We start from the raw sequence: 144,179 nt of genomic DNA, 5'->3' as shown, positions 1-144,179 counted from the left end.
ACCGCTGCCCTAAAACACGCCCACCGCTGCCCTAAAACACACCCACCGCTGCCCTAAAACACGCCCACCGCTGCCCTAAAACACGCCCACCGCTGCCCTAAAACACGCCCACCGCTGGCTTAAAACACGCCCACCGCTGCCCTAAAACACGCCCACCGCTGGCTTAAAACACGCCCACCGCTGGCTTAAAACACGCCCACCGCTGCCCTAAAACACGCCCGCCGCTGGCTTAAAACACACCCGCCGCTGCCCTAAAACACGCCCGCCGCTGCCCTAAAACACGCCCGCCGCTGCCCTAAAACACGCCCGCCGCTGCCCTAAAACACGCAAAACACGCCCGCCGCTGGCCTAAAACACGCCCGCCGCTGGCCTAAAACACGCCCACCGCTGGCCCTAAAACACGCCCACCGCTGCCCTAAAACACGCCCGCCGCTGGCTTAAAACACACCCACCGCTGCTTGTTCTGATGATGGTGATGGTGTTGTTGTTGTGTTGTTGTTGACGTCCTCCGCTCCTCGCAGGTAAAAGCACCCGTCTGGGACATTACCCCGTGCTGGAGGTGCTGGTGGTGACGGCGCTCACGGCTCTCGTGGCGTTTCCAAACGCCTACACGAGGATGAGCGGCGCCGAACTCATCTCCGAACTGTTCAACGACTGCTCACTGCTCGACTCATCACAGCTCTGTGCATACAAGCAGGTGAGGAGGAGAGAGAGGGAGGAGAGAGGAGGAGGAGAGAAGAGGAGGAGAGAAGAGGAGGAGAGAAGAGGAGGAGAGAAGAGGAGGAGAGAAGAGGAGGAGAGAAGAGGAGGAGAGAAGAGGAGGAGAGAAGAGGAGGAGAGAAGAGGAGGAGGAAAGAGAGGAGGAGGAAAGAGAGGAGGAGGAAAGAGAGGAGGAGGAAAGAGAGGAGGAGGAAAGAGAGGAGGAGGAGAGAGGAGGAGGAGAGAGGAGGAGGAGAGAGGAGGAGAGAGGAGGAGGAGGAGAGAGGAGAAGGAGAGAGGAGGAGAGAGGAGGAGAGAGGAGGAGGGAGGGAGGAGGGAGGAGGGAGGGAGGAGAGAGGAGGAGGGAGGAGATAGGAGGAGATAGGAGGAGATAGGAGGAGGAGGGAGGAGAGAGGAGGGAGGAGAGGAGGAGGAGAGAGGAGGGAGGAGAGAGGAGGGAGGAGGAGAGAGGAGGAGAGAGGAGGAGAGGAGAGGAGGAGAGAGGAGGAGGAGGAGGAGAGAGGAGGAGAGAGGAGGAGGAGAGAGAGGAGAGAGGAGGAGGAGAGAAGAGGAGGAGAGAAGAGGAGGAGAGAAGAGGAGGAGAGAAGAGGAGGAGAGAAGAGGAGGAGAGAAGAGGAGGAGGAGAGAGGAGGAGGGAGGAGGAGGAGGAGATAGGAGGAGGGAGGAGAGAGGAGGGAGGAGGAGGAGGAGGGAGGAGGAGGGAGGAGGAGGAGGAGGGAGGAGGAGGGAGGAGGAGGAGGGAGGAGGAGAGGAGGAGGGAGGAGAGAGGAGGGAGGAGAGAGGAGGAGAGAGGAGAGGAGAGGAGGGAGGAGAGAGGAGGAGGGAGGAGGGAGGAGAGAGGAGGAGGAGAGAGGAGGGAGGAGGAGGAGGAGGGAGGAGGAGGGAGGAGGAGGAGGGAGGAGGAGGGAGGAGGAGGAGGGAGGAGGAGGGAGGAGGAGGAGGGAGGAGGAGAGGAGGAGGGAGGAGAGAGGAGGGAGGAGAGAGGAGGAGAGAGGAGAGGAGGAGGAGAGAGGAGGAGGGAGGGAGAGGAGGAGGGAGGGAGAGGAGGAGGGAGGAGGAGAGAGGAGGAGGGAGGGAGAGGAGGAGGGAGGAGGAGAGAGGAGGAGGGAGGGAGGAGAGAGGAGGAGGAGAGGAGGAGGAGAGGAGGAGGAGAGAGGAGGAGGAGAGGAGGAGGAGAGGAGGAGGAGAGAGGAGGAGGAGAGAGGAGGAGAGAGGAGGAGGGAGGAGAGAGGAGAGAGGAGGAGAGAGGAGAGAGGAGGAGGGAAGAGAGAGGAGGAGAGAGGAGAAGGAGGGAGGAGGAGAGAGGAGAAGGAGGGAGGAGGAGAGAGGAGAAGGAGGGAGGAGGAGAGAGGAGAAGGAGGAGGAGGAGAGAGGAGATAGGAGGAGGAGGAGAAGAGAGGAGGAGAGAGGAGAGAGGAGGGAGGAGAGAGGAGGGAGGAGAGAGGAGGGAGGAGAGAGGAGGGAGGAGGAGGAGGGAGGAGAGAGGAGGGAGGAGAGAGGAGGAGGAGGGAGGAGAGAGGAGGAGAGAGGAGGAGGAGGAGGAGAGAGGAGGAGGAGGAGAGAGGAGGAGGGAGGAGATAGGAGGAGGGAGGAGATAGGAGGGAGGAGATAGGAGGAGGAGGAGAAGAGAGGAGAGAGGAGGAGGAGAGAGGAGGAGGAGGGAAGAGAGAGAGGAGGAGAGAGGAGGAGGAGGGAAGAGAGAGGAGGAGGGAGGAGAGAGGAGGAGGGAGGAGAGAGGAGGAGGGAGGAGAGAGGAGGAGGGAGGAGAGAGGAGGAGGGAGGAGATAGGAGGAGAGAGGAGGGAGGAGGGAGGAGGAGGGAGGAGGAGGGAGGAGGAGAGAGGAGGAGGGAGGAGGAGGGAGGAGGAGGGAGGAGGAGAGAGGAGGAGAGAGGAGGGAGGAGAGAGGAGGGAGGAGAGGAGGAGGAGAGGAGAGGAGGGAGGAGAGAGGAGGAGGGAGGAGAGAGGAGGAGGGAGGAGAGAGGAGGAGGAGGAAGAGAGGAGGAGAGAGGAGGAGGAGGGAAGAGAGGAGGAGAGAGGAGAAGGAGGGAAGAGAGGAGGAGAGAGGAGAAGGAGGGAGGAGGAGAGAGGAGAAGGAGGGAGGAGGAGAGAGGAGGAGAGAGGAGGAGGGAGGAGGAGAGAGGAGGAGGAGAGAGGAGGAGGAGGGAGGAGGAGAGAGGAGGAGGAGGGAAGAGAGAGGAGGAGAGAGGAGGGAAGAGAGAGGAGGAGAGAGGAGGAGGAGGGAGGAGGAGAGAGGAGAAGGAGGGAGGAGGAGAGAGGAGGAGAGAGGAGGAGAGAGGAGAAGGAGAGAGGAGGAGAGAGGAGGAGAGAGGAGAGAGGAGGAGAGAGGAGGAGAGAGGAGGAGGAGGAGAGAGGAGGAGAGGAGGTGAGAGGAGGGAGGAGAGAGGAGTGAGGAGGAGGGAGGAGAGAGGAGGAGAGAGGAGGGAGGAGATAGGAGGAGGAGGAGGAGAGAGGAGGAGGAGGGAGGAGAGAGGAGGAGAGAGGAGGAGGAGGAGAGAGGAGGAGAGAGAGGAGAGGAGGAGGAGGGAGGAGGAGAGAGGAGGAGGGAGGAGATAGGAGGAGGAGGAGGAGAGAGGAGGAGGAGGGAGGAGAGAGGAGGAGAGAGGAGGAGGAGGAGAGAGGAGGAGAGAGAGGAGAGGAGGAGGAGGGAGGAGGAGAGGAGGAGGAGGAGAGAGGAGGAGGGAGGAGAGAGGAGGAGAGAGGAGGAGGAGGAGAGAGGAGGAGAGAGAGGAGAGGAGGAGGAGGGAGGAGGAGAGAGGAGGAGGAGGAGGAGAGAGGAGGAGGAGGGAGGAGAGAGGAGGAGAGAGGAGGAGGAGGAGAGAGGAGGAGAGAGAGGAGAGGAGGAGGAGGGAGGAGGAGAGGAGGAGGGAGGAGAGAGGAGGAGGGAGGAGAGAGGAGGAGGAGAGAGGAGGAGGGAGGAGGAGGGAGGAGAGAGGAGGAGGAGAGAGAGAGGAGGAGGAGAGAGGAGGAGGGAGGAGAGAGGAGGAGGGAGGAGGAGGGAGGAGAGAGGAGGAGGAGGAGGGAGGAGGAGGGAGGAGAGAGGAGGAGGGAGGAGAGAGGAGGAGGGAGGAGGGAGGAGAGAGGAGGAGGAGGAGGAGAGAGGAGGAGGAGAGAGGAGGAGAGAGGAGAGAGGAGGGAGGAGGAGGAGGGAGGAGAGAGGAGGGAGGAGAGAGGAGGAGGAGGGAGGAGAGAGGAGGAGAGAGGAGGAGGGAGGAGGAGGGAGGAGGAGGGAGGAGGAGGAGGAGAGGAGGAGAGAGGAGGAGGAGGGAGGAGAGAAGAGGAGAGAGGAGGAGAGAAGAGGAGGAGGAGGAGAGAGGAGGAGGGAGGAGAGAAGAGGAGGAGGAGGAGAGAAGAGGAGGAGGGAGGAGGAGGGAGGAGGAGGGAGGAGGAGAGAGAGGAAGAGGCCATTTTTGTGACGTCTATAATGTCACTTCCTGGTTTGACGCGTCCATTAAATGTGACATAGACGGAGCTCATTCCACGACTGTTACTTAGCAACCAGACTGTAAAGGGCCAAAGCTCAACAAATAATGACTGAAAACACCTTTATGTCGTATTGCAACGCGTCTCTGCGTTTTTGATGGAACGTCGCTTTTTGATGACATCACACGACTTGTAAACCGTTTGTCTTCTTCCCTTTTGGAGCCGAGCGTGAACACGTCCGACGCCGGCGCGGGGAACAGCCTGGGGGACCGTCCCGCTGGAGACGGGCTCTACACAGCCCTGTGGCAGCTCGCCCTCGCCCTGGTCTTCAAGATGTCCATCACCGTCATCACCTTTGGCATGAAGGTACGTGTCCTCCCTGCGTCTCCTCAGGTTCCTTCAGCTCTGTCCTCTCAATGTCTCCTCAGGTTCCTTCAGCTCTGTCCTCTCAATGTCTCTTCAGGTTCCTTCAGCTCTGTCCTCTCAATGTCTCCTCAGGTTCCTTCAGCTCTGTCCTCTCAATGTCTCCTCAGGTTCCTTCAGCTCTATCCTTTCCGTGTCTCCTCAGGTTCCTTCAGCTCTGTCCTCCCTGCGTCTCCTCAGGTTCCTTCAGCTCTGTCCTCCGTGTCTCCTCAGGTTCCTTCAGCTCTGTCCTCTCAATGTCTCCTCAGGTTCCTTCAGCTCTGTCCTTTCCGTGTCTCCTCAGGTTCCTTCAGCTCTGTCCTCTCAATGTCTCCTCAGGTTCCTTCAGCTCTGTCCTCTCAATGTCTCCTCAGGTTCCTTCAGCTCTGTCCTCTCCGTGTCTCCTCAGGTTCCTTCAGCTCTGTCCTCTCCATGTCTCCTCAGGTTCCTTCAGCTCTGTCCTCTCAATGTCTCCTCAGGTTCCTTCAGCTCTGTCCTCTCCGTGTCTCCTCAGGTTCCTTCAGCTCTGTCCTCTCCGTGTCTCCTCAGGTTCCTTCAGCTCTGTCCTCCATGTCTCCTCAGGTTCCTTCAGCTCTGTCCTCTCCGTGTCTCCTTAGGTTCCTTCAGCTCTGTCCTCCATGTCTCCTCAGGTTCCTTCAGCTCTGTCCTCTCCATGTCTCCTCAGGTTCCTTCAGGTCTCTTCATCCCCAGCATGGCGGTCGGGGCCATCGCGGGTCGGTTGCTGGGCGTGGCCATGGAGCAGTTGGCGTACTATAACCACGACTGGTTGATCTTCCGGGGCTGGTGCTCGCCGGGCGCCGACTGCATCACTCCGGGGCTCTACGCCATGGTGGGCGCCGCCGCCTGTTTGGGTGAGGACGTCCTTCACGCTTGGACGCTTTACGGTAAAAGGTCAGTATTCTGACTGCAGTTCCGCTCTCCGTCCTGCAGGTGGCGTGACTCGTATGACGGTGTCTCTGGTGGTCATCATGTTCGAGCTGACCGGAGGACTGGAGTACATCGTGCCTCTGATGGCGGCGACCATGACCAGCAAATGGGTGGCGGACGCCTTCGGACGAGAGGGAATCTATGAGGTATTTATGAGAATGTACGAGGTCACGATGAGGTCACGATGAGGTCACGTGTTTCTCGTTGCGGTCAGGCTCACATCAGACTGAACGGTTACCCGTTCCTGGAGGCGAAGGAGGAGTTCGAGCACAGCAGTTTGGCCGTGGACGTGATGAGGCCGCGCAGGTCGGACCCTCCTCTGGCCGTGCTGACCCAGGACGCCATGACGCTGGGCGAGGTCGAGGTGAAACATACACAGCCTCATTTACACAGCCTCATTTACACAGCCTGACTCTGTGGCTCCCCCTGCAGGCGCTGGTGGAGAACACTCACTACAGTGGTTTCCCGGTGGTGGTTTCCCAGGAGTCTCAGCGGCTCGTGGGCTTCGTGTTCAGACGAGACCTGCTCATCTCCATAGGTCAGTTTCCAACGCTCTCTCAGAAAGACCACACGGGGCTGTAAAAGTCAGAGGAACATCCAGCGTCACAAGTGTCGCCGTGTGTAGCTCCGGGACTCGCTCCGGGACTCGCTCCCCGGGACTCGCTCCCCGGGACTCGCTCCCCGGGACTCGCTCCCCGGGACTCGCTCCGGGACTCGCTCCGGGACTCGCTCCGGGACTCGCTCCCCGGGACTCGCTCCCCGGGACTCGCTCCGGGACTCGCTCCCCGGGACTCGCTCCCCGGGACTCGCTCCCCGGGACTCGCTCCCCGGGACTCGCTCCCCGGGACTCGCTCCGGGACTCGCTCCCCGGGACTCGCTCCGGGACTCGCTCCCCGGGACTCGCTCCCCGGGACTCGCTCCCCGGGACTCGCTCCCCGGGACTCGCTCCCCGGGACTCGTTCCGGGACTCGCTCCGGGACTCGCTCCGGGACTCGCTCCCCGGGACTCGCTCCCCGGGACTCGCTCCGGGACTCGCTCCGGGACTCGCTCCCCGGGACTCGTTCCGGGACTCGCTCCGGGACTCGCTCCGGGACTCGCTCCGGGACTCGCTCCCCGGGACTCGCTCCCCGGGACTCGCTCCCCGGGACTCGCTCCGGGACTCGCTCCGGGACTCGCTCCCCGGGACTCGCTCCCCGGGACTCGCTCCGGGACTCGCTCCGGGACTCGCTCCGGGACTCGCTCCGGGACTCGCTCTGCCTCTGATCAGGACGTCTGGACACTTGTTTTCCCCTAGTGTAATTCCCTGCGTGTCCAGTAGATGGAGCCACAGCTCAGTCTGTGGCTGTGACAAACTGGTCTAAACCAAGTACTACAGGCTTAAAGACTTAAAAGGCTGAAAAACACAAATATAATCATCATAACGCAGACTATTTGTCTTTTAAATGAACTAAAGCTTCAACATTTGAAGTTTTAATTAAAATTGTATTTTTTTCTGTCGTGTGTGTTTTTTATGGACTCAAAGTCTGGAAATAAATGAATAATAAACACTAACTAACATTTCTGCTCGTCTCCATGGAGATTCTTTTCTTCTTCATTTATTCAAACGACACTGTTGTTGTTCTGATGTTTGACCTTTTGACCTTTGCTCTGCCCAGATAACGCCCGTAAGCGTCAGGAGGGTGTGGTCAGTGCGTCGCTGGTGGTCTTCACTGAGCACGCCCCGTCGCAGCCGGCCGAAGCCCCGCCCCCTCTGCGTCTCCGCGGCATCATGGACCTGAGCCCGTTCACCGTCACCGACCACACGGCCATGGACATCACCGTCGACATCTTCAGGAAGCTCGGGCTGCGCCAGTGTCTCGTCACGCACAACGGGTGAGGAGGGGCGGGGCGAGGGGCGGGCGGGGCAGGGGGCGATGAGAGGGGTTGGGGTGAGGGGCGGGGTGAGGGGCGGGGCCAGGAGTGCAATTCAAATGCACTAAAGGGGCTAAAGGTTTCTTTTGTGTTTCCAGGAGACTTTTGGGCATCATCACCAAGAAGGACATCCTGAAGCACATGGCACAGATCTCCAACAGAGACCCCGACTCCATCCTGTTCAACTGAAGCCTTTCACCCACAAACACAGCCAACGTCGCCCGGCTCACCAGCCCGGGTCACCAGCCCGGGTCACCAGCCCGGGTCACCAGCCCGGGTCACCAGCCCGGGTCACCAGCCCGGGTCGCGCCGCACTTTTGCCTTTGTCAAACCACCAAACACCAAAAAAAAAGCCACTCCTGAATTTGGGAAAAGCCTCGGCCAATGACACTCCAAACCCCGGAGAACTTGAGGACGGACTCACGCCTCCTGGTGGCGTGGTCCTGGGATGACACGTCGCCTCCTGGTGGCGTCGCGTTAAAGACTTAATTAAAACGGCGACGAGGTGGAAACGTGAACGGAGCAAAATCATGTTAATTTATGTCAATGTCAAATGTAAAAAGTAAATTATTTCGCTAAATCAAAAGTGTCGGCGCTTCATTAAACGTGTGGTTCATTTACAGCTGAAACGCAACGAAAATCAAGGCCGTGGCTGCAGAGCCGCGGCGCGGTCAAATGGCCCTGCAGTTTCAGGAACCGCATATAGCCTCTTGGCTAACCTTAACCCTGACCTTAACCCTGACCCTAACCTTAACCCTAACATTGACCCTAACTTTAACCCTGACCCTGACCTTAACCCGGCGCGGTCAAATAGCGCAGCAGTTTCAGGAGCCGCGGCTCTATAAACACTCCTGAAAATCAAAGCCAAATCCAAGTTTTGTTCAGTCTTGAAGTGGTTTTTTTTAGCATTTTTAGGTTTAATTATGGAAATGGAAAGCGGATCGTCCATCCGCCCTGAGTACCTAAAGTATCTGGATGTTGTAGGACTGTCTTGGTTGACACGTCTCTGCAACAGGGCGTGGCGGTCGGGGACCGTGCCTCTGGACTGGCAGACCGGGGTGGTGGTCCCTCTGTTCAAGAAGGGGGACCGGAGGGTGTGTTCCAACTACAGAGGGATCACACTCCTCAGCCTCCCGGGTAAGGTCTATTCCAAGGTACTGGAGAGGAGAATCCGACCGATAGTCGAACCTCGGATTCAGGAGGAGCAGAGTGGTTTTCATCCCGGTCGTGGAACACTGGACCAGCTCTATACTCTCCATGGGGTGCTCGAGGGTTCATGGGAGTTTGCCCAACCGGTCCACATGTGCTTTGTGGATCTGGAGAAGGCTTTTGACCGTGTCCCTCGGGGTGTCCTTTGGGGGGTGCTCTGGGAGTACGGGGTCCGGGGCCCTTTGCTCAGAGCTGTCCGGTCCCTGTATGACCGGAGCAGGAGCTGTGTTCGCATTGCCGGCAGTAAGTCAGACCTGTTCCCAGTGCATGTTGGACTCCGCCAGGGCTGCCCTTTGTCACCGGTTCTGTTCATAATTTTTATGGACAGAATTTCTAGGCGCAGTCAGGGGTCGGAGGGTGTGGTCGGGGGTCGGAGGGTGTCCGGTTTGGGGACCACAGGATCTCATCTCTGCTGTTTGCAGACGATGTTGTCCTGATGGCTCCATCAAAGCCGGACCTGCAACATGCACTGGGACGGTTTGCAGCCGAGTGTGAAGCGGCTGGGATGAGAATCAGCACCTCCAAATCCGAGGCCATGGTTCTCGACCGGAAAAAGGTGGCTTGCCCTCTCCAGGTGGGTGGGGAGTCCTTGCCCCAAGTGGAGGAGTTCAAGTATCTCGGGGTCTTGTTCACGAGTGAGGGAAGGATGGAGCGGGAGATCGACAGGCGGATCGGTGCAGCGGCTGCAGTGATGCAGTCGCTGCATCGGACCGTTGTGGTGAAGAGGGAGCTGAGCCGAAAGGCAAAGCTCTGGATTTACCGGTCGGTCTACGTTCTGACCTCACCTATGGTCATGAGCTTTGGGTAGTGACCGAAAGGACAAGATCGCGGATACAAGCGGTCGAAATGAGTTTCCTCCGCCGTGTGGCTGGGCCCTTAGAGATAAGGTGAGGAGCTCGGCCACACGGGGGGAGCTCGGAGTAGAGCCGCTGCTCCTCCACGTCGAGAGGAGCCAGCTGAGGTGGCTCGGGCATCTGTTCCGGATGCCTCCTGGGCGCCTCCCTCGGGAGGTGTTTCAGGCATGTCCCACCGGGAAGAGGCCCCGGGGAAGACCCAGGACACGCTGGAGAGACTATGTCTCTCGGCTGGCCTGGGAACGCCTCGGGATTCGGGAAATATTGTCTCGAGCGTGAAAAAGCCGTGAATCGTTCCCGCTGCGACAGAACTCGCCCGCGTTTCAGCTTTTAAGACCCTTTTATTTCTTTTCCCTTGAATCATTTGTACAAATATTGCCTTGTCCTGGTCAGAGGTCAGAGGTCGGCTGCTCAGCGTTCACGGCGTTTTTGGGGAAAAACACGAGACGGCGCCCGGAAATTTGACTTTTAGACTGAATTTGAGTCACGGCGTCAATAAACAAAAGATCGGCTTCAGTTTGAGCCGTTTCACCTCATGTTTTTACTCATCACATTCAAACAAATAATGTAAGAAGTGATTTACACTAAAGGAGAGTCAAAACTGTCATGTTCTTTCTGTGCAGCGGCTCCTGAAACTGCACCGCTATTTGACCGCGTTTTAGCCGGGTTAAGGTTAAGGTTAAGGTTAAGGTTAGGGTTAGGGTTAGGGTTAGGGTTAAGGTTAGGGTTAGGGTTAGGGTTAAGGTTAAGGTTAAGGTTAAGGTTAAGGTTAAGGTTAAGGTTAAGGTTAGGGTTAGGGTTAGGGTTAGGGTTAGGGTTAGGGTTAGGGTTAAGGTTAGGGTTAGGGTTAGGGTTAAGGTTAAGGTTAAGGTTAAGGTTAGGGTTAGGGTTAGGGTTAAGGTTAAGGTTAAGGTTAGGGTTAGGGTTAGGGTTAGGGTTAAGGTTAAGGTTAGGGTTAGGGTTAGGGTTAGGGTTAAGGTTAAGGTTAGGGTTAGGGTTAGGGTTAGGGTTAAGGTTAAGGTTAGGGTTAGGGTTAGGGTTAGGGTTAGGGTTAGGGTTAAGGTTAAGGTTAAGGTTAAGGTTAGGGTTAAGGTTAAGGTTAAGGTTAGCCATGAGGCTATAACGAGCTATAAGGGAAATGCCGCGGTCCCTGAAACTGCGCAGCCGTTTGACCGCCACGGCCTGAAAAATATGTCACTTTTCTACAAGTTTGAGTCACGTGTTTAAAGTCCTTTTGTTTTCATCTTTATGACTCATATTTATCCCTTAAGTGTCACTTTGTGAAGTAAAGTGTAGTATCAGTGTGACGTCATCAGTGTGACGTCATCAGTGTGACGTCATCAGTGTGACGTCATCAGTGTGACGTCATCAGTGTGACGTCATCAGTGTGGGTTAGCTACACTCGCTAATACAGAGCCACGGCATAAACTAGTTTGAACCAGACTTTCCTCATTGTCATTATTCAACTTCAATTTACATGTTTAACCCTCGTCTAAACCAGGACTAAACCAGGTCTAAACCAGGACTAAACCAGGACTAAACCAGGACTAAACCAGGTCTAAACCAGGACTAAACCAGGACTAAACCAGGACTAAACCAGGACTAAACCAGGTCTAAACCAGGACTAAACCAGGACTAAACCAGGACTAAACCAGGACTAAACCAGGTCTAAACCAGGTCTAAACCAGGTCTAAACCAGGACTAAACCAGGACTAAACCAGGTCTAAACCAGGTCTAAAAACCAGGACTAAACCAGGTATAAACCAAGTCTAAACCAGGACTAAACCAGGTCTAAACCAGGTCTAAACCAGGACTAAACCAGGACTAAACCAGGACTAAACCAGGTCTAAACCAGGTCTAAACCAGGTCTAAACCAGGTCTAAACCAGGTCTAATCCAGGACTAAACCAGGACTAAACCAGGACTAAACCAGGACTAAACCAGGTCTAAACCAGGTCTAAACCAGGACTAAACCAGGACTAAACCAGGACTAAACCAGGTCTAAACCAGGACTAAACCAGGTCTAAACCAGGTCTAAACCAGGTCTAAACCAGGTCTAAACCAGGACTAAACCAGGTCTAAACCAGGACTAAACCAGGACTAAACCAGGTCTAAACCAGGACTAAACCAGGACTAAACCAGGTCTAAACCAGGACTAAACCAGGACTAAACCAGGTCTAAACCAGGACTAAACCAGGTCTAAACCAGGACTAAACCAGGACTAAACCAGGACTAAACCAGGACTAAACCAGGACTAACTTGAGCCAAAGTACCGTCAAGAGGAAGTGTGTTGCCCAAGGACACGACAAACGGCCCCGTGACGATCAGGTTTCTCAGGCTTCTTCCTTTCTTCCTTCCTTCCTCCTCCTCTTCTTCCTCTTCCTCTTCTGACATGTTTGAAGACTAAAGTCTGAGGGAGGCATCAGGCGACCACTAGAGGGAGTCACGAGCGTCTCTCAAAAGTCAAACTGCCATAACCTTAAGTCAAAGTATCACAGGAAAACCCGACTGAAGTACATGAAGTACAAGTATTGAAAGTACATGAAGTACAAGTATTGAACATGTTGATAGTTTAAGTATTTCATCACAATCGGGCGAGACGTTAAAGGTGCTTCCACTCAGAGACAGCAGGGGGCGACGATGGACACGGACAGAAAAGATATGTTTAAACATCACCGGGACTTTAAAAGACGTTTAAAAGGTTAAAAATGTTACACCGTTCTGCTTTACATATACTGTTGCCTTAAAAACACGGAGCTCCACTTCCTCCTGCATTCAGTCTTATGGAGAATTAGCCGAGTCTCGTTGAAATAAAAGAATAATGAAGACAAAGAGAGAGTTACAGAGTGATAATCCCAGTCACATGATCAGACCTTGTTTATAAAAGTACGTGCTAATGCTAAAGCTAATGCTAACACACAGTAAATGTGTTTAATCCTGTTCAGATAACAGCACAAACTGAACTAACCTGTTCACAAAAACATTCTGTGAACTGTTATCAAGTTTTTTTTTTTTTTTTTAAATTCAAGCTAACGTACGTTAGCCTTTAGCCATGAGACACAACATGTCTCAGAAAAAGCAATAACATCGCCATAGAAACAAGCAGAAAAGTTAGACAGTGCATCATTATTCTTTGTGGCTTTGATTTACAGTTGATTTCTGATGCGTTTAGCGATTTCGTTTGCTTCTTTCTCCTTTTGCCTGCTCTGTTTTAAGATAAGATAAGATAAGATAAGATAAGATAAGATAATCCTTTAATGTCCCACAGGGACATGTGGTTGTTGCAGTAGAAACAGGAGGAAAGGACAGATTAAAGGAAGTTTCAAAAACACTCTTAATAAAACTCTTATTAACAAAACTCCTCCTGTCTTAATAGGGAATGGAGGGGGGGAAATAAAATAAAATACATAAAAATAAAAAGATAAAAATAAAAAGAAGATAATAATAATAAAATAATGATAATAGAATAAAATAAAATAAAGTAAAAATAGCTAGCACCAGACTAGGTAATACTATTAGCAGGTAAATAAACAGAATAAAAACAAAATAGAACACTCTTATTTACAGGTATTGCACATGAATATGATGGTATTGCACATGTTCAGGACTAACAGTGTTTGTTATAAAGTCTGACAGCAGCAGAAGGAAAGACCTGCGAAGCCTCTCACACAGCGATCAGTCTCTCACTGAAGCTGCTCTCCAGAGCGGACAGAGTGTCCTGCAGGGGACAGAGTGTCCTGCAGGTCCTCCACACTGCAGGTCTGAGTGTCAGACACACAGTCCCGGGCTCTTACAAACTGGGGTCGGTCTGTGAGGTCGTCCAGGATCCACTCTGCAGGTCGTACTCCACACCAGTTCTGGAGTTAGCATGTCGTTAGCTTCTGTCTCCTTTTGCCTGCTGTGTTTTGGAGTTAGCGATGTCGTTAGCTTCTGTCTCCTTTTGCCTGCTGTGTTTTGGAGTTAGCGATGTCGTTAGCTTCTGTCTCCTTTTGCCTGCTGTGTTTTGGAGTTAGCGATGTCGTTAGCTTCTTTCTCCTTTTGCCTGCTGTGTTTTGGAGTTAGCGATGTCGTTAGCTTCTGTCTCCTTTTGCCTGCTGTGTTTTGGAGTTAGCGATGTCGTTAGCTTCTGTCTCCTTTTGTCTGCTGCGATTTGGAGTTAGCGATGACGTTAGCTTCTTTCTCCTTTTGTCTGCTGTGTTTTGGAGTTAGCGATGTCGTTAGCTTCTTTCTCCTTTTGCCTGCTGTGTTTTGGAGTTAGCGATGTCGTTAGCTTCTGTCTCCTTTTGCCTGCTGTGTTTTGGAGTTAGCGATGTCGTTAGCTTCTGTCTCCTTTTGCCTGCTGTGTTTTGGAGTTAGCGATGTCGTTAGCTTCTGTCTCCTTTTGCCTGCTGTGTTTTGGAGTTAGCGATGTCGTTAGCTTCTGTCTCCTTTTGCCTGCTGTGTTTTGGAGTTAGCGATGTCGTTAGCTTCTGTCTCCTTTTGCCTGCTGTGTTTTGGAGTTAGCGATGTCGTTAGCTTCTGTCTCCTTTTGCCTGCTGTGTTTTGGAGTTAGCGATGTCGTTAGCTTCTGTCTCCTTTTGTCTGCTGTGTTTTGGAGTTAGCGATGTCGTTAGCTTCTTTCTCCTTTTGCCTGCTGTGTTTTGGAGTTAGCGATGTCGTTAGCTTCTGTCTCCTTTTGCCTGCTGTGTTTTGGAGTTAGCGATGTCGTTAGCTTCTGTCTCCTTTTGCCTGCTGTGTTTTGGAGTTAGCGATGTCGTTAGCTTTTTCTCCTTTTGCCTGCTGTGTTTTGGAGTTAGCGATGTCGTTAGCTTCTGTCTCCTTTTGCCTGCTGTGTTTTGGAGTTAGCGATGTCGTTAGCTTCTTTCTCCTTTTGCCTGCTGTGTTTTGGAGTTAGCGATGTCGTTAGCTTCTGTCTCCTTTTGTCTGCTGTGTTTTGGAGTTAGCGATGCCGTTAGCTTCTTTCTCCTTTTGCCTGCTGTGTTTTGGAGTTAGCGATGTCGTTAGCTTCTGTCTCCTTTTGCCTGCTGTGTTTTGGAGTTAGCGATGTCGTTAGCTTCTGTCTCCTTTTGCCTGCTGTGTTTTGGAGTTAGCGATGTCGTTAGCTTCTTTCTCCTTTTGTCTGCTGTGTTTTGGAGTTAGCGATGTCGTTAGCTTCTGTCTCCTTTTGCCTGCTGCGATTTGGAGTTAGCGATGACGTTAGCTTCTTTCTCCTTTTGTCTGCTGTGTTTTGGAGTTAGCGATGTCGTTAGCTTCTTTCTCCTTTTGCCTGCTGTGTTTTGGAGTTAGCGATGTCGTTAGCTTCTGTCTCCTTTTGCCTGCTGTGTTTTGGAGTTAGCGATGTCGTTAGCTTCTGTCTCCTTTTGCCTGCTGTGTTTTGGAGTTAGCGATGTCGTTAGCTTCTGTCTCCTTTTGTCTGCTGTGTTTTGGAGTTAGCGATGTCGTTAGCTTCTGTCTCCTTTTGCCTGCTGTGTTTTGGAGTTAGCGATGTCGTTAGCTTCTGTCTCCTTTTGCCTGCTGTGTTTTGGAGTTAGCGATGTCGTTAGCTTCTGTCTCCTTTTGTCTGCTGTGTTTTGGAGTTAGCGATGTCGTTAGCTTCTTTCTCCTTTTGCCTGCTGTGTTTTGGAGTTAGCGATGTCGTTAGCTTCTGTCTCCTTTTGCCTGCTGTGTTTTGGAGTTAGCGATGTCGTTAGCTTCTGTCTCCTTTTGCCTGCTGTGTTTTGGAGTTAGCGATGTCGTTAGCTTCTTTCTCCTTTTGCCTGCTGTGTTTTGGAGTTAGCGATGTCGTTAGCTTCTGTCTCCTTTTGCCTGCTGTGTTTTGGAGTTAGCGATGTCGTTAGCTTCTGTCTCCTTTTGTCTGCTGTGTTTTGGAGTTAGCGATGTCGTTAGCTTCTGTCTCCTTTTGTCTGCTGTGTTTTGGAGTTAGCGATGTCGTTAGCTTCTTTCTCCTTTTGCCTGCTGTGTTTTGGAGTTAGCGATGTCGTTAGCTTCTGTCTCCTTTTGCCTGCTGTGTTTTGGAGTTAGCGATGTCGTTAGCTTCTGTCTCCTTTTGCCTGCTGTGTTTTGGAGTTAGCGATGTCGTTAGCTTCTTTCTCCTTTTGCCTGCTGTGTTTTGGAGTTAGCGATGTCGTTAGCTTCTGTCTCCTTTTGCCTGCTGTGTTTTGGAGTTAGCGATGTCGTTAGCTTCTGTCTCCTTTTGCCTGCTGTGTTTTGGAGTTAGCGATGTCGTTAGCTTCTGTCTCCTTTTGCCTGCTGTGTTTTGGAGTTAGCGATGTCGTTAGCTTCTTTCTCCTTTTGTCTGCTGTGTTTTGGAGTTAGCGATGTCGTTAGCTTCTGTCTCCTTTTGCCTGCTGTGTTTTGGAGTTAGCGATGTCGTTAGCTTCTGTCTCCTTTTGCCTGCTGTGTTTTGGAGTTAGCGATGTCGTTAGCTTCTTTCTCCTTTTGCCTGCTGTGTTTTGGAGTTAGCGATGTCGTTAGCTTCTGTCTCCTTTTGCCTGCTGTGTTTTGGAGTTAGCGATGTCGTTAGCTTCTTTCTCCTTTTGCCTGCTGTGTTTTGGAGTTAGCGATGTCGTTAGCTTCTTTCTCCTTTTGCCTGCTGTGTTTTGGAGTTAGCGATGTCGTTAGCTTCTGTCTCCTTTTGCCTGCTGTGTTTTGGAGTTAGCGATGTCGTTAGCTTCTGTCTCCTTTTGTCTGCTGTGTTTTGGAGTTAGCGATGTCGTTAGCTTCTTTCTCCTTTTGCCTGCTGTGTTTTGGAGTTAGCGATGTCGTTAGCTTCTTTCTCCTTTTGCCTGCTGTGTTTTGGAGTTAGCGATGTCGTTAGCTTCTGTCTCCTTTTGTCTGCTGTGTTTTGGAGTTAGCGATGACGTTGCTGTTGCGCTTCATCTTGGGGCCTGTGAATGGAGCGCCATGCGTCGTCTGCTGAGTGAATCGGAGGAATGCAACCGGATCCGCGTCGCACTGTTAGCCTCTCGCGCTGCTAGCTTGGCCCGGGGTTCTGGAGGATGTTCCCACAGTCAGCTGTCCCTGCCGTCGCGGATCAGGTAACGCACAGGAAGCAACGCCACGCCGGACACAAACTTCACAGGAGTTAGTCTGGAAGATGATCAAAACTGAGGCAAAACTTTATCTTTTACTTTAGAAGTATTATTTTAGGTCAAACCTGGAAATACAGAAGAAACCGAAGACACAGAAATGTCAAATGTAAACCGAATGAAAGAGCAACATCTCAGCTGTGTTTGGTCTTTTTATTCCATCTGTCATGTTCACTCTTAAGAGTTTAACCTCAGAGTTATTTGAGTTCACAGTGGGTCAGTCACATCTTTATAAAACTGAAATTAATGTGATAATTTATAAAGATTGTATTTTGTAGTTTGACCTCTGTGCTGTCCTTCAGACCCGTCTAAAGTAGACCAGGTCCAAACCAGGACTAAACCAGGACTAAACCAGGACTAAACCAGGACTAAACCAGGTAGGCCATAGGCTGTAACTCAGAATGTGGCTAGAAAATGATTTTCGCTCCACCACATCAAGACTACTTTTCAAAAGTGGTTTTCCAATCTCAAAGATGTACTTGAGCTGGGGGAAAAAGTTCTCCGCATGATTTCTGCCAGTATTTGAGAAAATAGGTGTCGAAGTTGCCAGTTTACCCAAATATGAGACAAATTGGGCTGTACACCCATCTTCATACCTTCTTATTTTTTTCATTCTTTGATTGATTACTTCAGAAACTCAGATTCTCAGAGACATAACTACTTTCTTGAAGGATGTAAAGTGGTAAGACTCTGGGTGCTTTAGTTTATGTGCAAATGTAAGTTAAAAAAACAGTTTTAACAATTTTGCATGTTATCGTTACGCACTTGAAAACTCTTACTCCACATTTAGTATTCAACTGATGCTTCAACAATGACACATGCTCTAGTCTTGATTCATACTACACTATAAAAACATAATCTAAAAGTAGTATTTTAACCCTTTCAACACCAGTTGCCCATTTGAAGAAAGAAAACATAGGCTATTGGTAAAGGTTTTATTCTATAGAACGGATATAATTTTATGTAATGTATTTTCAATATGAACAATATGAATAATTACAATCATAAAAGCAGTATTTACATCGTGATAAACAGGCTAATTAACATGTGTATCTTTCGATCTAGTATAAGGCAAACTTTCTGCAGAATAGGATATACATACAAACAGAGCAATGATATAAGTATGATTGATGTCAAAATGTGTAAGTACAACACTGGTTTGATTTTTACCTTTTGAGGACAAATATATATCTTGGCAAATTGACAGTAAACAAAGATCAACCTCCTCGGATACATTTACCATGTTAGACAATGTCAATTCATCACTAGCACCTACACACCAAGCTAGTAAGTTATACAGTTCAATTGGCACAATCTTTCTGGCAGAGGAAACATTTAGATCCTCTGATGTAGGAGGCCAATTTACATCCATACTAGGGGCACTTTTGACCGCTTGTTTCATCCATACTAGGGGCACTTTTGACCGCTTGTTTCAGTGATACTAGGGGCACTCTTGACCGCTTGTTTCATCCATACTAGGGGCACTCTTGACCGCTTGTTTCATCCATACTAGGGGCACTTTTGACCGCTTGTTTCATCCATACTAGGGGCACTCTTGACCGCTTGTTTCATCCATACTAGGGGCACTCTTGACCGCTTGTTTCATCCATACTAGGGGCACTCTTGACCGCTTGTTTCATCCATACTAGGGGCACTCTTGACCGCTTGTTTCAGTGATACTAGGGGCACTCTTGACCGCTTGTTTCAGTGATACTAGGGGCACTCTTGACCGCTTGTTTCAGTGATACTAGGGGCACTCTTGACCGCTTGTTTCAGTGATACTAGGGGCACTCTTCTCGCTTGTTTCAGTGATACTAGGGGCACTCTTGACCGCTTGTTTCATCCATACTAGGGGCACTCTTGACCGCTTGTTTCATCCATACTAGGGGCACTCTTGACCGCTTGTTTCATCCATACTAGGGGCACTCTTGACCGCTTGTTTCATCCATACTAGGGGCACTCTTGACCGCTTGTTTCATCCATACTAGGGGCACTCTTGACCGCTTGTTTCAGTGATACTAGGGGCACTCTTGACCGCTTGTTTCAGTGATACTAGGGGCACTCTTGACCGCTTGTTTCATCCATACTAGGGGCACTCTTGACCGCTTGTTTCATCCATACTAGGGGCACTCTTGACCGCTTGTTTCAGTGATACTAGGGGCACTCTTGACCGCTTGTTTCAGTGATACTAGGGGCACTCTTCTCGCTTGTTTCAGTGATACTAGGGGCACTCTTGACCGCTTGTTTCATCCATACTAGGGGCACTCTTGACCGCTTGTTTCATCCATACTAGGGGCACTCTTGACCGCTTGTTTCATCCATACTAGGGGCACTCTTGACCGCTTGTTTCATCCATACTAGGGGCACTTTTGACCGCTTGTTTCATCCATACTAGGGGCACTCTTGACCGCTTGTTTCAGTGATACTAGGGGCACTCTTGACCGCTTGTTTCAGTGATACTAGGGGCACTCTTGACCGCTTGTTTCATCCATACTAGGGGCACTCTTGACCGCTTGTTTCATCCATACTAGGGGCACTCTTGACCGCTTGTTTCAGTGATACACCTGCACTGTAAACTGTGCTCTCGCAGTGCTGCATCTTTACCACTTTCTGGCACCATTTCTCCATCACTACATGACATCTCAGAAACTGACATATCAGTTTCAGTGGAAGAACCTGGTGGAGAAGTCCTGTCGTCTCCGTGGAAACCATTTCACTCAGGTTTCTTCTTGGTGGTTTGTGAAAATTCAGCTGTGGGAAGTCTGGCTGTAATCTCTTCTTCAGAAGATCGGATCTGTAAAAATTAGACAAGGAATAGAAATTCATAAGTATTGATAGATTACTATTTTATTTGTGTTTTAGTTTTAGAATTATTATTTTATTTGTGTTTTAGTATCCTATGTTTGTTGTTTATTTTGTGTTGTGTTTTAACAGGGTAACCACTTTTCTCACTGGGTTTTCCCTGTATAAATAAACAAAATGAATGGAAATATGTAGACTCCTGTAGCTAACTGGATTAGTTTGATCTTGAATGAAATGTCATGAATAAACATAGCTGTGATGTTTATCTGATCTTCTATTGTTTTCTTTCATAAACAATAAGAATAATTTAATTACCGGTAACTTCCATGACCAGGGTGTTTTTTGATGAATTTCTGGAACAGGGACAAGAGCTTCTTCTGAGTCGTGTCCGGATGACAGTGTCACAGAATGCTGTATGTCTGCCGTACTCCCAGACTTTAGGTCACCTGTATAAAGCAAGGAAATGCAGTGATTGGTCAGTGATTGAAATATACTAGCTCACTACAAACAGAAATTTGCTTTGATTCAAACGTCTTTAAAATGATCGTGTAGTCATTACAATAATTTTCAATTAAATTATGAATTTATCTAAATATATGGAAATATATATATTTTATTTGATTACCAAAATGTTACCTTTCATCACTTGTCTTCTTTGTCAGAAAGCTTGTGTATTCTTTGTAACACCTCTTGTGATAGAGGTGCCTCTGGTACACATCAGGATGGATTCATCTGCTCTTGATTCAGCTGCTTTGACCAAACTTCCCAGTAAAGGAGAAGTAAAAGAATTTCAATCAAGGGTGAGCACAATCAGTAAACAATCGCAAAAGTTGTATTGCCTTTTTATTCAACTCACATCATCATACAGTCTTACGTACATTACATCTACACCTACATGTCATAAACTAGGCACATATTCCTATAGAGATCTGTTCTTTTCTTCTGTATCTACCTCTGGATCTTCCTGCGTTGCATCAATGAAATGTCCCCATGTGGGACAATAAAGGAATATCTTATCTTATCTTATCTATGTATATTTTGGCCAACTTATTTCACTGTGATTAGTCCTATTTACCACGAGCAAGAGAAAACACACATGCAAGAATCAGTATATCATCTACTCACCAGCAGTTCAAGTTTCAGCTTGGACCAATTTATCTTTCTTTGTCTTGTGAGCCTCTTTGATCCAGCGATCAACCTTCTGCCAATGATGCAAACTGCAGGAAGTACATCGCTTGACTTTTTAGATGATTTTGTCTTAACATCTGTGGTAGATCTCAGTCGTTTGGGAGAAGGTGGCAGAGTTGATGTGGTAGATTCAGCGTCATCCTCACCCTCTCCATGCTGCCCACAGACCGACTGTTTTGCCGCAAGCTTTTCAGCACTAGTAATTCGTTTCTTGTCAATGAAACGTCTATAGCATGTAGGGTGAAACGTCTATAGCATGTAGGGTGAAACGTCTATAGCATGTAGGGTGAAACGTCTATAGCATGTAGGGTGAAACGTCTATAGCATGTAGGGTGAAACGTCTATAGCATGTAGGGTGAAACGTCTATAGCATGTAGGGTGAAACGTCTATAGCATGTAGGGTGAAACGTCTATAGCATGTAGGGTGAAACGTCTATAGCATGTAGGGTGAAACGTCTATAGCATGTAGGGTGAAACGTCTATAGCATGTAGGGTGAAACGTCTATAGCATGTAGGGTGAAACGTCTATAGCATGTAGGGTGAAAGCCTGGCTTGTTACTTTCCAGAAAATTAGAAAGATTTCCGTCCGAAGAAGCCACAGAAGACGTAGGATAGTTTTGTTTGGCGAAGTCATCATTGTGACACAAACAGCTGCCGCTAACGCGCGGTCTATTCCATCGATTTCTATCCACTTCTGAGCACAAGACAACAGCTTCCTCCAGCGGACAACAGCTTCCTCCAGAGGACAACAGCTTCCTCCAGCGGACAACAGCTTCCTCCAGAGGACAACAGCTTCCTCCAGAGGACAACAGCTTCCTCCAGCGGACAACAGCTTCCTCCAGAGGACAACAGCTTCCTCCAGAGGACAACAGCTTCCTCCAGAGGACAACAGCTTCCTCCAGAGGACAACAGCTTCCTCCAGCGGACAACAGCTTCCTCCAGAGGACAACAGCTTCCTCCAGAGGACAACAGCTTCCTCCAGAGGACAACAGCTTCCTCCAGAGGACAACAGCTTCCTCCAGAGGACAACAGCTTCCTCCAGAGGACAACAGCTTCCTCCAGCGGACAACAGCTTCCTCCAGAGGACAACAGCTTCCTCCAGAGGACAACAGCTTCCTCCAGCGGACAACAGCTTCCTCCAGAGGACAACAGCTTCCTCCAGAGGACAACAGCTTCCTCCAGAGGACAACAGCTTCCTCCAGAGGACAACAGCTTCCTCCAGCGGACAACAGCTTCCTCCAGAGGACAACAGCTTCCTCCAGAGGACAACAGCTTCCTCCAGAGGACAACAGCTTCCTCCAGAGGACAACAGCTTCCTCCAGAGGACAACAGCTTCCTCCAGCGGACAACAGCTTCCTCCAGCGGACAACAGCTTCCTCCAGAGGACAACAGCTTCCTCCAGAGGACAACAGCTTCCTCCAGCGGACAACAGCTTCCTCCAGAGGACAACAGCTTCCTCCAGAGGACAACAGCTTCCTCCAGCGGACAACAGCTTCCTCCAGAGGACAACAGCTTCCTCCAGAGGACAACAGCTTCCTCCAGAGGACAACAGCTTCCTCCAGCGGACAACAGCTTCCTCCAGAGGACAACAGCTTCCTCCAGAGGACAACAGCTTCCTCCAGAGGACAACAGCTTCCTCCAGAGGACAACAGCTTCCTCCAGAGGACAACAGCTTCCTCCAGAGGACAACAGTCTGTGGCTGTGTTTGTTCTTTTTCTACCGCTGAAATGTGTGTGATGCACGTGTTATCCATATTTTCATAGTGTTTTCTATCGGCTCGAGAGACAACATGCCGCTCCACGGGAGCAGCCATCTTTTATGTTGTTGTTGTAACTCTCACCTGATTGGCTGATTCAGAGGCGGAATGATTCAGGCGTAGGGATATTGCGCTATCAGGCTGAGAATATAGTTCCGCATTTAAGTTATCGCCGTAAAAAAACTGGCGCGATGCGAGTGGAGAACTTTTGGTCATGAGCTAATGGTACAATGATAATTTTATATTTGAAGTTTTTTTTTAGTCTTGTGACAGGTGTAGTGAACTTGAACGATACAGGCTACAGCCTATGGCCTAAGGTCTAAACCAGGTCTAAAACCAGTACCTGGGCCAGGACTAAACAGACCGTATCGATACGGAGTCACAGTATCAATATTTGTTTAAGTTTTGTGGCCCGTAGGCTTTAAAGGAGGTGGAATAGTTCTTTTATTCTGCTGTTTGTGCTGCTCCTCTGGGCCGAGGTGAGAAGGAGCTGTGGACCTGGATCAGTTGGTTGGATGTATAAAGTTATTAGAGCAGAATGGATTTATAAAGAATTGCTTTGTGGATAAACATGACATTTCACACATTTTCTTATTCAGAGTAAAAACATGACCCATTTAGTAAATTTTTAAGACCCTTTTTTCAAAAATTTATCGGGATACGTATCGTAATGAGGGAATTGTATCAGAATATACAAGTATCGGGATACGTATCGTATCGCGAGGGTCTTGGCAATACCCAGCCATAATCTGGTCCAGGTCTGCCTGCTGAGCATTTTAACGTCCCCATTCTCCCCGGGATCCTGCTGACAGAGGGCTCCGCATGATGCTCCACCTCCCGCACAAGCTCAGGCTCCTCCCCCCAGCGAGGCGACGTTTCATGTCCCCAGAGTTAATTTCTGCGTCTGGAGATCTGGTCGTTGAGGCCCCTGTTGTCGACTGCTGCCCATATTACTCTGCAGCCGCCCCTTATGGATCCTCCTGCGGGTGGTGGGCCCACGGGAGGACGGCCCAACATCACTCGTTCGGGCTGTGCTCACACTGGACTCGTGCCTCCTCAGAGATTTAAACTTTAAATAAATAAATAAATAAATGTTTCTCTTTTGTGTCGTGTCTTAAGGTTCAATAAAAACTGAAATCGTGTCAAACATCAGATTCTGGCCGAGCTCTGGGTTTAAACGAGACAAACCACAAACGATGAAGAGATAAAAATGTGTCAAAAACAGGAAACTTTCAAAGACCAGACTCAGACCGGTTTTAGACCTGGTTCAGTCCTGGTTTAGTCCTGGTTTAGTCCTGGTTTAGACCTGGTTTAGTCCTGGTTTAGTCCTGGTTTAGTCCTGGTTTAGACCTGGTTTAGTCCTGGTTTAGTCCTGGTTTAGACCTGGTTTAGACCTGGTTTAGTCCTGGTTCAGTCCTGCTTTAGTCCTGGTTTAGTCCTGCTTTAGTCCTGCTTTAGTCCTGGTTTAGTCCTGGTTTAGTCCTGGTTTAGTCCTGGTTTAGTCCTGGTTCAGTCCTGCTTTAGTCCTGGTTCAGTCCTGGTTTAGACCTGGTTTAGACCTGGTTTAGTCCTGGTTTAGTCCTGGTTTAGACCTTGTTTAGTCCTGCTTTAGTCCTGGTTTAGTCCTGCTTTAGTCCTGGTTTAGTCCTGCTTTAGTCCTGCTTTAGTCCTGGTTTAGTCCTGGTTTAGTCCTGCTTTAGTCCTGGTTTAGTGCTGCTTTAGTGCTGCTTTAGTCCTGGTTTAGTCCTGCTTTAGTCCTGGTTTAGTCCTGCTTTAGTCCTGCTTTAGTCCTGGTTTAGTCCTGGTTTAGTCCTGCTTTAGTCCTGGTTTAGACCTGGTTTAGTCCTGCTTCAGTCCTGGTTTAGTCCTGGTTTAGTCCTGGTTTAGTCCTGGTTTAGTCCTGCTTTAGTCCTGGTTTAGTCCTGCTTTAGTCCTGGTTTAGTCCTGCTTCAGTCCTGGTTTAGTCCTGCTTTAGTCCTGCTTTAGTCCTGGTTTAGTCCTGCTTTAGTCCTGCTTTAGTCCTGGTTTAGTCCTGGTTTAGTCCTGCTTTAGTCCTGGTTTAGTCCTGGTTTAGTCCTGGTTTAGACCTGGTTTAGTCCTGGTTTAGTCCTGCTTCAGTCCTGGTTTAGTCCTGGTTTAGTCCTGGTTTAGTCCTGGTTTAGTCCTGCTTTAGTCCTGGTTTAGTCCTGCTTTAGTCCTGGTTTAGTCCTGCTTCAGTCCTGGTTTAGTCCTGCTTTAGTCCTGCTTTAGTCCTGCTTTAGTCCTGCTTTAGTCCTGGTTTAGTCCTGGTTTAGTCCTGGTTTAGACCTGGTTTAGACCTGGTTTAGTCCTGGTTCAGTCCTGGTTTAGTCCTGCTTTAGTCCTGCTTTAGTCCTGGTTTAGTCCTGGTTTAGTCCTGGTTTAGACCTGGTTTAGTCCTGGTTTAGTCCTGCTTCAGTCCTGGTTTAGTCCTGCTTTAGTCCTGCTTTAGTCCTGGTTTAGTCCTGGTTTAGTCCTGCTTCAGTCCTGGTTTAGTCCTGCTTTAGTCCTGCTTTAGTCCTGCTTCAGTCCTGGTTTAGTCCTGGTTTAGTCCTGCTTCAGTCCTGGTTTAGTCCTGCTTTAGTCCTGCTTTAGTCCTGGTTTAGTCCTGGTTTAGTCCTGCTTCAGTCCTGGTTTAGTCCTGGTTCAGTCCTGGTTTAGTCCTGGTTTAGTCCTGCTTCAGTCCTGGTTTAGTCCTGGTTCAGTCCTGGTTTAGTCCTGGTTTAGACCTGGTTTAGTCCTGGTTTAGTCCTGGTTTAGTCCTGCTTTAGTCCTGCTTTAGTCCTGGTTTAGTCCTGGTTCCTGGACATGGCTTTGACACTGCTCCTGGTTTTGTGCTTCTTCTTTTCTGGAAAGTGACACTTCTTTTCTCTTGGTTTGTGGCTGTGAGAGTCGCTGTCTTTAACTTCCTGGAAACATTTTAAAAACATGTTATTTCTAATGTCGGGAGGATGAAATATATTCCTGGTGTTTGTTCATAAAAACACACAGATCCTCACACTCGTCGCTCTTAAAGCCTCATTATGTCACATTGACTTCCATAAACACATATTTTCACCTCAAAAGTGGAATCATGAAAAATACAGACATTTTCTTGTGTTGTCAGAGGGACATTGTGGGAGTCATAGTTCACATTGATCACAATCGTAAATAGTGAATATTCTGTTTGTCTCTGTTTGATTCAAACATGAGTCTAAAGCAGCCTCACTTTAGACCTGCACATTATTGTCTTTTCAGCTTCTTTCATCACAGCGTTTGGACTTGACTTGATGAAATGTGTCAAATGATGTGTTTGTTTGTTCCTAACATTAAAATAGTTGTTTTCTCTTGCATGTGTCGGGATGATGTGTTTGACATGTTTGAAGTCAGATTCCACAGGAGGTTTGGAGCTCATCAAATCCCATGTGTTCCTAAAATGAGCTGAAGAGGAAGAGTGGGACTTTCTGCACATTTGTCTAAATAACAGCAAAACTAAAAGAATGACATGTTGTTCTGTCCGGGGCCAGTAATACCACGTTTCATCCTTTATGTGGGACATGCAGCGTCTCAAACACTTGAACCTTTTTGTGCTCGGATCAAACTCTTGTTGCCGTTGACTTGACTCCATCTGCTTGAAGTCCTTTCTCATAAACAGGACTCACATTTCATGTTTCACACACAGCCCCAAAACTCTGTCCTTCTTTTGCACAACACTGAGCACATTCTGGGCCAGGCTGAAGCTGAAGGAGGAAAAACACCGAGGAATCTTAGTCCTTAAATGTTGTTCACGTGTTTTATGAAGGAAAATATGTCTTAAGAAGGTGAAAATGTGAATAAACGTGTGTCAAACTTCAGAGTGTGATCAGAGCGATAGTGAGCTTCCTGTTTCCATCAAACTGATCAAATATGTGTGTAGCTGACGGGAACAGCAGCCATTTTGTGTCATGCGACCGCCATCCTGTGTCATGACTTTTCTTTGTGCAGGGGTCCTGTCTGAAAACAACATCGCAGCAGGTAAAGACACTCACACTGAGGATAACCACTCTGCCACAGTCACACACAAACACCCACACAGCGCCACTCATGGGCCGAGAGAGGCATCACACATCTGCAACATCTATGTCACCACAACACACATCAGAGACACAGAACACCTCCTCCTCCCCCACCGATCTCAAGACTGATAAATATCAAATCAACAAAAAGACTAACTGCTAATATTTACAGAATCATTATAGAATCAGACTAAAATATGTTTATTACCTATAAAAAATGGGAAAATAGCTTCTGGACCAAAAGCAGCTACAACATCTACAATATGTCTGACAATGAAACCTTCATCTCATCAATACAAAATACTGCACAGGACACATCTCACTGGAAGTACAGACACTACTGACACCTACACGCTTGTCTACACCTACATGAGATGTCGTCACGGCTTCAGGGGTCTGTTCTTTTTCTGCTGTTATGGAGGTTTTTTTGGTTCAGTTTTTCTAGTGCGATGCACAGTTGTAAATAGTACAAAGGGTTAGGGTTTGATCTGTTTTTGTCAGGTCTAGACCCCCTTTTTGGAGATTGTTTTATCCGTCTCGTTTGTCTGTCTTGCATCAATATAGTAAAAAAAAAAAAAGATGCTGCGTTCATGTGATCTCAGAAACTCTGTTGTGTCCACTTCCGACTCGGTAAACAATATTCAGCTTTCTAAATGTCAAAGTTATAAGCAAAACAACTCATTTTAGTATATATATATTTTTTACATTTTATATCTTTATTTGACACATGTGCTGTCACCTCAGCCACTCCACCACCGCAGCACTTCCAAAAGTCTCTTGAATCATTTATTTATCAGCTGTTTGCCACCAACAAACATGTCCTCATTTCACTGACACAACAATCAGACTTTTATCACATCTTTCCACTGAATCCAATGAAACGATCAGAATTCTGCAAATATCTGTGATCGTTGCTGTTTCTCGTGTGTTTCTGAGCTTTTTTCATGAACCCTGTGATTATGGGAAGTCCAAAGATGAAGTCGTGCTCTCTGAGTTTCTTAAATCACATGAACGCAGCAGATCAGGATCTTACAGCGCTCGCAGCAGCAGATCAGGATCTTACAGCGCTCGCTGCAGCTGATCAGGTCCAAATGAGGTGGCTCAGTCCCAGTCACATGGGAGGAGCTCGGAGTAGAGCCGCTGCTCCTCCATCTGTTCTGGATTCTCCCGAAAAGAGCATCCTTGGGGAGGAGTTTATGTCCCACAGAGAAGAGGTCCCGGGGAAGACCCAGGACACACTAGATGTCTCTGGCCCGGGAACGCCCCGGGAACAGGAGGAAGTGTCTGGGGTGAGGGAAGTCTGTCCCTGCTGCTGTCTCCAGGACTCAGCCCTGGATAAAGCAAAAGAAAATGAATGGATGATTGCATGTGATTGGCCGAGGTTTGATAACTTCCTGTAGGCTACATCAGCTCTGACTGTGTGAAGGAGTCTACAGTGACAGAGTGTGTCAGGAGCTCAGACTCTTTCTCTTCTTCTGCTCTGGACGTGGTTTGTTCAGGTAAAAGTGAAAATGTGATACATTTTTAGGTTTTCTCTTGAGCTCGACGATTGAATGAAAAAACATCACATGATCTTTCTGAGTCTCTATGTTCTCCCCGTATTACCGTGGGGTCTCTCCGGGTTGTCCGGCTCCTCCCACCGTTGGCCACTGTCCAGGGTGTACCCCGCCTAAGGCCCAAAGTCACTGGGGTAGGCTCCAGTCACCCGCGACCCCGAACGGGAAAAACGGTAGAAAATGAATGAATGAATAATAATCACAATAATCCCTCCAACACATGAGTTCAGGTGTTTTATTTGATGTTTTATTACAAGGGGAAAAAACCCTTTCAATATTAATTTCATTAAAATAAACAATATCGACTTTTAATCAGTTTTAACACTAAAAATAATACATTTGTTCCTCCAAAGTCTGAACTGGGCTCCACATGTTGAACTTCATCTGATCTTTGACCCAGAGAAATGAACCTTTAGTGAGCCTCACGTTCTTCTTCTCTCGCTCCTTTGACCTTCACTTCACACATTTGACCTTTATTTACTTTGGAGTGAAACATTTGTGTCGACAGGAAAAGAGAACACTGCACCCAGAATGTGACCTCTGACCTGGACTCAAGAATTAAACCTCTTCATCCTCTCTCTCCACAGACTTACTGAATCATCCAATCAGTTCCCAGGAGGCTCCTTCCTCCTTCCCACTCAGAACCACACCCTGCCCGCTGTCAATCATTTAGTTCTGGTTTAGTCCTGATTTAGACCTGGTTTCAAGTCCCCCACCTCAAGTCAAGTCCCCCGCCTCAAGTCCTCCACCTCAAGTCCTCCACCTCAAGTCAAGTCCTCCACCTCAAGTCCTCCACCTCAAGTCAAGTCCTCCACCTTAAGTCCTCCACTTCAAGTCCTCCACCTCAAGTCAAGTCCTCCACCTTAAGTCCTCCACTTCAAGTCCTCCACCTCAAGTCCTCCACCTCAAGTCAAGTCCTCCACCTTAAGTCCTCCACTTCAAGTCCTCCACCTCAAGTCAAGTCCTCCACCTTAAGTCCTCCACTTCAAGTCCTCCACCTCAAGTCCTCCACCTCAAGTCAAGTCCTCCACCTTAAGTCCTCCACTTCAAGTCCTCCACCTCAAGTCCTCCACCTCAAGTCCTCCACCTTAAGTCCTCCACTTCAAGTCCCCCACCTCAAGTCAAGTCCTCCACCTCAAGTCAAGTCCTCCACCTCAAGTCAAGTCCTCCACCTCAAGTCAAGTCCTCCACCTCAAGTCCTCCACCTCAAGTCAAGTCCTCCACCTCAAGTCCTCCACCTCAAGTCCTCCACCTCAAGACTCATCCTCAAGTCCTCCACCTCAAGTCCTCCACCTCAAGTCCTCCACCTCAAGTCCTCCACCTCAAGTCCTCCACCTCAAGTACTCCACCTCAAGTCCTTCACCTCAAGTCAAGTCCTCCACCTCAAGTCAAGTCCTCCACCTCAAGTCCTCCACTTCAAGTCCTCCACCTCAAGTCCTCCACCTCAAGTCCTCCACCTCAAGTACTCCACTTCAAGTCCTTCACCTCAAGACTCATCCTCAAGTCCTCCACCTCAAGTCCTCCACCTCAAGTCCTCCACCTCAAGTCCTTCACCTCAAGTCAAGTCCTCCACCTCAAGTCCTCCACCTCAAGTCCTCCACTTCAAGTCCTCCACCTCAAGTCCTCCACCTCAAGTCAAGTCCTCCACCTCAAGTCCTCCACCTCAAGTCCTCCACTTCAAGTCCTTCACCTCAAGACTCATCCTCAAGTCCTCCACCTCAAGTCCTCCACCTCAAGTACTCCACTTCAAGTCCTTCACCTCAAGACTCATCCTCAAGTCCTCCACCTCAAGTCCTCCACCTCAAGTCCTCCACCTCAAGTACTCCACCTCAAGTCCTTCACCTCAAGTCAAGTCCTCCACCTCAAGTCCTCCACCTCAAGTCCCCCACCTCAAGTCCTCCACCTCAAGTCCTCCATCTCAAGTCCTCCACCTCAAGTCCTCCACCTCAAGTCCTCCACCTCAAGTCCTCCATCTCAAGTCCTCCATCTCAAGTCCTCCACCTCAAGTCCTCCATCTCAAGTCCTCCACCTCAAGTTCTCCACCTCAAGTCCTCCACCTCAAGTCCTTCACCTCAAGTCCTCCACCTCAAGTCCTCCATCTCAAGTCCTCCACCTCCCCCCTGTTGGACCTCCTGCAGTTCCTTTACAGAGTCACAGATCTGTGGACGACACCATCAACCTGGCTCTCCACTTCACCTGCAGGACCTGGACTCCTCCGGAACCTACACCAGGATCAACACCACCTCCTGCTCTGCTCCAGGACAAGCTCTCCCAGCTCAACATGCCTGACTCCACCTGCAGGTGGAGCACTGACTCCACCTGCAGGGGGAGCACTGACTCCACCTGCAGGTGGAGGTGGTGGTGCGGCTGGAGACGTCTCAGACACTGGGACATCAGCACAGGTGCTCCACAGGGCTGTGTACTTTCCCCCCTGCTCTTCTCCCTGTGACAAACTGCAGCACCTCCAGCCACAACTCCACCACCCTCATCGCCATGACGACACCACCCTCATCGCCATGGCGACACCACCCTCATCACCATGACGACACCACCCTCATCACCATGACGACACCACCCTCATCACCATGACGACAACACCCTCATCACCATGGCGACACCACCCTCATCACCATGACGACACCACCCTCATCACCATGACGACAACACCCTCATCACCATGGCGACAACACCCTCATCACCATGGCGACACCACCCTCATCACCATGGCGACACCACCCTCATCACCATGATGACGCCACCCTCATCACCATGGCGACGCCACCCTCATCACCATGACGACGCCACCCTCATCACCATGACGACACCACCCTCATCACCATGGCGACACCACCCTCATCACCATGGCGACACCACCCTCATCACCATGGCGACACCACCCTCATCACCATGGCGACACCACCCTCATCGGGCTCATCTGGGACGGGGATGAGTCTTGTTAGAGCAATAATGGAATTAATTAAGAAAAGTAATTTTTTGTTTAAGTCTAAATAAGTAAGATAAGATAAGATAAGATCCTCCTTTATTGTCCCACATGGGGAAATTTCATTGGTGCAACGCAGGTAGATCCAGAGGTAGATCCAGAAGAACAGATCACTTATAGGAAGTCTGAAAAACACTTTCAGTAGAAGATCTCCTATAAATAAATAAAAACTCCCATAGACAAATAAATACATAAATACATAAATACCATTGCATGTGATCACGACAGTAATTGCACATGAATATGTGTCACGACAGCACATAGATTGCACATGAATTTCACATGAATTGCACATATGACAGAATTGCACATCAGTATTAGGTTAGGTCAGTATTGTGAGTGTTCAGGACTAACAGTTTTTGTTATAAAGTCTGACAGCAGCAGGAAGGAAAGACCTACGGAACCTTTCCTTCACACAGCGAGGGTGGATCAGTCATTGAAGCTGCTCTCCAGAGCGGAGAGAGTGTCCTGCAGGGGACAGAGTGTCCTGCAGGGGACAGAGTGTCCTGCAGGGGGTGACACTCATGGTCCAGCATAGATGTGAATCTAGCCAGGACCCTTCTGTCCCCCACCTCCTGCACCGAGTCCAGAGCACAGCCCAGGACGGAGCTGGACTTCTTGATGACTCTGTCCAGCCTCTTCCTCTCCCTCTCTGTGATGCTGCTGCTCCAGCAGGCCACACCGTACAGGAGGGCTGATGCCACCACAGAGTCGTAGAAGGTCTTCAGGAGTGGCCCTGTCAATCCAAAAGACCTGAGTCTCCTCAGGAGGTAGAGCCGACTCTGGTTCTTCCTGTACAGTGCGTCTGTGTTATGAGTCCAGTCCAGTTTGTGGTTCAGATGAACACCCAGGTACTTGTATGAGTCACTCTCTCAATGTCCCGTCCCTGGATGTTCACTGGTGAGGGGGCAGTGGGGTGGCGTCTGCGGAAGTCCACCACCATCTCCTTGGTCTTCCCCGCGTTGATGAGGAGGTGGTTCCGCTGACACCAGTCCACAAAGTCCTGCGCCAGTCCTCTGTACTCCGCGTCATCGTCGTCCGTGATGAGTCCGATGATGGCAGAGTCGTCAGAGAACTTCTGCAGGACACAGCTGTCCGTGTCTTGTCTGAAGTCTGCAGTGTAAAGGGTGAAGAGAAAGGGCGCGAGGACAGTGCCCTGGGGCGCCCCCACACTGCAGGTCCGAGTGTCAGACACACAGTTCCGGGCTCTCACAAACTGGGGTCGGTCTGTGAGGTAGTCCAGGATCCACTCTGCCAGGTCATACTCCACACCAGCTGTCTCCAGCTTGTCCCTCAGGAGCAGATGGTGTTGAAGGCGCTGGAAAGATCGAAGAACAGAATCCTCACAGAGCTGCCAGGCTTTTCCAGGTGAGAGAGAGAGCGGTGCAGCAGGGAGATGACGGCGTCCTCCACTCCGATGCCAGACCGATATGCAAACTGCAGCGGGTCCATGGCTGAGCTCACGGTGGAGCGGAGGTGGTCCAGGACTAGCCGCTCCAGTGTCTTCATCAGGTGGGACGTGAGAGCCACTGGCCTGAAGCTGTTTAGGTCTTTGGGGCGCGGTGTCTTAGGCACAGGTACCAGACAGGAGGTCTTCCAGACCTGTGGTACCACCCTCAGCTTCAGGCTCATGTTGAAGACATGCTCCATAACTCCACACAGTTCATCTGGGCAGGACTTAAGGAGCCTGGGGCTGATGCCATCAGGTCCTGCTGCCTTCCTCACTTTAATCCTCTTCAGCTCACTCCTCACCTGTGCTGCTGTGACAGTCAGTGGTTGGCAGGGGGACCGTGTGCTGGGGGGATGGGTGAGTCCAGGCGAAGTGGGGAGCTGATGGTCCGGGGCAGATAAGCGAAGAGGAACAGATGCAGGGCATTGTCCAGCTGTGGAAGAGGGAGCATGCAGCTGTGCAGGGGGAGGGGCGGGTGACCGATCAAACCTCAAGAAGTGAGCATTTAAATCAATCACCCACTGTAGATCCCCCTCTGTCTGGGCAGGGGGGATTTTGAAGCCCGAGATGGTTTTCAGGCTCCTCCACACTCCCTGAATGTTCTTTTGCTGCAGCTGCTCCTCCATCCTCCTCTTGTAGCCGGCCTCAGCCTGCCTGATCTTCCTCCTCAGCTCCTTCTGCACAGTCCTCAGCTCCTCCTTGTTCCCTGACCTGAAGGCTCTCTTCTTCTCCTTCAGCAGAGCCTTCAGTTCACGGTTAATCCATGGCTTGTTGTTTGGAAAACACCGCACCGTCCGGGAGGGAACAATGTTCTCAAAACAGAAGTTGATGTAGTCCGTGATGCACTCTGTGATGGTGTTGATGTCCTCCCCATGTGGGTCATAAAGCTCAGTCCAGACAGTGGTGCTGAAGCAGTCCCTCAGAGCCTCCTCGCTCTCAGCAGACCACATCCTCACCTCACGGGACACCACAGGCTGCCTGCGCACGATGGGTTCATACACAGGCCTCAGATGTACAAGGTTGTGGTCCGAGCTGCCCAGGGGAGGGAGGGGGGAAGAAGAATAAGCCTCCTTGGTGTTGGCAAAAAACAAGTCCAATGTTCTATTCTCTCTGGTGGGGCAGGTAACATACTGGGTGTATGTTGGTAGAACAGAAGAGGGAGAAGCGTGGTTAAAGTCACCAGAGATGAGGAAGAGAGCCTGTGGGTGCTGTGTTTGCAGCCTACAAGTGCAGGAGAGCAGTGCTTCACAAGCATCTTCAGCATTGGCAGACGGGGCCACATAGACTGCGATCAAAATCACATGTGAGAACTCCTGGGGCAGATAATATGGCCTCATGCCAATAGCCAATAGTTCAATATCCTTGTTACATAGCTGCTCCCTCACTGTGCAGTGTTCGGGTTTGGACCAGCTCGTGTTCACATACACCGCCAGACCTCCACCTCTTTTCTTCCCGGATTCTCTCGTTCTGTCGCCCGCAGCAGATGAAAATTGTCCAAACCTACAATAGAGTCTGGCATTTCTGCTGTTAACCAGGTCTCTGTGAAAATCAAGACGCTGCTGTCCCTATACATCCTCTGGGACCGCATGAGGCTCGCTATTTCCATCATTTTATTTTGAAGGGACCTCACGTTGCCCATGACTACGGCGGGAACCGACTTCCTGTTTGTCCCTCTCTTCTCTCGGAGTTTACGTCCAGCCCGTCTGCCTCGTTGCGTTTTCCTTAGGATGTCCGCCGGGATAACGTGACGATCTCCGGGTAAGACGACAGTTCTCCGCAGTTTCATGAGTTCCTCCTTTGTGTAAACGCGGTACGGTGCCGGCCGGGGGGCGGGGCCGGAGCCGGGGGGCGGGGCCGGGGCCGGGGGGCGGGGCCGGGGGGCTCAGAGCCAAGACACATCGCAACGACACGACGAAAACACTCAATCCAGCCGAATAAAGTCAAAACAAGTTAATTTAAAGCGATTCCAGTGCGTGTCCCGATCGTTCGTGAAGTTCCTCTTTCATATAAACGTGTATATAAACGTGTACCGACGACACGCCGTACTTTAGCGCGGCCGGAGGGCGCGGGGAGGGGCTGGTGGGCTCGCTCGGAGCTAGCTCACGTCACAACAACACAACGAACGCAACGAAAAACGCCCGAAAAAAAGTCAAAAACAGTTGAATTAAAAAACTATTCCAGCGCGTGTCCCTATCGTACAGTAAAATAGAAAAAATATACTAACTATATTTACAAAATATAGGAGATAAAGCACAATAAGTGTGAGAAAGAAGAGAGAGCGTTTACACCGGGCTGCCAGCTGTACCAGATTGTAATTAATGTAATACAATCTTTAGTATAAATTCCTAATTTTCTAATTATTAACAAAGCCTAATCCTTAAGTTAAATGTATAATTTATGTCACGCTTCAGTCTGGAGCGGGAGAGGGCGGGGCCAGAGCGGGAGAGGGCGGGGCCAGAGCGGGAGAGGGCGGGGCCAGAGAAGTAGGCCAAACTTAATTGGTAAAATGGGAACAGGTGAGACGGGTCGAGATGGAAGTCAGAGGGCGACCGCGCACATCCCGCACATCCCGCACATGCTGCACATCCCGCACATCCCGCACATGCTGCACATGCTGCACATCCCGCACATCCCGCACATGCTGCACATGCTGCACATCCCGCACATGCTGCACATCCCGCACATGCTGCACATCCCGCACATCCCGCACATGCTGCACATCCCGCACATCCCGCACATGCTGCACATCCCGCACATCCCGCACATGCTGCACATCCCGCACATCCCGCACATGCTGCACATCCCGCACATCCCGCACATGCTGCACATCCCGCACATCCCGCACATGCTGCACATCCCGCACATCCCGCACATGCTGCACATCCCGCACATCCCGCACATCGCAGAACATCGCAGCATCTTTTTGATTGTGCAAAATAAAAGAAATAAACGCACCGCGGACTACGTGAGTTTTTGTTCGTGAGGATTTTGTGTGAGTCAAGAAACGGACTCAAAGGAGGAAACTAAGCAGTTTTTAGCGAAGATTGACTAGAAACCAAGTCCGTTACAGGAGGTGCAGCGGAAACAACCTGGAGCTCAACGTCCAGAAGACACTGGAGATGATCGTGGACCCCCCCCCACTCACCATCACAGACTCCCTCCACTCCCTCCAGGAAAGACAAGCTGATGATGGAGCAGTTCTACACGGCCATCATTGGGTCCATCCGCACCTCCATCACCTCCTCCATCACCTCCTCCATCACCACAGCCAGGGACAAACAGAGACTACAGCGCCCTCTGCTGTGAAGGTGATCGACTGCAGGCTTCCATCTCTGCAGTAGGCCACTCCCCTCAGGCAGGAGGCCACTCCCCTCAGGCAGGAGGCCACTCCCCTCAGACAGAAGGCCACTCCCCTCAGGCAGGAGGCCACTCCCCTCAGGCAGGAGGCCACTCCCTCAGGCAGGAGGCCACTCTCCTCAGTCAGGAGGCCACTCCCCTCAGGCAGGAGGCCACTCCCTCAGGCAGGAGGCCACTCTCCTCAGTCAGGAGGCCACTCCCCTCAGGCAGGAGGCCACTCCCCTCAGGCAGGAGGCCCCTCCCCTCAGGCAGGAGGCCACTCCCCTCAGGAGCTTCTGTTTTCTTTACATTTGTGTCATTACAGAATAAGTTTATTAATGTGAATTCTTCTTTTTATTGTTTAGACACTTATATACTACTCATAATCATCAAGTTTTAGATGTGTTTTTACTGATATTTTATTACATTGTTTGCTGGTTTGTTTTAAACGCTTGTCCATCTTAACATCTGTCCTGGGACATTTGGTTCAAGCAGCTTGTTACATAGAGATGATATGATATGTTATATTGACGACCCGTGTGTGAATATGATCCTCATGACTCCAGAACTCCTCCAGTGGGTTTATGACATGTGCATTAAAGGCCTTCATCGCACCCACCTGTCCAGTTATGTCTATCAAAATAAACTCTTCCTCACCCTCTGTGGGTGGTCTCTAGTCATCCCCCTGGGCTCCTCCTCCAGAGGCCCCTGGGCTCCTCCTCCAGAGGCCCCTGGGAGCTTGAGGCTTCTTCAGGATCTTTGCTGTTTCTGCACTTTTCTGGACCGAGATGTTTGATGTTTTTTCCTGGATCTGCTCAAGTCACTCCTCCAGTTTGGGGGTCACTCCTCCAGTTTGGGGGTCACTCCTCCAGTTTGGGGGTCACTCCTCCAGTTTGGGGGTCACTCCTCCAGTTTGGGGGTCACTCCTCCAGTTTAGGGGCCCCAGTGCTCAGGTCACTACAGCACCACTGACACCTTCAGGCTCCAGACCTTCTCCAGTTCCTCTCTGAGGCCTTGGGATTTCTCTAGTTTCTCATGTTCCTTTTTCCTGATGTTTCCATCCCATGTGCTGCAATGTCCACCACCACGACTTTCCTCTGACCCTTGAGACCACCTCTATGTCTTTGTCCTTGGGGTCTCCAGCTCGTACTCTGCACAGATGTTTCTTACTCTATGTCAGCTCCTGGAGATGGAGCTCCATGTGTGATGTCCCTGCAGCATCTGCACCTGCAGTTATGTGTGGGATGGTCTCAGGGCCCCTTTGCACAGCCTACACCTTGGGTCTTGTCCCAGGGCCCCTTTGCACAGCCCACACCTTGAGTCTTGTCTCAGGGCCCCTTTGCACAGCCTACACCTTGGGTCTTGTCTGGTGGGGTAGATCAGGGCCTTTGTCCTTCAGACCGACTCTTTCTAGCCATTGGTAGGATTTTGTGATATCAGCCACTTCAGTTATGTTCCTATGGTACATCCCATATAGGGGCGTGTCCTCCCGTGTAGGGGCGTGTCCTCCAGCACCTCATCATCCTCTGTTCCCCAGTGTCCGAGACATTCTCTGAGCACGTCCTCTGTAGGAGCCTTGTCCTTGATGTACTTATGGATCTTGGACGTTTGGTCCAGGATAGTGACCCTCACACTCACTAGTCCCGCCTCCTTCCTTATGGCTAGTGTCCAGTCTCAGGGTGCTAGTGTACAGTCTCAGGGTGCTAGTGTACTGTCTCAGGGTGCTAGTGTACTGTCTCAGGGTGCTAGTGTACAGTCTCAGGGTGCTAGTGTACAGTCTCATGGTGCTAGTGTCCAGACTCAGGGTGCTAGTGTACAGTCTCAGGGTGCTAGTGTCCAGTCTCAGGGTGCTAGTGTCCAGTCTCAGGGTGCTAGTGTCCAGTCTCAGGGTGCTAGTGTCCAGTCTCAGGGTGGTCACGAGCTTTTGTGTCTTAACATCTGTGGTCTGTATCTCCTCCTGCAGGGTCTAATCACTGGCAGGGCGTGGCAGGGTCTGATCACTGGCAGTAGCGGTTTATTGCCCTGTAGGTATTTGGTCATAGCCGCTTTCCTGGTTAGATCCTGGTGGTGTTGATTAGGGAGTGAATGTCCCGCTCGCTCTTAGCATCCAGCGTGATGTCATCCATGTAGAGGAGGTGACTGATGGTGGAGGGAGTTCAGACCTCTGCAGAACAGCAGTGAGGGGGTTCAGACCTCTGCAGAACAGCAGTGAGGAGGTTCAGACCTCTGCAGAACAGCAGTGAGGGGGTTCAGACCTCTGCAGAACAGCAGTGAGGGGGTTCAGACCTCTGCAGAACAGCAGTGAGGGGGTTCAGACCTCTGCAGAACAGCAGTGAGGGGGTTCAGACCTCTGCAGAACAGCAGTGAGGAGGTTCAGACCTCTGCAGAACAGCAGTGAGGGGGTTCAGACCTCTGCAGAACAGCAGTGAGGGGGTTCAGACCTCTGCAGAACAGCAATGAGGGGGTTCAGACCTCTGCAGAACAGCAGTGAGGGGTTCAGACCTCTGCAGAACAGCAGTGAGGGGGTTCAGACCTCTGCAGAACAGCAGTGAGGGGGTTCAGACCTCTGCAGAACAGCAGTGAGGGGGTTCAGACCTCTGTAGAACAGCAGTGAGGGGGTTCTGACCTCTGCAGAACAGCAGTGAGGGGGTTCAGACCTCTGCAGAACAGCAGTGAGGGGGTTCAGACCTCTGCAGAACAGCAGTGAGGAGGTTCAGACCTCTGCAGAACAGCAGTGAGGGGGTTCAGACCTCTGCAGAACAGCAGTGAGGGGGTTCTGACCTCTGCAGAACAGCAGTGAGAGGGTTCTGACCTCTGCAGAACAGCAGTGAGGGGGTTCAGACCTCTGCAGAACAGCAGTGAGGGGGTTCAGACCTCTGCAGAACAGCAGTGAGGGGGTTCTGACCTCTGCAGAACAGCAGTGAGGGGGTTCAGACCTCTGCAGAACAGCAGTGAGGGGGTTCAGACCTCTGCAGAACAGCAGTGAGGGGGTTCTGACCTCTGCAGAACAGCAGTGAGGGGGTTCAGACCTCTGCAGAACAGCAGTGAGGGGGTTCTGACCTCTGCAGAACAGCAGTGAGGGGGTTCTGACCTCTGCAGAACAGCAGTGAGGGGGTTCTGACCTCTGCAGAACAGCAGTGAGGGGGTTCAGACCTCTGCAGGAGGCCGTGGGCTCTTCACTTTCTCCTTGTGCCACTCCTGATTATTGTTGGATTCATCGTTTTCCTTGGAACGATTCAGGAAGTAGGTTTTATAAAACGATTTGAAAAAGCCAAACTTCCTGCTCAGACAAAGAGGCGGAGCCAGAGTTGAACCTGAAACAATGAGACGCAGAGGAAGGACAAGCCTCTGGACCTGAGAGGGAGAGATGAAGACAGAGTTTATCACTTTCATCCAGAAAAAACTCTTGTGGCTCTGGTTTTTATTGTTTCTTTTCTTTGACACAAACGGTTAAACATGACTTAAACTTATCTGGATGTGGAGCTTCAGGTCCTTTGCGTCCACATCCAACTCCACCCGAGCGCTTCAAACACCACCCGAGGTCTTCAAACTCCACCAGACGTCTTCAAACTCCACCCGAGCGCTTCAAACTCTACCCGAGGTCTTCAAACTCCACCAGAGGTCTTCAAACTCCACCCGAGGTCTTCAAACTCCACCCGAGCGCTTCAAACTCCACCCGAGGTCTTCAAACTCCACCAGAGGTCTTCAAACTCCACCCGAGGTCTTCAAACTCCACCCGAGCGCTTCAAACTCCACCCGAGGTCTTCAAACTCTACCCAAGGTCTTCAAACTCCACCAGAGGTCTTCAAACTCCACCAGAGGTCTTCAAACTCCACCAGAGGTCTTCAAACTCCACCCGAGGTCTTCAAACTCTACCCGAGGTCTTCAAACTCCACCCGAGGTCTTCAAACTCCACCCGAGCGCTTCAAACTCCACCCGAGGTCTTCAAACTCCACCAGAGGTCTTCAAACTCCACCCGAGGTCTTCAAACTCTACCCGAGCGCTTCAAACTCTACCCGAGGTCTTCAAACTCCACCAGAGGTCTTCAAACTCCACCCGAGGTCTTCAAACTCCACCCGAGCGCTTCAAACTCTACCCGAGGTCTTCAAACTCCACCCGAGGTCTTCAAACTCCACCCGAGGTCTTCAAACTCCACCAGAGGTCTTCAAACTCCACCCGAGGTCTTCAAACTCCACCCGAGCGCTTCAAACTCCACCCGAGCGCTTCAAACTCTACCCGAGGTCTTCAAACTCCACCCGAGGTCTTCAAACTCCACCCGAGGTCTTCAAACTCCACCCGAGGTCTTCAAACTCCACCCGAGCGCTTCAAACTCCACCCGAGCGCTTCAAACTCTACCCGAGGTCTTCAAACTCCACCCGAGGTCTTCAAACTCCACCCGAGGTCTTCAAACTCCACCCGAGACTGACACAGGTCTATAACTGGACTATTCTAGGACCTCACACCTTTGACGGGGCTTGGATCATTTCTGTTTTTTCTTTCGCCATGTTAGCGCTACGTTAGCGTTAGGGCAGTGTTAGCCCCGTGTTAGCTTTCTATTACTGTTTGTTCGCGCCGTGTCAGCGCCGTGTTAGCGCCGTGTTAGCCTTAATTCACAGCTGAATTTTTCACATTCTCCTCTTGGTTTTGACACAAAGCTTCATTCACAACTCGATTGTCAGCGACTCTAACGCGACACAGGAGCGAGTCAGCAGAATGGAGCCCGGTTCAAATGCCACACTGCGGGACATTTCCCCAAAAGATCTTGCAGGTCAGTGTGGAGAACACTGACCTGTCTAAAGAACTGTCTAAAGTCACGCAGACAACAGTTATTTTATAAACTTATATTATTACTCAAATCGAAACTGAATGAACTGGTGATTTGTCACATTTTTGTTTTATTTTTGTTGCTTTTTGTCAATTTTTTTTTAATTACTGTTGCATTTTATCACATTTTGTTTGCATTTTGTCACATTTCTTTGCTTTTTGTCACATTTTTGTTGTGTTTTTCTTGCTTTCAGTCATATTTTCGGTCACAAAAGCCCAGCGTACTTTGTGAAACTGATTGAAGCTGAATTAGAACCGATGACGCTCTTTTTAAGAACTATTTGAAATAACGTAGATTCTTTCCTGTGATTTGGGTCAAATTGCACAACAAAAAATTGCTGCGTGTTTCAAGCTGGAAGCGAACCTGAACTCGCTGATGGATTCCTCATGTTTTGGGAGTCGGACGACCAAAACCCAAAGTGCGTCTTCACCCGCTCAGAGAACGCTACACAATTACCACTAATGAGCGGATAATGGCGGGAAATCCCCCGCTCAGAGCTTCCAATGAGTTCCACCCACTTATTTCAAACATCTTTATTTTATTAATGGTTTCCTCGGACCGGCCTCCTGCTGGTGCCAGAGTCAGGACTAAACATGGAGCGGCCTCCTGCTGGTGCCAGAGTCAGGACTAAACATGGAGCGGCCTCCTGCTGGTGCCAGAGTCAGGACTAAACATGGACCGGCCTCCTGCTGGTGCCAGAGTCAGGACTAAACATGGACCGGCCTCCTGCTGGTGCCAGAGTCAGGACTAAACATGGACCGGCCTCCTGCTGGTGCCAGAGTCAGGACTAAACATGGACCGGCCTCCTGCTGGTGCCAGAGTCAGGACTAAACATGGACCGGCCTCCTGCTGGTGCCAGAGTCAGGACTGAACATGGACCGGCCTCCTGCTGGTGCCAGAGTCAGGACTAAATATGGACCGGCCTCCTGCTGGTGCCAGAGTCAGGACTAAACATGGACCGGCCTCCTGCTGGTGCCAGAGTCAGGACTAAACATGGACCGGCCTCCTGCTGGTGCCAGAGTCAGGACTAAACATGGACCGGCCTCCTGCTGGTGCCAGAGTCAGGACTAAACATGGACCGGCCTCCTGCTGGTGCCAGAGTCAGGACTAAACATGGACCGGCCTCCTGCTGGTGCCAGAGTCAGGACTGAACATGGACCGGCCTCCTGCTGGTGCCAGAGTCAGGACTAAATATGGACCGGCCTCCTGCTGGTGCCAGAGTCAGGACTAAACATGGACCGGCCTCCTGCTGGTGCCGGAGTCAGGACTAAAGCAGTGAACCTGTAAGAATCTCTTGATAGGTTGACAGCTCTGTCTTCTGCTTCTCGGGCCCCGCGGACCCTTTAATGTGACGTCGTTGTTTGGTTTGGAGCCTGAACGACGGCGGGCTCAAGAGGCGTTCAGGAGCACCTCGTAAAACACAGATAACAGACAGTGAAACGTGAGAGCTTCCAAAGAGACCCCGAGGGAAAGGCGAGGAGGGGAGATGTTCCAGGCCCAAATGATGCAATCGCTGTCAAAACTACAGTTCAGCTTCAGTTTGAGACGTTTCAGCCGGTCACTTCCTGGTCGGGGCTCACAGTCGTCCTGACCGTGACCGTCTCAGTGTGGTTGAAGCTACATGCTACTCCAGGTGCATTTTTGAGCCCGGATGATTAGATGAGCCAGCACGCTTAGCAACACAAAACTAGCGTAGCACGTTAGCAACTGCTGTTTCCTGTTTATCGCTTTGTCAAGAGCCAAAATCAAACCAAAGCCAAAGCAAAAGACATAAAGAGAGGTTTTCCCATGCACGCTAGCTTTAGCCACGCCTTTTTGTGAATCACTGACGTCGGGCTCAGGATCAAAAAGTAGAGTTAGATTTGATTTGTTAAGAAACATTTAGAATGTTTCAGTTCATTTGAAATCTCAAGACGCCACAAAACTGCGACACGGAGCCACGTGTGGCAGCCATTTTGGATCCAACTTAAATATAAAGCGCTCAAAGTTCACACTGTTTTTGTAAACGTTCAGTTTTGAACTGATTGATCACATTATTGTATGTTAGCGTTAGCTTAGCGACAAAAGCACTAGATTCAAAACGTTTATTTATTTCATATGTGTGGTTGGAGATGTTTAATCGCCAACACAGGTTCAGGAGAGGGACCACGCCTCAACCTCTACTCCACCAGTAAACACGCCCCACTCTCTAACCACACCTCTAATTACCCAGAAGCCCTATTTATAAGGCCAATCACAGCATATCTTGACGTCTCTGCTTTCTCGACCCGCCCTCCCGCCCCATGTCTCTATCATCTTCACCTTAACACATCACCATCTATGGAGGGGGCGGGGCTAATTACCAGGACAGAGCCCCCATCCTGAGTCTCCACCCAGCCAACTCTCGTTGCTCGATCGTCGCTACATCGTCGCTACATCGTGGTCGCTACATCATCGTCGCTGCATCGTCGTCGCTACATTGTTGCCGCTACATCGTCGTCGCTACATCGTTGCCGCTACATCATCGTCGCTACATCATCGTTGCTACATCATCGTCGCTCCATCGTTGCTCCATCGTTGCTACATCGTCGATACATCATTGTCGCTACATCATCGTCGCTACATCATCGTCGCTACATCGTCGCTACATCATCGTTGCTACATCATCATACATTGTCGCTACATCGTCGCTACATCTTCGTCGCTACATTGTCGTCGCTACACCGTCGTCGCTACACCGTCGTCGCTACACCGTCGTCGCTACACCGTCGTCGCTACACCGTCGTCGCTACATCGTCGATACATCGCCGTCGCTACATCATCGTCACTACATCGTCGCTACATTGTCGCAAAATCGTCCCAACATCGTTGCAACATCGTCGTCGCTACATCGTCGTCGCTGCATCGTCGTCGCTACACCGTCGTCGCTACACCGTCGTCGCTACACCATTGTCGCTACATCGTCGCTACATCGCCGTCGCTACATCGTCACTACATCGTCGTCACTACATCGTCGTCGCTACATCGCCGTCGCTACATCGTCACTACATCGTCACTACATCGTCGTCGCTACATCGTCGTCGCTACATCGTCGCCGCTACATCGTCGTCGTCGCTACATCGTCGTCGCTACATCGTCGTCGCTACATCGTCGTCGCTACATCGTCGTCGCTACATCGTCGTCGCTACATCGCCGTCGCTACATCGTCGTCGTCGCTACATCGTCGTCGCTACATCGTCGTCGCTACATCGTCGTCGCTACATCGTCGTCGCTACATCGTCGTCGCTACATCGTCGTCGCTACATCGTCGTCGTCGCTACATCGTCGTCGCTACATCGTCGGCGCTACATGGTCGTCGCTACATTGCCGTCGCTACATCGTCACTACATCGTCGTCGCTACATCGTCGTCGTCGCTACATCGTCGTCGCTACATCGTCGTCGCTACATCGTCGTCGCTACATCGTCGTCGCTACATCGTCGTCGTCGCTACATCGTCGTCGCTACATCGTCGGCGCTACATGGTCGTCGCTACATCGCCGTCGCTACATCGTCACTACATCGTCGTCACTACATCGTCGTCGCTACATCGCCGTCGCTACATCGTCACTACATCGTCACTACATCGTCGTCGCTACATCGTCGTCGCTACATCGTCGTCGCTACATCGTCGTCGTCGCTACATCGTCGTCGCTACATCGTCGTCGCTACATCGTCGTCGCTACATCGCCGTCGCTACATCGTCGTCGTCGCTACATCGTCGTCGCTACATCGTCGTCGCTACATCGTCGTCGCTACATCGTCGTCGCTACATCGTCGTCGCTACATCGTCGTCGTCGCTACATCGTCGTCGCTACATCGTCGGCGCTACATGGTCGTCGCTACATCGCCGTCGCTACATCGTCACTACATCGTCGTCGCTACATCGTCGTCGTCGCTACATCGTCGTCGCTACATCGTCGTCGCTACATCGTCGTCGCTACATCGTCGTCGCTACATCGTCGTCGCTACATCGTCGTCGTCGCTACATCGTCGTCGCTACATCGTCGTCGCTACATCGTCACTACATCGTCGTCGCTACATCGTCGTTATTGATCAATAAACATTCTTTCATCCTCCATTGTGGGCGTGGTCACTGCTGGTGAGTTGACCCTTCGTGAGCTGCCGCAGAACAAGTCGCACAGACGTTCTCTCACTCGAGTCGTTTCTCTTCTCACCATGACGACGATAATCATACATTCTGAACATTCTCCACATGGACACAGGCGTTTAATGCCCCACTGTGGAATATTACAACACAAAGGAACGACATTTACATCGACACGCGCAGGGTCTGTGGAGCGGCGGCAGCTCACGGTCAGGACGCAGGCTTTTCTATGTTCTTCTGCGCAATAAACACAATCAAAACATGATTTCATTTGAGTCTTTTGTTTGGCTAAAAAAGTACGTACAGGGCTTTAAAATAAGTTACTGTAATTGATTGTAATTCAACTTTTCTGCTGTAATTCTTTCTTTCATTACTGATACATTCAGTTCATATTTATGTCTATTTGTCCGTGTTCTATTCTTTGTGTTTTAATAGTTTTGTGCATTAAGTAACTGAACGGTTATTGAACAGTTAGCTAACGTCGTTAAGCGGGCGGCTAACGGAGAGTGTCCGCTCCGCAACGACCCGAGACAATAAAAGAAAATCCACACTTTTTTTTATGATATTCCATTTCATTTTATTATAAAGTTCAGGTGCTCACAGAATCAAACCAACACGCGATCACCAACGCCGAAGAACCATCGGAAACGCGGTGCAAAATGAAGCCAAAATACGAAAAAATTTTTTAAATGTTTTTATTTGAATAAAAATTCGAATTCACATAACGACTCAAAATCTTCATTAAGATTGTGATTTGGTGATTCTAACGACACTTTTATGCAAGATTAAAATGATAATTTCTAGTGTCAAAACGTTGAAAAACCTCCAGGGACATTTTTCTCTCGTGTTGGAATGACAACGAAATGAATAAATGAATGAATTTATTGTGTTGTTTGACCTTATTTAACCCAAAAATGCACAGTTTTCGGTTCAAAAATGGGTTAAATTCATTGTAATTATCGTCAAACGTCAAAAAAATTCATACAATTTCTGTCATTTTCTTTTCATTTCACACAGTTTGGCTTCATTTCCCCACAGCGGTCTTTCAAAACGGCGGCGATTACGATTTAAAGCTGCACTGCGTAACTTTGTCCCAGTTTGGCATTGACACTTTGACCGTCTCGAGCGTTTTCGAGCGTTTTCGAGCGACAAAACCGAGCGTTCGCACAATGCACCTTTAAACTTGTGCTTTTCTCTTTTTTTGCTTGTTTGTTTTGGTCCATTTTTTAACGTTCGACACACAAAAACCTCTCGGTACCATCGATCTCAACTCCTCAAGCACCACAATCGCAAATAATAAATGTAAAAATCCCAAATTCAAAAGAGCAATTTAGTGGTTTCATATATAAAAACAAAGCATCTCATTGTCATTTACACATTACATTCAAAACACCAGATCACAGCGCTTTTCCTGGAGCGTTTGAGCGGTTAGCTTTAGCGTCAGGGCTAACCTCGAAACAACAGCCTGTGGCCAGCGCGTTAGCGTGCTAGCGTGTTCGCGGAAAACGGAAGAATGTGGCTTCACAGGTTTAACCGGGCAAACGTTTCGACGGAACAAAAGTGTGAGCCGGAGGAGGAAGGTTCGAGCGCTAAACGGCGTAGTAGAAAATCAAACACGATACAATTCAACGGTCTCGTTGAAGGTTTACTTATCGTTTACGGCGAACTGTTCTTCGGCGAGTGTCCGTGACGCTTGAACCACGATGCACTTGTGTTTACATTCTAATTGTCATGTTGTCGTTTGTTGTTGTTCGTGGCTGTTGTTGTTTACTTGCAGACACATGAGAGGGAATGGGAGCTTTTGTTGACGTGCTAGCGACATTAGCATCACAGAGCATTTAAAACTGCAGAGGCTCAACAGCAGGAACAGAATCACAGAGGGCGGAGCGAACAGAGTCACAGAGGGCGGAGCGAACAGAGTCACAGAGGGCGGAGCGAACACAGTCACAGAGGGCGGAGCGAACACAGTCACAGAGGGCGGAGCGAACAGAGTCACAGAGGGCGGAGCGAACAGAGTCACAGAGGGCGGAGCGAACAGAGTCACAGAGGGCGGAGCGAACAGAGTCACAGAGGGCGGAGCGAACACAGTCACAGAGGGCGGAGCGAACACAGTCACAGAGGGCGGAGCGAACAGAGTCACAGAGGGCGGAGCGAACAGAGTCACAGAGGACGGAGCGAACACAGTCACAGAGGGCGGAGCGAACACAGTCACAGAGGGCGGAGCGAACACAGTCACAGAGGGCGGAGCGAACAGAGTCACAGAGGACGGAGCGAACACAGTCACAGAGGGCGGAGCGAACAGAGTCACAGAGGGCGGAGCGAACGAAGGGATAATTTATATTTAATTTTATATTTGTAAATAAATACACAAGTCAGCGAGCGCCTGTCCAGAGGGAGGAGCCTATTGTACACGTTGTAAGTGGGCGGAGGAAACCTACACTGACACAGGTGGAACATGCAAACTCCAAAGAACGCACAAAGAACGCACAAAGAACCCACAAAGAACGCACAAAGAACGCACAAAGAACCCACAAAGAACGCACAAAGAACGCACAAAGAACGCACAAAGAACGCACAAAGAACGCACAAAGAACCCACAAAGAATTCACAAAGAGCGCACAAAGAACCCACAAAGAACGCACAAAGAACGCACAAAGAACGCACAAAGAGCCCACAAAGAACCCACAAAGAACGCACAAAGAACCCACAAAGAACGCACAAAGAACGCACAAACAATGCACAAAGAGCACACAAAGAACGCACAAAGAACGCACAAAGAACCCACAAAGAACGCACAAAGAACGCACAAAGAACGCACAAAGAGCCCACAAAGAACGCACAAAGAACCCACAAAGAACGCACAAAGAACGCACAAAGAACGCACAAAGAACCCACAAAGAACGCACAAAGAATGCACAAAGAACGCACAAAGAGCCCACAAAGAACGCACAAAGAACCCACAAAGAACGCACAAAGAACCCACAAAGAACGCACAAAGAACGCACAAAGAACCCACAAAGAACGCACAAAGAACCCACAAAGAACGCACAAAGAACGCACAAAGAACGCACAAAGAGCACACAAAGAACGCACAACGAACGCACAAAGAACGCACATATACTGGAGTTCTGTTGATAGTATCGCAGGTCATTTGTGTTACATTAGAACGTTGTCATTTTGAGCTGGTCAAACCTTCCCTCCTCCTGCTCCTCCGTGTTTTTACAAAGTCCAGTACAAAAAAACACAATCCGCACTTTAAATCCACATCTTTTGTATTTTTTTCGTACAAAAGCGTCCGAGTGGTCACAGCTAAAACACATATGAATCATTACACTCTTCTGTACAGCACGCTCATGGCACATGTTCAACTCCACATTTCGCTTTGGTTTGGTCGCTGCTCGCGTTCTCCACGAGTTCATCATCATCATCATCATCATCATCATCATCATCATCATCATCATCATCATCATCATCATCCGTACATTCTTAAGTCACTACAAAACAACGGTCGATTCTCGCTTCGCTCCAAAAGGCAAATTTGGCGACCCGCGGCGAACGCTCAGGACGACCTTGGACGACCTTGGAATCGTGAACCCGGATTCCATCGAAAATGTGAAATCCTTCGGGGGGAAGATTGGGAGGAAAGAAAATCGCCACTGTCTATATTCCCGGTGATTGCACATAACTGATTAGAAATTGATATTAAAAAGCGAGAAGGACTTAATGCGGTGAAGTGTTCAGTGTTCGCCTCCGTACAAAGTCGTTAAACGTCTTTCGTGAAGCGAGTAGATCCCCGATACGTTCCAGGATGGCCCACGTGGTTCCAAGGCTCTTTGAAGGATCCGTAGGCGTCTTCGGGTTTCAGAGGTCCAAGCGGAAGGCGCCAAAGTAGCTGGACGAGTCGTCGGCGTTGACCATGCTCGGGGACGAGACGGAGACGAAGAGCTCGTCGCCGGTGCGCAGCTCGAACAGCCCGCCCTGGTAGACCGAGTGCAGCGCGTACTCGGCGTCCGGGGCCCAGCACTTTGTCCCAACGCCCTTCAGCAGCTGCACGGGACAGAGAGAGGTCATGGACAAGGACAAGGACGAGGACATGGTCAAGGACAAGGACGAGTTCAAGGACGGGGACAAGGACTAGGTCGAAGATGAGGTCGAGGACAAGGTCAAGGATAAGCACAAGGACGAGGACGAGGACTAGGTCAAGGACTAGGTCAAGGACTAGGTCAAGGACGAGGTCAAGGACGAGGTCAAGGATGAGGACAAGTTTTCACATTTATTTTGGCAAAACACAAATTAAAAGGATATGCAAAGATTATCTGGGTAAACGTGACTTTACTGGACTTTTCAAATCTGTTTTCTCCACTGTTCTAGAAGTACTCTAGTACTCACTTGAATGGGGCTGGGGTGGTTCTAGAAGTACTCTAGTACTCACTTGAATGGGGTTGGGGTGGTTCTAGAAGTACTCTAGTACTCACTTGAATGGGGCTGGGGTGGTTCTAGAAGTACTCTAGTACTCACTTGAATGGGGTTGGGGTGGTTCTAGAAGTACTCTAGTACTCACTTGAATGGGGCTGGGGTGGTTCTAGAAGTACTCTAGTACTCACTTGAATGGGGCTGGGGTGGTTCTAGAAGTACTCTAGTACTCACTTGAATGGGGCTGGGGTGGTTCTAGAAGTACTCTAGTACTCACTTGAATGGGGCTGGGGTGGTTCTAGAAGTACTCTAGTACTCACTTGAATGGGGCTGGGGTGGTTCTAGAAGTACTCTAGTACTCACTTGAATGGGGCTGGGGTGGTTCTAGAAGTACTCTAGTACTCACTTGAATGGGGCTGGGGTGGTTCTAGAAGTACTCTAGTACTCACTTGAATGGGGCTGGGGTGGTTCTAGAAGTACTCTAGTACTCACTTGAATGGGGCTGGGGTGGTTCTAGAAGTACTCTAGTACTCACTTGAATGGGGCTGGGGTGGTTCTAGAAGTACTCTAGTACTCACTTGAATGGGGCTGGGGTGGTTCTAGAAGTACTCTAGTACTCACTTGAATGGGGCTGGGGTGGTTCTAGAAGTACTCTAGTACTCACTTGAATGGGGCTGGGGTATGAAGTCTTCTTGTAGACGCACTGGACCAACTGGTGGCTCACGCTGCGCTGGTCTCCTTCACTGGAGGCAGGAGACGGGTAACGAAAGTACACCTGGAACAAGTATAACCGAGTATAAGTACACCTGGAACAAGTACAACCAATATAAGTACACCTGGAACAAGTACAACCGAGTATAAGTACACCTGGAACAAGTACAACCGAGTATAAGTACACCTGGAACAAGTACAACCGAGTATAAGTACATCTGGAACAAGTACAACCGAGTATAAGTACATCTGGAACAAGTACAACCGAGTATAAGTACATCTGGAACAAGTACAACCGAGTATAAGTACACCTGGAACAAGTACAACCGAGTATAAGTACACCTGGAACAAGTACAACCGAGTATAAGTACACCTGGAACAAGTATAACCGAGTATAAGTACATCTGGAACAAGTACAACCGAGTATAAGTACATCTGGAACAAGTACAACCGAGTATAAGTACACCTGGAACAAGTACAACCAATATAAGTACACCTGGAACAAGTATAACCGAGTATAAGTACATCTGGAACAAGTACAACCGAGTATAAGTACACCTGGAACAAGTACAACCAATATAAGTACACCTGGAACAAGTACAACCGAGTATAAGTACATCTGGAACAAGTACAACCGAGTATAAGTACATCTGGAACAAGTACAACCGAGTATAAGTACACCTGGAACAAGTACAACCAATATAAGTACACCTGGAACAAGTACAACCGAGTATAAGTACACCTGGAACAAGTACAACCAATATAAGTACATCTGGAACAAGTACAACCGAGTATAAGTACACCTGGAACAAGTACAACCGAGTATAAGTACACCTGGAACAAGTACAACCAATATAAGTACACCTGGAACAAGTATAACCGAGTATAAGTACACCTAGAACAAGTACAACCGAGTATAAGTACACCTAGAACAAGTACAACCGAGTATAAGTACACCTGGAACAAGTATAACCGAGTATAAGTACATCTGGAACAAGTACAACCGAGTATAAGTACACCTGAAACAAGTACAATATTAGTATTAGTATCTAGAGTACAGGTAACAGTAGTATAATACACGTACCTGGGAGTACAAGTAGTACCGTCCGTCCTGGGGCACTTTGAGCTTCCCATTGGTTAGACTCATGTTGTGCAGGTGGGACCCGAAGCTCTGATTGGCCCAGGACCGGACCACATGACGACAGGACTGGTGCAGGCCCGGGGTGGGGATAGGGAACCCTGTGGAGGGACAGGTCAGAGGTCAGAGTTTTCAAAGTCACAAGGACAGGTCAGAGGTCAGAGGGAAAGGTCAGATGTCAGAGGGACAAGTCAGAAGCACAGGTCAGAGGTCAGAGGGACAGGTAAGAGGGACAGGTCAGAGGTCAGAGGGGCAAGTCAGAAGCACAGGTCAGAGGTCAGAGGGACAGGTAAGAGGGACAGGTCAGATGTCAGAGGGACAGGTCAGAGGGACAGGTCAGATGTCAGAGGGACAGGTCAGAAGGGACAGGTCAGAGGTCAGAGGGGCATGTCAGAGGGACAAGTCAGAAGGACAGGTCAGAAGTCAGAGGGACAGGTAAGAGGGACAGGTCAGAGGTCAGAGGGACAGGTCCGAGGGGGAGGTCAGAGGGACAGGTCAGAATGGACAGGTCAGAGGTCAGAGTGGGAGGTCAGAGGGACAGGTCAGAGGTCAGAGCAACACGTCAGAGGTTAGAGGGACAGGTCAGAGGTCAGAGGGACAGGTCAGAGGGACAGGTCAGAGGGACTGGTCAGAGGGACAGGTCAGAGGTCAGAGGGACAGGTCAGAGGGACAGGTCAGAGGTCAGAGGGACAGGTCAGAGGGACAGGTCAGAGGGACAGGTCAGAGGTCAGAGCAACAGGTCAGAGGTTAGAGGGACAGGTCAGAGGTCAGAGGGACAGGTCAGAGGGACAGGTCAGAGGGACAGGTCAGAGGTCAGAGGGACTGGTCAGAGGGACAGGTCAGAGGTCAGAGCAACAGGTCAGAGGTCAGAGGGACAGGTCAGAGGTCAGAGGGACAGGTCAGAGGGACAGGTTAGAGGGACAGGTCAGAGGTCAGAGGGACTGGTCAGAGGGACAGGTCAGAGGTCAGAGGGTCCTGGCTCCTTCCATAGACGCGGCTCGTACAGTTCCCCAGATGCTTTAAATGTCATGAAAACATGTGATTGTTAAATGAACTTTCCTTCACTGTTTACAAACTTTCTGCAGCGTCACAAAACCAAGAACCAGACGTGGAGCGTTTGATCATCGAGCCACGATTCACAAACGTTCCATCAACGCCCCGAGGCCTCGAGGCCCCGGGCCCCCGATCGCCGTCTGTTTTAAGAGAAACGATCTGCCGCTTGTCGAGGTTTGGACGCGACACAAAACACACAAGGCAATTTTATCCTTGTGAGACGGAGCGTCGCTTTAGCTCAAGCTCACATTTATTTAAAGAGTGAAATGTCATTTAATCATATTTGTAATTACGTTCTAAACAGCGGAAGGTGCAAAGCGTGACTCCGCCCCGTGACTCCGCCCCGTGACTCCGCCCCGTGACTCCGCCCCGTGACTCCGCCCCGTGACTCCACCCCGTGACTCCGCCCCGTGACTCCGCCCCGTGACTCCGCCTCTTGACTCCACCCCGTGACTCCGCCCCGTGACTCCGCCTCTTGACTCCGCCCCGTGACTCCACCCCGTGACTCCGTCCCGTGCTCGTTACTCTGTGGGACTACTTCCTGTTCCTATTGCGTCTCATTGTTCTCGTGGTGTTTCGCCTCAGACAAGTCGTGAAGCGGCGCAAGCTCGTCTCTGTCGCAGGTCGAGACGCTCTCGATCCTGACCCGGGATCGGATGTCGGTGCGGACGCATGTCAAAGGTCAGGTTAGGCCTGACCGGAGCCGAGCGTCGCCAGAGCGGTCGACGCCCGGCGATTGGCACGCGAGCTGCAGATGAACTTCTGACACGAGAAAACTAACTAAGAAAAGTCCAAACTGTCAGGGACGAAAGGACCTTTAGGGCCTTTAAAGTGGAACATCCCGTCTTACTGAGCTTTTCCTTCTGTGTCGTAAATGTCAGAGCGAGTTTGGAACCAAGAGGTGGCTCTGACCTCTGACCTCTGACTGCTGACCTCTGACCTCGCGTTCACTCACGCCAATGTCTCTAAAACTGTGAATCTGACGCCAAAAGTGTGTTCCAAAGGTGTGTTGAATAAGATAAGATAAGCCTTTATTTGTTCAAACAATGGGGAAATTCCAGTGTTGTAACACAAGTAGATACAGAAGTAAAAGAACAGATAACTTATTTAAGACTTTAAAAACACTCTTAATAGTAAATCTCTTATAAACAAAACTCTTAGAAAAAAGCCTCTTATATTCTTTATAAAAAGTAAAATAAAGTAAAAAATATAGCCGCAAGCTGCAATGATCGGCCCTCGCCGCGCTAACGCGCCCCAATTGTCCTTTTATTACATCTACTGCTGAATCTGTGACGCTGTCACATCTTCTCCCCTTTGTTTTACATCAAAAAGCTATTTTATTTTGAATTCTTGGCAAAATGTGCGGCTTTGCCGCACAGACACCGTGACTCTTTGAATGAAAATGTGGATAACTTTTGATGGTCCTGAAGATGAGTCTCACCAAATTTCAGGTTAATAGGGCCAACGCCCTGGGAGGAGTTTGTGAAAGTCTAAAGTGTAAACATGTTCTGGCAATTTCCCCATTGGAATAACATGGGAGGTTTCTGTCATCGCTACGGCAACGACATAACAATTATGACATGGGTCTCATTGACTTTTTTGATCGGGATGCCAAAATTGAATTATGTGTAAAATTTTGCAAAACTAAACATTTAACCTCCATATAAGATCTCTAGGGGGCGCTGTCACGCCAAATTAATTTATTTCACTTAAAGTAGGTTGAGGGCAAAGAGTTTAACAGCTGGTTCTAATTTGATGCAATTTGGACTTTATCTGCGCAAACGGCAGCAAATTTAAAATTTGGGAAATTTCTGAAATTCTAGCTACAGTTTGCGGCTCAGAGACTGTGACAGGGTCAAAGTGATGTCCCACTCCTCAGCACCATTTTCACCAATTTCAGCTTTTTAGGGCCAACCCCTGGGAGGAGTTCGTAAAAGTACGACGTTTGGAAAAACTCCGAAGTCATGTTTAGCCATTTTTGAAGCAATATGGTCAGATGGTGTTGCCGTAGTAATATTTTTTACTTCTCTTGTCACCATCTACCTCTGCGCCAAATTTCATGATTCTACGATCAGATTTTTTTTAGGTAATTTCCCATCCCTCATATATATAAAACAATGTTTCCCATTTTTTATTTTCAAATATCATAAACTATACATTTTTAGAAAGCGCTCACACCTCATGGTGTGGGTCCCTGGTCACTGACGGGTACTTTCGTTAATTTTTTAGTGGGCTCCGCCCACTTTGTGTTTTTGGCCCTCTATACAGTAATAATGTTACATTTTTGCATTACATGTTTATATGAACTGAACATGCAAGAGATGGGGAACGTATTCGTGAGGTACTTAGAGCAAACGAGTGCTTTATATGGGGATGACGACCGCAAATGTAAAGTGCTCGTTTAGTGCGCACTTTTGCACGGGCTTCGCCCATTTACAACGGTAATGTTCCATTTTCCTACTACTAATTAGTATGCACGGGGCGTGCGTGAGGGAGGAGTGCGTTAGTGAGTGTTTGGAAGTGGGCGAGTGCTTCGCACGGCCTTAAGGAACTAATAGGCCTCTCGTGGCGCTCAGGCCTAATAATAATAATAGTAACAAAAGTAACTCTTATTTACAGCAGTTATATGGACGGGCTTCTCCAGGTGAGAGAGAGAGCTGTTCCAAAGGTGTGTTCCAAAGGTGTGTTCCAAAGGTGTGTTCCAAAGGTGTGTTCCAAAGGTGTGTTGAGTTTCACTTTGTCGTTTGATTCAACTGAAAACACGTGTGTTTTAACCGTCCTTTAACCTTGGTCAGGAGTGGACGGTGGACGCAGACGTGAGCCTCACCTGAAGAGCTGGAGTCCCTCAGGGTCAAGTGAGCCGAGGGTCGCTGCGGCACCGAGCTCACGAACTTTGACCCCGTGGAGTTGAACGTTCGAGGCATGGACCGCGCCTCTGCACGAGAAACAAGAAGAAGAAGAAGAAAGAACGTGTGAGTGACGTCGGCGGATCTGATGGAATTAGCATTTATTACACTTTAACCAATAAATGAGGCAAATTTGAGCTTTCAGGTCAATTTTATGTCACAAACTCAATACTAAATCCAAAATCTGCTCTGTAAGTCTGTGTCTGTGTCTAAAATGTGGACAAACTGAAGAGATTTAAAGCTGCTCCGTCCATTTTTCACATTAAAACGTCCCAAATATGAGACGTTTGTGCCGTTTTTTACACTACACATTTCTGTGAGAAAAAATGACACTTTTAACAATTTTTTCTCTCTTTTTTCCTTTGTCGACAGCAGAATTTTCAGATTTATGTCTTTTTATGTCATTTAAGATGTTTTCCTGTCTCAACCCAGCAACTCAAAAAGTCCTTTCAAGTCAATCTAATGATCACAAATGTAAAACGTTTCTTTCTGTTTGTCTTTTTCATCTTTCAGAGGTTTGATTCGAGCTCAGAGCGGTCACACCGGCTCAGAGCAGTGAAACGATCGTTAAATGAAGCTGTGTGAAGTGTGAAGTGAAAGGTTTAGGGTCTCACCGATAAACGTCTGTTTGGAGACGATGTTTTCTGTGACCTGCAAGAGAAAGAGACACGTTTGTGCTTTGTTTACACGTCAAATGCAGAAAACATCAGAAAACATCATGACAAACGATACAAATGAAACTTTATGCCTCTAAAACACAGAAGCGGGAGAATCTGAAGGTTAAAACACAAGAACAGACATAGATTAATATCTTTACAGCTCAAACAGTGTCATAGAAGTGACTTGTTGCAAATCTTTACAACGTCTAAACTTCTGCTCTCGTTTCCTCACATCAATGTAAAGATTGACTTGTGTTGTGTTTTTTTTTTTTCCAGCTTTAAATGTCTTGATTTAGCGGTTCTTTCCAACGCAGCGGATTTTTGATTTATTATTGAGTTTGTGACTGAAAATTGGCCTGAAACTCAAATTTGGTCCCATTTATTAGACTTAAAAGTGTAATAAAACTGACTTAAAGTGTGATAAATGAGGCTCAGAACCTTGTACAGTTTGTGTGGGAGGAGCATGTCTCTGTGGGAGGAGCATGTCTCTGTGGGAGGAGCTTGTCTCTGTGGGAGGAGCATGTCTCTGTGGGAGGAGCTTGTCTCTGTGGGAGGAGCATGTCTCTGTGGGAGGAGCATGTCTCTGTGGGAGGAGCGTGTCTCTGTGGGAGGAGCGTGTCTCTGTGGGAGGAGCGTGTCTCTGTGGGAGGAGCATGTCTCTGTGGGAGGAGCTTGTCTCTGTGGGAGGAGCTTGTCTCTGTGGGAGGAGCATGTCTCTGTGGGAGGAGCTTGTCTCTGTGGGAGGAGCATGTCTCTGTGGGAGGAGCTTGTCTCTGTGGGAGGAGCATGTCTCTGTGGGAGGAGCTTGTCTCTGTGGTAGGAGCATGTCTCTGTGGGAGGAGCATGTCTCTGTGGGAGGAGCGTGTCTCTGTGGGAGGAGCGTGTCTCTGTGGGAGGAGCGTGTCTCTGTGGGAGGAGCATGTCTCTGTGGGAGGAGCATGTCTCTGTGGGAGGAGCATGTCTCTGTGGGAGGAGCTGTGGGAGGAGCGTGTCTCTGTGGGAGGAGCGTGTCTCTGTGGGAGGAGCATGTCTCTGTGGGAGGAGCATGTCTCTGTGGGAGGAGCATGTCTCTGTGGGAGGAGCTGTGGGAGGAGCGTGTCTCTGTGGGAGGAGCGTGTCTCTGTGGGAGGAGCGTGTCTCTGTGGGAGGAGCGTGTCTCTGTGGGAGGAGCTTGTCTCTGTGGGAGGAGCGTGTCTCTGTGGGAGGAGCGTGTCTCTGTGGGAGGAGCTGTGGGAGGAGCGTGTCTCTGTGGGAGGAGCGTGTCTCTGTGGGAGGAGCGTGTCTCTGTGGGAGGAGCTTGTCTCTGTGGGAGGAGCATGTCTCTGTGGGAGGAGCATGTCTCTGTGGGAGGAGCATGTCTCTGTGGGAGGAGCATGTCTCTGTGGGAGGAGCGTGTCTCTAGAATGGCAACTTGGTCTTGATAATTATTTACCGTATTTTCCGGAGTATAAGTCGCACCAGCCAAAAAATGCATAATAGAGAAGAAGAAACATATATAAGTTGTACTGGACTATAAGTATAAGTATATAAATAGAAGTATAAGTCTCACAAACAAGTTTATTTCAAACAGTTTGCCGCGATCTAAACTGTGTCTGAGCGTCATCATTATTTCCCGTGACGGGTTCATGAGCTCTTTTCACAACTTTTAGAGGCCAGAGTGCTAAAGCTAACGACTACTAGCATGCTAACGGCGCACTTCCCGCCTCTCAACGACATAGCGCGGCGTAGTTATGGTCTCCAACAGCCAGCGCTGCGTTCACAATATAATTGGGTCCTTTAACACGCGTGTCATTTTAAAGTTCAGCGTGTAATGCCCATTCTTCCCGCAGCGCAGCACCTCCAGCCCGACCTCTGACCTTGCCCGCATAAATCTCCCTGATTAGTTCGCAGCAGAAACGCCGCGAGCGCGACCGTAACTCATGTCGCTTCACACACGGCGCTGTTGTTCTTGGCTCCCGCAGACGCTAAAGCTAACGCGCTAATTGGACGCGATGGCGGCGCGTTGGGGAGTGTGTGTGGCGCGAGTCGTGCGACGTGGAGGAGCGCGCGGGCGGGGCTTGTGTAAACACGAGCGCGAGCGCCGAAAGACGGAGGGAAATTAGCAACAGATTTGAACTTTACTCAAAAATGTGCTTTACAAAAGGTGCACGTTTGTGTTGGCGTCACCTCGAGAAGTTCAGAAGTGCGCTAAAATGTGTGCATAATGTGTGCATAATGTGTGCACGCGCTGAAATGTGTGCGCGCTAAAATGCGTGCGCGCGCTAAAATGTGTGCATAATGTGTGCACGCGCTAAAATGTGTGCTCTAAAACGTGTGCATAATGTGTGCGCTAAAATGTGTGTAAATGAAACACAAAAGAGCAGAAATATCACTTTATAACTGACTGATTATACGGGACGTTTCAGTCTCTTTTTTAACACATAAAGTCAAATGAAAAGCTTCGACACAGAGAGCGAGTCCCAGAGTGATAATCGCTGCAGCAGCTTCAGACTTTTATGTCCCATGTAAGTATGTGAAACCTCCGTGTTTCTAAAGTGTTATTGTCTCAGAGCTAAAGGCTAACACATATTAGCTTAAATATAAAACACACAAACTTGATGAAAGTTCACAGAATGTTTGTGTAACAGGTTAGTTCAGTTTGTGCTGTTATTTGTTATTGATCACATGATTATATGTTAGCATTAGAATTAGCATTAGCACTTCCTTTTATAAACACATAGATGTCTCCCAAGTTTTTACACATGTTTGAACGGTTTATGCAGGTTTTCTTTGGATTTTTACATTGTTTACATCGGGACTAGAGCCAAGATGGCCGCCGGTGGCACAGGTCGATTACGCTGGACGTTAAACTCACAAATGTTGAACCTGAGAGAATCTTCTGCTCGTTTTAACTCCATAACCATCATCTCCGGACCAAACTAAAGGCACAAGAGCAGCTTTAAAGGACGACAACTACACAACAACTACACAACACAGGCAGACTATTTGTACTTTAGATATTCTCGGCTGATACGAGAACGTTGCGAAAAACTACTGGAGACGTGTGGATTTTCGGGAACGTCACCAGAGCACATTTTAACATGAACTAAGGCAGATTCTTGTACAGTAAAAACTACAACATGTGTGTAAAAGTACTACATGTGTGTAAGAGTACTACATGTGTGTAAGAGTACTACATGTGTGTAAGAGTACTACATGTGTGTAAGAGTACTACATGTGTATAAGAGTACTACATGTGTGTAAAAGTACTACATGTGTGTGTGTGTAAGAGTAGTACATGTGTGTAAGAGTACTACATGTGTGTAAAAGTACTACATGTGTGTAAGAGTACTACGTGTATAAGAGTACAACATGTGTGTAAAAGTACTGCTGGTGTGTAAAAGTACTACATGTGTGTAAAAGTACTACATGTGTGTAAGAGTACTACATGTGTGTAAAAGTACTACATGTGTGTAAAAGTACTACATGTGTGTAAGAGTACTACTTGTGTGTAAGAATACTACATATGTGTAAGAGTACTACATGTGTGTAAGAGTACTACATGTGTGTAAGAGTACTACATGTGTGTAAAAGTACTACATGTGTGTAAAGTACTACATGTGTGTAAGAGTACTACATGTGTGTAAGAATACTACATGTGTGTAAGAGTACTACATGTGTGTAAGAGTACTACATGTGTGTAAAAGTACTACATGTGTGTAAAAGTACTACATTTGTGTAAGAGTACTACATGTGTGTAAAAGTACTACATGTGTGTAAGAGTACTACATGTGTGTAAGAGTACTACATGTGTGTAAGAGTACTACATGTGTGTAAAAGTACTTCATGTGTGTAAAAGTACTACATGTGTGTAAGAGTACTACATGTGTGTAAGAGTACTTCATGTGTGTAAAAGTACTACATGTGTGTAAGAGTACTACGTGTGTGTAAGAGTACTACATGTGTGTAAGAGTACTTCATGTGTATAAGAGTACTACATGTGTGTAAAAGTACTACATGTGTGTAAAAGTACTACATGTGTGTAAGAGTACTACATGTGTGTAAAAGTACTACATGTGTGTAAGAGTACTACATGTGTGTAAGAGTACTACATGTGTGTAAAAGTACTACATGTGTGTAAGAGTACTACGTGTATAAGAGTACAACATGTGTGTAAAAGTACTGCTGGTGTGTAAAAGTACTACATGTGTGTAAGAGTACTACATGTGTGTAAAAGTACTACATGTGTGTAAAAGTACTATGTGTAAGAGTACTACATGTGTGTAAGAGTACTACATGTGTGTAAAAGTACTACATGTGTGTAAGAGTACTACGTGTATAAGAGTACAACATGTGTGTAAAAGTACTGCTGGTGTGTAAAAGTACTACATGTGTGTAAAAGTACTAGATGTGTGTAAGAGTACTACATGTGTGTAAAAGTACTACATGTGTTTAAAAGTACTACATGTGTGTAAGAGTACTACGTGTGTGTAAGAATACTACATACGTGTAAGAGTACTACATGTGTGTAAGAGTACTACATGTGTGTAAGAGTACTACATGTGTGTAAAAGTACTACATGTGTGTAAAGTACTACATGTGTGTAAGAGTACTACATGTGTGTAAGAATACTACATGTGTGTAAGAGTACTACATGTGTGTAAGAGTACTACATGTGTGTAAAAGTACTACATGTGTGTAAAAGTACTACATGTGTGTAAGAGTACTACATGTGTGTAAAAGTACTACATGTGTGTAAGAGTACTACATGTGTGTAAAAGTACTACATGTGTGTAAAAGTACTACATGTGTGTAAGAGTACTACATGTGTGTAAAAGTACTACATGTGTGTAAAAGTACTACATGTGTGTAAGAGTACTACATGTGTGTAAGAGTACTACATGTGTGTAAAAGTACTACATGTGTGTAAAGTACTACATGTGTGTAAGAGTACTACATGTGTGTAAGAATACTACATGTGTGTAAGAGTACTACATGTGTGTAAGAGTACTACATGTGTGTAAAAGTACTACATGTGTGTAAAAGTACTACATGTGTGTAAGAGTACTACATGTGTGTAAAAGTACTACATGTGTTTAAGAGTACTACATGTGTGTAAGAGTACTACATGTGTGTAAGAGTACTACATGTGTGTAAAAGTACTACATGTGTGTAAGAGTACTACATGTGTGTAAAAGTACTACATGTGTGTAAGAGTACTACATGTGTGTAAAAGTACTACATGTGTGTAAAAGTACTACATGTGTGTAAGAGTACTACATGTGTGTAAAAGTACTACATGTGTGTAAAAGTACTACATGTGTGTAAGAGTACTACATGTGTGTAAGAGTACTACATGTGTGTAAAAGTACTACATGTGTGTAAAGTACTACATGTGTGTAAGAGTACTACATGTGTGTAAGAATACTACATGTGTGTAAGAGTACTACATGTGTGTAAGAGTACTACATGTGTGTAAAAGTACTACATGTGTGTAAAAGTACTACATGTGTGTAAGAGTACTACATGTGTGTAAAAGTACTACATGTGTTTAAGAGTACTACATGTGTGTAAGAGTACTACATGTGTGTAAGAGTACTACATGTGTGTAAAAGTACAACATGTGTGTAAAAGTACTACATGTGTGTAAGAGTACTACATGTGTGTAAGAGTACTTCATGTGTGTAAAAGTACTACATGTGTGTAAACGTACTACATGTGTGTAAGAGTACTACATGTTTGTAAGAGTCCTACATGTGTGTAAGAGTACTACGTGTGTGTAAGAGTACTACATGTGTGTAAGAGTACTTCATGTGTGTAAAAGTACTACATGTGTGTAAACGTACTACATGTGTGTAAGAGTACTACATGTTTGTAAAAGTACTACATGTGTGTAAGAGTACTACGTGTGTGTAAGAGTACTACATGTGTGTAAGAGTACTTCATGTGTGTAAAAGTACTACATGTGTGTAAACGTACTACATGTGTGTAAGAGTACTACATGTTTGTAAAAGTACTACATGTGTGTAAGAGTACTACATGTGTGTAAAAGTACTACATGTGTGTAAGAGTACTACATGTGTGTAAAAGTACTACATGTGTGTAAGAGTACTACATGTGTGTAAAAGTACTACATGTGTGTAAGAGTACTACATGTGTGTAAGAGTACTACATGTGTGTAAGAGTACTACATGTGTGTAAAAGTACTACATGTGTGTAAGAGTACTACATGTGTGTAAGAGTACTACATGTGTGTAAAAGTACTACATGTGTGTAAAAGTACTACATGTGTGTAAGAGTACTACATGTGTGTAAAAGTACTACGTGTGTAAAAGTACTACATGTGTGTAAGAGTACTACATGTGTGTAAGAGTACTACATGTGTGTAAGAGTACTACATGTGTGTAAGAGTACTACATGTGTGTACGAGTACTACATGTGTGTAAAAGTACTACATGTGTGTAAGAGTACTACATGTGTGTAAGAGTACTACATGTGTGTAAAAGTACTACATGTGTGTAAGAGTACTACATGTGTGTAAGAGTACTACATGTGTGTACGAGTACTACATGTGTGTAAAAGTACTACATGTGTGTAAGAGTACTACATGTGTGTAAGAGTACTACATGTGTGTAAAAGTACTACATGTGTGTAAGAGTACTACATGTGTGTAAAAGTACTACATGTGTGTAAGAGTACTACATGTGTGTAAAAGTACTACATGTGTGTAAGAGTACTACATGTGTGTAAAAGTACTACATGTGTGTAAGAGTACTACATGTGTGTAAGAGTACTACATGTGTGTAAAAGTACTACATGTGTGTAAGAGTACTACATGTGTGTAAGAGTACTACATGTGTGTAAAAGTACTACATGTGTGTAAAAGTACTACATGTGTGTAAGAGTACTACATGTGTGTAAAAGTACTACATGTGTGTAAAAGTACTACATGTGTGTAAGAGTACTACATGTGTGTAAAAGTACTACGTGTGTAAAAGTACTACATGTGTGTAAGAGTACTACATGTGTGTAAGAGTACTACATGTGTGTAAGAGTACTACATGTGTGTACGAGTACTACATGTGTGTAAAAGTACTACATGTGTGTAAGAGTACTACATGTGTGTAAGAGTACTACATGTGTGTAAAAGTACTACATGTGTGTAAGAGTACTACATGTGTGTAAGAGTACTACATGTGTGCAAGAGTACTACATGTGTATAAGAGTACTACATGTTTGTAAGAGTCCTACATGTGTATAAGAGTACTACATGTGTGTAAAAGTACTACATGTGTGTAAAAGTACTACATGTGTGTAAGAGTACTACATGTGTGTAAGAGTACTGCATGTGTGTAAGAGTACTACATGTGTGCAAGAGTACTACATGTGTATAAGAGTACTACATGTTTGTAAGAGTCCTACATGTGTATAAGAGTACTACATGTGTGTAAAAGTACTACATGTGTGTAAAAGTACTACATGTGTGTAAGAGTACTACATGTGTGTAAAAGTACTACATGTTTGTAAAAGTACTACATGTGTGTAAGAGTACTACATGTGTGTAAGAGTACTACATGTGTGTAAGAGTACTACATGTGTGTAAAAGTACTGCATGTGTGTAAAAGTACTGCATGTGTGTAAAAGTACTACATGTGTGTAAGAGTACTACATGTGTGTAAAAGTACTACATGTGTGTAAAAGTACTACATGTGTGTAAGAGTACTACATGTGTGTAAAAGTACTACATGTGTGTAAGAGTACTACATGTGTGTAAGAATACTACATGTTTGTAAGAGCACTACATGTGTGTAAGAGTACTGCATGTGTGTAAGAGTACTACATGTGTGCAAGAGTACTACATGTGTATAAGAGTACTACATGTTTGTAAGAGTACTACATGTGTATAAGAGTACTACATGTGTGTAAGAGTACTACATGTTTGTAAGAGTACTACATGTGTATAAGAGTACTACATGTGTATAAGAGTACTACATGTGTGTAAGAGTACTACATGTGTGTAAGAGTACTACATGTGTATAAGAGTACTACATGTGTGTAAAAGTACTACATGTGTATAAGAGTACTACATGTGTGTAAGAGTACTACATGTTTGTAAGAGTACTACATGTGTATAAGAGTACTACATGTGTGTAAGAGTACTACACGTGTGTAAGAGTACTACATGTGTATAAGAGTACTACATGTGTGTAAGAGTACTACATGTTTGTAAGAGTACTACATGTGTATAAGAGTACTACATGTGTGTAAGAGTACTACATGTTTGTAAGAGTACTACATGTGTGTAAGAGTACTACATGAGTGTAAGAGTACTACATGTGTGTAAGAGTACTACATGTGTGTAAGAGTACTACATGTGTATAAGAGTACTACATGTGTATAAGAGTACGACATGTGTGTAAGAGTACTACATGTTTGTAAGAGTACTACATGTGTGTAAGAGTACTACATGTGTGTAAGAGTACTACATGTGTGTAAAAGTACTACATGTGTGTAAGAGTACTACATGTGTGTAAAAGTACTACATGTGTGTAAAAGTACTACATGTGTGTAAGAGTACTACATGTGTGTAAGAGTACTACATGTGTGTAAAAGTACTACATGTGTGTAAGAGTACTACATGTGTGTAAAAGTACTACATGTGTGTAAAAGTACTACATGTGTGTAAGAGTACTACATGTGTGTAAAAGTACTACATGTGTGTAAAAGTACTACATGTGTGTAAGAGTACTACATGTGTGTAAGAGTACTACATGTGTGTAAAAGTACTACATGTGTGTAAGAGTACTACATGTGTGTAAGAGTACTACATGTGTGTAAGAGTACTACATGTGTGTAAAAGTACTGCATGTGTATAAAAGTACTGCATGTGTGTAAAAGTACTACATGTGTGTAAGAGTACTACATGTGTGTAAAAGTACTACATGTGTGTAAAAGTACTACATGTGTGTAAGAGTACTACATGTGTGTAAGAGTACTGCATGTGTGTAAGAGTACTACATGTGTGCAAGAGTACTACATGTGTATAAGAGTACTACATGTTTGTAAGAGTCCTACATGTGTATAAGAGTACTACATGTGTGTAAAAGTACTACATGTGTGTAAAAGTACTACATGTGTGTAAGAGTACTACATGTGTGTAAAAGTACTACATGTGTGTAAGAGTACTACATGTGTGTAAGAGTACTGCATGTGTGTAAGAGTACTACATGTGTGCAAGAGTACTACATGTGTATAAGAGTACTACATGTTTGTAAGAGTCCTACATGTGTATAAGAGTACTACATGTGTGTAAAAGTACTACATGTGTGTAAAAGTACTACATGTGTGTAAGAGTACTACATGTGTGTAAGAGTACTGCATGTGTGTAAGAGTACTACATGTGTGCAAGAGTACTACATGTGTATAAGAGTACTACATGTTTGTAAGAGTCCTACATGTGTATAAGAGTACTACATGTGTGTAAAAGTACTACATGTGTGTAAAAGTACTACATGTGTGTAAGAGTACTACATGTGTGTAAAAGTACTACATGTTTGTAAAAGTACTACATGTGTGTAAGAGTACTACATGTGTGTAAGAGTACTACATGTGTGTAAGAGTACTACATGTGTGTAAAAGTACTGCATGTGTGTAAAAGTACTGCATGTGTGTAAAAGTACTACATGTGTGTAAGAGTACTACATGTGTGTAAAAGTACTACATGTGTGTAAAAGTACTACATGTGTGTAAGAGTACTACATGTGTGTAAAAGTACTACATGTGTGTAAGAGTACTACATGTGTGTAAGAATACTACATGTTTGTAAGAGCACTACATGTGTGTAAGAGTACTGCATGTGTGTAAGAGTACTACATGTGTGCAAGAGTACTACATGTGTATAAGAGTACTACATGTTTGTAAGAGTACTACATGTGTATAAGAGTACTACATGTGTGTAAGAGTACTACATGTTTGTAAGAGTACTACATGTGTATAAGAGTACTACATGTGTATAAGAGTACTACATGTGTGTAAGAGTACTACATGTGTGTAAGAGTACTACATGTGTATAAGAGTACTACATGTGTGTAAAAGTACTACATGTGTATAAGAGTACTACATGTGTGTAAGAGTACTACATGTTTGTAAGAGTACTACATGTGTATAAGAGTACTACATGTGTGTAAGAGTACTACACGTGTGTAAGAGTACTACATGTGTATAAGAGTACTACATGTGTGTAAGAGTACTACATGTTTGTAAGAGTACTACATGTGTATAAGAGTACTACATGTGTGTAAGAGTACTACATGTTTGTAAGAGTACTACATGTGTGTAAGAGTACTACATGAGTGTAAGAGTACTACATGTGTGTAAGAGTACTACATGTGTGTAAGAGTACTACATGTGTATAAGAGTACTACATGTGTATAAGAGTACGACATGTGTGTAAGAGTACTACATGTTTGTAAGAGTACTACATGTGTGTAAGAGTACTACATGTGTGTAAGAGTACTACATGTGTGTAAAAGTACTACATGTGTGTAAGAGTACTACATGTGTGTAAAAGTACTACATGTGTGTAAAAGTACTACATGTGTGTAAGAGTACTACATGTGTGTAAGAGTACTACATGTGTGTAAAAGTACTACATGTGTGTAAAAGTACTACATGTGTGTAAAAGTACTACATGTGTGTAAGAGTACTTCATGTGTTTAAAAGTAATACATGTGTGTAAGAGTACTACATGTGTGTAAGAGTACTACATGTGTGTAAGAGTACTACATGTGTGTAAGAGTACTTCATGTGTTTAAAAGTACTACATGTGTGTAAGAGTACTACATGTGTGTAAGAGTACTACATGTGTGTAAAAGTACTACATGTGTGTAAGAGTACTTCATGTGTTTAAAAGTACTACATGTGTGTAAGAGTACTACATGTGTGTAAGAGTACTACATGTGTGTAAAAGTACTACATGTGTGTAAGAGTACTTCATGTGTTTAAAGGTACTACATGTGTGTAAGAGTACTACATGTGTGTAAGAGTACTACATGTGTGTAAAAGTACTACATGTGTGTAAGTACTAATGTGTTGAAAGTGTTTTGAAGGTTGAATATTTGTTGAAAAACTGAATTGTGTTCAATGCCCCATTCATTTTAATGGGAAAAAGTACTGATACATTTGCAAATACTGCATAAAGTACAAGTTGTTCAAATGTCAAAAGTAATAGCCCCTCTAAGACGGTGAAAGTGATCGTAAAGAGGTATCGCTTGTTGAAATCGGTGAAAGTGTTAAAGAGTTGAGACGCGTCAAAACAAGACCATAGAGCGTCTGCTTTATGACACTCAACTAGAGCCATATATTTGTGTTCAAACTGATCCATTTCCCGTGGACTTTTGGTCGAGCCGTAAGAACATCCAGAGCCACTTTCTCCCTCGTCTCGACTTCACGTTCCGTCCCACGTTCTTGGCTTCTGTTTCGGAGGTCTGACCCTGAGAAGAGCACAACGTGTTTCCAATATCCTCCCAGCGCTGGAAAGCTCGGCGGGCGCAGCGCGAAGGCTCGGCGCGTTAAATCACCGCCTCGGGGGGGCAGCGCGCATGATTTAAGAACGCTGAGCTCGGCGAGGGGCTTCAGACGAGGGGCTTCAGACCAGAGGCTTCAGACGAGAGGCTTCAGACGAGGGGCTTCAGACCAGAGGCTTCAGACGAGAGGCTTCAGACGAGAGGCTTCAGACGAGGGGCTTCAGACGAGAGGCTTCAGACGAGGGGCTTCAGACCAGAGGCTTCAGACGAGAGGCTTCAGACGAGGGGCTTCAGACGAGAGGCTTCAGACGAGGGGCTTCAGACGAGGGGCTTCAGACCAGAGGCTTCAGACGAGAGGCTTCAGACGAGGGGCTTCAGACGAGGGGCTTCAGACCAGAGGCTTCAGACGAGAGGCTTCAGACGAGGGGCTTCAGACGTGGGGCTTCAGACGTGGGGCTTCAGACGAGGGGCTTCAGACGAGAGGCTTCAGACGAGGGGCTTCAGACGAGAGGCTTCGGACGAGAGGCTTCAGACGAGGGGCTTCAGACGAGGGGCTTCAGACGAGGGGCTTCAGACGAGAGGCTTCAGACGAGGGGCTTCAGACCAGAGGCTTCAGACGAGAGGCTTCAGACGAGGGGCTTCAGACCAGAGGCTTCAGACGAGAGGCTTCAGACGTGGGGCTTCAGACGAGAGGCTTCAGACGAGGGGCTTCAGACGAGAGGCTTCAGACGAGGGGCTTCAGACCAGAGGCTTCAGACGAGAGGCTTCAGACGAGGGGCTTCAGACGAGAGGCTTCAGACGAGGGGCTTCAGACGAGAGGCTTCAGACGAGGGGCTTCAGACGAGGGGCTTCAGACGAGGGGCTTCAGACGAGGGGCTTCAGACGAGAGGCTTCAGACGAGGGGCTTCAGACCAGAGGCTTCAGACGAGAGGCTTCAGACGAGGGGCTTCAGACCAGAGGCTTCAGACGAGAGGCTTCAGACGTGGGGCTTCAGACGAGAGGCTTCAGACGAGGGGCTTCAGACGAGAGGCTTCAGACGAGGGGCTTCAGACGAGAGGCTTCAGACGAGGGGCTTCAGACGAGAGGCTTCAGACGAGGGGCTTCAGACGAGGGGCTTCAGACGAGAGGCTTCAGACGAGGGGCTTCAGACGAGGGGCTTCAGACGAGAGGCTTCAGACGAGGGGCTTCAGACGAGAGGCTTCAGACGAGAGGCTTCAGACGAGGGGCTTCAGACGTGGGGCTTCAGACGAGGGGCTTCAGACGAGAGGCTTCAGACGAGGGGCTTCAGACGAGAGGCTTCGGACGAGAGGCTTCAGACGAGGGGCTTCAGACGAGGGGCTTCAGACGAGGGGCTTCAGACGAGAGGCTTCAGACGAGGGGCTTCAGACCAGAGGCTTCAGACGAGAGGCTTCAGACGAGGGGCTTCAGACCAGAGGCTTCAGACGAGAGGCTTCAGACGTGGGGCTTCAGACGAGAGGCTTCAGACGAGGGGCTTCAGACGAGAGGCTTCAGACGAGGGGCTTCAGACCAGAGGCTTCAGACGAGAGGCTTCAGACGAGGGGCTTCAGACGAGAGGCTTCAGACGAGGGGCTTCAGACGAGAGGCTTCAGACGAGGGGCTTCAGACGAGAGGCTTCAGACGAGGGGCTTCAGACGAGGGGCTTCAGACGAGGGGCTTCAGACGAGAGGCTTCAGACGAGGGGCTTCAGACCAGAGGCTTCAGACGAGAGGCTTCAGACGAGGGGCTTCAGACCAGAGGCTTCAGACGAGAGGCTTCAGACGTGGGGCTTCAGACGAGAGGCTTCAGACGAGGGGCTTCAGACGAGAGGCTTCAGACGAGGGGCTTCAGACGAGAGGCTTCAGACGAGGGGCTTCAGACGAGGGGCTTCAGACGAGAGGCTTCAGACGAGGGGCTTCAGACGAGGGGCTTCAGACGAGAGGCTTCAGACGAGAGGCTTCAGACGAGGGGCTTCAGACGAGAGGCTTCAGACGAGGGGCTTCAGACGAGAGGCTTCAGACGAGGGGCTTCAGACGAGGGGCTTCAGACGAGGGGCTTCAGACGAGGGGCTTCAGACGAGAGGCTTCAGACGAGGGGCTTCAGACGAGAGGCTTCAGACGAGGGGCTTCAGACGAGAGGCTTCAGACGAGGGGCTTCAGACGAGGGGCTTCAGACGAGAGGCTTCAGACGAGGGGCTTCAGACGAGGGGCTTCAGACGAGAGGCTTCAGACGAGGGGCTTCAGACGAGAGGCTTCAGACGAGGGGCTTCAGACGAGAGGCTTCAGACGTGGGGCTTCAGACCAGAGGCTTCAGACGAGAGGCTTCAGACGAGGGGCTTCAGACCAGAGGCTTCAGACGAGAGGCTTCAGACGTGGGGCTTCAGACGAGAGGCTTCAGACGAGGGGCTTCAGACGAGAGGCTTCAGACGAGGGGCTTCAGACGAGAGGCTTCAGACGAGGGGCTTCAGACGAGGGGCTTCAGACGAGAGGCTTCAGACGAGGGGCTTCAGACGAGGGGCTTCAGACGAGAGGCTTCAGACGAGGGGCTTCAGACGAGGGGCTTCAGACGAGGGGCTTCAGACGAGGGGCTTCAGACGAGAGGCTTCAGACGAGGGGCTTCAGACGAGGGGCTTCAGACGAGAGGCTTCAGACGAGGGGCTTCAGACGAGAGGCTTCAGACGAGGGGCTTCAGACGAGGGGCTTCAGACGAGGGGCTTCAGACGAGGGGCTTCAGACGAGAGGCTTCAGACGAGGGGCTTCAGACGAGGGGCTTCAGACGAGAGGCTTCAGACGAGAGGCTTCAGACGAGGGGCTTCAGACGAGGGGCTTCAGACGAGAGGCTTCAGACGAGGGGCTTCAGACGAGAGGCTTCAGACGTGGGGCTTCAGACGAGGGGCTTCAGACGAGGGGCTTCAGACGAGAGGCTTCAGACGAGGGGCTTCAGACGAGGGGCTTCAGACGAGGGGCTTCAGACGAGAGGCTTCAGACGAGAGGCTTCAGACGAGGGGCTTCAGACGAGGGGCTTCAGACGAGAGGCTTCAGACGAGGGGCTTCAGACGAGGGGCTTCAGACGTGGGGCTTCAGACGAGAGGCTTCAGACGAGGGGCTTCAGACGAGGGGCTTCAGACGAGGGGCTTCAGACGAGAGGCTTCAGACGAGGGGCTTCAGACGAGGGGCTTCAGACGAGAGGCTTCAGACGAGGGGCTTCAGACGAGAGGCTTCAGACGAGGGGCTTCAGACGAGAGGCTTCAGACGAGGGGCTTCAGACGAGAGGCTTCACTGTCAAACGCGCTCGATGCCGACGGAGGAAAGAGAAAACTCAAGGTTTAAGTTGGCGAGACAAAAGATGGACGATCATTAGAAGATTATTAGTTTAATCCATAATCGTGTTTATTTAGCTCACAATATAGTCACAAAATTATGTTATTTAAATTCAGTTTATGGAAAAGTGACAATTTGTTCACTAAATGTTGCCGTTTTAGTTCAATTAAAAGAAATGTGATAATTTTAGAAGAAAAACGATTTCTGCTCCAAAAAGTGAACATAAATGTAAAGTGCTTTTTTATCTTGCGGTTTATGTCACACACTGAGGAGCCGTGATGTGTTAGAAAACAAGAAGAACAGGAAGGATTTTATTGTTTTGGCCGTGATGTTAATAATCGCAAATAATTGTCAAATAATAATAATAATTAAAGTCGCAAGCGGCGATGATCAGCCCTCGCCACGCCGCATATTTTCTTTTATCACACCCACTGCTGAATCGTGTCTTCTCCCCTTTGCTACACATATAAAGGGAAAAGTTTGCGGTTGCACCGCACAAAGTCCAGGATTTTTAAAAGAAACATGTTGATAACATTTCATGGCCCATTCTTGAAGAATTTCAGATCGTCCTGGGAGGAGTTGGTAAAAGTACTGAGTCAGGCCTAGAAAATTTTTATCCAATATGGCCGACGTTTGGTTGGGCGGACGGCGTTGCCGTATTAATATTTTTTACTTCTCTTGTCACCATCTGCCCCTGCGCCAAATTTCATGATTCTACCATCAGATTTTCTTTTTGCCCTTTCCTATCTCTCAATACATTTTATGTACATTTGTTAGCGCTGATGCTAAGGAAATAGCCAGAATGTAGAGAGGCACGATTTTTAGAAGTGTGCCAATTTTTGTAACCTTTCGTCAATGTTCACAGGGTGAAAAATGGGGGGGTTGGTCCCGAGAAGAAGAAAGAAAGGTGAAGAATATTCCGATACGAAAACAACTTTTCCCATTTTTTAAATATCATAAACTATACATTTTTGTCATGGTGTGGATCGCTGGTCACTGACGGGTACTTTTGTTCATTTTGATCGGGCTCCGCCCACTTTGTGTTTTTGGCCCTCTAAACCAGGGGTGGGCAATTATTGTCCTCCGAGGGCCATATTCCAATCCAGGCCTGAGGGCCCCGATCACTGGTGTGAAAGAAATCCCAAAAATTAGACATCGAATATAATATCACTTTTCTGTCCAATATAGGCTATTGAATCTATTATTTAATTCACTTCACGTCATATTTATTAAGGACACAAGTGCCTGAGGGAGGAAAAGAAAAAAAAATACAAATAATAATTAAAAAAAAAAAGTTTTAATATTACTTGGACAAGCTTGGCGGGCCGGATTGAAAGGCCCAGTGGGCCGGATGTGGCCCGCGGGCGTTTAATACTGTATAATGTGGATATTGTAGTGTTTAATACTGTATAATATGGATATTGCAGCGTTTAATACTGTATAATGTGGATATTGTAGCGTTTAATACTGTATAACGTGGATATTGTAGCATTTAATACTGTATAATATGGATATTGCAGCGTTTAATACTGTATAACGTGGATATTGTAGCATTTAATACTGTATAATATGGCTATTGTAGCATTTAATACTGTATAATATGGCTATTGTAGCATTTAATACTGTATAATGTGGATATTGTAGCATTTAATACTGTATAACGTGGATATTGTAGCATTTAATACTGTATAATATGGATATTGCAGCGTTTAATACTGTATAATGTGGATATTGTAGCGTTTAATACTGTATAACGTGGATATTGTAGCATTTAATACTGTATAATATGGATTTTGCAGTGTTTAATAATGTCGTACTGTTCTGCTCAAACGTGTACGAAACAAAACAACTCAAAGTCTGTTTTTTAGGAGGAAATCATATTACAAACCACAAAAATGAAAAGTAAGCAATTTTCTCCCAGCGGCTCAGGCCAAAACACGCCACAAATCAAGAACAGAGTTAAACTGCTGCAGGTTTGAAACATCTTGTTTTAATGGGAAACGACAAGTGTTTCATTTTTTTAAACACAAAAATGGTTCACAAATGGGTTTTTGCCTGAAACGTTTCACCGTCAGAGCAGTTTTTAAGCTTTTCATCGGCTTTAACACAACTTTACACGGACGTTTAACTGATAAAAGCTTCATCAAAGTCAAACTAAAAGCTCAAAATCACAGAAAAAAACTATTTATATTTCGTTTGGCACTTTTACCACACACAGGGAACGTTTCACCGCACGCAGGGAACGTTTCACCACACACAGGGAACGTTTCGCCACACACAGGGAACGTTTCACGGCACACAGGGAACGTTTCACCACACACAGAGAACGTTTCGCCACACACAGGGAACGTTTCACGGCACACAGGGAACGTTTCACCACACACAGAGAACGTTTCGCCACACAGAGAGAACGTTTCGCCACACACAGGGAACCTTTCGCCACACACAGGGAACGTTTCGCCACACACAGGGAACGTTTCGCCACACACAGGGAACGTTTCACCACACACAGGGAACGTTTCGTCACAGAGAGAGAACGTTTCGCCACACACAGGGACGTTTCGCAACGCACATGGAACATTTCGTCACACACAGGGAACGTTTTGCCACACACAGGGAACGTTTCACCGCACACATGGAACGTTTCACCGCACACAGGGAACGTTTCACCACCCATATGGAACGTTTCGCCACACACAGGGAACGTTTCACCGCACACAAGGAACGTTTCGCCACACACAGGGAACGTTTCACCGCACACAAGGAACGTTTCGCCACACACAGGGAACGTTTCGCCACACACATGGAACCTTTCGCCACACACAGGGAACGTTTCGCCACACACAGGGAACGTTTCACCACACATGGGACGTTTCAGCCACGCGTTTCTGTTGTTATAAGACTCCTCAGAGTTCATGATGTTTGACCTGTGCTAATGCTAACCGTCATTAGCATGTAGAGAACTCACTAGAACAAACGTGTCGGCGCGGTCGAACGTCTCCACTTCGCTGTAAACCTTGCAGGTGTTAGGTCACTTCCTCCTGCAGCTGTTCTCCATTAGCGGCGCTCAGAGGTCAGTCGTGGGGTCAGCGAAACGCGCCCCGTAATGGCTGCAGCGCGCGTCGCAGAGAATCAAGCTAACCGGATTCGCGTCGTCTCGTTTTCCAATGAACCTAATTTCACGTCCGACTGATGTTTGGCCAGAAAACTATAATTAAATAGAACGTAAACTACTAAATGAGACGTTCTTGAGCAAAACAGGCGGTTGATTAGCGACTAAAGCGGCGCGCGCCAAGCTAACCGGCGTCATGCTAGCTCATTTAAAAGTGTGTAGGATGCAACGTTTGGCTGTTTCATTGAGTAAAAACTAAAATAAATGATTTCAAACGTCTAAAAAGTAATTGTAATTATGACATTCTAATTAGCATGTCAAGTAAATGTGGTATGTACCGTTTTTACCACCATTTTTGAGCGATTTTGTGCCAAAATGATAAGGAAAACGTGCAAATATTCCTCGACTTCCGGCTCTTTTATGGAGACGACTGTTGTCTAGCCACAAAAATAAAAAGCAACAATTGTAAAACTCCATAAAACTCTTTTTACGCTGTAAAGAAACGATGAAAGAGGTTCGTGTTGGGGGCGTGTTCGAGGTGTGTTTGGGTGCGTGTTTGGGATTGTGTTTGGGGCATGTTGGGGGGCGTGTTCGAGATGTGTTAGGGGCGTGTTGGGGGGCGTGTTGGGGGCGTGTTTAGGCAGTGCCTAGGGGGCGTGTTGGGGCATGTTTGGGGCGTGTCTGGGGCATGTTGGGGGGCGTGTTGGAGGCATGTTGGGGGGCGTGTTCAGAGAGTGCCTAGGGGAAGTGTTGGGGCATGTTGGGGGCGTGTTCGAGATGTGTTAGGGGCATGTTGGGGGCATGTTGGGGGGCATGTTTGAGATGTGTTATGGGCGTGTTCGGGCCTTGCCTGGGGGCGTGTTTAGGGCGTGTTCAGGCCATCCCTGGGGGCGTGTTCAGGGGGGTGTATGGGGCATGTTGGGGGGCGTGTTCAGGCAGTGCCTAGGGGGCGTGTTGGGGCATGTTGGGGGCGTGTCTGGGGCATGTTCGGGGGCATGTTGGTGGGCATGTTAGGGGCGTGTTCGAGATGTGTTAGGGGCATGTTGGGGGTGTGGTTGGGGGTGTGTTCAGGCCATGCCTAGGAAGCGTGTTGGAGGCATGTTAGGGGGCGTGTTCGAGATGTGTTATGGGCGTGTTCGTGCCTTGCCTGGGGGCATGTTGGGGCGTGTTGGGGTCGTCCCTGGGGGCGTGTTCGGGGCGTCCCTGGGGGCGTGTCGGGGGCGTGTGCAGGACCTTCTGCCGTCGCAGCTTTGGCCGAGGACTTTGTTTGTCTCGCTCCAAAGCAATTTCACATTTTGATGAAGAAAACGTGCAAATGCCAAACAGATAAAACAGATAAAACAGATAAAACCTGCAGCTGTTCTCTCCATGTGCAGCGAGCGAATAAACGACTGAAGCTTTATTCACGCAGGAAAGTCCCGCTGAGGTCATCACGTGTTTGTCAAAGTCCCGCTGAGGTCATCACGTGTTTGTCAAAGTCCCGCTGAGGTCATCACGTGTTTGTCAAAGTCCCGCTGAGGTCATCACGTATTCATGTTCCAGTTTGTGCCTCATAAATCAGACTCGCTCCTGAAGTGACGGCTCCGAACCTAAAGGTCACGCCGCGCTTGACCCCGCGCTTAACCACGCACTTAACCCTGCACTCTGTCTCTGTGGGAGGAGCATGTCTCTGTGGGAGGAGCATGTCTCTGTGGAAGGAGCTTGTGTCTGTGGGAGGAGCTTGTGTCTGTGGGAGGGGCATGTCTCTGTGGAAGGAGCATGTCTCTGTGGGAGGGGCGTGTCCCTGTAGGAGGAGCTTGTCTCTGTGGGAGGAGCTTGTCTCTGTGGGAGGAGCGTGTCTCTGTGGGAGGGGCATGTCTCTGTGGGAGGGGCGTGTCCCTGTAGGAGGAGTGTGTCTCTGTGGGAGGGGCGTGTCCCTGTTGGAGGAGTGTGCCTCTGTGGGAGGAGCTTGTCTCTGTGGGAGGAGCGTGTCACAGTGGGAGGAGCTTGTCTCTGTGGGAGGAGCGTGTCTCTGTGGGAGGAGCTTGTCTCTGTGGGAGGAGTGTGTCTCTGTGGGAGGAGTGTGTCTCTGTGGGAGGAGCGTGTCTCTGTGGGAGGAGCGTGTCTCTATGGGAGGAGCTTGTCTCTGTGGGAGGAGCTTGTCTCTGTGGGAGGAGCGTGTCTCTATGGGAGGAGCTTGTCTCTGTGGGAGGAGCTTGTCTCTGTGGGAGGAGCATGTCTCTGTGGGAGGAGCTTGTCTCTGTGGGAGGAGCTTGTCTCTGTGGGAGGAGCGTGTCTCTGTGGGAGGAGCTTGTCTCTGTGGGAGGAGTGTGTCTCTGTGGGAGGAGCGTGTCTCTGTGGGAGGAGCGTGTCTCTATGGGAGGAGCTTGTCTCTGTGGGAGGAGCTTGTCTCTGTGGGAGGAGCATGTCTCTGTGGGAGGAGCTTGTCTCTGTGGGAGGAGCATGTCTCTGTGGGAGGAGCATGTCTCTGTGGGAGGAGCTTGTCTCTGTGGGAGGAGCGTGTCTCTATGGGAGGAGCTTGTCTCTGTGGGAGGAGCTTGTCTCTGTGGGAGGAGCATGTCTCTGTGGGAGGAGCTTGTCTCTGTGGGAGGAGCGTGTCTCTGTGGGAGGAGCTTGTCTCTGTGGGAGGAGTGTGCCTCTGTGGGAGGAGCTTGTCTCTGTGGGAGGAGCGTGTCACAGTGGGAGGAGCTTGTCTCTGTGGGAGGAGCGTGTCTCTGTGGGAGGAGCTTGTCTCTGTGGGAGGAGCTTGTCTCTGTGGGAGGAGCGTGTCTCTGTGGGAGGAGCATGTCTCTGTGGGAGGAGCTTGTCTCTGTGGGAGGAGCTTGTCTCTGTGGGAGGAGCTTGTCTCTGTGGGAGGAGCTTGTCTCTGTGGGAGGAGCGTGTCTCTGTGGGAGGAGCGTGTCTCTGTGGGAGGAGCGTGTCTCTGTGGGAGGAGCGTGTCTCTGTGGATTCAATGGCAGAAGAAAACATCTGTCGTTTAAATGTGGAGGAAACGGGCCGCGGCTTAAAAAGTGACACGAGAGAACAGAGGAACCAGAGAACAGAGGAACCAGAGAACAGAGGAACCAGAGAACAGAGGAACCAGAGAACAGAGGAACCAGAGAACAGAGGAACCAGAGAACAGAGGAACCAGAGAACAGAGGAACCAGAGAACAGAGGAAGGATTCAGAGCAGGTTTTGGGGGAGCGAGTCTGGACGTGAGCTGACGTTTGTGCTCAGGATTAACCGCGGCTGAAACTCTAGACTTTAATATGTTCCTGCGCTAATGCTGCTAGCGCTGCGTGTGTGTGTCAGTGTGTGTCAGTGTGTGTCAGTGTGTGTCTGTGTGTGTCAGTGTGTGTTAGTGTGTGTCTGTGTGTGTTTGTGTGTCTGTGTGTGTCAGTGTGTGTCTGTGTGTGTCAGTGTGTGTCTGTGTGTGTCAGTGTGTGTCTGTGTGTGTCTGTGTGTGTCAGTGTGTGTCAGTGTGTGTCTGTGTGTGTCAGTGTGTGTCAGTGTGTGTCTGTGTGTGTCAGTGTGTGTCTGTGTGTGTCAGTGTGTGTCTGTGTGTGTCTGTGTGTGTCAGTGTGTGTCTGTGTGTGTCAGTGTGTGTCAGTGTGTGTTATAGTGTGTCTGTGTGTGTCAGTGTGTGTTTGTGTGTCTGTGTGTGTCAGTGTGTGTCTGTGTGTGTTAGTGTGTGTCTGTGTGTGTCAGTGTGTGTTAGTGTGTGTCTGTGTGTGTTAGAGTGTGTCTGTGTGTGTCAGTGTGTGTTTGTGTGTCTGTGTGTGTCAGTGTGTGTTAGAGTGTGTCTGTGTGTGTCAGTGTGTGTCTGTGTGTGTTAGTGTGTGTCTGTGTGTGTCAGTGTGTGTCTGTGTGTGTCAGTGTGTGTTTGTGTGTCTGTGTGTGTCAGTGTGTGTCTGTGTGTGTTAGTGTGTGTCTGTGTGTGTCAGTGTGTGTTAGTGTGTGTCTGTGTGTGTTAGAGTGTGTCTGTGTGTGTCAGTGTGTGTTTGTGTGTCTGTGTGTGTCAGTGTGTGTTAGAGTGTGTCTGTGTGTGTCAGTGTGTGTCTGTGTGTGTTAGTGTGTGTCTGTGTGTGTCAGTGTGTGTCTGTGTGTGTCAGTGTGTGTTTGTGTGTCTGTGTGTGTCAGTGTGTGTCTGTGTGTGTTAGTGTGTGTCTGTGTGTGTTAGAGTGTGTCTGTGTGTGTCAGTGTGTGTTTGTGTGTCTGTGTGTGTCAGTGTGTGTTAGAGTGTGTCTGTGTGTGTCAGTGTGTGTCTGTGTGTGTTAGTGTGTGTCTGTGTGTGTCAGTGTGTGTCTGTGTGTGTCAGTGTGTGTTTGTGTGTCTGTGTGTGTCAGTGTGTGTCTGTGTGTGTTAGTGTGTGTCTGTGTGTGTCAGTGTGTGTTAGTGTGTGTCTGTGTGTGTTAGAGTGTGTCTGTGTGTGTCAGTGTGTGTTTGTGTGTCTGTGTGTGTCAGTGTGTGTTAGAGTGTGTCTGTGTGTGTCAGTGTGTGTCTGTGTGTGTTAGTGTGTGTCTGTGTGTGTCAGTGTGTGTCAGTGTGTGTCTGTGTGTGTCAGTGTGTGTTAGTGTGTGTCTGTGTGTGTCAGTGTGTGTTAGTGTGTGTCTGTGTGTGTTAGAGTGTGTCTGTGTGTGTCAGTGTGTGTTTGTGTGTCTGTGTGTGTCAGTGTGTGTTAGAGTGTGTCTGTGTGTGTCAGTGTGTGTCTGTGTGTGTTAGTGTGTGTCTGTGTGTGTCAGTGTGTGTCTGTGTGTGTCAGTGTGTGTTTGTGTGTCTGTGTGTGTCAGTGTGTGTCTGTGTGTGTTAGTGTGTGTCTGTGTGTGTCAGTGTGTGTTAGTGTGTGTCTGTGTGTGTTAGAGTGTGTCTGTGTGTGTCAGTGTGTGTTTGTGTGTCTGTGTGTGTCAGTGTGTGTTAGAGTGTGTCTGTGTGTGTCAGTGTGTGTCTGTGTGTGTTAGTGTGTGTCTGTGTGTGTCAGTGTGTGTCAGTGTGTGTCTGTGTGTGTCAGTGTGTGTTTGTGTGTGTCAGTGTGTGTTTGTGTGTCTGTGTGTGTCAGTGTGTGTCTGTGTGTGTTAGTGTGTGTCTGTGTGTGTCAGTGTGTGTTAGTGTGTGTCTGTGTGTGTTAGAGTGTGTCTGTGTGTGTCAGTGTGTGTTTGTGTGTCTGTGTGTGTCAGTGTGTGTTAGAGTGTGTCTGTGTGTGTCAGTGTGTGTCTGTGTGTGTTAGTGTGTGTCTGTGTGTGTCAGTGTGTGTCAGTGTGTGTCTGTGTGTGTCAGTGTGTGTTATAGTGTGTCTGTGTGTGTCAGTGTGTGTTATAGTGTGTCTGTGTGTGTCAGTGTGTGTTATAGTGTGTCTGTGTGTGTCAGTGTGTGTTATAGTGTGTCTGTGTGTGTCAGTGTGTGTTATAGTGTGTCTGTGTGTGTCAGTGTGTGTTAGAGTGTGTCTGTGTGTGTCAGTGTGTGTCTGTGTGTGTTAGTGTGTGTCTGTGTGTGTCTGTGTGTGTCAGTGTGTGTCAGTGTGTGTCTGTGTGTGTCAGTGTGTGTTATAGTGTGTCTGTGTGTGTTAGAGTGTGTCTGTGTGTGTCAGTGTGTGTTTGTGTGTCTGTGTGTGTCAGTGTGTGTTAGAGTGTGTCTGTGTGTGTCAGTGTGTGTCTGTGTGTGTTAGTGTGTGTCTGTGTGTGTCAGTGTGTGTCTGTGTGTGTCAGTGTGTGTTTGTGTGTCTGTGTGTGTCAGTGTGTGTCTGTGTGTGTTAGTGTGTGTCTGTGTGTGTCAGTGTGTGTTAGTGTGTGTCTGTGTGTGTTAGAGTGTGTCTGTGTGTGTCAGTGTGTGTTTGTGTGTCTGTGTGTGTCAGTGTGTGTTAGAGTGTGTCTGTGTGTGTCAGTGTGTGTCTGTGTGTGTTAGTGTGTGTCTGTGTGTGTCAGTGTGTGTCAGTGTGTGTCTGTGTGTGTCAGTGTGTGTTATAGTGTGTCTGTGTGTGTCAGTGTGTGTTATAGTGTGTCTGTGTGTGTCAGTGTGTGTCTGTGTGTGTCAGTGTGTGTCAGTGTGTGTTTGTGTGTATGTGTGTGTCAGTGTGTGTTAGTGTGTGTCTGTGTGTGTCAGTGTGTGTTTGTGTGTCTGTGTGTGTCAGTGTGTGTCTGTGTGTGTCAGTGTGTGTCAGTGTGTGTCTGTGTGTGTCAGTGTGTGTCTGTGTGTGTCAGTGTGTGTCAGTGTGTGTCTGTGTGTGTCAGTGTGTGTCAGTGTGTGTTATAGTGTGTCTGTGTGTGTCAGTGTGTGTTATAATGTGTCTGTGTGTGTCAGTGTGTGTTATAGTGTGTGTTATAGTGTGTCTGTGTGTGTCAGTGTGTGTTATAGTGTGTCTGTGTGTGTCAGTGTGTGTTTGTGTGTCTGTGTGTGTCAGTGTGTGTCTGTGTGTGTCAGTGTGTGTCAGTGTGTGTTTGTGTGTATGTGTGTGTCAGTGTGTGTTAGTGTGTGTCTGTGTGTGTCAGTGTGTGTCAGTGTGTGTCAGTGTGTGTCAGTGTGTGTTATAGTGTGTCTGTGTGTGTCAGTGTGTGTTATAGTGTGTCTGTGTGTGTCAGTGTGTGTTATAGTGTGTCTGTGTGTGTCAGTGTGTGTTATAGTGTGTGTTATAGTGTGTCTGTGTGTGTCAGTGTGTGTTATAGTGTGTCTGTGTGTGTCAGTGTGTGTTATAGTGTGTGTTATAGTGTGTCTGTGTGTGTCAGTGTGTGTTATAGTGTGTCTGTGTGTGTCAGTGTGTGTTTGTGTGTCTGTGTGTGTCTGTGTGTGTGCGAGTCCTTATCAGACGTTGTTAATCTGAGCGTGGAGAGACAGGAGCAGGAGCAGAAATACCAGCGCTAATGCGGCTGCAGCTAATGTTTAACCTCCGTTTGGAATCAATCCTGAAGAGGGAAACACACCGCGGCTCAGCGGCTCCTCCGAGGACAAATGCACATTACGAGCCTCTGCGCCACATTACGAGCCTCTGCACCACTTACGAGCCTCTGCACCACTTACGAGCCTCTGCACCACATTACGAGCCTCTGCGCCACATTACGAGCCTCTGCGCCACATTACGAGCCTCTTTGCCTCACAAAAGCCTCACCTCTCAAACCTCATTAACGTCTAATCACTTGTACATTCTTGCAACTCTTGCGTTCCAGCCTGAACCTAAACCCGATTCCTGTCCCGATACCACTCGCTCCGGGGCCCGGCCTGAACCTAAACCCGATTCCTGTCCCGATACCACTCGCTCCGGGGCCCGGCCTGAACCTAAACCTGATGCCTGTCCCGATACCACTCGCTCCGGGGCCCGGCCTGAACCTAAACCCGATTCCTGTCCCGATACCACTCGCTCCGGGGCCCGGCCTGAACCTAAACCCGATTCCTGTCCCGATACCACTCGCTCCGGGGCCCGGCCTGAACCTAAATCCGATGCCTGTCCCGATACCACTCGCTCCGGGGCCCGGCCTGAACCTAAATCCGATGCCTGTCCCGATACCACTCGCTCCGGGGCCCGGCCTGAACCTAAATCCGATGCCTGTCCCAATACCACTCGCTCCGGGGCCCGGCCTGAACCTAAACCTGATGCCTGTCCCGATACCACTCGCTCTGGGGCCCGGGACTTTCCTGTCGAACACATTGTTGATCGTATCTGTGGAAAAGCTTCACACAGCGAGAGCTCGATTAGCGCCGCCGCCATTGTTCTGCACGAGACGTAAACACAGCCACGAGAGGAAAGGCCCAAGGACCGGCTCTGCTACATGTGTGACCACACAGATGACCACACAGATGACCACACAGATGACCACACAGATGACCACACAGGTGACCACACATGTGACCACTCAGGTGACCACAGAGGTGACCAAACATGTGACCACACAGGTGACCAAACATGTGACCAGGTGACCACACAGGTGACCACACATGTGACCAGGTGACCACACAGGTGACCACACATGTGACCAGGTGACCACACAGGTGACCACACAGGTGGCCACACAGGTGACCACACAGGTGACCACACATGTGACGATGTGACCACACAGGTGACCACACAGGTGACCACACAGGTGACCACACATGTGACCACACAGGTGACCACACAGGTGACCACGTGACCACACAGGTGACCACACATGTGACCAGGTGACCACACAGGTGACCACACAGGTGACCACGTGACCACACAGGTGACCACACATGTGACCAGGTGACCACACAGGTGACCACACAGATGGCCACAGGTGACCACACATGTGACCATGTGACCACACAAGTGACCACACAGATGGCCACACAGGTGACCACACAGGTGACCACACATGTGACCATGTGACCACACAGGTGACCACACAGGTGACCACACAGGTGACCACACAGGTGACCAAACATGTGACCAGGTGATCACACAGGTGACCACACATGTGACCACACATGTGACCATGTGACCACACAGGTGACCACACAGGTGACCACACACGTGACCAAACATGTGACCACACAGGTGACCACACAGGTGACCACACATGTGACCATGTGACCACACAGGTGACCACACATGTGACCACACAGGTAACCACACAGGTGACCACACACGTGACCAAACATGTGACCACACAGGTGACCACACAGGTAACCACACAGGTGACCACACACGTGACCAAACATGTGACCACACAGGTGACCACACAGGTGACCACACATGTGACCATGTGACCACACAGGTGACCACACACGTGACCACACAGGTGACCACACAGGTGACCACACAGGTGACCAAACATGTGACCAGGTGATCACACAGGTGACCACACACGTGACCAAACATGTGACCACACAGGTGACCACACACGTGACCACACATGTGACCATGTGACCACACAGGTGACCACACTTGTGACCACGCCAAGTGTTAACAGTGTTTTTTTTGCCTCAAAATGGCATTTGAGCTTCACAAATGCATAAATCATGTTAAAAGTGTGTAATATTTCTGTAGATAAAAGGGATAAAAGGGAAAACATTTGTGGGCTGAACATTTCTGTGAGAATTTGTTCTGAAAAAAGGACTAAACCTAAGTCTAAGTCAAAGTGCACCTTTAATCCTTACACTTGAGCTGTTCAGAGAGTAAAACGTTGTGTTATTTGCACCTTCTCAACGTGTTAAACGCCTTGTTCTGTTTTTTCAGCACAAGAGGAGGAAATATTTCAAAGTGGCACACTTCCTGTGGCTTTAAAGTCACACTTCCTGTGGCTTTAAGTCACACGCTTTGACTTTGACCATGATTTACGGCTGTGGCATAAATAAATCAGGTTTTGAGACGCACTTGAGCTGTTTAACGTATCTGCTGAACGAGAGCGAGCGTGAAGCGTCTCGGGAGATGAAAAACCCAGAGCACGAGAGCGAGTGTGAAACGTGGACAACAGCAATTAAAACATAATAACTCAACTAAAAGTGACAACTATGTGACTAAAACCACCTCTCGCTCCATGCAAGCTCCGCCTCCTCTCGCCAAATGAGACGAGCCTTTCTGACCAGTATCAGACCAGTATCAAACCAGTATCAGACCAGGATCAGACCAGGATCTGACCAGTATCAGACCAGTATCAGACCAGTATCAACCCGGATCAGACCAGTATCAGACCAGGATCAGACCAGGATCAGACCAGTATCAGACCAGGATCAGACCAGGATCAGACCAGTATCAGACCAGGATCAGACCAGTATCAGACCAGTATCAGACCAGGATCAGACCAGGATCAGACCAGTATCAGACCAGTATCAGACCAGGATCAGACCAGTATCAGACCAGTATCAGACCAGTATCAGACCAGGATCAGACCAGGATCAGACCAGGATCTGACCAGTATCAACCCGGATCAGACCAGTATCAGACCAGGATCTGACCAGTATCAGACCAGTATCAGACCAGGATCAGACCAGTATCAGACCAGTATCAGACCAGTATCAGACCAGGATCAGACCAGTATCAGACCAGTATCAGACCAGTATCAGACCAGGATCAGACCAGGATCAGACCAGTATCAGACCAGGATCAGACCAGTATCAGACCAGTATCAGACCAGGATCAGACCAGGATCAGACCAGTATCAGACCAGTATCAGACCAGGATCAGACCAGTATCAGACCAGTATCAGACCAGTATCAGACCAGGATCAGACCAGGATCAGACCAGTATCAGACCAGTATCAGACCAGTATCAAACCAGTATCAGACCAGTATCAGACCAGTATCAGACCAGTATCAAACCAGTATCAGACCAGGATCAGACCAGGATCAGACCCGTATCAGACCAGTATCAGACCAGGATCAAACCAGTATCAGACCAGTATCAGACCAGTATCAGACCAGTATCAGACCAGGATCAGACCAGGATCAGACCAGTATCAGACCAGGATCAGACCAGTATCAACCAGGATCAGACCAGGATCAGACCAGGATCAGACCAGTATCAGACCAGGATCAGACCAGGATCAGACCAGGATCAGACCAGGATCAAACCAGTATCAGACCAGTATCAGACCAGGATCAGACCAGTATCAGACCAGGATCAGACCAGTATCAGACCAGTATCAGACCAGTATCAGACCAGTATCAGACCAGTATCAGACCAGGATCAGACCAGGATCGGACCAGTATCAGACCAGTATTAGACCAGGATCAGACCAGTATCAGACCAGTATCAGACCAGTATCAGACCAGTATCAGACCAGTATCAGACCAGGATCAGACCAGGATCAGACCAGTATCAGACCAGTATCAGACCAGTATCAGACCAGTATCAGACCAGTATCAGACCAGTACTTCCAGACTTGATTCGCTCGTGCGTTTGTAGCTTCTTTCGCTCCAGATGTTTCAGGTTAAATTCCACTCGTGTCGTCACTTCGGCTTTTACTAATTAAAAACTCATTTCAAGCAACTTTTCGTCCTCGTCATTCGTCACATGTTTTCCCCGTCGACTCCGGTTGTTTCTGACCACGTTTCACTCAGAGCGCCGGGCCTCATCACAGCTCCGGGCCTCATCACGGTGTCGGGCCTCATCACGGTGTCGGGCCTCATCACGGCTCCGGGCCTCATCACGGTGTCGGGGCCTCATCACAGTTCCGGGCCTCATCAGAGTGTTGGGCCTCATCACGGCTCCGGGCCTCATCACGGTGTCGGGGCCTCATCACGGCTCCGGGCCTCATCAGAGTGTTGGGCCTCATCACGGCTCCGGGCCTCATCACGGTGTCGGGGCCTCATCACAGCTCCGGGCCTCATCAGAGTGTCGGGCCTCATCACGGTGTCAGGCCTCATCACGGTGTTGGGCCTCATCACAGCTCCGGGCCTCATCAGAGTGTCGGGCCTCATCACGGTGTCAGGCCTCATCACGGTGTTGGGCCTCATCACAGCTCCGGGCCTCATCACGGTGTCGGGCCTCATCACGGTGTCGGGCCTCATCACGGCTCCGGGCCTCATCACGGTGTCGGGGCCTCATCACAGTTCCGGGCCTCATCAGAGTGTTGGGCCTCATCACGGCTCCGGGCCTCATCACGGTGTCGGGGCCTCATCACGGCTCCGGGCCTCATCACGGTGTCGGGCCTCATCACGGTGTCGGGCCTCATCACGGCTCCGGGCCTCATCACGGTGTCGGGGCCTCATCACAGTTCCGGGCCTCATCAGAGTGTTGGGCCTCATCACGGCTCCGGGCCTCATCACGGTGTCGGGGCCTCATCACGGCTCCGGGCCTCATCAGAGTGTTGGGCCTCATCACGGCTCCGGGCCTCATCACGGTGTCGGGGCCTCATCACAGCTCCGGGCCTCATCAGAGTGTCGGGCCTCATCACGGTGTCAGGCCTCATCACGGTGTTGGGCCTCATCACGGCTCCGGGCCTCATCACGGTGTCGGGCCTCATCACGGCTCCGGGCCTCATCACGGTGTCGGGGCCTCATCACAGTTCCGGGCCTCATCAGAGTGTTGGGCCTCATCACGGCTCCGGGCCTCATCACGGTGTCGGGGCCTCATCACGGCTCCGGGCCTCATCACGGTGTCGGGCCTCATCACGGCTCCGGGCCTCATCACGGTGTCGGGGCCTCATCACAGTTCCGGGCCTCATCAGAGTGTTGGGCCTCATCACGGTGTTGGGCCTCATCACGGCTCCGGGCCTCATCACAGCTCCGGGCCTCATCACGGTGTCGGGCCTCATCACGGCTCCGGGCCTCATCACGGTGTCGGGGCCTCATCACAGCTCCGGGCCTCATCACAGCTCCGGGCCTCATCACGGTGTCGCGCCTCATCACGGCTCCGGGCCTCATCACGGCTCCGGGCCTCATCACGGTGTCGGGCCTCATCACGGCTCCGGGCCTCATCACGGCTCCGGGCCTCATCACGGTGTCGGGCCTCATCACGGTGTCGGGCCTCATCACGGCTCCGGGCCTCATCACAGCTCCGGGCCTCATCACGGTGTCGGGCCTCATCACGGCTCCGGGCCTCATCACAGCTCCGGGCCTCATCACGGTGTCAGGCCTCATCACGGTGTCAGGCCTCATCACGGTGTTGGGCCTCATCACAGCTCAGGGCCTCATCACGGTGTCGGGCCTCATCACGGTGTCGGGCCTCATCACGGCTCCGGGCCTCATCACGGTGTCGGGGCCTCATCACAGTTTCGGGCCTCATCAGAGTGTTGGGCCTCATCACGGCTCCGGGCCTCATCACGGTGTCGGGGCCTCATCACGGCTCCGGGCCTCATCACGGTGTCGGGCCTCATCACGGCTCCGGGCCTCATCACGGTGTCGGGGCCTCATCACAGTTCCGGGCCTCATCAGAGTGTTGGGCCTCATCACGGTGTTGGGCCTCATCACGGTGTCGGGCCTCATCACGGCTCCGGGCCTCATCACAGCTCCGGGCCTCATCACGGTGTCGGGCCTCATCACGGTGTCGGGGCCTCATCACAGCTCCGGGCCTCATCAGAGTGTCGGGCCTCATCACGGTGTCGGGGCCTCATCACGGCTCCGGGCCTCATCACAGCTCCGGGCCTCATCACGGTGTCGGGCCTCATCACGGCTCCGGGCCTCATCACGGCTCCGGGCCTCATCACGGTGTCGGGCCTCATCACGGCTCCGGGCCTCATCACGGCTCCGGGCCTCATCACGGTGTCGGGCCTCATCACGGTGTCGGGCCTCATCACAGCTCCGGGCCTCATCACGGTGTCGGGCCTCATCACGGTGTCGGGCCTCATCACGGTGTCGGGCCTCATCACGGCTCCGGGCCTCATCACGGTGTCGGGCCTCATCACGGCTCCGGGCCTCATCACGGTGTCGGGCCTCATCACGGTGTCGGGGCCTCATCACTTTTACACCATTTGAACAAAAACAAACTACAGTGTTTGTGTTCATCTCAGTTTCATCTGTGCCACAACACGTCCATGTAGGGACCACGCCCCTGAGGTCCTGGACGCGTCACTCGAGGCCCTCGACGCCAACACATGAGGCCTAAACACATGAGGCCTAAACACATGAGGCCTAAACACATGGGGCCTAAACACATGGGGCCTAATCACATGGGGCCTAAACACACGAGGCCTAAACACATGAGGCCTAAACACATGAGGCCTAAACACATGGGGCCTAATCACATGGGGCCTAAACACATGAGGCCTAAACACATGGGGCCTAAACACATGGGGCCTAAACACATGAGGCCTAAACACATGGGGCCTAATCACATGAGGCCTAATCACATGGGGCCTAAACACACGAGGCCTAAACACATGAGGCCTAAACACATGGGGCCTAATCACATGGGGCCTAAACACACGAGGCCTAAACACATGAGGCCTAATCACATGAGGCCTAAACACATGAGGCCTAAACACATGAGGCCTAAACACATGGGGCCTAAACAGATGAGGCCTAATCACATGGGGCCTAATCACATGGGGCCTAAACACATGGGGCCTAAACACATGGGGCCTAAACACATGAGGCCTAATCACATGGGGCCTAATCACATGGGGCCTAAACACATGGGGCCTAAACACATGGGGCCTAAACAGATGAGGCCTAATCACATGGGGCCTAATCACATGGGGCCTAAACACATGGGGCCTAAACACATGGGGCCTAAACACATGGGGCCTAAACACATGGGGCCTAAACAGATGAGGCCTAATCACATGGGGCCTAATCACATGGGGCCTAAACACATGGGGCCTAAACACATGGGGCCTAAACAGATGAGGCCTAATCACATGGGGCCTAATCACATGGGGCCTAAACACATGGGGCCTAATCACATGGGGCCTAATCACATGGGGCCTAAACACATGGGGCCTAATCACATGGGGCCTAAACACATGGGGCCTAAACACATGGGGCCTAAACAGATGAGGCCTAATCACATGGGGCCTAATCACATGGGGCCTAAACACATGGGGCCTAAACACATGGGGCCTAAACACATGAGGCCTAATCACATGGGGCCTAATCACATGGGGCCTAAACACATGGGGCCTAAACACATGGGGCCTAAACACATGGGGCCTAATCACATGGGGCCTAATCACATGGGGCCTAATCACATGGGGCGTTGTGTCGAGACCTTAATGGAGAATTTGGCCTCAAATCAGAAAACTGGAGCTTTGTGTTTTGGGCGACACATTTCACACAAATGAGTTCATCAAGTTCACGAGCCAAGAACTGACGAGCCCAATGGGCCCTTTACACGATGGGCCCTTTACACGATGGGCCCTTTACACGATGGGCCCTTTACACGATGGGCCCTTTACACGATGGGTCTTTTACACGATGGGCCCTTTACACGATGGGCCCTTTACATGATGGGCCCTTTACACGATGGGCCTTTTACACGATGGGCCCTTTACACGATGGGCCCTTTAAACGATGGGCCCTTTACACGATGGGCCCTTTACACGATGACACGATGGGCCCTTTACACGATGACACGATGGGCCCTTTACACGATGGGCCCTTTACACGATGACACGATGGGCCCTTTACACGATGACACGATGGGCCCTTTACACGATGGGCCCTTTACACGATGACACGATGGGCCCTTTACACGATGGGCCCTTTACACGATGACACGATGGGCCCTTTACACGATGACACGATGGGCCCTTTACACGATGACACGATGGGCCCTTTACACGATGGGCCCTTTACACGATGACACGATGGGCCCTTTACACGATGGGCCCTTTACACGATGGGCCCTTTACACGATGACACGATGGGCCCTTTACACGATGAGCCCTTTACACAATGACACGATGGGCCCTTTACACGATGGGCCCTTTACACGATGACACGATGGGCCCTTTACACGATGGGCCCTTTACACGATGGGCCCTTTACACGATGGGCCCTTTACACGATGGGCCCTTTACACGATGACACGATGGGCCCTTTACACGATGACACGATGGGCCCTTTACACGATGGGCCCTTTACACGATGGGCCCTTTACACGATGGGTCTTTTACACGATGGGCCCTTTACACGATGGGCCCTTTACATGATGGGCCCTTTACACGATGGGCCTTTTACACGATGGGCCCTTTACAAGATGGGCCCTTTAAACGATGGGCCCTTTACACGATGGGCCCTTTACACGATGACACGATGGGCCCTTTACACGATGACACGATGGGCCCTTTACACGATGGGCCCTTTACACGATGACACGATGGGCCCTTTACACGATGACACGATGGGCCCTTTACACGATGGGCCCTTTACACGATGACACGATGGGCCCTTTACACGATGGGCCCTTTACACGATGACACGATGGGCCCTTTACACGATGGGCCCTTTACACGATGGGCCCTTTACACGATGACACGATGGGCCCTTTACACGATGAGCCCTTTACACAATGACACGATGGGCCCTTTACACGATGGGCCCTTTACACGATGACACGATGGGCCCTTTACACGATGGGCCCTTTACACGATGACACGATGGGCCCTTTACACGATGACACGATGGGCCCTTTACACGATGGGCCCTTTACACGATGACACAATGGGCCCTTTACACGATGACACGATGGGCCCTTTACACGATGGGCCCTTTACACGATGGGCCCTTTACACGATGACACGATGGGCCCTTTACACAATGACACGATGGGCCCTTTACACAATGGGCCCTTTACACGATGACACGATGGGCCCTTTACACGATGGGCCCTTTACACGATGACACGATGGGCCCTTTACACGATGGGCCCTTTACACGATGGGCCCTTTACACGATGGGCCCTTTACACGATGACACGATGGGCCCTTTACACGATGACACGATGGGCCCTTTACATGATGGGCCCTTTACACGATGACACAATGGGCCCTTTACACGATGACACAATGGGCCCTTTACACGATGGGCCCTTTACACGATGGGCCCTTTACACGATGACACGATGGGCCCTTTACACAATGACACGATGGGCCCTTTACACGATGGGCCCTTTACAACGATGGGCCCTTTACACGATGGGCCCTTTACACGATGGGCCCTTTACACGATGACACGATGGGCCCTTTACACGATGGGCCCTTTACACAATGACACAATGGGCCCTTTACACGATGGGCCCTTTACACGATGACACGATGGGCCCTTTACACGATGGGCCCTTTACACGATGGGCCCTTTACACGATGACACGATGGGCCCTTTACACGATGGGTCCTTTACACGATGACACGATGGGCCCTTTACACGATGGGCCCTTTCATGGGACCCTCTTACAGAGACTAAAGGACTGGGTGGGCATCACTGGCCCCGCCCTGTTCTGGTTAAGGTCCTATCTGGAAGACAGGAAGTACTTTGTGTCTCAGACCACTAGACCCTGACCTGTGGGGGCCCCAAGGGTCAGTCCTGGGACCCCTTCTGTTCAACCTCTACATGCTGCCGTTAGGTCATGGACCGGCCTCCTGCTGGTGCCAGAGTCAGGACTAAACATGGACCGGCCTCCTGCTGGTGCCAGAGTCAGGACTAAACATGGACCGGCCTCCTGCTGGTGCCAGAGTCAGGACTAAACATGGACCGGCCTCCTGCTGGTGCCACACAGCCTCCTGTTAGTGACATTAGCACGACACGTTAACGGCTTTCACTCCATTTACACGACAAAGGTTTGAAATGAAAAGGATTCATGGATGAAAAACTGGATAAAAGAGGATTAAATGATCAAAATAAAGGACAATACGTCCAAGTGTTTGGAAAGTGTTTACGATAAAAGTCTGACATTCTTTTCCTTCTTCCTGTTCAGCTCCGAGAAGCATGAAGCGTCTGATAAGATCTACAGCGTCTGTGAACCAGGTCTAAACCAGGACTAAACCAGGTCTAAACCAGGTCTAAACCAGGTCTAAACCAGGTCTAAACCAGGACTAAACCAGGTCTAAACCAGGTCTAAACCAGGACTAAACCAGGACTAAACCAGGACTAAACCAGGTCTGAACCAGGACTAAACCAGGTCTAAACCAGGTCTAAACCAGGTCTAAACCAGGTCTAAACCAGGACTAAACCAGGTCTAAACCAGGTCTAAACCAGGTCTAAACCAGGACTAAACCAGGTCTAAACCAGGTCTAAACCAGGACTAAACCAGGACTAAACCAGGACTAAACCAGGTCTGAACCAGGACTAAACCAGGTCTAAACCAGGTCTAAACCAGGACTAAACCAGGACTAAACCAGGACTAAACCAGGTCTAAACCAGGACTAAACCAGGTCTAAACCAGGTCTAAACCAGGACTAAACCAGGACTAAACCAGGACTAAACCAGGTCTGAACCAGGACTAAACCAGGTCTAAACCAGGTCTAAACCAGGTCTAAACCAGGTCTAAACCAGGACTAAACCAGGTCTAAACCAGGTCTAAACCAGGTCTAAACCAGGACTAAACCAGGTCTAAACCAGGTCTAAACCAGGACTAAACCAGGACTAAACCAGGACTAAACCAGGTCTGAACCAGGACTAAACCAGGTCTAAACCAGGTCTAAACCAGGACTAAACCAGGACTAAACCAGGACTAAACCAGGTCTAAACCAGGACTAAACCAGGTCTAAACCAGGTCTAAACCAGGTCTGAACCAGGTCTAAACCAGGACTAAACCAGGTCTAAACCAGGTCTAAACCAGGTCTAAACCAGGTCTAAACCAGGTCTGAACCAGGTCTAAACCAGGACTAAACCAGGTCTAAACCAGGTCTAAACCAGGTCTAAACCAGGTCTAAACCAGGACTAAACCAGGACTAAACCAGGTCTGAACCAGGTCTAAACCAGGACTAAACCAGGTCTAAACCAGGTCTAAACCAGGTCTAAACCAGGTCTAAACCAGGACTAAACCAGGACTAAACCAGGACTAAACCAGGTCTGAACCAGGACTAAACCAGGACTAAACCAGGTCTAAACCAGGACTAAACCAGGACTAAACCAGGACTAAACCAGGACTAAATCAGGACTAAACCAGGTCTGAACCAGGTCTAAACCAGGACTAAACCAGGACTAAACCAGGACTAAACCAGGACTAAACCAGGACTAAACCAGGTCTAAACCAGGACTAAACCAGGACTAAACCAGGTCTAAACCAGGACTAAACCAGGACTAAACCAGGACTAAACCAGGTCTAAACCAGGACAAAACCAGGACTAAATCAGGTCTAAACTGGGTCAAGTGTATGAGTGCTAAACATGTCATTATAGACAAGTGTGAGTCACTGTGACTCCAGCTGTGTCTCTCTCTTTAGTTAGTCTCTCCCTCTTCTTCTCTTCTTCTCTTCTTCTCTTCTTCTCTCTTTATTTAGTCGTTCTTCTCAAACAGTAGAAGAGACATGAAGCCAGATTGAAAGTCACATTGAAAGTGAAAAATGAAGCGTTTGGTTCTGCCTCATCTTGTGTCTGATCGTGGCGTCACTGAAGGTCGTTTCATCTTCATCCCAAAGGTCAAACGCTTCTCTGATGTGGTCAGAAGAGCGAGGTCCTTTGGGGTCTTCTCCGACAGATAAATGTGAGCAGTGTGAGTCCCAAACAACTCCTCTTTATACCGTCCAATGAAATCAGTCGCGCCTCAATTTTACACTGACTCTGTCCATTCAGCGACCTTCTCAGAACCTGAGGTGAAACGTCACATGGTAGAGGTCAAAGGTCAGAACCAGAAAACCTTATTTATGCACTGAAGGGTCATCTGAGCACACGACGCGGAAAGTACACGGCGCGGAAAGTACACGATGCGGAAAGTACACGACGCGGAAAGTACACGACGCGGAAAGTACACGACGCGGTTCACGTAAACAAGGGTCATCGTTGTATAAAGTGTAGACGTTTGAAATCTGAAACCGGAAAAACTCTGAGGACTCTAAGGCGTGACACAAATATGTAGATGCAGGTTTAGAGTCTGTGTTCTACCTCCGAGATGCATGTTTAGAGTCCTAGCTCAGAGATGCATGTTTAGAGTCCTAGCTCAGAGATGCATGTTTAGAGTCCTAGCTCAGAGATGCATGTTTAGAGTCCTACCTTAGATATGTGTGTTTAGAGTCCTAGCTCAGAGATGCATGTTTAGAGTCCTAGCTCAGAGATGCATGTTTAGAGTCCTACCTTAGATATGTGTGTTTAGAGTCCTAGCTCAGAGATGCATGTTTAGAGTCCTAGCTCAGAGATGCATGTTTAGAGTCCTACCTTAGAGATGTGTGTTTAGAGTCCTACCTTAGAGATGTGTGTTTAGAGTCCTACCTTAGAGATGTATGTTTAGAGTCCTACCTTAGAGATGTGTGTTTAGAGTCCTACCTTAGAGATGTGTGTTTAGAGTCCTACCTTAGAGATGTATGTTTAGAGTCCTACCTTAGAGATGTGTGTTTAGAGTCCTACCTTAGAGATGTAGGCCTTGATGCCCTCGGCCAGCTTGATGCAGGGCTCTCCGAACAGCTGCGTGAGCTGGTCTGGAATGTCCTGGTCTTTGTCTAAAACGTTGAGTAAACTCAGACACTTGAGCTCCTCCGTCACGCCCTGAGTCCGAACCTGCAAGACAAGAGACACCAGGTGAACTCTAAAGAGCGAGAGGAGCGACTGTGAAGCCAGGTGAACTCTAAAGGAGCGAGAGGAGCGACTGTGAAGCCAGGTGAACTCTAAAGGAGCGAGAAGAGCGACTGTGAAGCCAGGTGAACTCTAAAGGAGCGAGAAGAGCGACTGTGAAGCCAGGTGAACTCTAAAGAGCGAGAGGAGCGACTGTGAAGCCAGGTGAACTCTAAAGAGCGAGAAGAGCGACTGTGAAGCCAGGTGAACTCTAAAGAGCGAGAGGAGCGACTGTGAAGCCAGGTGAACTCTAAAGAGCGAGAGGAGCGACTGTGAAGCCAGGTGAACTCTAAAGGAGCGAGAAGAGCGACTGTGAAGCCAGGTGAACTCTAAAGGAGCGAGAAGAGCGACTGTGAAGCCAGGTGAACTCTAAAGAGCGAGAGGAGCGACTGTGAAGCCAGGTGAACTCTAAAGAGCGAGAGGAGCGACTGTGAAGCCAGGTGAACTCTAAAGGAGCGAGAAGAGCGACTGTGAAGCCAGGTGAACTCTAAAGAGCGAGAGGAGCGACTGTTAAACCAGGTGAACTCTAAAGTACAAGAGGAACAAACGTGAATTCATCCCAGATTCAGAAACACATTTTCACTTCTACAGTGTCTTTACTTGTATATTGGCCCCTCCCCTTTGTGACACGCCCACACAGGCCGGGTTCAAAATATCGGCGACGTTTTCACAAAAACCTTGAGCTTTCATGTGTTTGGGGCCCACACAGAGGGGCCCACACAGAAGGGCCCACACAGAGGGGCACACACAGAGGCCGCCGTCCCGCCAGGCTCTGGAGATTCATAAAGCGCTGGAGCAGATCGGACACAGATTTACTGCCTGGTCGGCGCGCGGGAGGCTCGGGAAACGTCTCGCTCCGAAAACTCCACTAATGACCTCGCAGCGCAGCGCTCTGATCACCCGATTGTGCCGTAAACCTCCCGTTCGCTCCAGTTTACAGTAAATTACATAAAGCCGCTCTGAAGCCGTTCAGCGCGCGGATCTCTCCAAATGAGGAGAACCGCTTTTCACTGGGGCAAAAACATGACCTGTACAACGCGGTGACATTTAAAACAAGACTAAAACAAGCATTAGCATTACATCTTAACATGTTGCTGTGATTTTAGCGAGACTCAGCTCTGCAGGAAGTGGAGCTCCGCGTTTTTAAGGCAACAGGAACTCGCCGCTCAGTTTTTTGGAGAAAAGGGCCCAGTCGAGTGCCTCTCGTCCTTTTGTGGTCCGAAACGCGCTGAAAGGTCGTACGTTGCCGGCGTGTTCCGCTCCTCGCCGTATCTGTGCCACGGTTGCCACGCTCTCTGCAGAAAGTCTCAAACAGAACCATGTGCAAACACGCGCCGGGGTCTCTGCAGAAAGTCTCAAACAGAACCATGTGCAAACACGCGCCGGGTCTCTGCAGAAAGTCTCAAACAGAACCATGTGCAAACACGCGCCGGGTCTCTGCAGAAAGTCTCAAACAGAACCATGTGCAAACAAGCGCCGGGTCTCTGCAGAAAGTCTCAAACAGAACCATGTGCAAACACGCGCCGGGTCTCTGCAGAAAGTCTCAAACAGAACCATGTGCAAACACGCGCCGGGGTCTCTGCAGAAAGTCTCAAACAGAACCATGTGCAAACACGCGCCGGGTCTCTGCAGAAAGTCTCAAACAGAACCATGTGCAAACACGCGCCGGGTCTCTGCAGAAAGTCTCAAACAGAACCATGTGCAAACACGCGCCGGGTCTCTGCAGAAAGTCTCAAACAGAACCATGTGCAAACACGCGCCGGGTCTCTGCAGAAAGTCTCAAACAGAACCATGTGCAAACACGCGCCGGGTCTCTGCAGAAAGTCTCAAACAGAACCATGTGCAAACACGCGCCGGGTCTCTGCAGAAAGTCTCAAACAGAACCATGTGCAAACAAGCGCCGGGTCTCTGCAGAAAGTCTCAAACAGAACCATGTGCAAACACGCGCCGGGTCTCTGCAGAAAGTCTCAAACAGAACCATGTGCAAACACGCGCCGGGGTCTCTGCAGAAAGTCTCAAACAGAACCATGTGCAAACACGCGCCGGGTCTCTGCAGAAAGTCTCAAACAGAACCATGTGCAAACACGCGCCGGGTCTCTGCAGAAAGTCTCAAACAGAACCATGTGCAAACACGCGCCGGGTCTCTGCAGAAAGTCTCAAACAGAACCATGTGCAAACACGCGCCGGGTCTCTGCAGAAAGTCTCAAACAGAACCATGTGCAAACACGCGCCGGGTCTCTGCAGAAAGTCTCAAACAGAACCATGTGCAAACACGCGCCGGGTCTCTGCAGAAAGTCTCAAACAGAACCATGTGCAAACACACGCCGGGTCTCTGCAGAAAGTCTCAAACAGAACCATGTGCAAACACACGCCGGGTCTCTGCAGAACAAAAGATAAGAAACATGTGGGAGAAAGGACGGGAAGCGATCAATCAGACGTGTGATTGACACAAACTTAACTCATTTGTTCAGTTTTTATCCGTGACCTTAAGTTTAATCTGGGCAGGATTTAAACTTGGGCCTTAAACCTCGAGAACTGTGGAGACAGGAATGCTACTTTTAAACATAAAGATAGGATGAGCTGGTTCAAAATCCTTTCCAGAAGGTGGCGGACATTCCCCTTTTTAAATTGTCTACAAAACTACAGGAAGAAGAAGAAGTGAGAGGTTTGAAAACGTCCTATTGTTTAAAAACAAGTATTTCAGTCCAAAGTAGACTTAAACATTAAAAACTTATTACAAACTAGTATTAAATGTGTCTGTTTTGGTCACATTTAACGTTTAATTTTGTCGTCAAGTCTCCCAAAGCCGTAACACGTCGTTTGGTCTCATTAACAGTCGTGACCAATCGTTAAATCGTGATGTTTTTTCCCACAATGGTCGCGAAATCAAACGTTAAACGATGTTGGAAGACGACGTTCCGAGCGAAACGCGAGTCACAGAGCGTCCTGAGTCTCTCTGAGTCTCTCCGCCGGATAAAGAGACGTTTGTGTGTGGGATTTCCGTTCCCAGCTCGGGTGAAGCGTCTCGGGTGAAGCGTCTCGGGTGGAGCGGCGCTGGAGGCCGGAGCTGCTCCACATTCCTCTGTGACAGGTAAAGCTTCACCCGGGGCTTTTCTCACACCGATAACGAGCGTTTGTCATCGAAGGGCCAGAGTTCAGCCGGAGAGACTTTTGATACAAGAGCGAAACAAGCCAGAGTCTCTCTCGAGCGAGAAACAAGTGTCAAAACGAATCTCTCCAAAGCGTTAATTATGATCTACACAACAACGTGCAGGATATGACACACTTCACTTCAATGTGTGTTAAAAGTGTGTTAAATGTGTGTTAAATGTGTTAAAAGTGTGTTAAAAGTGTGTTAAATGTGTGTTAAAATGTGTGTTAAAAGTGTGTTAAATGTGTGTTAAATGTGTTAAAAGTGTGTTAAATGTGTGTTAAATGTGAGTTAAATGTGTGTTAAAAGTGTGTTAAATGTGTGTTAAAAGTGTTAAAAGTGTGTTAAATGTATGTTAAAAGTGTGTTAAATGTGTGTTAAAAGTGTGTTAAAATGTGTGTTAAAAGTGTGTTAAATGTGTGTTAAAAGTGTTAAAAGTGTGTTAAAAGTGTGTTAAAATGTGTGTTAAGTGTGTTAAATGTGTGTTAAAAGTGTGTTAAAAGTGTGTTAAATGTGTGTTAAATGTGTTAAAAGTGTGTTAAAAGTGTGTTAAAAGTGTTAAAAGTGTGTTAAATGTGTGTTAAAAGTGTTGAAAGTGTGTTAAAAGTGTGTTAAAAGTGTGTTAAATGTGTTAAATATGTGTTAAATGAGTGTTAAATGTGTTAAATATGTGTTAAATGTCTGTTAAATGTGTTAAATGTCTGTTAAATGTGTTAAATGTCTGTTAAATGTGTTAAATATGTGTTAAATGTGTGTTAAATGTGTTAAATATGTGTTAAATGTGTGTTAAATGTGTTAAATGTCTGTTAAATGTGTGTTGAAAGTGTGTTAAATGTGTGTTAAGTAGAAAATAATGGATAAAAAAGAAGAATTTGAGCATATCAAGTTAAAAACAGTGGTTATGGTCATCGAATAATCGTTACAAGCAGAAGTTTCAAGACTCAAACTGAAAATGAAAACGCTCTTTTTGTCTCTTTAAACGACTTTATTGTTTATCAGGTATTTTCCGGGCATTTTCCAGGTGTTTTTCAGGTGTTTTTCAGGTGTTTTTCAGGTGTCGGTGTAATCCCTCATTGGTCCAGGCGTGTTCTATAGTAGAAAAAGCTTCAGTTGTTTCATCTGGACTCAGTTTGAAAAAATAGACGTTTCGACTCTCATCCAAGAGTCATTGTCAATAAAAGAATTTAGATCGAGAACTCCGATATTAACACTGTTCTGTGGTAAGACCCGCCCAGTGGGAGGAGCCTTCCTGAAGTAGAAAGAGTTGTTTGTTTCAACAGAAACTCCCCCTTGTATCTACCGAGCCTATTCAGAATCTTAATGGGCTATTAGAATCCTCTTTGTCTTAGTGAGACCCTGGCTCACCCTGAGGACCTGAGGACATCTAAATGTCCTGGTCCTGGTCTTCTACCTTTCCAGGGGTTCAGTAACCCATTATAAATATCAGGAAGATTAAATCTTAGCCCTCCATTTCTGTTTAAAGAAGGTCTTTCTTTTTTTAACAAAAATAGCTTCCTTAACTCCTCTTTCAAACCATCTTTTCTCCTGCTTAAAACCTTCACCTCACCGTCTTCAAACGAGTGATTAGAGGCTTCAAGATGGAGATGCACGGCACTCTGAGGTCCTGAACTTGTATTTCTTCTGTGCTGATAAAGCCTCTTGTGTAGAGGCTGTTTAGTCTCACCTATGTAACGTTCTTTACAGCTTTCTTCACTGCATTGGATCGAATAAACTACATTGCTCTGTTTTTGAGTCAGCAACTTGTCCTTAGGGTGAACCAGTCTTTGTCTTAAAGTGTTTCCTGGTTTAAAATAAACAGGGACTTCGTGTTGTCTAAAAATTCTCTGCAGTTTTTCCGACAGGCCAGACACATAAGGGATAGAAACACCCTTCCTTCTCTGTTCAGTTTCCCTTTTGTCCTGCTTCTTGGTTCTCTTCACTCTGTTGAGAGCCCAAGCGGGGTAACCACAGGCTGAGAGGGCATTTCGGACATGTTTTTCCTCTTTCTTCTTGCCCTCTGAGCTGGTGGGCACACCTTGAGCTCTGTGTTGTAAGGTTCTGATCACACCCAGCTTGTGCTGTAGTGGGTGGTTGGAACCAAAGAGCAGATACTGGTCCGTGTGTGTAGGTTTCCTATATACTTCTATTTGGAGTTTCCCGTCCTCTCCTCTGATCGTGGAACAATCAAGAAAGGCCAAGCGATTCTCCTTAGCGTCTTCTCTTGTAAACCTGATATGTGGGTCCACAGCATTGATGTGATCAGAGAAGGTTTCCAGCTCTTGTTTCTTAATTGTTACAAAAGTATCATCGACATAGCGGAGCCACAGTTTTGGAGCTATGCCTGAGAATGAGGCCAGTGCCTTCTTCTCAAAGTGCTCCATGTACAGGTTGGCCACTGTGGGAGAGACGGGCGAGCCCATGGCACAGCCATGAATCTGTCTGTAAAATTGTCCCCGGAATTGAAAGTAAGTGGTGTTCAGACAGATGTCCAACAGTTTACATATGTGTTCAGGTGTCAGTTTGGTCCTTTCCTGTAGGGTGGTGTCTTCCTGCAGTCTGATCCTCACTGCTGCTACTGCATCAGAGGTCGGGATGCAGGTGAACAGGGACACAACATCATATGAAACCATGAGGTCATCTGGGTCCAGTTGGAGATGTTTCACTTTATCCACAAAGTTGTGCGTGTTTTCCACATGATGTACCGAATTCCCCACAAGCGGAGCCAATATAGTTGTTAAATGCTTGGCCACATTGTAAGTGATGGAATCTGTGCTGCACACTATGGGTCTGAGTGGAACCTCCTTTTTGTGTATTTTTGGAAGGCCATAAATGCAAGGCATGGCTTCACCAGGATACAGTCTGTAATACAGAGGCCGGTCTATCGCTTCCTCTTTTTCCAGCCTTTGTAAACAGTCTATCACTTTCTTCTTGTAGCCACTGGTCGGATCTCTTTTCAAGCGCTCGTATGTGGTCGTGTCCTCGAGGAGGGTGTGGACTTTGGCTTCGTAATCAGCTGCGTTGAGAATCACAGTGCAACGTCCCCTGTCTGCTGGGAGGATGTTGATGCTATGATCTTTTTCCAGTGCTGAAAGTGCTTTTCTCTCTTCAGATGTGATATTTGAAGGAGGTGGTTTGGCCTTTCTTGATTGTGCCACGATCAGAGGAGAGGACGGGAAACTCCAAATAGAAGTATATAGGAAACCTACACACACGGACCAGTATCTGCTCTTTGGTTCCAACCACCCACTACAGCACAAGCTGGGGGTGATCAGAACCTTACAACACAGAGCTCAAGGTGTGCCCACCAGCTCAGAGGGCAAGAAGAAAGAGGAAAAACATGTCCGAAATGCCCTCTCAGCCTGTGGTTACCCCGCTTGGGCTCTCAACAGAGTGAAGAGAACCAAGAAGCAGGACAAAAGGGAAACTGAACAGAGAAGGAAGGGTGTTTCTATCCCTTATGTGTCTGGCCTGTCGGAAAAACTGCAGAGAATTTTTAGACAACACGAAGTCCCTGTTTATTTTAAACCAGGAAACACTTTAAGACAAAAACTGGTTCACCCTAAGGACAAGTTGCCGACTCAAAAACAGAGCAATGTAGTTTATTCGATCCAATGCAGTGAAGAAAGTTGTAAAGAACGTTACATAGGTGAGACGAAACAGCCTCTACACAAGAGGCTTTATCAGCACAGAAGAAATACTAGTTCAGGACCTCAGAGTGCCGTGCATCTCCATCTTGAAGCCTCTAATCACTCGTTTGAAGACGGTGAGGTGAAGGTTTTAAGCAGGAGAAAAGATGGTTTGAGAGAGGAGTTAAGGAAGCTATTTTTGTTAAAAAAAGAAAGACCTTCTTTAAACAGAAATGGAGGGCTAAGATTTAATCTTCCTGGTATCTATAATGGAATACTGAACCCCTGGAAAGGTAGAGGACCAGGACCAGGACATTTAGATGCTAATCAGGTACTCAGGGTGAGCCAGGGTCTCACAAAGACAAAGAGGATTCTAATAGCCCATTAAGATTCTGAATAGGCTCGGTAGATACAAGGGGGGAGTTTCTGTTGAAACAAACAACTCTTTCTACTTCAGGAAGGCTCCGCCCAATGGGCGGGTCTTACCACAGAACAGTGTTAATATCGGAGTTCTCGATCTAAATTCTTTTATTGACAATGACTCTTGGATGAGAGTCGAAACGTCTATTTTTTCAAACTGAGTCCAGATGAAACAACTGAAGCTTTTTCTACTATGTGTTTTTCAGGTGTTTTTCCGGTGTTTTAAAGGCTTTTTTCAGGCGTTTTTGAGCTGCACAAACCCTCGATTCACCGTGAGATCGGCTGAATGCTCCGCTCCACAGACGCGGCGTTCTCTCAGCGTGGGCAGGTCCCGCTCGGGTCTCTAGCGTGGCCCGGCGTGAAAAACATCCTCCCTGCTTGGTTTCGCTCCAGAGTCCCGGCGTTATTGAGCGAACGGCGCGAGACTCGGGCGGGTTCTGCGGCGTGACCCGAGCGTTAGGGAGTGTGTGACGGATCATGGGAAGCAGTGCAGTCTGGGAGTTAAAAGAGATAAAAGAGGCCACACGTCAGCGCTCGTCTCCAACACAGATTAGGAAGAAGAAAAAAGGACAGAAGACGGATTTTCAAACGATGAAGTGGGTTTTTCAATCATTCCGACTCCGACAAACGATGAGTTCCAGTTTAACGTCTGAACTGTCACGTGTCCAGTCTTTTCTTCTCCCAATGAATCCACAAGCTCCTCCCACAGAGACAAGCTCCTCCCACAGAGACAAGCTCCTCCCACAGAGACACGCTCCTCCCACAGAGACACGCTCCTCCCACAGAGACAAGCTCCTCCCACAGAGACACTCTCCTCCCACAGAGATGAGCACACGCCTTTCTCTCCGTCGGGCGTTTTCTCTCTCGTAAACGGGATTCGTGAGTCGAGCGCTGCACCCAAACCGCCCGAATCAGACGCGAGCGCAAACGATCGGACGCTTTTTTTTTTCAATATCGCCGCGTTTTGTCTGTTTTTCGTCCAGGTCGTGAACCCTCTGGGGCCCGGACCTCCCACACTCGACCCAAACTCGACCCAAACTCAACCCACACTCGACCCAAACTCGACCCAAACTCTTCCCCGGGTGGAGCGGCTCGCGGCCCCAGCTGGTCCCCCCCCCTGACCGGGACTCACGAGCGACACATGGTTAAGACATTCAGAGCGATGATGTCAGTCTCCACGGGACTCGAAAGCTGTCGAGTTCTCGCTCGGACGGAGGAAGAAAGACGATAAAAGACGACAAAGTAATAAAGAGTTTGTGGCTTTATATTTAGGCTTTTACTGGGGTCAAAAGCAAAGGAGGAGGAGCAGGCCAAAGAGGAGGAGGAGCAGGCCAAAGAGGAGGAGGAGCAGGCCAAAGAGGAGGAGGAGCAGGCCAAAGAGGAGGAGGAGCAGGCCAAAGAGGAGGAGGAGGAACAAGCCAAAGAGGAGGAGGAGCAGGCCAAAGAGGAGGAGGAGCAGGCCAAAGAGGAGGAGGAGCAGGCCAAAGAGGAGGAGGAGGAACAAGCCAAAGAGGAGGAGGAGCAGGCCAAAGAGGAGGAGGAGCAAGCAAGGGAGAGAGAGAGAGAGAGGGAGATGAAGAGGAAAAGTGAGAGGAGGAAACATTGTGGGAGAGAGGGAGAAATAATAAGTGCAGTAATAAAAGTGGGAAGTTTAAAGTCATAAAGAAGACGAAAAAACTCTTCTTCTTCCTCCTCCTCCTCCTCCTCCTCCTCCTCCTCCTCCTCCTCCTCCTCTGAACACAAACAGTTCTTTTGTCTCTGAATTACAGACTCATTCTGGAGGATTAGGAAACTGAGAAGTTTCAGATCCGAGTCCTGGGAAAAGTCTCTGAGTCGTGAAACGAGTCTGAAGAAGAAGAAGAAGAAGAAGAAGAGAAACGCCACGAGAACCAGAATCAGCCACAACAAGAACCTCAACAACAGCCACAACAACAACCACAACAACAACAACAACAGCCACAACAACAACCACAACAACTTCAACCTCAACAACAACAACAACAACCACAACAACCTCAACAACAGCCACAACAACAACAACAACCTCAACAACAGCCACAACAACAACAACAACAACAACAACCACAACAACAGCCACAACAACAACAACCACAACAACTTCAACCACAACAACAGTCACAACAACAACAGCCACAACAACAACAACCACCACAACAACAGCCACAACAACAACAACCACAACAACTTCAACCTCAACAACAACAACAACAACCACAACAACCTCAACAACAGCCACAACAACAACAACAACCTCAACAACAGCCACAACAACAACAACAACAACAACAACAACAACCACAACAACAGCCACAACAACAACAACCACAACAACTTCAACCACAACAACAGTCACAACAACAACAGCCACAACAACAACAACCACCACAACAACAGCCACAACAACAACAACCACAACAACTTCAACCTCAACAACAACAACAACCACAACAAGAACCTCAACAACAGCCACAACAACCACAACAACTTCAACCTCAACAACAACAACCACAACAAGAACCTCAACAACAGCCACAACAACAACCACAACAACAACAACAACAGCCACAACAACAACCACAACAACTTCAACCTCAACAACAACAACAACAACCACAACAACCTCAACAACAGCCACAACAACAACAACAACCTCAACAACAGCCACAACAACAACAACAACAACAACAACAACAACAACCACAACAACAGCCACAACAACAACAACCACAACAACTTCAACCACAACAACAGTCACAACAACAACAGCCACAACAACAACAACCACCACAACAACAGCCACAACAACAACAACCACAACAACTTCAACCTCAACAACAACAACAACCACAACAAGAACCTCAACAACAGCCACAACAACCACAACAACTTCAACCTCAACAACAACAACCACAACAAGAACCTCAACAACAGCCACAACAACAACAACAACAACCACAACAACCTCAACAACAGCCACAGCCACAACAACAACCTCAACAACAGCCACAACAACAACAACCACAACAACAACAGCCACAACAACAACAACCACAACAACTTCAACCTCAACAACAACAACAACCACAACAAGAACCTCAACAACAGCCACAACAACAACAACCTCAACAACAGCCACAACAACAACAACCACCACAACAACAGCCACAACAACAACAACCACAACAACTTCAACCTCAACAACAACAACAACCACAACAAGAACCTCAACAACAGCCACAACAACAACAACCTCAACAACAGCCACAACAACAACAACCACAAAAAGAACCTCAACAACAGCTACAACAACAACAACAACAACAACAACAACCTCAACAACAGCCACAGCCACAACAAGAACCTCAACAACAGCCACAACAACAACAACAACAACCTTAAAAACAGCCACAACAACAACAAGAACCTCAACAACAGCCACAACAACAACAACAACCACCACCACAACAACAGCAGCAGCAACAGCCACAACAACAGTAACAACAGCAACAACAGCCACAACAACAACAACCTCAACAACAACAACAACAACAACAACACACTGCAAAATAATCAGATCAAATATAAAACATAAAAATACATACAATAATACAATTTAGAAAAAATAAATAAATAAATAAATTAGACTGTGCAACTGCGCAAACCCCCTCACTAGGCCGAGTTACAGCTCAGGTCTGTGGAGAGGGGAGACTCTCCTCACTGCAAGAATAAATGTATTACAAGATATTTTGAGCAATAAAAACTCTTCACAGAAATGCTTTAATGCTTTAATGCTTTAATGCTTTAATGCTTTACTGCGGAACATCTCCATGGAGACCGGTATGACCAGGTATAGGACACATTGTACTTTACGTGTCAAGTTATTTGCGACATTTCGAGTTTTACATTTTTAGAGCAAACGATACAATATTTTGTTTTAAATCGCAAATCTCCATGGCAACGGCCCTAATTTCCCTCCACTCCCGAAGCGCCCGGCTTGTTACGGCGTCACAACACGACAGGTTATCACAACAACGCGACAGGGCATCACAACGCGACAGGGCATCAAAACAACGCGACAGGGCATCACAACAACGCGACAGGGGATCACAACGCGACAGGGCATCACAACAACACGACAGGGCATCACAACGCGACAGGGCGTCACAACGCGACAGGGCGTCACAACGCGACAGGGCGTCACAACGCGACAGGGCGTCACAACGCGACAGACAGGGCATCACAACGTGGCAGGGCGTCACAACAACGCGACAGGGGATCACAACAACGCGACAGGGGATCACAACAACGCAACAGGGGATCACAACAACGCGACAGGGCATCACAACAACGCGACAGGGGATCACAACAACGCGACAGGGGATCACAACGCGACAGGGTATCACAACAACTCGACAGGGCATCACAACGCGACACAGGGCATCACAACACGATAGGATGTCACAACGCGACAGGGCGTCACAACGCGACAGGGCGTCACAACGCGACAGGGCGTCACAACAACGCGACAGGGCATCACAACGCGACACAGGGCATCACAACAACGCGACAGGGCATCACAACAATGCGACAGGGGATCACAACGCGACAGGGCATCACAACAACGCGACAGGGCATCACAACGCGACACAGGGCATCACAACAACGCGACAGGGCATCACAACAATGCGACAGGGGATCACAACGCGACAGGGCATCACAACAACGCGACAGGGCATCACAACGCGACACAGGGCATCACAACACGATAGGATGTCACAACGCGACAGGGCGTCACAACGCGACAGGGCATCACAACGCGACACAGGGCATCACAACACGATAGGATGTCACAACGCGACAGGGCCTCACAACGCGACAGGGCGTCACAACGCGACAGGGCGTCACAACGCGACAGACAGGGCATCACAACACGACAGGGCATCACAACAACGCGACAGGGCATCACAACAGGACAGGGCATCACAACAACGCGACAGGGCATCACAACAGGACAGGGCATCACAACGCGACAGGGCATCACAACGCGACAGGGCGTCACAACGCGACAGGGCGTCACAACCGCGACAGGGCGTCACAACGCGACAGGGCGTCACAACGCAACAGGGCGTCACAACGCGACAGGGCATCACAACGCGACAGGGCATCAAAACACGACAGGGCATCACAACGCGACAGGGCATCACAACAACGCGACAGGGCATCACAACGCGACACAGGGCATCACAACACGATAGGATGTCACAACGCGACAGGGCGTCACAACGCGACAGGGCGTCACAACGCGACAGGGCGTCACAACGCGACAGGGCGTCACAACAACGCGACAGGGCATCACAACGCGACACAGGGCATCACAACGCGACACAGGGCATCACAACAATGCGACAGGGGATCACAACGCGACAGGGCATCACAACAACGCGACAGGGCATCACAACGCGACACAGGGCATCACAACAACGCGACAGGGCATCACAACAATGCGACAGGGGATCACAACGCGACAGGGCATCACAACAACGCGACAGGGCATCACAACGCGACACAGGGCATCACAACACGATAGGATGTCACAACGCGACAGGGCGTCACAACGCGACAGGGCATCACAACAACGCGACAGGGCATCACAACAATGCGACAGGGGATCACAACGCGACAGGACGTCACAACAACGCGACAGGCCATCACAACGCGACACAGGGCATCACAACACGATAGGATGTCACAACGCAACAGGGCGTCACAACAACGCGACAGGGGATCACAACAACGCGACAGGGCATCACAACGCGACACAGGGCATCACAACAACGCGACAGGGCATCACAACAATGCGACAGGGGATCACAACGCGACAGGGCATCACAACAACGCGACAGGGCATCACAACAACGCGACAGGGCATCACAACGCGACACAGGGCATCACAACACGATAGGATGTCACAACGCGACAGGGCGTCACAACGCGACAGGGCATCACAACAACGCGACAGGGCATCACAACGCGACACAGGGCATCACAACAACGCGACAGGGCATCACAACAATGCGACAGGGGATCACAACGCGACAGGGCATCACAACAACGCGACAGGGCATCACAACGCGACACAGGGCATCACAACACGATAGGATGTCACAACGCGACAGGACGTCACAACAACGCGACAGGGCATCACAACGCGACACAGGGCATCACAACACGATAGGATGTCACAACGCAACAGGGCGTCACAACAACGCGACAGGGGATCACAACAACGCGACAGGGCATCACAACGCGACAGGGCATCTGCGGCGAGGTTCTTTTCTCATCTTGCACAATCGCAGCGTTCTTGCTTTTCTTTCTTTTACGTTCAGACCTCTGCTGGAGGAGAAAAACCTGTTGGACATTAAGCAAAGGGGAAATGTAAGAAATGAGCTGGAGCCGGGCCAGAGGAACCCGTCAAACCACATTCAAGCGCTCTGCTTTTTACAGCCGCACAAATGAAACACGTAAATCTGCAACATGAAAGCAAAAGAGGCGAGCGAGACAACAACGCTCGAGCGGCCTGTGCCACATTTGTACACGTGAAGTCACATGTGTCTTTCCTCGGTACAGGTGAATCGCAAAAGCATTTATTCAGCTGAAAATGAGATCACAGCACTTCCTCTGCATCTAAATATAGAGCGTTTTATCTCTGAGAAGAATAAAGTCCACCGTTAGCACGTTAGCATGTTAGCTATGTTTGTTAGCTGTACAGATATATTGCAAAAGCATTTATTCAGGTGAAAATGAGACCACAGCACTTTATCTGTGTCTAAATAGAACGTGTTTTACTCTACGAAAAGCGGGAAATCCACCGTTAGCATGTTAGCACGTTAGCATGTTAGCATTGTTTGTTGTCTTGACCACTGTAAACCTCAGAGACGAGTGAAAAGTGCCTCTAAACTCCTGATGTTTGTGACGAGTTCAACGTGAGTTTTTTTTTTCACGTTTCAAAACAGTAAAAATCTGTTACTTTAAGATAATAAAACTCAAGTACTGAACAACTTACGATGCTGATTTATGATTTAATGTGTAACACTTTAATAAAACCATTTGAATTAATAATTCAGTGTTTGTTCGTGCTTTAGTGAAGCTAATTCATATGTTTATGTAATTAGGCAGAGAAACTATTAAATAAGATAAGATATTCCTTTATTGTCCACACATGGGGAAATTTCGGTGTTGCAACGCAGTAGATAGAGAGGAAAAGGATAAATAACTTACAGGAAGTTTGAAAAAAACACTCTTAATAGAAGAACTCTTATAAACAAAACAAAAAACTAAAAAATAAAGCACAAAATCTGGTATTTTCAAAGGAGAAAGACAAAATGAGACAAAGTAAATCAGATCTGACGAGACACAGAACACACCGCGAGAAAAGAAGCAACACTTTTACTCGAGTAAATGTTACACCGTCAAACATATTTCTCACGTTGAAGCAAAAGTGTATAATTTGTACAAAAGGTTTCTGTCACGAGCCGACGTTTCCCGCTGTATTTCTCGGCGGTGGTTTGAGCTTTTATTGCGTCGATAACCTGCGAACAACAACGCGACGGCAGCTCCAGGCGCTAACGCCCCTAAATCATCTCGAGTCGTCCAAGCACCTCGTAAAAACAGGGAACGCTAAACCTGTCCAAGATCACGTCCTGCTACGCTAACGCAGCTGCGGAGGACAAAGTGAGGACAAAGAGAGACTAAAATGAGACTAAAGTGAGGCCAACGTAGGGCCAAAGAGAGCCCAAAGTGAGGCCAAAGAGAGACTAAAGAGAGACTAAAATGAGACTAAAGTGAGGCTAAAGTGAGGCCAAAGAGAGACTAAAGAGAGACTAAAATGAGACTAAAGTGAGGCTAAAGTGAGGCCAAAGAGAGACTAAAGAGAGACTAAAATGAGACTAAAGTGAGGCTAAAGTGAGGCCAAAGAGAGACTAAAATGAGACTAAAATGAGACTAAAGTGAGACTAAAATGAGACTAAAGTGAGGCTAAAGTGAGGCCAGAGTAAGGCCAGAGTGAGGCCAAAGAGAGACTAAAGAGAGACTAAAATGAGACTAAAGTGAGGCTAAAGTGAGGCCAGAGTGAGGCCAAAGAGAGACTAAAATGAGACTAAAGTGAGGCTAAAGTGAGGCCAAAGAGAGACTAAAATGAAACTAAAGTGAGGCTAAAGTGAGGCCAAAGAGAGACTAAAATGAGACTAAAGTAAGGCCAACGTAGGGCTAAAGTGAGACCAAAGTGAGGCCAGCGTAGGGCCAGAGTGAGACTAAAGTGAGATAAAGTGAGGCCAGAGTGAGGCAAAAGTGAGGTCGAAGTGAGACCAAAGAGAGGCAAAAATGAGGTAAAAATGAGACCAAATAGAAGACAAAGTGAGGACAAAGTGCCGATCTCGGCAATTCACAAAAATCCATGTGTGTGGCTAAAAACAACAAAAAGCTGAAGTGTTTTTGTCACTCGCGGTTCCGTTTTGTCGCTCATTGGACCCTTTGTTTGTCACTTTGACTTGTTTGTTTATTCCATTTTTGGTCTTTTTTGCCAACTTTTGTCTCTTTTAAAATCACTTTTTGTCGAGTCTTTGTACATTTTTTGTCGCTTTCATCGTTCGGTGACGCGAGCAGATCTGCGACGCCACTATTTATTCCATCGCTTTTCCCTTGCCGCGACTGGCCTCTCCTCTCCACAGAGCCGACCCGTACCCTGACCCTTGTCCTTCCCGGAACATTCCAAAGTGATAACAGGCAGTTCCTCCACTTTTTACCATTTGTGAGCGTCGTCGTCAGAGGATCCGTCTGGGGCCCACACCTACACGATCTGCTGTTTCTTAATCCTGTTTGTTTGCGCGAGCTCCGAGGGGAGATTCCTTTGCCGCGCGGCGCGAGGGGGAAAATGAACCCGCCCGGAGACGCTGCGAGGGAGTGGGCCGAGCGCTTCCCAGAGACGTTTGAGAACACTGAACAGACACCGGGCGGCCACTGCCAAAAGCCCTCGCACCGCCTCAGCCCGCGCCAACGCTAACTCCGAGCAGGAATCCGAGACGGCCAAGCTGCGAGTCAGAGCGCTGGGCCTCGACTCCTCCGGGCCTCGCCTGACAGAACCGCTTTGGCTCAACGTCCCGGCGCTGGAGGTGGTGATTGACCTCCAGAGCGGGGAAACCATAACAAACAAGAACCGCACGAAAACGACCCGAAAAAGGGCAATTCGCTGCTTGGCCGGCGAGATCACAACGTCTGTTTCAGTTAGAAATAATCTCTCTCTCCGCGCCGGCTCCGCTTCCAACGTTTCTGAGCCGTGTGCGAGCCAGTCAGAATGAGCCAGAATCAGAGTGAGCCAGAGTCAGAGTCAGAGTGAGCCAGAGTCAGAGTGAGTCAGAGTCAGAATGAGCCAGAATCAGAGTGAGCCAGAGTCAGAGTCAGAGTGAGTCAGAGTCAGAGTGAGCCAGAGTCAGAATGAGCCAGAATCAGAGTGAGCCAGAGTCAGAGTCAGAGTGAGTCAGAGTCAGAGTGAGCCAGAGTCAGAATGAGCCAGAGTCAGAATGAGCCAGAGTCAGAATGAGCCAGAGTCAGTGTGAGCCAGAGTCAGAATGAGCCAGAGTCAGAATGAGTCAGAGTCAGAGTGAGTCAGAGTCAGTGTGAGTCAGAGTCAGTGTGAGCCAGAGTCAGAGTGAGCCAGAGCCAGAGTCAGAATGAGCCAGAGTCAGAATGAGCCAGAGTCAGAATGAGCCAGAGTCAGTGTGAGTCAGAGTCAGAGTGAGTCAGAGTCAGAGTGAGTCAGAGTGAAGGTTTTTGTCTTTGACTCTTTTGTCTCGTGTTTAAAGCTAAAATAACGGAGTCGTCCAAATGTCAAAACAGAACGTGATTTAAACGACCAGGAAAGAGATAAAAGGACGTGAGAAAAAGGAGGGAATGAAATAAGAACTAAACCAGGACTAAGACAGATCTAAAGTGCAGCTTTTCCTGGTTTTGATTCCTCCGGCAGTAAAAACACCAGTGTCGGACTAAACACAGAGCTGACCAGTAAAACGCTACAGAAAAACATCGGCACTAGAACACGGTTGCCATGGACACCGGGGCCTGGCGTTTGGACGATGTGGAGCAGAATAAAGTCGACCTAAAGCGCTGCAGTTTGAACATTCTTGGCTCGGAGTGGTTTCCTCGGCGACGGCTCTTTCCTTTGTAAACCAGGAACACGTGTCTTTTCTCCTCGCTCCCGCCTCTTCCCCTCGTTCTCTCTCGCACGCTTGTCACTCTTGGACGGCGGCCAGTTCAAACACCGCCGCATAAAGACGGGCGGAGCTGCGACGCAGACAATGAGGCGTTTTTTAAGTTCAGAATAAGACCTCGCGGGCGATGGTCGGCGATAAAGCGGCGGCGCGCTCATTGTGGCCATGTTTTTACAGGCGGTATCTCTCGCTCGAGCGGCACGGAACAATAAAAGCGCTCGGAGCGGCTTTGTGAGGGCCGAAAGGTCAAAGGGGAGCGGAAACACTTTACTCTTTTCAGTAGCTTTTCGCGTCAACAAAGCGAGCGCTGTTTCACGTGCTTCATAAATCAGGCTCGAGCTGGTTTGATGCGAGTTTAACCTTTCAATGTCAAGATTTAGAATGATGTGTGTTTATTATTCCATATTATGCTAACTTTGGCCCTTTTGTTTCGCTAACTTTGGCCCTTTTGTTTCGCTAACTTTGGCCCTTTTGTTTCGCTAACTTTGGCCTGTTTCGCTAACTTTAGCCCTTTTGTCTGACTAGCTTTGTCAGTCCGTTCTTCACTTGTGACACATCGTTGACTTCGAGCAGAGAAAACGACAGTGGATCAGATTTTGTGCTGGGACGAGATCGATGTGTTTGTCAAACGCTCAGAGACATGATCGTGTTAAAGTGTGAGGTTCAGTTTAAAGGTCTCTGTCTCCCTCTGCCTCGCGTCTCTGTCTCTCTCGCATCTCTGTCTCTCTTGGCCTCACGTCTCCGTCTCCCTCTGCCTCGCGTCTCTGTCTCCCTCGGCCTCGCGTCTCTGTCTCTCTCGCATCTCTGTCTCTCTTGGCCTCGTGTCTCTGTCTCCCTCGGCCTCGCGTCTCTGTCTCTCTTGGCCTCGCGTCTCTGTCTCTCTTGGCCTCGCGTCTCTGTCTCTCTCGGCCTCGTGTCTCTGTCTCTCTCGGCCTCGCGTCTCTGTCTCTCTCGCATCTCTGTCTCTGTCTCTCTCGGCCTCGCGTCTCTGTCTCTCTCGCATCTCTGTCTCTCTTGGCCTCGCGTCTCTGTCTCTCTCGCATCTCTGTCTCTCTTGGCCTCCCGTCTGTCTCCCGCGGCCTCGCGTCTGTCTCTCTCGGCCTCGCGTCTCTGTCTCTCTCGGCCTCGCGTCTCCGTCTCTCTCGGCCTCGCGTCTCTGTCTCTCTTGGCCTCACGTCTCTGGCTCTCTTGGCCTCGCGTCTCTCTTGGCCTCACGTCTCTGTCTCTCTCGGCCTCGCGTCTCTGTCTCCCTCGGCCTCGCGTCTCTGTCTCTCTCGGCCTCGCGTCTCTGTCTCCCTCGGCCTCGCGTCTCTGTCTCTCTCGCGTCTCTGTCTCTCTCGCGTCTCTGTCTCTCTTGGCCTCACGTCTCTGTCTCTCTCGGCCTCGCGTCTCTGTCTCTCTTGGCCTCACGTCTCTGTCTCTCTTGGCCTCACGTCTCTGTCTCTCTCGGCCTCGCGTCTCTGTCTCTCTTGGCCTCACGTCTCTGTCTCTCTCAGCCTCGCGTCTCTGTCTCTCTTGGCCTCGCGTCTCTGTCTCTCTTGGCCTTGCGTCTCTGTCTCCCTCGGGCTCGCATCTCTGTCCCTCTCGCCCTCGCGTCTCTGTCTCTCTCTGCCTCGCGTCTCTGTCCCTCTCGGCCTCGCGTCTCTGTCTCTCTCGCGTCTCTGTCTCTCTTGGCCTCACGTCTCTGTCTCTCTTGGCCTCACGTCTCTGTCTCTCTTGGCTACACGTCTCTCTCGCCTTCGCGTCTCTGTCTCTCTCGCCCTCGTGTCTCCGTCTCTCTCGCTCCAGGACACACTTCGGTAAGTGCAGGTAATAAAGTTCAGCTTCTGCGGCCGAGTTGAGTCATCTCCCTGCGGCGGCCTAACTCCGCCTGTCAATCATTTCCAGACGTATGAACTCGTCTAAACGCCACACGTGGTTCTTCTGTCGTCCCAAGTCGAAGCGCAAAGGCTCCGCCGTTGTTCAAAGGACGGACGCACCTTTTCTTTAAGCTAATGGCGTTGCCTCGTCAAAAACGCCGCCAAACTTTGGCTTCATTAACGCTGGCTTGATTCATCCCGAGCCTCGCAAATCGCTCCGTTTCAATTGTCCTCGGGTCCTTTTTGAAGTCCATAAACCGTCACCGGACTAGAAAATGCAAATCCCAAAGTGACAACAAGCAGGTTTAAACCTAGAATATCCATCCATCCATCCATCTTCTGCCGCTTTATCCGGGGCCGGGTCGCGGGGGCAGCAGTCTGAGCAGGGACTCCCAGACTTCCTTCTCCCCAGACACTTCCTCTAACTCCTCCGGGGGGATCCTGAGGCGTTCCCAGGCCAGCCGAGAGACATAGTCTCTCCAGCGTGTCCTGGGTCTTCCCCGGGGCCTCTTCCCGGTGGGACATGTCTGAAACACCTCCCGAGGGAGGCGCCCAGGAGGCTCCGGAACAGATGCCCGAGCCACCTCAGCTGGCTCCTCTCGACGTGGAGGAGCAGCGGCTCTACTCCGAGCTCCCCCCGTGTGGCCGAGCTCCTCACCTTATCTCTAAGGGCCCAGCCACACGGCGGAGGAAACTCATTTCGACCGCTTGTATCCGCGATCTTGTTCTTTCGGTCACTACCCAAAGCTCATGACCATAGGTGAGGTCAGAACGTAGAGCGACCGGTAAATCCAGAGCTTTGCCTTTCGGCTCAGCTCCCTCTTCACCACAACAGTCCGATGCAGCGACTGCATCACTGCAGCCGCTGCACCGATCCGCCTGTCGATCTCCCGCTCCATCCTTCCCTCACTCGTGAACAAGACCCCGAGATACTTAAACTCCTCCACTTGGGGCAAGGACACCCCACCCACCTGAAGAGGGCAAGCCACCTTTTTCCGGTCGAGAACCATGGCCTCAGATTTGGAGCTGATTCTCATCCCAGCCGCTTCACACTCGGCTGCAAACCGTCCCAGTGCATGTTGCAGGTCCGGGTTTGATGGAGCCATCAGGACAACATCGTCTGCAAACAGCAGAGATGAGATCCTGTGGTCCCCAAACCGGACACCCTCCGACCCCTGACTGCGCCTAGAAATTCTGTCCATAAAAACTATGAACAGAACCGGTGACAAAGGGCAGCCCTGGCGGAGTCCAACATGCACTGGGAACAGGTCTGACTTACTGCCGGCAATGCGAACACAGCTCCTGCCCCGGTCATACAGGGACCGGACAGCCCTGAGCAAAGGGCCCCGGACCCCGTACTCCCGAAGCCTCTCCTTCCCTTCCCTCCTCCTTTCTCCTTCCTCTCCTTGAACCGACACCTTAACGTGGTGGAGGGGTTTGAGTGCCCGAATGATCCCGGGAGCTATGTTGTCGGGGGCTTCATGCCCCTGGTAGGGTCTCCCAAGGCAAACAGGTCCTAGGTGACGGGTCAGACAAAGATCGGTTCAGAAGCCCCCTATGATGACAACACGAACAAGGCAGTTTACGTCGCCCGGATCGGCGTCACCGGGGCCCTATCCTGGAGCCAGGCCTGGGATGGGTGCTCCATGGCGAGCGCCTGGTGGCCGGGTCTTACCCCACGGGGCCCGGCCGGGCACAGCCCGAAAGAGCGACGTGGGGCCGCCCTCCCGTGGGCCCACCACCCGCAGGAGGATCCATAAGGGGCCGGTGCAGAGAGATCTGGGCGGCAGTCGACGGCAGGGGCCTCGGCGACCAGATCTCCAGACAGAGAGACTAACTCTGGGGACATGGAATGTCACCTCGCTGGGGGGGAAAGAGCCTGAGCTTGTGCGGGAGGTTGAGCGATACCGACTAGATATAGTCGGCCTCACCTCCACGCACAGTTTTGGCTCTGGAACCCATCTCCTCGAGAGGGGCTGGACGCTCCACTTCTCTGGTGTTGCCCGCGGGGAGAGGCGGCGGGCTGGTGTGGGCTTATAGCCCCTCAGCTCAGCCGCCACGTGTTGGAGTTTACCCCGGTGAACGAGAGGGTCGCGTCCCTCCGCCTTCGGGTGGGGGACAGGTCTCTCACTGTTGTGGCGGCCTACGGGCCGAACAGCAGTGCAGAGTACCCGGCCTTCTTGGAGTCCTTGGGAGGGGTACTGGACAGTGCACCGACCGGGGACTCCGTTGTTCTACTGGGGGACTTCAACGCCCACGTGGGCAATGACAGTGACACCTGGAGAGGGGTGATCGGGAAGAACGGCTTCCCCGATCTGAACCCGAGCGGTGTTCAGTTATTGGACTTCTGTGCTAGCCACGGATTGTCCATAACGAACACCATGTTCAAGCACAAGGGTGTTCATCAGTGCACGTGGCACCAGGACACCCTAGGCCGGAGGTCAATGATCGACTTTGTTGTCGTGTCATCAGACCTCCGGCCGCGTGTCTTGGACACTCTGGTGAAGAGAGGGGCGGAGCTGTAGAGCACCACCTGGTGGTGAGTTGGATCCGCTGGCGGAGGAGGAAGCCGGACAGACTTGGCAGACCCAAGCGCATTGTGAGGGTCTGTTGGGAACGTCTAGTGGAGCCCTCTGTCAGTAGGGTATTCAACTCGCACCTCCGGGAGAGCTTCTCCCATGTCCCGGGGGAGGCTGGGGACATTGAGTCCGAGTGGACCATGTTCTCCGCCTCCATTGTTGATGCGGCTGCGCGGAGCTGTGGTCGCAAGGTCTCCGGTGCCTGTCGTGGCGGCAAACCCCGAACCCGGTGGTGGACACCGGAAGTAAGGGATGCCGTCAGACTGAACGTAGAATATGTCATATGTAAAGCCCTGAACACAATGCCGGATATTTTTGCCGGATTTGTTTCTCCACGAGGCGTTTAGATGCTCGTGAGCGATTCTGAAGTTCATGAAAACCATAAAACACCAGCAGAATCAGATTTTAAAAGTGCGCAAAAGTCAACCGCTTCTGAAACATGACTCAAATATTCCGTGTCGGGAGTTCGTGCTTTTCCCGCCGGCGTCTTTAAAGATGGTGACGAATAAAATCCAATCCCGGAAATGCGTGTGTTTTCTTTGAACGTGCAGCGGAACGGCCCAAAGCCACGTCCGAGTCACGAGGAGCAGAACCCGAGCCTCCATCAGCATGATGTCACCTCCATCAACATGATGTCACCTCCATCAACATGATGTCACCTCCATCAACATGATGTCACCTCCATTAACATGATGTCACCTCCATTAACATGATGTCACCTCCATCAACATGATGTCACCTCCATCAGCATGATGTCACCTCCATCAACATGATGTCACCTCCATCAACATGATGTCACCTCCATCAGCATGATGTCACCTCCATCAGCATGATGTCACCTCCATCAGCATGATGTCACCTCCATCAACATGATGTCACCTCCATCAACATGATGTCACCTCCATTAACATGATGTCACCTCCATTAACATGATGTCACCTCCATCAACATGATGTCACCTCCATCAACATGATGTCACCTCCATCAGCATGATGTCACCTCCATCAGCATGATGTCACCTCCATCAACATGATGTCACCTCCATCAACATGATGTCACCTCCATCAGCATGATGTCACCTCCATCAGCATGATGTCACCTCCATCAGCATGATGTCACCTCCATCAGCATGATGTCACCTCCATCAGCATGATGTCACCTCCATCAGCATGATGTCACCTCCATCAACATGATGTCACCTCCATTAACATGATGTCACCTCCAACAGCATGATGTCACCTCCATCAGCATGATGTCACCTCCATCAGCATGATGTCACCTCCATCAACATGATGTCACCTCCATCAACATGATGTCACCTCCATCAACATGATGTCACCTCCATCAGCATGATGTCACCTCCATCAGCATGATGTCACCTCCATCAGCATGATGTCACCTCCATCAGCATGATGTCACCTCCATCAACATGATGTCACCTCCATCAACATGATGTCACCTCCATTAACATGATGTCACCTCCATCAGCATGATGTCACCTCCATCAACATGATGTCACCTCCATCAGCATGATGTCACCTCCATTAACATGATGTCACCTCCATCAGCATGATGTCACCTCCATCAACGTGATGTCACCTCCATCAACATGATGTCACCTCCATCAACATGATGTCACCTCCATCAGCATGATGTCACCTCCATCAGCATGATGTCACCTCCATCAACATGATGTCCCCTCCATCAACATGATGTCACCTCCATCAACATGATGTCACCTCCATCAGCATGATGTCACCTCCATCAACATGATGTCACCTCCATTAACATGATGTCACCTCCATCAACATGATGTCACCTCCTTCAGCATGATGTCACCTCCATCAACATGATGTCACCTCCATCAGCATGATGTCACCTCCATCAACATGATGTCACCTATATCAGCATGATGTCACCTCCATCAACATGATGTCACCTCCATCAACATGATGTCACCTCCATCAGCATGATGTCACCTCCATCAACATGATGTCACCTCCATCAACATGATGTCACCTCCATCAACATGATGTCACCTCCATTAACATGATGTCACCTCCATCAACATGATGTCACCTCCATTAACATGATGTCACCTCCATCAGCATGATGTCACCTCCATCAACATGATGTCACCTCCTTCAGCATGATGTCACCTCCATCAACATGATGTCACCTCCATCAACATGATGTCACCTCCTTCAGCATGATGTCACCTCCATCAACATGATGTCACCTCCATCAGCATGATGTCACCTCCATTAACATGATGTCACCTCCATCAACATGATGTCACCTCCTTCAGCATGATGTCACCTCCATCAACATGATGTCACCTCCATCAGCATGATGTCACCTCCATCAACATGATGTCACCTCCTTCAGCATGATGTCACCTCCATCAGCATGATGTCACCTCCATCAACATGATGTCACCTATATCAGCATGATGTCACCTCCATCAACATGATGCCACCTCCATCAGCATGATGTCACCTCCATCAGCATTTTGTCACCTCCATCAGCATGATGTCACCTCCATCAACATGATGTCACCTCCATCAACATGATGTCACCTCCATCAGCATGATGTCACCTCCATCAACATGATGTCACCTCCATCAACATGATGTCACCTCCATTAACATGATGTCACCTCCATCAGCATGATGTCACCTCCATCAGCATGATGTCACCTCCATCAGCATGATGTCACCTCCATTAACATGATGTCACCTCCATCAGCATGATGTCACCTCCATCAGCATGATGTCACCTCCATCAACATGATGTCACCTCCATCAGCATGATGTCACCTCCATCAGCATGATGTCACCTCCATTAACATGATGTCACCTCCATCAGCATGATGTCACCTCCATCAGCATGATGTCACCTCCATCAACATGATGTCACCTCCATCAACATGATGTCACCTCTATTAACATGATGTCACCTCCATTAACATGACGTCACCTCCATCAACATGATGTCACCTCCATCAACATGATGTCACCTCCATCAGCATGATGTCACCTCCATCAGCATGATGTCACCTCCATCAGCATTTTGTCACCTCCATCAGCATGATGTCACCTCCATCAACATGATGTCACCTCCATCAACATGATGTCACCTCCATCAACATGATGTCACCTCCATCAACATGATGTCACCTCCATCAGCATGATGTCACCTCCATCAACATGATGTCACCTCCATCAACATGATGTCACCTCCATTAACATGATGTCACCTCCATCAGCATGATGTCACCTCCATCAGCATGGTGTCACCTCCATCAACATGATGTCACCTCCATCAGCATGATGTCACCTCCATCAGCATGATGTCACCTCCATTAACATGATGTCACCTCCATCAGCATGATGTCACCTCCTTCAGCATGATGTCACCTCCATCAACATGATGTCACCTCCATCAACATGATGTCACCTCCATTAACATGATGTCACCTCCATTAACATGACGTCACCTCCATCAACATGATGTCACCTCCATCAGCATGATGTCACCTCCATCAGCATTATGTCCCCTCCATCAGCATGATGTCACCTCCATCAACATGATGTCCATCAGCATGATGTCACCTCCATCAGCATGATGTCACCTCCATCAGCATGATGTCACCTCCATCAGCATGATGTCACCTCCATCAGCATGATGTCACCTCCATCAACATTATGTCACCTCGTGCGGTTTAACGTGTCGCTCTTCTCCTGGAGCGGCAGTCGAGGACAAAGTGGGGAAATAAACCCTCGCCCAGGACCAAACCAAGTCTACATCAGGACTAAACCAAGTCTACATCAGGACTAAACCAAGTCTACATCAGGACTAAACCAAGTCTACAACAGGACTAAACCAAGTCAGGGTCAGGTCAAGTTCGCTCATGAAATAAAGGAGACAAAAACATTAAAATATATAATGTTGTCACTTTTTTTCTCCCTTTGATAGTTTCCTTCTGTGAGGCTCTGGCGGGACACAAAGGGTTAAAGGGCATATATAGTTAGTTTCGTTCTTCAAAAGGACCGAAATAAGAGCAGAAACTCTGTGGGACCAGTTCTAACTGGCCCTGGTAGTGACTCAGCGTGTTTCTACAAAGACTGGCCACCCAGACAGAGCTGCCCACCCACGGGCCCCTCAGACTCTCCCCTCGGCCCCTCTCCCCTCAGACTCTCTTTCAGACTCCCCCCTCAGCACCTCAGACTCCCCTAGACTCCCCTCGTTCCCTCAGACTCCCCTCGGCCCCCCTCGGCCCCTCAGACTTCCCTCGGCCCCTCAGACACCCCTCGTCCCCTCAGACTCCCCTCGGCCCCTCAGACTCCCCTCGTCCCTTCAGACTCCCCTCGGCCCCTCAGAGTCCCCTCGGCCCCTCAGACTCCCCTTGTCCCCTCAGACTCCCCTCGGCCCCTCAGACTCCCCTCGGTCCCTCAGACTCCCCTAGTCCCTTCAGACTCCCTTCGGCCCCTCAGACTCCCCTCGTCCCTTCAGACTCCCCTCGGCCACTCAGACTCCCCTCGTCCCTTCAGACTCCCCTCGGCCCCTCAGACTCCCCTCGTCCCCTCAGACTCCCCTCGGCCCCTCAGACTCCCCTCGGCCCCTCAGACTCCCCTCGTCCCCTCAGACTCCCCTCGGCCCCTCAGACTCCCCTCGGTCCCTCAGACTCCCCTAGTCCCTTCAGACTCCCCTCGGCCCCTCAGACTCCCCTCGTCCCTTCAGACTCCTCTAGGTCCCTCAGAGTCCCCTCGGCCCCTCAGACTCCCCTCGTCCCCTCAGACTCCCCTCGTCCCCTCAAACTCCCCTCGGTCCCTCAGACTCCCCTAGTCCCTTCAGACTCCCCTCGGCCCCTCAGACTCCCCTCGGTCCCTCAGACTCCCCTAGTCCCTTCAGACTCCCCTCGGCCCCTCAGACTTCCCTCGTCCCTTCAGACTCCCCTCGGCCCCTCAGACTCCCCTCATCCCCTCAGACTCCCCTCGTCCCCTCAGACTCCCCTCGTCCCCTCAGACTCCCCTCGTCCCCTCAGACTCCCCTCGTCCCCTCAGACTTCCCTCGTCCCCTCAGACACCCCTCGTCCCCTCAGACTCCCCTCGTCCCCTCAGACTTCCCTCGGCCCCTCAGACACCCCTCGTCCCATCAGACTCCCCTCGTCCCCTCAGACTTCCCTCGGCCCCTCAGACACCCCTCGTCCCCTCAGACTCCCCTCGTCCCCTCAGACTTCCCTCGGCCCCTCAGACACCCCTCGTCCCCTCAGACACCCCTCGTCCCCTCAGACTCCCCTCGTCCCCTCAGACACCCCTCGTCCCCTCAGACTCCCCTCGTCCCCTCAGACTTCCCTCGTCCCCTCAGACTCCCCTCGTCCCCTCAGACTCTCCTCGTCCCCTCAGACTTCCCTCGGCCCCTGAGACACCCCTCGTCCCCTCAGACACCCCTCGTCCCTTCAGACTCCCCTCGTCCCTTCAGACTCCCCTCGTCCCCTCAGACTTCCCTCGTCCCCTCAGACACCCCTCGTCCCCTCAGACTCCCCTCGTCCCCTCAGACTTCCCTCGTCCCCTCAGACTCCCCTCGTCCCCTCAGACACCCCTCGTCCCTTCAGACTCCCCTCGTCCCCTCAGACTCCCCTCGTCCCCTCAGACACCCCTCGTCCCCTCAGACTCCCCTCGTCCCCTCAGACTTCCCTCGTTCCTTCAGACTCCCCTCGTCCCCTCAGACTCCCCTCGTCCCCTCAGACACCCCTCGTCCCTTCAGACTCCCCTCGTCCCCTCAGACTCCCCTCGTCCCCTCAGACACCCCTCGTCCCCTCAGACTCCCTTCGTCCCCTCAGAGTCCCCTCGTCCCCTCAGACACCCCTCGTCCCCTCAGACTCCCCTCGTCCCCTCAGACTTCCCTCGTCCCCTCAGACTCCCCTCGTCCCCTCAGACTCCCCTCGTCCCCTCAGACACCCCTCGTCCCCTCAGACTCCCCTCGTCCACTCAGACTCCCCTCGTCCCCTCAGACACCCCTCGTCCCCTCAGACTCCCCTCGTCCCCTCAGACTTCCCTCGTCCCCTCAGACACCCCTCGTCCCCTCAGACTCCCCTCGTCCCCTCAGACTTCCCTCGTCCCCTCAGACTCCCCTCGTCCCCTCAGACTCCCCTCGTCCCCTCAGACACCCCTCGTCCCCTCAGACTCCCCTCGTCCCCTCAGACTTCCCTCGTCCCTTCAGCTCTGCTGCTGTTTACATTTTGTCAGGTCCAACACACTCTGAAACACACACTATTGTACGTCCACTGCAGCTTACCAAGCGCCTTCAGCCGCTGCGCCGCGTCGTTAGCGCTAAAAGGCGTCCGCCGCGATAACCTTTGACCCTCGGCGGGTCCAACACAAACACAGACTTCAGCCGTTCCCACGACGATTTAGAGACGGGACAATGTTTACACCGCGACACGAGCGACGGTCATCAGTCTTCCCCACAGGGCCAGAGTCTCTGCCAGAGTCTTTTAAACCGCGGCAGAGACACTGTTTTTGGGACTCAGGACTTTTATTGTGAAATCAAATCCGTGGCATTTGTGGAACAGCGACTGATTCAGGTCTGAACATGAAAGAACCTGAGCTGTTCCTCTTTGTGTTTCACCTTTATTTAAGCACGAAGAATCTCAAGTATTGATAAATGTTACATAATTATAAAAATTACATAATGACAAATATTACATATATGATAAATATTACATGAAAAGGACAAGGTTTGATTAGAGGTGCATAATATGTTGAAATGAGTAACCAGGTATTTTCTTAGTTGTAAAGGAGACCAAATTATTATTATTAGGCCCGAGCGCCACAAGCTGGCGAGAGGCCTATTAATCTCGTAAGGCCGTGCGAAGCACGGCTGCGAAAGTGCGCACGTAGTGCGCACGAAATCGAGCGCGAAGCGCTCGCCCACTTCCAAACACTCACTAACGCACTCCTTCACTCATGCACGCCCCGTGCAGACTAATTAGTAGTAGGAAAATGGAACATTACCGTTGTAAACGGGCGAAGCCCGTGCAAAAGTGCGCACTAAACGAGCACTTTACATTGAGATGACGACCGCGAAGCGGTCGTTATCCCCATATAAAGCACTCATTTGCGCTAAGTAGCTCACGAATACGTTCCCCATCTCTTGCATGTTCCGTGCATAAAAGCATGTAATGCAAAAATTGAACATTATTACTGTTTAGAGGGCCAAAAACACAAAGTGGGCGGAGCCCACTCAAAATTAACGAAAGTACCCGTCAGTGACCAGGGACCCACACCATGAGGTAGGAAAGCGCGAGCGCTTTCCGAAAATGTATAGTTTATGATATTTGAAAAATGGGAAACATTGTTTTCGCATCGGAATATTATTCTTTCTTCTTCTTCTCGGGACCAACCCCCCTATTTTTCACCCAGTGAACATTGACGAAAAGTCACAAAAATGTTCACACCTCTAAAAATCGTGCCTCTCTACATTCTGGCTATTTCCCTTTTCTAAAATAAAAAAAATTGGCGCGTCAGCGCCCCCAAATGTACAAAAAATGCATTGAGAGATGGGAAATGACCCCAAAAAAATCTGATCGTAGAATCATGAAATTTGGCGCCGAGGTAGATGGTGACAAGAGAAGTAAAAAATATTATTACGGCAACGCCGTCCGCCCAACCAAATGTCGGCCATATTGCTTCAAAAATGGCTAAACATGACTTCGGAGTTTTTCCAAACGTCGTACTTTTACGAACTCCTCCCAGGGCGTTGGCCCTAAAAAGCTGAAATTTGGTGAAAATGCTACTGAGGAGTGGGACATCAAAAGTTATCCAAATTACATTGATACCTCTCACGGTCTCTGTGCGGCGAAGCCGCAAACTGTAGCTAGAATTTCAGAAATCTCCCATATTTAAAATTTCTGCCATTTGCGCAGATAAAGTCCGAATTGCGTCAAATTAGAATCAGTTGTTAAACTCTTTGCCCTAAACCCACTTGAAGTGAAATAAATTCATTTGGCGCCACAGCGCCCCCTACAGATTTTATATGGAGGTTAAATGTTTAGTTTTGCGAAATTATATGAAATTTGACACACAACTCAATTTTAGCATCCCCATCAAAAAAGTCAATGAGACCCATGTCATAATTGTTATGGCGTTGCCGTAACCATGACCGAAACCTTTCATGTTATTCCAATGGGGAAATCGCCAGAACATGTTTACACTTTAGACTTTCACCAACTCCTCCCAGGGCGTCAGCCCTATTAACCTGAAATTTGGTGAGACTCATCTTCAGGACCATCAAGAGTTATCCACATTTTCATTCAAAGAGTCACAGTGTCTGTGCGGCAAAGCCGCACATTTTGCCAAGAATTCAAAATAAAATAGTTTTGGATGGTAAAACTAAGGGGAGAAGATGTGATTCAGCAGTAGGCGTAATAAAAGGACAATTGGGGCGCGTTAGCGCCCCCTCCTCTTGCGGCGTGGCGGCGGTGTGGCGGCGGCGTGGCGAGGGCCGATCATTGCCGCTTGCGGCTATATTTTGTATTATTTTTGCTCAAAAAAACATAAAAAACATTAAAACATAAAACATAAAAACATAAAAAAAACGTTTAATCTTAATGTCATGAACAAAGACTTTTAATCAGTGTCATGTTTTCACCGACTGTATTAAAAACATCCTGATCACTGACGATGAGAAACGATCAGATTCCGAATGAGTCTGAATGAAAGAATATTGACTTTAAAAACACGGAGGAGCCCTTTGTTTTCCCCCACACGGCGGAGCGGCGAGTCCTCGTAAAACAGCTGCACGTCGGTGTCACTGCGGAGGAATTCACTCTGTCAGAGCCTGAAGCTAACGTAACCCTACACTGCAGCGTGCACGCTAACGTACGCTAACAGAAGGGGCTGATGGGTAAAAACACAGAGGTGTCAGAGAGGCTCGCGGGCAAAACAAAAATGTGTGTGGGAAAGAAAACTTTAGTTCAGTCAAAACCGCAACAATTCCAATAAATAATAAAGCGTTAGCGTGTGATATATGTGATGTTAGCGTATGATAGATATATATATATGATGTTAACGTATGAGATATATGATGTTAGCGTATGAGATATATGATGTTAGCGTATGAGATATATGATGTTAGCGTATGATATTTATGATGTTAGCGTATGAGATATATGATGTTAGCGTATGAGATATATGATGTTAGCGTATGATATATATATATGATGTTAGCGTATGATATATATATGATGTTAGCGTATGATATATATATGATGTTAGCGTATGATATTTATGATGTTAGCGTATGATATGATGTTAGCGTGTGATATGATGTTAGCGTATTATATATATATGATGTTCGCGTATTATATATATATGATGTTAGCGTATGATATGATGTTAGCGTGGGATATATATGATGTTAGCGTATGATATATATATATGATGTTAGCGTATGATATATATATGATGTTAGCGTATGATATATATGATGTTAGCGTATGATATATATATGATGTTAGCGTATTATATATATATGATGTTAGCGTATGATATGATGTTAGCGTGGGATATATATGATGTTAGCGTATGATATATATATATATATGATGTTAGCGTATTATATATATATATGATGTTAGCGTATGATATATATGATGTTAGCGTATGATATATATATGATGTTAGCGTATGATATATATGATGTTAGCGTATGAAATATATATATGATGTTAACATATCCACTCATAATTATATTTGAGATTTGACTCAACATTTTGACCGTTTGTGTAAAGTTTATACTTGTACTTCCTGGTTGGACGTGAGCACAAATATGACACGGGTAAAGGTCATTCCACAGCTGTTACCATGGCAACCAGACTGTAAACAAGAGCCAAACTCCACATAGACGACACAACAGTTCTGACCTGACACAATAAGACCATAAAACACCTTTATTTAGTCCAACCATGTGTCGCACACTGATGACATCACAGAGGGACTCAGCTCCACTTCCTGACATTTTAAACTCCTTTTCTTTTCAAAATGTCTTCACAAACTGCATTTTAAAGGAAGTAAAAATGTGATACATATTTAGCACAGATGCCCTCCCAGGATTAGGGTCTGAAAATAAACTTTGTCTGGACTTAACTGTGAAACTCTAAATCAAAGAAAGTGGAATTATTTAATCGAAAAGTCAAAGATCAAACGAGTTCTGATTTTCATCGGAAAAAAAACACTTTATTGTGAATATTCTCCATCTAAACGCCACATTTCGACCTTTATTGTGTTAAAAATGTGTTTGAAAAGTCTCAGTGTTCAATAGAAATAATCGAATGGTAAAAAAATCCACGAATTCAAAACAAATCCAAGAATTCTCAGAACATTTTTGTTTGTGGAGTTAAAGCGTTTACACAGAACGAGACCTCTGGAGTCACCTTAAAAACAAAGAGGAGCGATGTATGACAAAAGAGGAGCTATTTATGACGCGCTTTAGGACGGAGTTGTTAAAATGTTAAAATGCCGCCGTTAAAATTCACACGGTTCTAAAAGTGAAAAAGGAGGTTTGAGCCGGAGGTGAGAGTGGCAGAACCAGCTGGACGGGTTTAAGTCGCGGCTCGTTGTCGCCGCTCGCTCAAGCGGTCGTCTGCGTTTGAAAAATGAAAGAGAAACGGGTCGAACGAGGTCGCGCGACGTAAACGAGCGACGACGAGAACGATCCTCTGGAAATGTCAAACCGCGGCGATTCTCAAGGTTTTAAAAGCGAAAGAAAAACACGGGAGTGAAAGTGTGGCTGATGAACAGTCACAGGTTATGTCAATGTTTTCCCTGGGAAAGATGGAGACGCAGCGATTCTCAAGGTTCTAAAGATTTACTGTCGATGACGGCGTTTGTGGAAAGAAAAGGCTGTTTTGACTTGAACTGTGCAAAAAGCTTTTAATGATCTCAGACTGCTTCTATTAAGAATATTTCATGAAACGGTTGTTGCTTGAAGTCTAATTAAATAAAAAATGTACTTACTTGGATGACATTTTTTTAAGTTTAAAAGGTGTTCCTCAGGGCTCTATATTAGGCACATTAAACTATCTAAACCGACCTATTATTATTATTATTATTATTATTATTTATTTAGATTATTTATCAGCGCCCCCAAATGTAAAAAAAAAATGCATTGAGAGATAGGAAATGGCAAAAAAAAAAAAAATTATATGGAGGTTAAAATGTTTAGTTTTTGGAAATTTTAAGAAATTTCGCACAAAATTCTATTTTGGCGTTCAGATCAAAAAAGTCAATGAGACCCATGTCATATTTGTTATGGCGTAGCTTTTAAGAAAGAGTTTAGTTTCTATTTTTTAACTGTCTGTAACATCTGTCTGCACTTGTGTCCTAAATAAAGATGACTTGAAATTAATTAAATAATAGATTCAATAGCCTATATTTGATATTTTATTTGATATTTAATAAAAAAATAAAAAAATCTTTCTTCATACCAGTGATCGCGGGCCGACCCTCCACTACTTGCTTGGATTTGAATATGGCCCTTGGAGGAAAATAATGGCCCACCCCTGCTCTACTGCGTCTGTGGCAGGAGTTCTGAGGCCCAAGAACATTTTCAGTCACATATCTGTGAGCGACAGGACCCTCCCGGAAAACACATGATCATCCCGGAGCCAGGACCCTGCACTGCCAGGACCCTGCACCGCCAGGACCCTGCACCGCCAGGACCCTGCACCGCCAGGACCCTGCACCGCCAGGACCCTGCACCGTCAGGACCCTGCACCGTCAGGACTCTGCACCGCCAGGACCCTGCACCGTCAGGACTCTGCACCGTCAGGACTCTGCACCGTCAGGACTCTGCACAGTCAGGACCTCCTGCTGTTTACTCGTTTGTTTAACCCGATCTGGCGTTTTCTCTCTTTGTTTGGCTTTGTTTGGCCAGATCTGCTGAGGTGGGCCGGACCTCTCTCTCCCCCCCCTCTCCCCCTCTTCTCTCTCTCTCTCCCTCTTCTCCCCCCCTCTCTCTCTGTTCTCCCCTCTCTCTTCTCTCTCTCTCTCTCTTCAAAGACGGGCCTGTTTCCAGATTAAAAATAGCCTCTCGTCCTTCGCTTGAGAACCGGGGGATTCCCCAGAAGCACATGCTCGGGCCTCAGTGTTTTGTCATCCGTTATCGGACCTCGCGAGGTGCTTTCCTGTCAGCGTGTCACAGCCCACGGACACAACGCCCCAGACGCCGTGAGATCGGGTCAATAAACACTGCGGCGGCGCCGGGTCAGCGTTAAACGGGACAAAAGCTGTTTCTCGTGACTTTAATCGTCTCGACGTCGTGAAATATTGACAAAAACGTACGTCTCAATGTACTTTCGGACGATATTCAGACGAATACAGACGATACTAAAGCTCCGTAAAGTCCTTTATTTCCTTTAATCTCAGATACTTTCCTCTCCGTTTGACGCAGAACATCCCGTTTCTTCGACCGGTCAGCGCGACGTACCACCGGACCCACCGACGTTGTCATGACGAATCGTCCTTGAGAGCAAAACACGTCCAGGAAACACGCGGAGCCAATAAAGAGCCCGATCCCCGAATCCGGACGTGGATATTTGACATATTTGCTTTAATTGTTTCCATTCGCCAGCAGCGCGACGAGGCCCACGCCAAAACGAGCATGATACGAGAGTGATACGGCTGTCCACGGTGAACCGACTGACCGACTGACCGATTAACCGATAAAATAATAAACTGATTAACCGTTAACCTAATAAACCGTCACTAGGCCTGACACAACCTCCACCAGAGGGCCTTCATGTGCCTGACACAACCTCCACCAGAGGGCCTTCATGTGCCTGACACAACCTCCACCAGAGGGCCTTCATGTGCCTGACACAACCTCCACCAGAGGGCCTTCATGTGCCTGACACAACCTCCACCAGAGGGCCTTCATGTGCCTGATACAACCTCCACCAGAGGGCCTTCATGTGCCTGACACAACCTCCACCAGAGGGCCTTCATGTGCCTGACACAACCTCCACCAGAGGGCCTTCATGTGCCTGATACAACCTCCACCAGAGGGCCTTCATGTGCCTACCTCCACCAGAGGGCCTTCATGTGCCTGATACAACCTCCACCAGAGGGCCTTCATGTGCCTGACTCAACCTCCACCAGAGGGCCTTCATGTGCCTGACACAACCTCCACCAGAGGGCCTTCATGTGCCTGACACAACCTCCACCAGAGGGCCTTCATGTGCCTGACACAACCTCCACCAGAGGGCCTTCATGTGCCTGATACAACCTCCACCAGAGGGCCTTCATGTGCCTGATACAACCTCCACCAGAGGGCCTTCATGTGCCTGACACAACCTCCACCAGAGGGCCTTCATGTGCCTGATACAACCTCCACCAGAGGGCCTTCATGTGCCTGACACAACCTCCACCAGAGGGCCTTCATGTGCCTGACACAACCTCCACCAGAGGGCCTTCATGTGCCTGACACAACCTCCACCAGAGGGCCTTCATGTGCCTGACACAACCTCCACCAGAGGGCCTTCATGTGCCTGACACAACCTCCACCAGAGGGCCTTCATGTGCCTGACACAACCTCCACCAGAGGGCCTTCATGTGCCTGACACAACCTCCACCAGAGGGCCTTCATGTGCCTGACACAACCTCCACCAGAGGGCCTTCATGTGCCTGACACAACCTCCACCAGAGGGCCTTCATGTGCCTGACACAACCTCCACCAGAGGGCCTTCATGTGCCTGACACAACCTCCACCAGAGGGCCTTCATGTGCCTGATACAACCTCCACCAGAGGGCCTTCATGTGCCTGACACAACCTCCACCAGAGGGCCTTCATGTGCCTGACACAACCTCCACCAGAGGGCCTTCATGTGCCTGACACAACCTCCACCAGAGGGCCTTCATGTGCCTGACACAACCTCCACCAGAGGGCCTTCATGTGCCTGACACAACCTCCACCAGAGGGCCTTCATGTGCCTGATACAACCTCCACCAGAGGGCCTTCATGTGCCTACCTCCACCAGAGGGCCTTCATGTGCCTGACTCAACCTCCACCAGAGGGCCTTCATGTGCCTGACACAACCTCCACCAGAGGGCCTTCATGTGCCTGACACAACCTCCACCAGAGGGCCTTCATGTGCCTGACACAACCTCCACCAGAGGGCCTTCATGTGCCTGATACAACCTCCACCAGAGGGCCTTCATGTGCCTGATACAACCTCCACCAGAGGGCCTTCATGTGCCTGACACAACCTCCACCAGAGGGCCTTCATGTGCCTGATACAACCTCCACCAGAGGGCCTTCATGTGCCTGACACAACCTCCACCAGAGGGCCTTCATGTGCCTGACACAACCTCCACCAGAGGGCCTTCATGTGCCTGACACAACCTCCACCAGAGGGCCTTCATGTGCCTGACACAACCTCCACCAGAGGGCCTTCATGTGCCTGACACAACCTCCACCAGAGGGCCTTCATGTGCCTGACACAACCTCCACCAGAGGGCCTTCATGTGCCTGACACAACCTCCACCAGAGGGCCTTCATGTGCCTGACACAACCTCCACCAGAGGGCCTTCATGTGCCTGATACAACCTCCACCAGAGGGCCTTCATGTGCCTGACACAACCTCCACCAGAGGGCCTTCATGTGCCTGATACAACCTCCACCAGAGGGCCTTCATGTGCCTGACACAACCTCCACCAGAGGGCCTTCATGTGCCTGACACAACCTCCACCAGAGGGCCTTCATGTGCCTGACACAACCTCCACCAGAGGGCCTTCATGTGCCTGACACAACCTCCACCAGAGGGCCTTCATGTGCCTGATACAACCTCCACCAGAGGGCCTTCATGTGCCTGATACAACCTCCACCAGAGGGCCTTCATGTGCCTGACACAACCTCCACCAGAGGGCCTTCATGTGCCTGACACAACCTCCACCAGAGGGCCTTCATGTGCCTGACACAACCTCCACCAGAGGGCCTTCATGTGCCTGACACAACCTCCACCAGAGGGCCTTCATGTGCCTGACACAACCTCCACCAGAGGGCCTTCATGTGCCTGACACAACCTCCACCAGAGGGCCTTCATGTGCCTGATACAACCTCCACCAGAGGGTGTGTCAGGCACAGTGAAATTATCGCAAATAAACATGAGACCGTATGTACCGGAGTATAAGTCGCACCAGCCAAAAAATGCATAATAGAAGAAAAAAACATATGTAAGTCGCTCCGCAGTATAAGTATAAATATAAGTATATAAGTATAAATATTAGTATAAGTCGCACCCCGACAGGAGCCGCGGGAGACGCCGGGAAGAGGAATTTACGAGGTGGAGTTTACGTGAAGCTGGCGATTTTGAGGATTTATGAGTTTGAAAGTCGTTTATTTTCGCTCAGACACTTTAAAGTTCAGAAAAGAGACAAAGATCATCCGACTTTTGAGTCAAAACATGTACCGTATTTTCTGGACAATAAGTCACACCTTTTTTCATAGTTTTGGCGAGTTCAACTTATACTTATATACTTATATTTATACTTATACTCCAGTGCGACTTATACTTATATACTTATATTTATACTTATACTCCAGAGCGACTTATATTTATACTTATACTCCGGTGCGACTTATACTTATACTCCGGTGCGACTTATACTTATACTCCAGTGCGAGTTATACTTGTATACTTATATTTATACTTATACTCCAGTGCGACTTATACTTATATACTTATATTTATACTTATACTCCGGTGCGACTTATACTCCAGTGCGACTTATACGCGGGGGTCGGAGGGGTCAGACAGGGCTGTGCTCGGTCCCTCGTCCTGTTTCTTTGGACCAAATAGATTCTCATCATAAAAACAGCGACTTTATTGTATCAACATTTTAAAAGTGAAACAATGATACGGTTTATTCATGAGTCACATATTTACTCCTTTATTTGGTCATAAATGTGTTTAAAAAGGTCAATGTGCAATAGAAATAAAGCTTTAACTGTCGAACACTTCAATAACCACACGATAAATCCCATAATATCTTGTTCCAAACATTATTTATTGGACAATTAATCAAAGAGCGTTAATTGTCCGTAACGGGCGCGAGGACGCGCGCCTGTCCTCATGTCCCTCGTCCTCATGTCCCTCGTCCTCATGTCCCTCTGCCTCATGTCCCTCTGCCTCGTCCTCATGTCCCTCGGCCTCGTCCTCATCCTCATGTCCCTCATCCTCGTGTCCCTCGTCCTCGTCCTCATGTCCCTCGGCCTCGTCCTCATGTCCCTCTGCCTCGTCCTCATCCTCGTGTCCCTCTTCCTCGTCCTCATGTCCCTCATCCTCGTGTCCCTCGGCCTCGTCCTCGTGTCCCTCGGCCTCGTCCTCATGTTCCTCTGCCTCGTCCTAGTCCTCATGTACCTCGTCCTCATGTCCCTCATCCTCGTGTCCCTCGTCCTTGAATACAGACCTTCCATTTTGTAGTTGAATTGTGCGTTTGGCTCTCATTATGACATAATTATTACATGATTATGACATAATTATGACGATCATGTAATAATTATGACATAATTATTACATGATTATGACATAATTATGACAATCATGTAATAATTATGACATAATTATTACATGATTATGACATAATTATGACAATCATGTAATAATTGTCATAATTATGTCATAATCATGTAATAATTATGTCATAATTATGTCATAATCATGTAATAATTATGACATAATTATGACATAATTATTACATGATTATGACAATTATGACATAATTATGTCATGATTTCATTATTATTACATGATTATGACATGATTATTTCATTATTATTTCATGATTGTGACAAGGAGCTGGATCGTGCAGGTTTTGGACAGGCAGAGTGGAGGACGCCTTTAGAGCGTGTCCACGCATCACACGGCGAGCGCCACAGCTGAGCCAACAAAAGCGACACTTCACTGCCGGGTTGTGGGTTCAGTTCTGGGGCCGGAAGCAGCTCGTGGCACTCGCCTCCCGCAGACGCGCTTCGGCGGCAGGAATGAGGCTGCGACTCTCTTTACAAGATCGATCATTTGAGCGATTATTCTTTCGATTAATCGCGAGGGAGATTGAAGCCGTCTCCATGGAAACGTCACAACTCACTCAATGACGCGTTTCATCATGTGATCGATAAATGAGGAAAGTTATTTGAATAATCGGCAAGATGCGACTGATCAGTTTGTTTTTCAGTCCTGAAGACAGACGTCATAAAAATGTAATAACACGTGTTATTACACGTGTAATAACACGTGTAATAACACGTGTAATAACACGTGTAATAACGTGTTATTACACGTGTAATAACTCCTCGGGACAAACACGTCCTCAGATTAAAAGGACGGACACAGAACTATTACTCGAGTACAAGTAGAGTATGTAAAAGTACAGGCTTGTTTAAAATGTGTATATTTTGTTACTTTTGAGTCTAATTAAACAGTATAAAGTACAGAGTATCCACTGTAAACACTCGACTGAAGTACTTTTACTTTCACACGGAGGTACTTTCCTCTGGACAACAACAAACCAGTTTATGACTTTGGTTTGAGTCAGAAACAAATCCAGACGAGCCGCGAGTTAAAACATGTAGTGTTCAAAACCAGGTCTAAACCAGGACTAAACCAGGACTTAACCAGGTCTGAACCAGGACTAAACCAGGACTAAACCAGGACTAAACCAGGACTTAACCAGGTCTGAACCAGGACTAAACCAGGACTAAACCAGGTCTAAACCAGGACTAAACCAGGACTGAACCAGGTCTAAACCAGGACTAAACCAGGACTTAACCAGGACTAAACCAGGTCTGAACCAGGACTAAACCAGGACTAAACCAGGACTAAACCAGGTCTAAACCAGGACTAAACCAGGACTGAACCAGGTCTAAACCAGGACTAAACCAGGACTAAACCAGGACTAAACCAGGTCTAAACCAGGTCTAAACCAGGACTAAACCAGGACTAAACCAGGACTAAACCAGGACTAAACCAGGACTGAACCAGGTCTAAACCAGGACTAAACCAGGACTAAACCAGGACTAAACCAGGTCTAAACCAGGACTAAACAAGGACTAAACCAGGAATAAACCAGGACTAAACCAGGTCTAAACCAGGACTAAACAAGGACTAAACCAGGAATAAACCAGGACTAAACCAGGTCTAAACCAGGTCTAAACCAGGACTAAACAAGGACTAAACCAGGACTAAACCAGGACAAAACCAGGACTAAACCAGGACTGAACCAGGACTAAACCAGGACTAAACCAGGTCTAAACCAGGACTAAAGCAGGTCTAAACCAGGACAAAACCAGGACTAAACCAGGTCTAAACAAGGACTAAACCAGGACTAAACCAGGTCTAAACCAGGTCTGAACCAGGACTAAACCAGGACTTAACCAGGTCTGAACCAGGACTAAACCAGGACTAAACCAGGACTTAACCAGGTCTGAACCAGGACTAAACCAGGACTAAACCAGGTCTAAACCAGGACTAAACCAGGACTGAACCAGGTCTAAACCAGGACTAAACCAGGACTTAACCAGGACTAAACCAGGTCTGAACCAGGACTAAACCAGGACTAAACCAGGACTAAACCAGGTCTAAACCAGGACTAAACCAGGACTGAACCAGGTCTAAACCAGGACTAAACCAGGACTAAACCAGGACTAAACCAGGTCTAAACCAGGTCTAAACCAGGACTAAACCAGGACTAAACCAGGACTAAACCAGGACTAAACCAGGACTGAACCAGGTCTAAACCAGGACTAAACCAGGACTAAACCAGGACTAAACCAGGTCTAAACCAGGACTAAACAAGGACTAAACCAGGAATAAACCAGGACTAAACCAGGTCTAAACCAGGACTAAACAAGGACTAAACCAGGAATAAACCAGGACTAAACCAGGTCTAAACCAGGTCTAAACCAGGACTAAACAAGGACTAAACCAGGACTAAACCAGGACAAAACCAGGACTAAACCAGGACTGAACCAGGACTAAACCAGGACTAAACCAGGTCTAAACCAGGACTAAAGCAGGTCTAAACCAGGACAAAACCAGGACTAAACCAGGTCTAAACAAGGACTAAACCAGGACTAAACCAGGTCTAAACCAGGTCTGAACCAGGACTAAACCAGGACTAAACCAGGTCTAAACCAGGACTAAACCAGGTCTAAACCAGGTCTAAACAAGGACTAAACCAGGACTAAACCAGGTCTAAACCAGGACTAAACCAGGACTAAACCAGGTCTAAACCAGGACTAAACCAGGACTAAACAAGGACTAAACCAGGTCTAAACCAGGACTAAACCAGGACTAAACCAGGTCTAAACCAGGACTAAACCAGGACTAAACCAGGACTAAACCAGGACTAAACCAGGACAAAACCAGGTCTAAACCAGGACTAAACCAGGACTAAACCAGGACTAAACCAGGAATAAACCAGGACTAAACCAGGACTGAACCAGGACTAAACCAGGACTAAAGCAGGTCTAAACCAGGACTAAACCAGGACTTAACCAGGACTAAACCAGGTCTAAACCAGGTCTAAACCAGGACTAAACCAGGTCTAAACCAGGTCTAAACAAGGACTAAACCAGGACTAAACCAGGTCTAAACCAGGTCTAAACCAGGACTAAACCAGGACTAAACCAGGTCTAAACCAGGTCTAAACCAGGACTAAACAAGGACTAAACCAGGACTAAACCAGGACTAAACCAGGGCTAAACCAGGTCTAAACCAGGACTAAACAAGGACTAAACCAGGAATAAACCAGGACTAAACCAGGTCTAAACCAGGTCTAAACCAGGACTAAACAAGGACTAAACCAGGACTAAACCAGGTCAAAACCAGGACTAAACCAGGACTAAACCAGGTCTAAACCAGGTCTAAACCAGGACTAAACAAGGACTAAACCAGGACTAAACCAGGACTAAACCAGGACTAAACCAGGTCTAAACCAGGACTAAACAAGGACTAAACCAGGAATAAACCAGGACTAAACCAGGTCTAAACCAGGTCTATACCAGGACTAAACAAGGACTAAACCAGGACTAAACCAGGACAAAACCAGGACTAAACCAGGACTAAACCAGGTCTAAACCAGGACTAAAGCAGGTCTAAACCAGGACAAAACCAGGACTAAACCAGGTCTAAACCAGGACTAAACCAGGTCAAAACCAGGACTAAACCAGGACTAAACCAGGACTAAACCAGGTCTAAACCAGGTCTAAACCAGGACTAAACCAGGACTAAACCAGGTCTAAACCAGGTCTTAACCAGGTCTAAACCAGGACTAAAGCAGGTCTAAACCAGGACTAAACCAGGACTAAACCAGGACTAAACCAGGTCTAAACCAGGACTAAACCAGGTCAAAACCAGGACTAAACCAGGACTAAACCAGGACTGAACCAGGACTAAACCAGGACTAAAGCAGGACTAAACCAGGACTAAACCAGGACTAAACCAAACGGAGCAGAATCCTCGTGTGTATTCAAAGTACACGTGAAGTAAAAGCTAAAGTATCCAGTGTACACACTAAACTGCAGTACTCCTCAGTCCCTTTAAACGCATTGTTCCCGTGAAAAAAACTCCAAATGCAAACCGGGACGAGCCGCGCGGAGCAGAACCGGCGTGATCCCGCGTGCGTAACCGCAGTACGTGACGTCACACCGCGAAGTCAGAGTAACAAAGTATCAACTGAAACACTTCAGAGCATTTACCGTAAGTCCAGGAGAGCGCATTGTCCCCACGATGGTCCAGACGTCCACAACACGTCCACAACACGTCCAAACCAGGACCAGGACCGAGCTTACACCCAGGACCGGGACGGGACAAACGGTCCCCCGCGCGTGTCCCCCGCGCGTGTCCCCCGCGCGTCCCCCGCGCGTGTCCCCCGCGCGTGTCCCCCGCGCGTGTCCCCCGCGCGTGTCCCCCGCGTCTTACCTGTGAGATGGACATGTTGAGGTACACGAAGAGCCCCGTGGTGGACGCGATCTGCAGCACGACCACCACGACCACGACCATGGCCACCCACATCCTGGACGGCGTGTCCCGGCGCGCCCTGCCGGCCCCGGGCGCGGGTCCGCCGGGCGCCGGGACCATCATGTACGTGGTGGACTCGCTGCTCACGGACCTGAAGTAATCCTGCTGCTGGTGCGGCTGGTGCGGCGGCTGGTGCGGCGGCTGGTGCGCGCTCGGAGTGTGCGCCATGGCATTCCCGACGCATCCAGGACAAAAGCGCGGAACCAGGACGAGTCCCGGGCTAGAGCGGCGTCTCCATGGGGACGCGCGGGGCCGGAGAGTGCGGGACAGAGAGTGCGGGACAGAGAGTGCGGGACGGGGAGTTCAGCGACGTGTGCGCGCGTCCATGGCTGCGGCGCGGTCTGGAGAGGCAGCGGGGGAGAGAGGCAGAAGGGGCCGGGTTAACCTCCTCCTCACCCCGCGCAGGAGCGAACATGCACCGCCTCCGGGAGCGCCGCGCACGGGACGGTCCCGCGCGCTGGAGAGAGAGAGGAAGAGAGGAAGAGAGAGAGAGAGGAAGAGAGGAAGAGAGAGAGAGAGGAAGAGAGGAAGAGAGAGAGAGAGGAAGAGAGGAAGAGAGAGAGAGAGGAAGAGAGGAAGAGAGAGAGAGAGGAAGAGAGAGAGAGAGGAAGAGAGAGAGAGAGGAAGAGAGGAAGAGAGAGAGAGAGGAAGAGAGGAAGAGAGGAAGAGAGAGAGAGAGGAAGAGAGAGGCGTGGCAATCGGAGTCCAGAAGTGGCAATAAATAAAGAGGCCTTCACACTTTCAATACAACGTTATGCTATCAGGGGCCCTCAAGTAAAGATCAGGGGCCCTCATGTGGCTATCGGGGGCCCTCAGGTGGCTATCGGGGGCCCTCAGCGGGTGGCTATCAGGGGCCCTCGGGTGGCACTCGGGGGCCCTCAGGTGGCTATCGGGGGCCCTCAGCGGGTGGCAATCGGGGGCCCTCTGGTGGCTATCGGGGGCCCTCGGGTGGCTATCGGGGGCCCTCAGGTGGCTATCGGGGGCCCTCAGCGGGTGGCTATTGGGGGCCCTCGGGTGGCTATCGGGGGCCCTCAGGTGGCTATTGGGGGCCCTCAGCGGGTGGCTATCGGGGGCCCTCGGGTGGCACTCGGGGGCCCTCAGGTGGCTATCGGGGGCCCTCAGCGGGTGGCTATCGGGGGCCCTCTGGTGGCTATCGGGGGCCCTCAGGTGGCTATCGGGGGCCCTCAGGTGGCTATTGGGGGCCCTCAGCGGGTGGCTATTGGGGGCCCTCAGCGGGTGGCTATCGGGGGCCCTCGGGTGGCTATCGGGGCCCTCAGGTGGCTATCGGGGGCCCTCGGGTGGCTATCGGGGGCCCTCGGGTGGCTATTGGGGGCCCTCAGCGGGTGGCTATTGGGGGCCCTCGGGTGGCTATCGGGGGCCCTCAGGTGGCTATTGGGGGCCCTCAGCGGGTGGCTATCGGGGGCCCTCGGGTGGCTATCGGGGGCCCTCAGGTGGCTATCAGGGGCCCTCAGCGGGTGGCTATCGGGGGCCCTCGGGTGGCTATCGGGGGCCCTCAGGTGGCTATCGGGGGCCCTCGGGTGGCTATTGGGGGCCCTCAGCGGGTGGCTATTGGGGGCCCTCGGGTGGCTATCGGGGGCCCTCAGGTGGCTATCGGGAGCCCTCGGGTGGCTATCGGGGGCCCTCGGGTGGCTATCGGGGCCCTCAGGTGGCTATCGGGGCCCTCGGGTGCCTATCGGGGGCCCTCGGGTGGCTATCGGGGGCCCTCGGGTGGCTATCGGGGCCCTCAGGTGGCTATCGGGGGCCCTCATTGGGGGCTGTTGTATGTAATTTAATGATGATTTAAGATGGTGCCCCGACTAAAAAACGCTTCATATTTATCATAAAACAGGTATAAAGGTCATTTATCTGTGGATTACTACTTTCTGGTCATTTGTGTGTAAATAATAAAAGCTGTTTTTGAAGTTCTGAAAAAGAGGATTCAGTTACAAAACAAATATTTCAACTTCATATTTTCAAATGTAACAAAGATGTTCAGGAGGAAAATGGGTCTTAAATCCGGCCCTGGCAGAAAGAAGACGATCGTAAGTCAGTTCAGAGCAACTAAACCAGGACTAAACCAGGACTAAACCAGGACTAAACCAGGACTAAACCAGGACTAAACCAGGACTAAACCAGGTCTAAACCAGGACTAAACCAGGACTAAACCAGGACTAAACCAGGACTAAACCAGGTCTAAACCAGGACTAAACCAGGTCTAAACCAGGACTAAACCAGGTCTAAACCAGGTCTAAACCAGGACTAAACCAGGACTAAACCAGGACTAAACCAGGACTAAACCAGGACTAAACCAGGACTAAACCAGGTCTAAACCAGGACTAAACCAGGTCTAAACCAGGACTAAACCAGGTCTAAACCAGGTCTAAACCAGGACTAAACCAGGACTAAACCAGGACTAAACCAGGACTAAACCAGGACTAAACCGTGACAGGACAGTGACAGGACCGTAACAAAGGTGTAACAGGACGGTAATAGGACAGTAACATGACAGTGACAAGACCTGTCCACAAAAGCACAAAGACATCAGTGTGTTTCTCCTTCTGCATCATCTCCAGGTTCATCACCTCTACGCTCTAAACTCTACGCTCTTGACTCTACGCTCTGGACTCTACGCTCTGGACTTTACGCTCTTGACTCTACGCTCTAAACTCTACGCTCTTGACTCTACGCTCTGGACTCTACGCTCTGGACTTTACGCTCTTGACTCTACGCTCTAAACTCTACTCTCTGGACTCTACGCTCTGGACTCTACACTCTGGACTCTACACTCTCTACTCTCTGGACTCTACGCTCTGGACTCTACGCTCCTGACTCTACACTCTGGACTCTACTCTCTGGACTGTACGCTCTGGACTCTACGCTCCTGACTCTACTCTCTGGACTCTACGCTCCTGACTCTACTCTCTGGACTCTACGCTCTGGACTCTACGCTCTGGACTCTACGCTCTGGACTCCACGCTCTGGACTCTACGCTCTGGACTCTACGCTCCTGACTCTTCTCTCTGGACTCTACGCTCTGGACTCCACGCTCTGGACTCCACGCTCTGGACTCCACGCTCTGGACTCTACGCTCTGGACTCTACGCTCCTGACTCTACGCTCTGGACTCTACGCTCTGGACTCTACGCTCTGGACTCTACGCTCTGGACTCTACGCTTTCTATGCTCTGGATTCTACGCTCTGGACTCTACGCTCTGGACTCTACGCTCTAAACTCTACGCTCTGGACTCAACGCTCTGGACTCTACACTCTGGAATCCACGCTCTGGACTCTACGCTCTGGACTCTACGCTCTGGACTCTACTCTCTGGACTCTACTCTCTGGACTCTACGCTCAGGACTCTACGCTCTGGACTCTATGCTCTGGACTCTGCGCTCTAAACTCTACTCTCTGGACTCTACACTCTGGACTCTACGCTCTGGACTCTACGCTCTGGACTCTACTCTCTGGACTCTACTCTCTGGACTCTACTCTCTGGACTCTACACTCTCTACGCTCTGGACTCTACGCTCCGGACTCTACTCTCTGGACTCTACGCTCTGGACTCTATGCTCTAAACTCCACACTCTGGACTCTACGCTCTGGACTCTACGCTCTGGACTCTACACTCTGGACTCTACACTCTGGACTCTACGCTCTAAAATCTACACTCTGGACTCTACGCTCTAAACTCTACACTCTGGACTCTACGCTCTGGACTCTACTCTCTGGACTCTACGCTCTGGACTCTACGCTCTGGACTCTACGCTCTAAACTCTACGCTCTAAACTCTACGCTCTGGACTCTACGCTCTGGACTCTACGCTCTGGACTCTACGCTCTGGACTCTACACTCTGGACTCTACGGTCTGGATTCCACGCTCTGGACTCTACGCTCTGGACTCCACGCTCTGGACTCTACGCTCTGGACTCTACGCTCTGGACTCTACGCTCTGGACTCTACGCTCTGGACTCTACGCTCTCTATGCTCTGGATTCTACGCTCTGGACTCTACGCTCTGGACTCTACGCTCTAAACTCTACGCTCTGGACTCAACGCTCTGGACTCTACACTCTGGAATCCACGCTCTGGACTCTACGCTCTGGACTCTACGCTCTGGACTCTACTCTCTGGACTCTACTCTCTGGACTCTACGCTCAGGACTCTACGCTCTGGACTCTACGCTCTGGACTCTACGCTCTAAACTCTACGCTCTGGACTCAACGCTCTGGACTCTACACTCTGGAATCCACGCTCTGGACTCTACGCTCTGGACTCTACGCTCTGGACTCTACTCTCTGGACTCTACTCTCTGGACTCTACGCTCAGGACTCTACGCTCTGGACTCTATGCTCTGGACTCTGCGCTCTAAACTCTACTCTCTGGACTCTACGCTCTGGACTCAACGCTCTGGACTCTACACTCTGGAATCCACGCTCTGGACTCTACGCTCTGGACTCTACGCTCTGGACTCTACTCTCTGGACTCTACTCTCTGGACTCTACGCTCAGGACTCTACGCTCTGGACTCTATGCTCTGGACTCTGCGCTCTAAACTCTACTCTCTGGACTCTACACTCTGGACTCTACGCTCTGGACTCTACGCTCTGGACTCTACTCTCTGGACTCTACTCTCTGGACTCTACGCTCAGGACTCTACGCTCTGGACTCTATGCTCTGGACTCTGCGCTCTAAACTCTACTCTCTGGACTCTACACTCTGGACTCTACACTCTGGACTCTACGCTCTGGACTCTACGCTCTGGACTCTATGCTCTAAACTCTACACTCTGGACTCTACGCTCTAAACTCTACACTCTGGACTCTACGCTCTGGACTCTACGCTCTGGACTCTACACTCTGGACTCTACACTCTGGACTCTACGCTCTAAAATCTACACTCTGGACTCTACGCTCTAAACTCTACACTCTGGACTCTACGCTCTGGACTCTACGCTCTTGACTCTACGCTCTAAACTCTACGCTCTGGACTCTACGCTCTGGACTCTACGCTCTGGACTCTACGCTCTGGACTCTACACTCTGGACTCTACGGTCTGGATTCCACGCTCTGGACTCTACGCTCTGGACTCTACTCTCTGGACTCTACTCTCTGGACTCTACGCTCAGGACTCTACGCTCTGGACTCTATGCTCTGGACTCTGCGCTCTAAACTCTACTCTCTGGACTCTACGCTCTGGACTCAACGCTCTGGACTCTACACTCTGGAATCCACGCTCTGGACTCTACGCTCTGGACTCTACGCTCTGGACTCTACTCTCTGGACTCTACTCTCTGGACTCTACGCTCAGGACTCTACGCTCTGGACTCTATGCTCTGGACTCTGCGCTCTAAACTTTACTCTCTGGACTCTACACTCTGGACTCTACGCTCTGGACTCTACGCTCTGGACTCTACTCTCTGGACTCTACTCTCTGGACTCTACGCTCAGGACTCTACGCTCTGGACTCTATGCTCTGGACTCTGCGCTCTAAACTCTACTCTCTGGACTCTACACTCTGGACTCTACACTCTGGACTCTACGCTCTGGACTCTACGCTCTGGACTCTATGCTCTAAACTCTACACTCTGGACTCTACGCTCTAAACTCTACACTCTGGACTCTATGCTCTGGACTCTACGCTCTGGACTCTACGCTCTGGACTCTACACTCTGGACTCTACACTCTGGACTCTACGCTCTAAAATCTACACTCTGGACTCTACGCTCTAAACTCTACACTCTGGACTCTACGCTCTGGACTCTACTCTCTGGACTCTACGCTCTGGACTCTACGCTCTGGACTCTACGCTCTAAACTCTACGCTCTAAACTCTACGCTCTGGACTCTACGCTCTGGACTCTACGCTCTGGACTCTACGCTCTGGACTGTACACTCTGGACTCTACGGTCTGGATTCCACGCTCTGGACTCTACGCTCTGGACTCCACGCTCTGGACTCTACGCTCTGGACTCTACGCTCTGGACTCTACGCTCTGGACTCTACGCTCTGGACTCTACGCTCTCTATGCTCTGGATTCTACGCTCTGGACTCTACGCTCTGGTCTCTACGCTCTAAACTCTACGCTCTGGACTCAACGCTCTGGACTCTACACTCTGGAATCCACGCTCTGGACTCTATGCTCTGGACTCTACGCTCTGGACTCTACTCTCTGGACTCTACTCTCTGGACTCTACGCTCAGGACTCTACGCTCTAAACTCTACACTCTGGACTCTACGCTCTGGACTCTACTCTCTGGACTCTACGCTCTGGACTCTACGCTCTGGACTCTACGCTCTAAACTCTACGCTCTAAACTCTACGCTCTGGACTCTACGCTCTGGACTCTACGCTCTGGACTCTACACTCTGGACTCTACGGTCTGGATTCCACGCTCTGGACTCTACGCTCTGGACTCCACGCTCTGGACTCTACGCTCTGGACTCTACGCTCTGGACTCTACGCTCTGGACTCTACGCTCTGGACTCTACGCTCTCTATGCTCTGGATTCTACGCTCTGGACTCTACGCTCTGGACTCAACGCTCTGGACTCTACACTCTGGAATCCACGCTCTGGACTCTACGCTCTGGACTCTACGCTCTGGACTCTACTCTCTGGACTCTACTCTCTGGACTCTACGCTCAGGACTCTACGCTCTGGACTCTACGCTCTGGACTCTACGCTCTAAACTCTACGCTCTGGACTCAACGCTCTGGACTCTACACTCTGGAATCCACGCTCTGGACTCTACGCTCTGGACTCTACGCTCTGGACTCTACTCTCTGGACTCTACTCTCTGGACTCTACGCTCAGGACTCTACGCTCTGGACTCTATGCTCTGGACTCTGCGCTCTAAACTCTACTCTCTGGACTCTACGCTCTGGACTCTACGCTCTGGACTCTACTCTCTGGACTCTACTCTCTGGACTCTACGCTCAGGACTCTACGCTCTGGACTCTATGCTCTGGACTCTGCGCTCTAAACTCTACGCTCTGGACTCTACGCTCTGGACTCTACGCTCTGGACTCAACGCTCTGGACTCTACACTCTGGAATCCACGCTCTGGACTCTACGCTCTGGACTCTACGCTCTGGACTCTACTCTCTGGACTCTACTCTCTGGACTCTACGCTCAGGACTCTACGCTCTGGACTCTATGCTCTGGACTCTGCGCTCTAAACTCTACTCTCTGGACTCTACGCTCTGGACTCAACGCTCTGGACTCTACACTCTGGAATCCACGCTCTGGACTCTACGCTCTGGACTCTACGCTCTGGACTCTACTCTCTGGACTCTACTCTCTGGACTCTACGCTCAGGACTCTACGCTCTGGACTCTATGCTCTGGACTCTGCGCTCTAAACTCTACTCTCTGGACTCTACACTCTGGACTCTACGCTCTGGACTCTACGCTCTGGACTCTACTCTCTGGACTCTACTCTCTGGACTCTACGCTCAGGACTCTACGCTCTGGACTCTATGCTCTGGACTCTGCGCTCTAAACTCTACTCTCTGGACTCTACACTCTGGACTCTACACTCTGGACTCTACGCTCTGGACTCTACGCTCTGGACTCTATGCTCTAAACTCTACACTCTGGACTCTACGCTCTAAACTCTACACTCTGGACTCTACACTCT

At 49.3% G+C, this 144,179-nt stretch overlaps 2 protein-coding genes across 2 annotated transcripts in view; one reads left to right on the top strand and one right to left on the bottom strand.

Annotated features, from left to right (window-relative positions):
* Positions 1-7,955, top strand: part of LOC140371437 (H(+)/Cl(-) exchange transporter 5-like) — a 17,946-nt gene extending 9,991 nt beyond the window's left edge. The window contains exons 10-17 of the mRNA XM_072458579.1: positions 522-697; positions 4,385-4,528; positions 5,250-5,436; positions 5,516-5,658; positions 5,727-5,876; positions 5,945-6,050; positions 7,168-7,384; positions 7,522-7,955. Of these exons, the coding sequence (XP_072314680.1) occupies positions 522-697; positions 4,385-4,528; positions 5,250-5,436; positions 5,516-5,658; positions 5,727-5,876; positions 5,945-6,050; positions 7,168-7,384; positions 7,522-7,612 (1,214 nt within the window). The 3' untranslated portion in view covers positions 7,613-7,955. The remainder of the gene's footprint in view (positions 1-521; positions 698-4,384; positions 4,529-5,249; positions 5,437-5,515; positions 5,659-5,726; positions 5,877-5,944; positions 6,051-7,167; positions 7,385-7,521) is intronic.
* Positions 7,956-47,458: 39,503 nt separating this feature from the next.
* Positions 47,459-136,855, bottom strand: tnfsf10l (TNF superfamily member 10, like). Its single transcript, XM_072459125.1, has 7 exons — positions 136,450-136,855; positions 93,345-93,494; positions 55,499-55,535; positions 54,806-54,913; positions 50,872-51,026; positions 49,741-49,851; positions 47,459-48,710 (listed from the first exon to the last, which is right to left on the bottom strand). Exons 1-7 carry the CDS (start codon positions 136,714-136,716, stop codon positions 48,525-48,527), a joined length of 1,014 nt encoding a protein of 337 aa, XP_072315226.1. The 5' UTR covers positions 136,717-136,855; the 3' UTR covers positions 47,459-48,524.
* Between the last annotated feature and the right edge of the window lie 7,324 nt (positions 136,856-144,179).

Source organism: Eucyclogobius newberryi, unplaced genomic scaffold, assembly GCF_026437365.1.
Source record: "Eucyclogobius newberryi isolate DKJ021-1_F unplaced genomic scaffold, fEucNew1.0.hap1 SCAF_22, whole genome shotgun sequence".
Taxonomy (NCBI): Eukaryota; Metazoa; Chordata; class Actinopteri; order Gobiiformes; family Gobiidae; genus Eucyclogobius; species Eucyclogobius newberryi.
This window is presented reverse-complemented; position numbering and strand designations above follow the sequence as displayed.

Coding starts and splice junctions, on each gene's coding strand:
- tnfsf10l (XM_072459125.1), bottom strand. CDS start 136,716: ATGGCGCACACTCCGAGCGCGCACCAGCCGCCGCACCAGCCGCCGCAC. Junction 55,536..93,344: donor TCAAGGCCTACATCTCTAAG/GTAGGACTCTAA, acceptor TTTCTCTTGCAG/GTCACAGAAAACATCGTCTC. Junction 49,852..50,871: donor GGTACTACTTGTACTCCCAG/GTACGTGTATTA, acceptor TACTTGTTCCAG/GTGTACTTTCGTTACCCGTC.